Source organism: Erinaceus europaeus, chromosome 20 (assembly GCF_950295315.1).
Source record: "Erinaceus europaeus chromosome 20, mEriEur2.1, whole genome shotgun sequence".
NCBI classification, from domain to species: domain Eukaryota; kingdom Metazoa; phylum Chordata; class Mammalia; order Eulipotyphla; family Erinaceidae; genus Erinaceus; species Erinaceus europaeus.
Window position 1 is genome coordinate 58,246,923 of NC_080181.1, and position 133,547 is coordinate 58,380,469.

The 133,547-nt window shown below is 64.6% G+C and overlaps 6 protein-coding genes across 26 annotated transcripts; 5 read left to right on the forward strand and 1 right to left on the reverse strand.

The window, feature by feature from the left end:
- Positions 1-471: 471 nt before the first annotated feature.
- Positions 472-19,592, forward strand: ZFAND6 (zinc finger AN1-type containing 6). Of its 3 annotated transcripts, none has more exons than XM_060179570.1 (8): positions 472-630; positions 12,049-12,137; positions 14,386-14,472; positions 15,624-15,787; positions 16,939-17,038; positions 17,252-17,399; positions 18,041-18,154; positions 18,915-19,592. In XM_060179570.1, exons 4-8 carry the CDS (start codon positions 15,637-15,639, stop codon positions 19,032-19,034), a joined length of 633 nt encoding a protein of 210 aa, XP_060035553.1. In that variant the 5' UTR covers positions 472-630; positions 12,049-12,137; positions 14,386-14,472; positions 15,624-15,636; the 3' UTR covers positions 19,035-19,592. The 3 variants fall into 3 exon arrangements, with proteins under 3 accessions (XP_060035553.1, XP_060035555.1, XP_060035554.1); XM_060179572.1 differs by having other exon boundaries at positions 17,299-17,399; XM_060179571.1 differs by lacking the exons at positions 472-630; positions 12,049-12,137; positions 14,386-14,472 and adding an exon at positions 14,502-14,987.
- A 1,233-nt stretch (positions 19,593-20,825) lies between these two features.
- Positions 20,826-31,017, forward strand: FAH (fumarylacetoacetate hydrolase). Of its 4 annotated transcripts, XM_007521955.3 has the most exons (14): positions 20,832-21,098; positions 22,560-22,670; positions 22,899-23,026; positions 23,490-23,539; positions 25,024-25,114; positions 25,964-26,061; positions 26,227-26,279; positions 26,612-26,711; positions 27,001-27,131; positions 27,798-27,873; positions 27,981-28,027; positions 29,049-29,150; positions 29,464-29,581; positions 30,883-30,996. In XM_007521955.3, the coding sequence occupies exons 1-14, from the start codon at positions 21,018-21,020 to the stop codon at positions 30,954-30,956; spliced, it is 1,260 nt and encodes a 419-aa protein (XP_007522017.1). In that variant the 5' UTR covers positions 20,832-21,017; the 3' UTR covers positions 30,957-30,996. The 4 variants fall into 4 exon arrangements, 2 of the variants coding, with proteins under 2 accessions (XP_060035556.1, XP_007522017.1); XM_060179573.1 differs by lacking the exon at positions 29,464-29,581 and having other exon boundaries at positions 20,828-21,098; positions 30,883-31,017; XR_009546655.1 differs by lacking the exons at positions 27,798-27,873; positions 29,464-29,581 and having other exon boundaries at positions 20,826-21,098; positions 27,874-28,027.
- A 481-nt stretch (positions 31,018-31,498) lies between these two features.
- CTXND1 (cortexin domain containing 1) lies at positions 31,499-40,414 on the reverse strand. Of its 2 annotated transcripts, none has more exons than XM_060179576.1 (3): positions 40,367-40,414; positions 32,632-32,698; positions 31,499-32,060 (listed from the first exon to the last, which is right to left on the reverse strand). In XM_060179576.1, the coding sequence occupies exon 3, from the start codon at positions 32,009-32,011 to the stop codon at positions 31,832-31,834; it is 180 nt and encodes a 59-aa protein (XP_060035559.1). In that variant the 5' UTR covers positions 32,012-32,060; positions 32,632-32,698; positions 40,367-40,414; the 3' UTR covers positions 31,499-31,831. The 2 variants fall into 2 exon arrangements, with proteins under 2 accessions (XP_060035559.1, XP_060035558.1); XM_060179575.1 differs by lacking the exon at positions 40,367-40,414 and adding an exon at positions 33,899-34,269.
- A 776-nt stretch (positions 40,415-41,190) lies between these two features.
- ARNT2 (aryl hydrocarbon receptor nuclear translocator 2) lies at positions 41,191-79,785 on the forward strand. Of its 5 annotated transcripts, XM_060179578.1 has the most exons (20): positions 49,611-49,628; positions 49,698-50,103; positions 58,567-58,681; positions 59,147-59,194; positions 62,132-62,345; positions 62,671-62,884; positions 65,984-66,086; positions 69,131-69,196; positions 69,719-69,804; positions 73,210-73,286; positions 74,390-74,524; positions 75,410-75,484; positions 76,894-77,045; positions 77,207-77,276; positions 77,414-77,534; positions 77,775-77,868; positions 77,950-78,088; positions 78,292-78,454; positions 79,067-79,203; positions 79,543-79,785. In XM_060179578.1, the coding sequence occupies exons 2-20, from the start codon at positions 50,073-50,075 to the stop codon at positions 79,639-79,641; spliced, it is 2,139 nt and encodes a 712-aa protein (XP_060035561.1). In that variant the 5' UTR covers positions 49,611-49,628; positions 49,698-50,072; the 3' UTR covers positions 79,642-79,785. The 5 variants fall into 5 exon arrangements, with proteins under 5 accessions (XP_060035564.1, XP_060035562.1, XP_060035563.1 ...); XM_060179581.1 differs by lacking the exons at positions 49,611-49,628; positions 49,698-50,103 and adding an exon at positions 41,191-41,357; XM_060179579.1 differs by having other exon boundaries at positions 49,283-50,103; positions 78,295-78,454.
- Positions 79,786-88,901: 9,116 nt separating this feature from the next.
- CEMIP (cell migration inducing hyaluronidase 1) lies at positions 88,902-120,797 on the forward strand. 11 transcript variants are annotated; one of them, XM_060179584.1, is made up of 29 exons: positions 88,902-88,975; positions 99,561-99,681; positions 99,962-100,108; positions 100,481-100,616; positions 101,208-101,441; positions 102,171-102,350; positions 102,778-102,848; positions 103,445-103,540; positions 104,080-104,201; positions 104,414-104,546; positions 105,762-105,953; positions 108,168-108,343; positions 108,746-108,955; positions 109,306-109,511; positions 109,795-109,864; positions 110,220-110,348; positions 111,136-111,221; positions 111,602-111,733; positions 111,833-111,868; positions 111,942-112,097; positions 113,152-113,332; positions 113,733-113,948; positions 114,435-114,646; positions 115,190-115,375; positions 115,544-115,748; positions 116,729-116,815; positions 117,102-117,259; positions 119,623-119,723; positions 119,967-120,797. In XM_060179584.1, the coding sequence occupies exons 2-29, from the start codon at positions 99,585-99,587 to the stop codon at positions 120,296-120,298; spliced, it is 4,287 nt and encodes a 1,428-aa protein (XP_060035567.1). In that variant the 5' UTR covers positions 88,902-88,975; positions 99,561-99,584; the 3' UTR covers positions 120,299-120,797. The 11 variants fall into 11 exon arrangements, with proteins under 11 accessions (XP_060035567.1, XP_060035570.1, XP_060035565.1 ...); XM_060179587.1 differs by having other exon boundaries at positions 99,965-100,108; XM_060179582.1 differs by having other exon boundaries at positions 88,916-88,982.
- Positions 120,798-127,994: 7,197 nt separating this feature from the next.
- Positions 127,995-132,986, forward strand: MESD (mesoderm development LRP chaperone). Its single transcript, XM_007519351.3, has 3 exons — positions 127,995-128,228; positions 129,338-129,570; positions 132,288-132,986. Exons 1-3 carry the CDS (start codon positions 128,037-128,039, stop codon positions 132,544-132,546), a joined length of 684 nt encoding a protein of 227 aa, XP_007519413.1. The 5' UTR covers positions 127,995-128,036; the 3' UTR covers positions 132,547-132,986.
- Positions 132,987-133,547: the final 561 nt, after the last annotated feature.

Sequence of the window (133,547 nt, forward strand, 5' to 3'; positions counted from 1 at the left end):
ATGAGGACCCCAGGGCCAGCAGGCCAGGACCTCGCCCCGCCCTCTCACCGGGACCCGGCCAATAGCTGTGAGTTCCGGGTTCTGGCCCCGCCCACAGACCAGCCTCAATCCCTATTTCAGCCAATCGCAGAGCGTGCCTGACGTTTGTCCTGGCCAATGGTCGCTGCGAGCCGCGGGTCCCTTTCGGCTCGGTCCTCGCCTGCCTAGGGTCCGGCCACCTGGCCAATCTCGCTAGTAGCCCCGCCCCAGCCCAGCTTCGGTCCCGTCTCCTCCTCAGTTCTGACAAATGGAAGCGCGTTCCGCCCTGCGGCCCCGCCCTTGTCCCCGCCTCATCGCGGGTTCTGGCAAATGAACATGCCCCAGGAGTAAGACTCCGTTCAGTCCCCGCCCCCTCGCTCGCCCCCGCCCACGGGCGCGCTCCCCGACGCCCCGCCCCCACGGTAACAATTGGCTGCGGCGTGGCGTACGTCACGCAGCTCCAGCCAATGAGCGCTCGATCCCGGCGCGTCGGGCGGAGCACCGACGCAAAGTTTGATAAACAGGGGACGCGGCGGCGGCCCAGGCTTCGCGGCCTTTGCGTCCCCCCCTCGGCGACCACCGGCGGCGGCGGCAGGCGGGCAGGGCCGCCCGGTGAGTGCGGGGCGGCGGGGGGAGGGGGGCCAGGGGGGAGGGGAGGAAAGGGGGCCTTGGGGGAGGGGGCATGAGGGAGGGTAAGGGGGCCCACGGGGGAGGGAGAAAGGGGGACCATGGGAGAAGGGATGGGGCCATGGGGGAGGGGTTCAGGGGCCACGGGGGAGGGGTCAGGGGCTACGGGGGAGAGGTCAGGGGCCACGGAGGAGAGGTCAGGGGACACGGGGGAGGGGCCAGGGGACACGGGGGAGGGGCCAGGGGCCATGGGGGAAAGGTCAGGGACCATGGGGGAGAGGTCAGGGGACACGGGGGAGGGGTCAGGGGCCATGGGGGAGAGGTCAGGGGCCATGGGGGAGGGTCAGGGGACTACAGGGGTCAGGAGGAGGGGGGGGAGCGGGGAGGGCGGGTCCTGCGTGGCGGGGCCTGGGGTCGGTTCGGGGTCAGGGAGCAGCTGGAGGCAGGCAGGGCGGCGGAGCAGGTGTGGGGGCCTGGGCGCTGACAGGTGGCGCAGGCTGGGCCGCACCTGCCACCCCGGCGTCTCTCCCGCCCGCACCCCGCACCCTGCACCCCGCACCCGGCGACTTGGGCGACTTGTCTGAAGGGCGCCTGCCAGCCCGCCCGGGGTTGAGGGTGGGGTGGAGAGAACCCCTTACAGACTCGGGGAGTTTCCGTGTCGGATGCTCTCCAGAGACTGTGACCCGGCCCTGGCTCTGTGATTCTGAGAGAAAAAACTTTATTGTATTTATTTTATGTTTTTAATATTTATTTATTCCCTTTTGTTGCCCTGTTGTAGTTATTATTGCTATTATTGATATCGTTGGATAGGACAGAGAGACATGGAGAGAGGAGGGGAAGACAGAGAAGGGGAGAGAAAGACAGACACCTGCAGACCTGCTTCACCACCTGTGAAGCGACTCCCCTGCAGGTGGGGAGCCGGGGGCTCGAACCGGGATCCTTATGCCGGTCCCTGCGCTTTGCGCCACGTGCGCCTAGCCCGCTGCACTGCCGCCTGGTGCCCAGAAGCTTTGTTTTTTTATAGCTATATAGAAACTGACCTCACCAAGAGGGGAAACTGCATAATGGTTATGTAAAGAGACTCTCAGGCCTGAGGCCCCAAAGCCCTAGGTTCAATCCCCCGCAACACCATAAACCAGAGCTGAGTGGTGCTCTAGTTTAAAAAAAAAAAAAAGAAATTAGAAACTAACCTTTCTGGGAAATTGGCCGAGGTGTGTGTGTGTGTTTATATGTATGTCGTACATATGTGACTATTCTGTTTGTCAGCACCGGCCCTGCCCTGCGCTGTGGTGCTGCTGGGCTTGGATTTGGGGCCTCTGAGCCTCCGGCCTGAAAGTCTGCTAGCTGCATGAACTGCTACTTCTGCAGCCGGCATTTCTCCCTCCCTCCCTCCCTGTCTCTCTGACTCGGGCTTGTTGAGAGTGGGAGCTCGCAGCCCTGCGTATCTGTCTGCCTGGAACACGGGGGAGCCTGGCCTTGAACCTCCCAGCTTCAGCTCTGGCTGTCTCCTCCTCTAGCACAGCCCCTGCCCCTTTCTCACCGTGGGTAGCGGACAGAGACCCCCCTCACCCCACCCCTCCCTCTGCCCTCCGTGCTCTCCTCACCCCGTCTCCTGCAGCCCAAGGGCAGCCCTCACCCCTCTGTCCTCCCCCGGGTGGTCTTCAGACTGTCCTTAGTGGTTCCTGTTTGGCTCCTGCAAGGGGTGGGCCTTCCCTTCAGCTGCTTTATGAGCCTGCGGGAATGCCCAGGAGCAAGCCACAGGGCTTCCTGGTGGAGGAGGCAGAGTTTAATCTGTCCTCAGTCCTTTACCATTCAAAGGAAGTCACACTCTGGTCTCTACAAAACAAAAAAAGTATCCCTTTTTGTTGTCGCTTCTACATTTTTCAGATAGAAAGAGGCAGAGACGAGATAGAGGGAAGGGCAGCAGGGCATCGCTCATAGTCAGGGACGTCAGAGAGGCTGCCTCTCCCCAGGCCCGTCTGACCTGTCTCACTGTCACATGGCACGTGCGCCCGTGACTGGCATACTCGTGAGTGTCGTACCCGGGGTGGGGGTGGCTTCCTCAGGGGAGGCTGCCGGTCTGTTTAGTCCATCCAAACCCCAGTGCAGCTGGCGGCCTCCTCCAGGCAGTGCTCCTGGCTTCCCTGGGCCGCTGCCCTCCGTTCCCTCCCCCGGTGCTCAGAAGCAGCGCACTGGCCTGCTGTTCTCTGCCAAGTCTACCTTGAGAGAAATGGCTGGGAGACTGGGCTGTGAAAGCTATGGCCTGAAACTCTTGTCTTGGGTGTGTTGGCCGTGTGCTATAAGAAGCCACTTCTGTTCCTGGGGTGAAGTCACCCTGAGTGATCAGTCATCAAGTCTGGGAGCTCAGGGGCGGCCACCACAGCGGGCAGGGACAGGGACAGGGGGCTCCTGGTTGGAGAGGAGCCTCTCGTCCCCTCACGGCCCCTAGGACATACCCAGTGGCCACCAGATGGACACAGCACCCTCCCCAGAAAGCAGCGGCCCTTAGCGACCCAGGAGGGCTCCGTGGCACATAAGACCCCAGGCCCCTGGTGCCACCCCTGGCTTGCTCGCACACGCGCTCTCTCCTCTCTGTGTCTGTGTCTCTCCAGTAAGCGCATGTGTGCAGGGAGGAAGTGCATTTAGGGCCACCTGTGCTGAGGAGGTGGGGTGGGTGGAGCCCTGGCACAGCTGCTGTCCCCAGGCCTGTGGCTTCTTCCGTCTGGTAGGAGACACCCAGGTTGTCTGTGGCCACTGAGCTGTGTCCTCCACCTGTACCCAGACCCCAGGTCAGAGAAGTTGAAGCCCCAGCTCCAGGCTGGGTCAGAGCAGCCCCAGGCTGAGTTAGAGCACCCCCAGGCTGGGTCAGAGCACCCCCAGGCTGGGTCAGAGCACCCCCAGGCTGAGTCAGAGCACCCCCAGGCTGAGTTAGAGCACGCCCAGGCTGGGTCAGAGCACCCCCAGGCTGAGTCAGAGCACCCCCAGGCTGAGTTAGAGCACCCCCAGGCTGGGTCAGAGCACCCCCAGGCTGGGTCAGAGCACCCCCAGGTTGGGTCAGAGCACCCCCAGGCTGGTCTGAGCACCCCCAGGCTGAGTTAGAGCACCCCCAGGCTGGGTCAGAGCACCCCCAGGCTGGGTCAGAGCACCCCCAGGTTGGGTCAGAGCACCCCCAGGCTGGTCTGAGCACCCCCAGGCTGAGTTAGAGCACCCCCAGGCTGAGTTAGAGCACGCCCAGGCTGGGTCAGAGCACCCCCAGGCTGAGTCAGAGCACCCCCAGGCTGGGTCAGAGCACCCCCAGGCTGGGTCAGAGCACCCCCAGGTTGGGTCAGAGCACCCCCAGGCTGGTCTGAGCACCCCCAGGCTGAGTTAGAGCACCCCCAGGCTGGGTCAGAGCACCCCCAGGCTGGGTCAGAGCACCCCCAGGTTGAGTTAGAGCACCCCCAAGGTGGGTCAGAGCACCCCCAAGCTGGGTCAGAGCACCCCCAAGTTGGGTCAGAGCACCCCCAGGCTGGGTCAGAGCACCCCCAGGCTGAGTCAGAGCACCCCCAGGCTGGTCTGAGCACCCCCAGGCTGAGTTAGAGCACCCCCAGGCTGGGTCAGAGCACCCCCAGGTTGAGTTAGAGCACCCCCAGGCTGGGTCAGAGCACCCCCAGGCTGAGTTAGAGCACCCCCAGGCTGAGTTAGAGCACCCCCAGGCTGGGTCAGAGCACCCCCAGGCTGGGTCAGGGCACCACCAGGCTGAGATAGAGCACCCCCAGGCTGAGTCAGAGCACCCCCAGGCTGGGTCAGAGCACCCCCAGGCTGGGTCAGGGCACCCCCAGGCTGGGTCAGGGCACCCCCCAGGCTTGGTCAGAGCACCCCCAGGCTGAGTTATAGCACCCCCAGGCTGTGTCAGGGCACCCCCCAGGCTGGGTCAGAGCACCCCCAGGCTGGGTCAGAGCACCCCCAGGCTGGGTCAGGGCACCCCCCAGGCTGGGTCAGGGCACCCCCAGGCTGGGTCAGGGCACCCCCCAGGCTGGGTCAGGGCACCCCCCCAGGCTGGGTCAGGGCACCCCCAGGCTGGGTCAGGGCACCCCCCAGGCTGGGTCAGGGCACCCCCCAGGCTGGGTCAGGGCACCCCCCCAGGCTGGGTCAGGGCACCCCCAGGCTGGGTCAGGGCACCCCCCAGGCTGGGTCAGGGCACCCCCCAGGCTGGGTCAGGGCACCCCCCAGGCTGGGTCAGGGCACCCCCAGGCTGGGTCAGGGCACCCCCCAGGCTGGGTTAGGGCACCCCCCAGGCTGGGTCAGGGCACCCCCCCAGGCTGGGTCAGGGCACCCCCAGGCTGGGTCAGAGCACCCCCAGGTTGAGTTAGAGCACCCCCAAGGTGGGTCAGAGCACCCCCAAGCTGGGTCAGAGCACCCCCAAGTTGGGTCAGAGCACCCCCAGGCTGGGTCAGAGCACCCCCAGGCTGAGTCAGAGCACCCCCAGGCTGGTCTGAGCACCCCCAGGCTGAGTTAGAGCACCCCCAGGCTGGGTCAGAGCACCCCCAGGTTGAGTTAGAGCACCCCCAGGCTGGGTCAGAGCACCCCCAGGCTGAGTTAGAGCACCCCCAGGCTGAGTTAGAGCACCCCCAGGCTGGGTCAGAGCACCCCCAGGCTGGGTCAGGGCACCACCAGGCTGAGATAGAGCACCCCCAGGCTGAGTCAGAGCACCCCCAGGCTGGGTCAGAGCACCCCCAGGCTGGGTCAGGGCACCCCCAGGCTGGGTCAGGGCACCCCCCAGGCTTGGTCAGAGCACCCCCAGGCTGAGTTATAGCACCCCCAGGCTGTGTCAGGGCACCCCCCAGGCTGGGTCAGAGCACCCCCAGGCTGGGTCAGAGCACCCCCAGGCTGGGTCAGGGCACCCCCCAGGCTGGGTCAGGGCACCCCCAGGCTGGGTCAGGGCACCCCCCAGGCTGGGTCAGGGCACCCCCCCAGGCTGGGTCAGGGCACCCCCCAGGCTGGGTCAGGGCACCCCCCCAGGCTGGGTCAGGGCACCCCCAGGCTGGGTCAGGGCACCCCCCAGGCTGGGTCAGGGCACCCCCCAGGCTGGGTCAGGGCACCCCCCCAGGCTGGGTCAGGGCACCCCCAGGCTGGGTTAGGGCACCCCCCAGGCTGGGTCAGGGCACCCCCCCAGGCTGGGTCAGGGCACCCCCAGGCTGGGTCAGAGCATCCCCAGGCCGGGCTCTCCCCAGCTGGGCTGGACGCCCTCCTCTGCCCCACTCCCGCCCGTCCTGTCTCTTTAAGAAGCTGCTGCAGCCTAACGTGCTGGGAGGAAAAGTTCTGAGAGGTGATGGGCAGCAGGAGCGGCCAATGGAGGCTCGGTGTGCGCCCTCAGGGGCGGGGCTGAGTCCGGCCAGCCAGTGGTCGCGTGGGGGCGGGGCCTGGGCCCAAGCTCGGCTGGCCGGCGCGCGGCTCCGGGGAAGTTGGTCCGAGGTGAAGCTGCGGGGGAAGCGGGGTTTGGGGGGGCGGCCCGCTCCGGACCCCGCGCCAGCCCGGCGCCCCCGGGACCCCGTGAGCAGTGGCCCGGGGCGCCCGGGACCCGCACGACAGCGTCGCCTAGGGGGGCGCAGAACAAAAGGACTGTTTGCTGGGGGGGCGGGGGAGTAGGGGGCAGGGGTGTAGGGAGTAGGGGTGTAGGGAGTAGGGGTATAGGGGAGTAGGGATGTAGGGGAGTAGGGGTATAGGGGGAGTAGGGGTGTAGGGGAGTAGGTGTATAGGGGGAGTAGGGGTATAGGGGAGTAGGGGTCTAGGGGAGTAGGGGGCAGGGGAGTAGGGGTATAGGGGCCGGGGAGTAGGGGTGTAGGGGAGTAGGGGTATAGGGGGCAAGGGAGTAGGAGTATAGGGGGCAGGGGTATAGGGGGCAAGGGAGTAGGGGTATAGGGGGCAGGGGTATAGGGGAGTAGGGGTATAGGGGGCGGGGGAGTAGGGGTATAGGGGCAGGGGAGTAGGGGTATAGGGGAGTAGGGGTATAGGGGGCAGGTCTGTAGGGGTATAGGGGCTGGGGAGTAGGGGTATAGGTGCCAGGGGAGTAGGGATATAGGGGCGGGGGAGTAGGGGTATAGGTGCCAGGGGAGTAGGGATATAGGGGCGGGAGAGTAGGGGTATAGGGGCGGGGGAGTAGGGGTATAGGCGGCAGGGGAGTAGGGGTAGGGGACGGGATTAGGTGTACAGGGCCCAGTGGAGCAGGGGTATAGAGGAGTAGGGGAGTAGGGGTATAGGTGGCAGGGCAGCAGGGGTATAGGGGAGTAGGGGTATAGCGGAATAGGGGTATAGGGGAGTAGGGGTATAGGGAGTAGTGGTGTAGGCGAGTAGGGCTGTTGGGGAGTAGGGGTATAGGGGAGTAGGGGTGTATGGGAGTAGGGGTATAGGGGAGTAGGGGTATAGGGGAGTAGGGGTATAGGGGAGTAGGGTTGTAGGGGAGTAGGGGTATAGGGAGTAGGGGTGTTGGCGAGTAGGGGTATAGGGGAGTAGGGGTGTATGGGAGTAGGGATGTAGGGGAGTAGGGGTATAGGGGAGTAGGGGTATAGGGGAGTAGGGGTATAGGGGAGTAGGGTTGTAGGGGAGTAGGGGTATAGGGAGTAGGGGTGTTGGCGAGTAGGGGTATAGGGGAATAGGGGTGTAGGGGAGTACGGATGTAGGGAGTAGGGGAATAGGGGGGTAGGGGGCAGGGGAGTAGGGGGCAGGGGAGTAGGCGGCAGGGAAGTAGGGGTATAGGGGAGTAGGGGTATAGGGGGGTACGGGGCAGGGGAGTATGGGGCAGGGGGTTACGGGGCAGGGGAGTAGGGGGCAGGGGAGTAGGATTATAGGGTAGGGGAGTAGGGATATAGGTGCAGGGGAGTAGGGGTATAGGGTGCAGGGGAGTAGGGGTATAGGGTGCAGGGGAATAGGTGTATGGGTCGGGGGAGTAGGGGTATAGGGGAGTAGGGGTATAGGGGGGTAGGGGTATAGGGGAGTAGTGATATAGGGGATTAGGGGGCAGGGGTGTAGTGAGTAGGGGTATAGGGGGTAGGGGTATAGGGGAGTAGTGATATAGGGGTATAGGGGATTAGGGGTATAGGGGAGTAGAGGTATAGGGTATTAGTGGTATAGGGGAGTAGGGGTATAGGGGAGTAGGGGGCAGGGGTGTAGTGAGTAGGGGTATAGGGGAGTAGGGGTATAGGGGCGTAGTGATATAGGGGAGAAGGGGTATAGGGGATTAGGGGTATAGGGGAGTAGGGGGCAGGGGTGTAGTGAGTAGGGGTGTAGGGAGTAGGGGTATAGGGGAGTAGTGATATTGGGGAGTAGGGGGCAGGGGTGTAGTGAGTAGGGGTGTAGGGAGTAGGGGTATAGGGGAGTAGGAGTATAGGGGAGTAGGGGGCAGGGGTGTAGTGAGTACGGTTGTAGGGAGTAGGGGTATAGGGGAGTAGGGGTTTAGGGGAGTAGGGATGTAGGGGAGTAGGGATGTAGGGGAGTAGGGATGTAGGGGAGTAGGGGTATAGGGGAGTAGTGGTATAGGGGAGTAGGGGGCAGGGGTGTAGTGAGTAGGGGTATAGGGGAGTAGGGGTATAGGGGAGTAGTGATATAGGGGAGTAGGGGTATAGGGGATTAGGGGTATAGGGGAGTAGGGGGCAGGGGTGTAGGGAGTAGGGGTATAGGGGAGTAGTGATATTGGGGAGTAGGGGGCAGGGGTGTAGTGAGTAGGGGTGTAGGGAGTAGGGGTATAGGGGAGTAGGGATGTAGGGGAGTAGGGGTATAGGGGAGTCGGGGTATAGGGCGAGTAGGGGTATAGGGGAGTAGGGGTATAGTGGAGTAGGGGGCAGGGGTGTAGTGAGTAGGGGTGTAGGGAGTAGGGGTATAGGGGTGTAGGGGAGTAGGGATGTAGGGGTATAGGGGAGTCGGGGTATAGGGTAGTAGGGGGCAGGGGTGTAGTGAGTAGGGGTGTAGGGAGTAGGGGTATAGGGGAGTCGGTGTATAGGGGAGTAGGGGTATAGGGGAGTAGGGGGCAGGGGTGTAGTGAGTAGGGGTGTAGGGAGTAGTGGTATAGGGGAGTAGGGGTATAGGGGAGTAGGGGGCAGGGGTGTAGTGAGTAGGGTTGTAGGGAGTAGGGGTATAGGGGAGTAGGGGTTTAGGGGAGTAGGGATGTAGGGGAGTAGGGATGTAGGGGAGTAGGGGTATAGGGGAGTAGGGGTATAGGGGAGTAGGGGTATAGGGGGTATAGTGGAGTAGTGGTATAGGGGAGTAGGGATGTAGGGGAGTAGGGGTATAGGGGAGTAGGGGTATAGGGGAGTCGGGGTATAGGGGAGTGGGGGTATAGGGCCAGGGGAGTAGTGGTATAGGGGGCACGGGAGTAGGGGTATGGGGGACGGGACAGAAAATAGGGGTATGGGGGACGGGACAGGGATAGTGGTATGGGGGACAGGACAGGGATAAGGGTATGGGGGACGGGACAGGGAATAGGGGTATGGGGGACGGGACAGGGATAGTGGTATGGGGGACGGGACAGGGAATAGGGGTATGGGGGACGGGACAGGGTGTAGAGGTAAAGGGGACGGGACAGGGATTAGGGGTATGGGGGATGGGACAGGGAATAGGGGTATGGGCGACGGGATAAAGATATTGGGGTATGGGTGAATGGGACAGGAATAGTGGACGGGACTGGGATGGGTATGGGGGACAGGCATCCGAGGAATGTTGGGACGTGGGACAAGATTGGGGTACGGGACAGGTGGGGGATGTGATGAGGGACAGGGGTGATGGGATAGGATCGGAATAGAGAACGGGGATGTGGCCACAGAGCCATGGTGGGGTGACTAAGGGGTGAGAGCTGAGGGGGACCCTGGGCACTGCGTTGGCACTGGGATGGGTACTGGGGTAGGCGGACTAGGAGTCAGTGGGATGTTGGGTGGAGGGGGTGGGGGGGTGAGGAGGGACTGGGGTAGGGGGACCCGGGGACTGGGGATAGTCAGGATTAGGGGCTGGGAAGGGGATCAGGGGCTTTGGGATGAGGGGCTTGGACGTGTGAGGGTGTGGGCAGGGGCTGTGCCCATCTGGCTGTGAGGACAGCTGGCTGTCTGCTAACTCAGGCTGTGGTGGGTCCGAGGCAGGAGGCGTCTGGCCTGGGGCAGTGGACACTGGTGGGGGGCCCAGGCCTCGGAGAGGGCAGCCTCCTTCTCCCTCCGGAGGAGGACCAGGCCTTGGCTCGACGGGGTTGGACGCTCTTGCTGTGGGAAGTCACCCATCCGTCATGCCGGGACCCAGGATCTCTGTCCCTGTGTTCGGGGTCTTTGGGGGGGGGTGCTGCAGACTCCTATGGCTGCCCGGTGTGGATGGCTCTGTGCTCCTTGCCTCTGTGTGGCTCTCAAAATGCCTCCCTCTCCTCGTGTCATTTTGTGGAGACCCCTAGCGGGGCCCACGAGACCACAGCAGGCACCTCTGTCCACTGCACTTATGGGGTGGCAGTGGGCGGCCCCCACAGCACCCGACCCTGGGCCCCACGGGCTTCCCCAGGCTGCCTAGCTGGCCAGCACTCCCCCAGCCCACCAACTCCTACTGTCACCCAGGGGAGACATGGTGCGGGGCGCTGTTCCTGGGGGTGTGGCGATGGGTGCTAGCTGGCACCTTCCGCATTCTTTTTCAGCTCGAGGGTGAAGGACGGGGAGAGGGCTAGAGAGAGAGGCCCTGCGGGGTCCAGGCAGTATGGTGCCCCCATGCAGAGCTAGGTCCCCGCTGGGCCTAGTGCAGGGGCAGGCGGGCGGCAGGGCGGGAGCAGCTGGTCTCCAGGTAGGACCTGGTATCCCGCGGAGGAGCTACGAGTGGCCTGCCCGGCTTGCGGCCAGGGAGAGCTGACCGCCGTGCGCTGTCGTCTGCTCCGAGTCCCCAGCCAGGGCGTTGCTCACGTGGGGGTGGGGGGGACAGGTGGCAGAGGGCGCAGGCAGAGCCCCCTGTGACTCCTGCCAGCCCTGGTGGCAGTGGGAGCTTTTTGGGGGGCAGGGCCGCCGTGGTGGCTCCCATCAGGAAGCGCCCGCTGGCCTGAGGTGCCCCTGAACCTTGCAGACTTGCTGGAGCACTGACCGCCTTCTGGCCTTTCTCCTCCTCGCACCCTTGCCCTTTGCAACTGCCCTCAGCCGTGGGGCACAGCTGGCCGCTGTCTGCAGGCAGCTGGGTCCCTGGGGACCTCGCTCCTGTGTCTCCGCCCAGCCCCAGACCTGGCGCGAGGCAGAATGGCCTCTGTGCCCCCACTCCCAAGCTTGGTAGTACGAGAGGTCAGAGGGACAAGGCGTCTGCCAAGGTGGCTGAGCGGGGCCGTGAAGGGGCTGCGTGCCCGCCGCCTGTCCTCCACGCTGGAGCCCACACCGCCCTTGGGAGGCTCGGCTGCATGCACAGGCCTCTCCTTGTTTACATAGCCTTGCTATTTACTTGTTTTTTTTCCCCAGAGCCTTTGCTCAGCTCTGCTGTTGGCGGTTTGGGGATTGAACCTGGGACTTTGGAGCCTCAAACTTGAAATTCTCATTTCATCACCACTGTGCAGACTTCTCCTCTGTCTTTCAAAGGACCTGTTTACCTTCTGGGGTGGGGTGCTGCCGCGGGGATGGGGACTGGACCTGGGGCCCGGGGCCTGTGTGAGGTCAGCACGTTCACTCTCCAGCTTGAGCCGCTGCTTTTCAGTCCTCACAGATGCAAACCAGCAGCTCCTCTAAGGGGCTTTGACTCTGTACTGATGGTTGGCTTGGCAGCGGAGTCTGGCCTGCATGCTTGTCTGTTTTGTTTTGATTGTTTTATATTTTCCCTTTTGTTGCCCTTATCTTTTATTGTAGTCGTTATTGATGTCGTCATTGTTAGATAGGACTGAGAGAAATGGAGAGGAGGGGTCCTTGCGCTTTGCGCCACATGCGCTTAACCTGCTGCGCTACCGCCCAGCTCCCATGCTTGTATTTCTAGCTCGTCCTTTCAAAATACTTGCTTATTACTTACTGGACAGAGATACAGGAAAATCGAGAGGGAAGGGAGAGGTCAAGAGGGAGACGCCTGCAGCCCTGCTCCGCCATGTGAGGCTTCCTCTGCAAGTGGGGAGTGGGGCTGCCCGTTTGGTTTTCTGTTGCCAACACAGTGGTGTAGAGAGTGCTCTCTGTGGTCACTGCTGGCTTCAGGTCCACGTTTCAGCTTTGCAGGTGCCTGATGCTGTGCGACCGGGCGAGACGGAGGGAGGGTGGCGGTGCGGCTGTGGGCAGGGAGGCCTCGGCACCCAGCCCCGACGGCTGCCTGGTGGTCATGCGGCGGGCGCCCCGGCTGTGGTGGTGGTCTTTGGACGTGGGGAGTTGGCGTTCTGCACGGGAGGGAGGGCCGAGGGACCCGCGGGTGTGGGCAGTCGGCCAGAGCTTCTCTTCACTCTGCTCTCTCCCCCAGCTGCCCGCTCCCACGCTTCCTGCTGGTCTGGACGACCCCTCCCTGTACCCGCCTGCGACACGTCATCCGGAGCCGTGGCCCCCAGAGAGGTCAGTGTGGGCATGGCCGCCTGAGCGGTGGGGAGCGGACCAGGCCTCCAGCCCACCTCCCTGTCCCTGCAGCCCCACGTCAGTGTCAGATTCGTCATCTGTCCGAAAGCCGGCCCTCGGGCCTGAGCAGGGACTTCCGTGGGGGCTCGAAGGTGCTGGTCCTCGGCTCCACCTCGCACACCACTCCCCAAGGAGCCAGCGGGCGCGTGATGCCAGGGCCCGAGCGGGGACCTCACGCCCGGGAGTCCAGAACTGTCCACGGGGCCGCCGCCGAGCCTCCAGGGAAGCCCCTGTGCGGTGAGACATTTGCTGTCTCCTGATGGGCTGTGCAGGGCCGAGAGAACTGGCAGCACGCAGCCGGTCACAGAAAGTACTGTAGACACTCACGACGGTCACTGGGGCCGGGCGGCGGCATGCCCGGCAGAGCGCGCACACATGTTTACAGCGCACTGGACCCAGGTTCAAGCCCGTTTCTCACCTGCCGGGGAAAGCTTCATGGAACGGGCTGCAGGTTTCTCTCCGTGTCTCTCCTGTTCTGTCTTGCCCTGCCCTCTCAACTTCTGTCTTTATCAATAAGTAAATAAAATATTAACATAAAACAGCCACTGGGGATTGGAAGGTAGCGCAGCGGGTTAAGCGCAGGTGGCGCAAAGCGCAAGGACGGGCATAAGGATCCCGGTTTGAGCCCCGGCTCCCCACCTGCAGGGGAGTCGCTTCACAGGCGGTGAAGCAGGTCTGCAGGTTGTCTGTCTTCCCCTCCTCTCTCCATTTCTCTCTGTCCTAGCCAGCCAACAACAACAGGAATAACTACAGCAAGGGCAACAAAACCGGGGAAAATGGCCTCAAGGAACAGTGGATTCCCGGTGCCGACACTGAGCCCCAGCAATGACCCTGGGGGCAAAAACAAAGCCACTAAGAGGAGGGGTGGGCTGTGCAGAGGGACCCTGCTGCCTACCCGCCCGGGTGGAGCACAGTGGTTGTGTGGAGGCTCCGTGCCAGAGAGGCTGCCTGCCTTGGGAGGGCAGGTTTTATGCTAGTTGTTCTGTCCTTTCTAGACAAGGGCCTTTTTATTTTTTTTTATTTTAATTTTTCTTAAATTCTTTTTTTTTTTTAAGCATTTATTCCCTTTTGTTGCCCTTATTGTACTTAGGACAGAGAGAAATGGAGAGAGTAGGGGAAGATAAAGAGGGGAGAGAAAGACAGACACCTGCAGACCTGCTTCACCACCTGTGAAGCGACTCCCCTGCAGGTGGGGAGCTGAGGGCTCAAACAGGGATCCTCACGTCGGTCCTTGTGCTTTGCGCCACATGCGCTTAACCCGCTGCGCTACAGCCCGACTCTCTTCTTAAATTCTCTCTTGTCTTTATTAGATAGAGACAGCCAGAAGTCGAAAGGGGCGGGGGAGATAAAGAGGGAGAGGGGGGGTGCTGGGGGGCTGGATGGTGGCACACCTGGTTGAGTGCACTAGTTAGAACACACAAGGACCTGGGTTTGAACCCCCAGGCCCCATCTGCAGGCAGAAAACTTTGAGAGTGGTGAAGCAGTGCTGCAGGTGTCTCCCTCTCCCTCCCCGCTTCCCTCTCCTTGTGATTTCTGGCTATCTCTATCCAGTAAATAAAGATAATTTTTTTAATTATATTTATTTATTCCCTTTTGTTGCCATTGTTGTAGTTATTACTGCTGTTATTGATGTTGTTGGATAGGACAGAGAGAAATGGAGAGGAGGAGAAGACAGGGGGTGAGAAAGATAGACACCTGCAGACCTGCTTCACCACTTGTGAAGTGACTCCCCTGCAGGTGGGGAGCCGGGGGCTCGAACCGGGATCCTTATGCCGGTCCTTGAGCTTTGCGCCACCTGCACTTGACCCGCTGCGCTACTGCCCGACTCCCTAAAGATAATTTTAAAGGGGAGTTAGAGACAGACACCTGCAGCCCTCTTCACCACTTGTGAAGCTTTCCCCCTACAGGTGGGGACTGGGGGCTCAAAACTGGGACCTTGCATATTTTTTTTTTTTAAACCAGAGCCGGGGCTTCTATCTGGGACTTTGGAGCCTCAGGCATGAATGTCTGTTTGCATAACCATTATGCTATCTGCCCTCCCTGTGTTTGGTAATATCTGCACTCAACCAGGTGTGCCACTACCAGGCCCCAGGGCCTTTTTATTTTAATGAAAGTTTTAAACTGAGAAGTTAAATGCTTGAGGGGCAGGAGCTGCTTCCGTGAGAGCAACATCCTCTCTGTTTCGCAGACACTCAGGAGCCCTCCGGGAGTAATGATGGCCGCCCCTCTTTTCTGAAGAGTCACGAAACACTCGGAAGCCGTCTCGGTCAGAGGAGTAAGTGCACTGCCCGTGTCCCCTGTGTGTGGTGGGGGTGGGATTTCTCTAGCTGGCACCATGAAGCTCAGGCCCGGCCACTCATCCGCTCCCTTTGCTCAGCCCTGGGCATGGCCTGAGCATCAGCGCACCCTGCCACAGGCTCTGGTGGCAGCCGACCGCACGCGACTTGTCCCAGAAGGGGCTGGGCCACCCGCCCTGGCAGCGGCTCCGAGGTGGCACTCGTGGCCACGGCAGGAGGGTTGAGCGGGCCTGCCCCGACCTGCTGCTCACAGTGGCTCGGGACGGCCAGTGCTGAGATGCACTCCCATCGTGACCCCGGGCCACCCCCTTGCCGCTCCTGCCTGGCTGCCTCAGTGCACAGAGCTCCCTGGGGTTGTGGCCCTCTCGAGTTCACCCGGGTCTGCTCCCGCGGGGGGGGGGGGGGGGGGACACCTTGTGCGGGCCCCTCTGGTGCCCTCTGTGCCCCCGATGGCCGGACTGGCTGAGGGGCCCACTTCAGAGGCCAGTGGTGAGTGTGGACAGGAACTCCGGCGGGGCGCATGGGGCAGCAGAGGGGCATGGGGTGAGCCAGGGAGCAGCAGGGCTGCAGATGTCTGTCTCTCTCACCAGATCACTGTTCGGCTCTGACTTGCCGAGAGCTGGGGATTGAGCCTGGGACTTAGAAGCCTCAGGCAGAAGAGTCTCTTTGCATAGCCACTATGCTATCTACCTCCTGCCCCTCCTTTCTGTCTCCCTCCCACTGTCTCTTTAGCAAAATAAGGAAAGGAGGGAGAATGGGTGGAAGGACAAGAGGCTCTGGGAGGGGAGGGGTGGGCTGTGGCAGCTGGGACCCCGCGTCCTTGTGTTGGAGCTAGCAACGGCCTGCGTGTGCCGGTGGGGGTGTGGGGGCTTCCATGGTGCTACCACTCATTCCTGCTCCTGGTTTGGGGGAGGGGGCTGCCGGACACAGGCCCCTGGGAGTTCAGGGCTCTACAGCCGTGGAGCCCAAGCCCCGTGCAGCCCCACAGCGCGAGGCCACGGCCAGGAGTCTGGATGGAAGTCTGCAAGCAGAGCGGGTGGCTGAGTACCAGCCTGCCCGGGCGTGTTCATCTGCTCAGAGCGCGTGCTCCGTGTGGGGTGCAGACGGCCGCCCTGCTGACTCCCTGCAGGTGAGCCGAGGACATGGCGCAGGAGACCAACCACAGCCAGGCGCCCATGCTGTGCTCCATGGGCTGCGGCTTCTACGGGAACCCTCGCACCCACGGGCTGTGCTCCGTGTGCTACAAGGAGCACCTGCAGCAGCAGAACAGCAGCGGCCGGGGAGGCCCACCGGGTGAGTGCCCCCTGTCCTGCCCTGCCCGCCGCCCCTCTGTGCCCAGCCCCGGGGAGGACCACCGGGTGAGTGTCCCCTGTCCCGCCCTGCCCGCCGCCCCTCTGTGTCCAGCCCTGGGGAGGCCCACCGGGTGAGTGCCCCCTGTCCCGCCCTGCCCACCGCCCTTCTGTGCCCAGCGCCAGCCTCCCACCTGGGGCTCGACTCCTAGGCTTGCTGGGGGCTCAGGACCTCCGCCCTTTCCCAGGTAAATTTGAGCCCAGGGCACTTGCAGCAGGGATGAAGTGTAGACACGGCCTCAGTGGCTCCAGAGTCCTGCCTGGGGGCCGTGCACAGCTGGGGAGACAGCATGGTGTCCATGAGACGCACCCCCTGGGGTCAGAGCCTGTACCCTGGACAGCACTGAGCAAACTCAGGAGGCTGTGTGGGGCCCCTTCCTCCCATTCTTAAGCTTCTTGGACTGAGAGACGCCGCGGTTCTGTGGGAACAGGGTGAGCTGGGATGGACCTGCCGGCCTGCAGCCCAGTGGCCTCCCCCGGGTGCTGGGCCTTCCAGGGGGCAGCTTGGCGTCAGTGTCCTTGGCTCCTGGCACCTTCCCCCCCCTCTTTTTTTTTTTTTGGCTTCCAGGATTATTGCTGGGCTTGGGGCCTGCACCACAAATCCACTGCTTCTGGAGGCTATTTTTCCCCCTTTTGTTGCCCTTGTTTTATTGTAATTATTATTATTGTTATTGCTGTTGTTGTTGGATAGAACAGAGAGAAATGGAGAGAGGAGGGGAAGACAGAGGGGGAGAGAAAGACAGACACCTGCAGACCTGCTTCACCACCTGTGAAGCGACTCCCCTGCAGGTGGGGGGCTGGGGGCTCGAACCGGGATCTTTATACCGGTCCTTGTGCTTTGCACCACCTGCGCTTAACCCGCTGCGCTACCGCCCGACCCCCCCCCCTTTGTTGTTTTTGATAGAGGGTGAGGGAGAGAGGCCATGGAGACACAGAGAAGGGGTTACCTGCAGCCCTGCTGCACCCTGTGGTGCTTCCCCTGAGGCGGGGACCGGGCTTGAACCCAGTCCTCCAACGGCTGCACTGCCTGCCCACCCCAGAGCCGGTCCTCGGGGCGGGGGGACTGGCCGTCACTAGCACAGCGTCCCGTTGCAGCCCCCGTCGGCAATCTGTCTGATGCCCTGCCTGTGCCCTGCTCGGACAGCGGCATGGCTGCCGCTCAGCCGGACCCCACGTCTCCATCCGCGCAGCCGAGGTGAGTGCCCGGGCTTGCAGGGGTCCACCCCATCCTGCCTCACCGAGGCTCCTGTCCAAGCTCGGCTGTGCTCACGGGCAGCCCGGCCAGGCCTGGCACCCCAGCTCCACCTGGGGCTTGCTGAGCAGGGCTCCGTGGCTTTGGGGCGGGGCAAGTCTGTCTGTCCCTCTGTTCGTCCACTGGACACTGAGCGGCTGTCTGTCGCCAGCCCAGACTCGCGGCTGCCGGGCCACCTTGTCACCTGGTGTCTGTGTCTGCAGCCCCGTGTCAGCCCCGTCGCTGCTGTCAGAGTCCTCGGTGTCTTCGCCTGGAGAGAGCACCTCTGTGGACAAGGCCGCCCCTGAGCCCCAGCACCTGGCAGGTGAGTGCAGCCCTGAGTCTCCCTGTCTGTGTGTCTGTGTGTCCTGTGCTCAGCCCTGAGTCTCCCTGTTTGTGTGTCCTGTGCTCAGCCCTGAGTCTCCCTGCTGTCTGTCAGTGTGTCTGTGTGTTGTTGTTGGATAGAACAGAGCTTAGCCGTGAGTCTCCCTGCTGTCTGTCTGTGTGTCCTGTGCTCAGCCCTGAGTCTCCCTGCTGTCTGTCAGTGTGTCTGTGTGTCTGTATGTCTTGTGCTCAGCCCTGAGTCTCCCTGCTGTCTGTCAGTGTGTCTGTGTGTCTGTGTGTCTTGTGCTCAGCCCTGAGTCTCCCTCTCTGTCTGTGTGTCCTGTGGTCAGCCCTGAGTCTCTCTGCCTGTGTTTCCTGTGGTCAGCCCAGAGTCTGGGTGCTTGGCACGTGCAGGTATCCATGTGGCCATCCCCCTGGTCCCTGCACACAGAGGAAGGGCAGGAAGGCTGGTGCCTTCTTGAAACTGCCTGCTTGTGCCCGGCTCCTGCTGACCCCAGCTAGTCTCTTGGGCACTGCTTCCTGGCAGTGTGACCGGCCGTCCTCTGCTGGTCATCGAGGCCCCCATGCGGCCCGGCCCCCAGCCCCTCGCCCTGTGGCACAGGCCGTCCTCCTGTCTTGCAGCGTCTGTGTCCGAGTTGGCACAGCAACCAGCGGAAGAGCAAAGCAGGTCTCTGGGAAAACCCAAACAGAAGAAGAACCGCTGCTTCATGTGCAGGAAGAAAGTGGGGCTCACAGGTAAGGTGGCACTGGGCCCTGGGGTGCGGGTGCCTAGCCCCTTCCCCTCCTGGACAGCCGGACCCCTGGATCCTGCGGCCACCTCTGAAGGCTTCAGCCGGGGTCAGTGAGCGAGCCGGTGTGGACTGGTCGCTGTGAGTCAGGTGCTCACGCCTTTGTGCACCTCCTGGGCACAGGGAGGGAGAGGCAGGCAGCACCTGGAAGCTTGGGGGAAGCGGGGCTCAGGAGATGCTGCAAGACTGTGAGCAGAGAGCAGCCCGGGGGCAGGCACAGCGCGCAGACTCCTCTGCCAAGAGTGTTGTCTGCTGCGGACACCCTGCTGCCAGGTGGTGGGGCCTCTGCAGAGGGGCAGAGCCTGGCCCACCCCTTCGCCCACCCCTTCGCCCCCCTCGTGCTCACACTCCCCCCAACAGGGCCGGTGCCCCTCCTGGCCTCCCTGTCACCGCTGAGGTCACGGCGCTTCTAGAGTCCTAGAGGCAGAGCTCCTGGCTGGCGCATCAGATACCCATCTTCATCGCCCCACCGGGCAGACTCGCCGAGCAGGCTCCCGGGCAGCCGTGGCCCTTCCCACCCTAGCGGGTGCTCCCAACTCAGCCCCCGTCCACCCGCAGACGTCCCGTGGCGTTTGCATCTCCATGTGGACCCCTGCTCTGTGCTGGGCTGAGGGCGCTGGCCCACATGCAGGTGGCCTTGCTCTAGGGCCGACTCGGGCAGTCAGGTCCAGCCCCACCTCTCACCCATGCCCCCCATGTCCCTCCAGGGTTTCAGTGCCGGTGTGGGAACGTCTACTGCGGCGTGCACCGCTACTCAGACGCGCACGACTGTTCTTACAACTACAAAGCCGACGCCGCGGAGAAGATCAGAAAAGAAAACCCAGTAGTCGTGGGCGAGAAGATCCAGAAGATCTGAGCCCCGCCAGAGCGCAGACCCCTGACCACCTGCAGTCTGCACACGGACTCAGGCTTCTCCCTGGCCGTGGGCTTAGAGCTGTGGAGCCTGCATAGACCTCTAATCATGCATGTCACCAGAAGAATAGATTTTTGCTTTTGTTTTGAAGATGACTCTGAACATTTATTTCCACTGCAGTTTCTGTGGCCGAGTGACTTGAGTGTCTCCCTCTTACGCTCCTTTCCCGATAGCTGAGCGGCCGAGGTGGAGGCTCTCCAGCAGCTGGCTCACCCGAGGGGCCCTGCCTTCTGCGGCCCTGCAGTGGCCCTGATGCCCGGCCCGGCCCGGCTGCCCCATCTGGTCTGAGCGGCGGCTTGTCCTCCGGCCGCCTCCGCCTCTCACCGCCCGCTGCCCGCGAGCCACGCCCGCTCCCTCTATTTATGTCTGCCGGCCTGTTGTGGGCCATGTGTGCGGAGGGCTGGCCTGCGGTCACTGCTGTGTTCGTGTTCACTCACCGCCTTTGATTAAATAAAGGAAAACGGCAACCGCCCCTCTCTGCTTCTTCCTTTTGCTCCCCACACTTTCCTGCAGAGGACCCGGGCTTGCCCGGCCGCCCACCCGGGGGTGCTGGTGGGGTCCCTCCCGCCTCGCTGAGCACAGGATGTTCCATGACGGGAAAAGCCCTGTGCTCACCTGTGCAGCTGGACAGGGCGAGACAACCCAGCCGCCCCTGAGCTCCCACGGTGGTGAGCGGGGCAGGACCCCGACCCCCCCCCCCACAGCACCTGTGAGGGGAGCCCCCTGCCCGCCACCCACCCCCCAAGAGAGCAGTCCGCCTGAGTGGAGGGGCTGTGGCTCCACCCACGGGGGAGAGAGGCGCAGTGCCCAGGCTCTGATGGGTGTGTGCCGAGAGTGGGTGGCCAGACATGGACAGGAGGGTGGGCATGGGGGCACAGGACACAGCTGAGCACCCGGCGGCAGCCTGGCTGTAGGCTCAGAAGGTGAGTTCCCCACTCACCTGCACCCATACCCCGGGACCTAGCACAGGATGTGCTCGGGGAGGTGTGTGGCCAGGCCAGACAGCCCTGTGTCCACAGTGTCCACTGAGAGGACGGGACTCAGCCAGGGCACAGAGTGTCCACTGAGAGGACGGGACACAGCCAGGGCACAGAGTGTCCACTGAGAGGACGGAACACAGCCAGGGCACAGAGTGTCCACTGAGAGGACGGGACACAGCCAGGGCACAGAGTGTCCACTGAGAGGACGGGACTCAGCCAGGCCACAGAGTGTCCACTGAGAGGATGGGACACAGCCAGGGCACAGAGTATCCACTGAGACAACGGGACTCAGCCAGGGCACAGAGTGTCCACTGAGAGGATGGGACACAGCCAGGGCAGAGTGTCCACTGAGAGGACGGGACACAGCCAGGGCACAGAGTGTCCACTGAGAGGACGGGACACAGCCAGGGCACAGTGTCCACTGAGAGGACGGGACACAGCCAGGGCACAGAGTGTCCACTGAGGACAGGACACAGCCAGGGCACAGAGTGTCCACTGAGGACAGGACTCCCCCCTCTGGCTCTGCCTGGGCAGCCTTGGCCTGGGCTGCGGGGGTGGGGACGGGCAGGGGCGGGCCCTGGGGCAGGTAGAGCAAGGGGTCAGAGCCTGGGGGAGTGGGAGGGGTGGGTCTGGAGCTAGGGGGCGGGCTCCGGGGAGGGGGTAAGGGGTGTCCTGGGGGCAGGGGAGGGCCCTGGGGAAAAGGGTAGGTCCTGGGGGTGGAGGGGAGGCGCGTCCTGGGGGTAGGGGCAGGCGTTGCGGGGAGGCGGCAGGGGGCAGGTCCTGCGGGGGCGGGGCGGGGCGGGGCGGGGGCAGCGCCGGCCCCTGGGCAGCGAGGGGCAGAGTCCGCCAGCAGCCCCGTCCATTCCCGACCATCCGCCTGTCCTGTGTCCGTCGGTCCCCGCGTGCGTCTCGCCAGCATGTCCTTCGTCCCGGTCCCCGCGGACAGCGACTTCCCGATCCAGAACCTGCCCTATGGCGTCTTCTCCACCGCTGCCGACGTGAGCCGGAGCTGCTGAGCGCTGGGTGCTGGGGGCGGGCCGGCTGCGGACCCCCACCCCACGGCTCTGGGCTGCACATCTGTGGTGCTGCAGGGCGTGCCCACTTGCCTGCCCCCCCAGCGTCCTCGGCCTGGTGGGGAAGGGGGACCTCAGCCGCCCTGGGCTGACCACGGGGCCAGCGGTCACCCCAGGTCTCAGGACGCCGTGACGGGCCCTGCTGCCCTCCGCTGGGGCGGGGTGGGGTGGGGCAGGGGGCGGAGAGGCGGAGAGTCCACCCTGCCCGGCCTGGGGTCTGGAAGGTCCACTGTGACCCTTTATTTGCCCTGGGCAGCTGCCCACCTGGGGCTGGCCAGGGGCTCTGGGGTCGGAGTTCAGGGCCAGCCCGTCTGGCCGGAGGCCACCCACTGGCTGCCACTGCTTCCCCTTCTGGAACTTTCTGCGAGCATGGGTCCCCATGACCGTTCCCTCACCCCCAGCCCAGAGAGACATCTCGCTTGCAGACACCCCTTTTCCAGAGTCATCCCCAAGAGACATCCCCCCGAGACCCCTATTCCAGAGACCCTATAGACCTCAGAGACAGCCCCCACAGACATCCCCTTAGAGACCCTCCAAGAGACCCCTGAGACATTCTCCTCAAAGACACCCCCAGAGATCCCCCACACCCTCCCCAGCAGCCTGTGCCCCCAGGCTCTACAACCTGTGGACCGCAGGTGGCAGCGTGGCCCCTGCTGGGGGGCAGACCCTGTGCAAGTCTGACGTGGGCTGCCACACTCCCCCCCTGCATGCACTCCTGTGGGCTCCCACCTGCATCTTCCCCGTGCCCCCCGCCTGCATGCACTCCTGTGGGCTCCCACCTGCATCTTCCCCCAGGCCCCCGCCTGCATGCACTTCCTGTGGGCTCCCACCTGCATCTTCCCCGTGCCCCCCGCCTGCATGCACTTCCTGTGGGCTCCCACCTGCATCTTCCCCGTGCCCCCCGCCTGCATGCACTCCTGTGGGCTCCCACCTGCATCTTCCCCCAGGCCCCCGCCTGCATGCACTTCCTGTGGTCTCCCACCTGCATCTTCCCCGTGCCCCCCGCCTGCCTGCACTCCTGTGGTCTCCCACCTGCATCTTCCCCCAGGCCCCCGCCTGCATGCACTTCCTGTGGGCTCCCACCTGCATCTTCCCCGTGCCCCCCACCTGCCTGCACTCCTGTGGGCTCCCACCTGCACCTGCACCTGCCCCCGCCCCCCCACACCTGCATGCACTCCTGTGGGCTCCCACCTGCATCTTCCCCGTGCCCCCCACCTGCCTGCACTCCTGTGGGCTCCCACCTGCACCTGCACCTGCCCCCGCCCCCCCACCTGCATGCACTCCTGTGGGCTCCCACCTGCATCTTCCCCGTGCCCCCCACCTGCATGCACTCCTGTGGGCTCCCACCTGCCCGCCCCTACTGTGATGACACCGTCGTCCCTCCAGCCCAGACCCAGGATCGGCGTGGCCATCGGGGAGCAAATCCTGGACCTCAGCGTCATCAGACACCTGTTCACGGGCCCCGCGCTCGCCCCGCACCAGGACGTCTTCAACCAGGTGGGCCCCGCTGCGCCCCTGCCCAGAGGCCTGGGGTCCCCGGGCCCTGCCAGCCGCCTCCTGGAGGGGTGCCTGAGGTGCCCGGTGGGGAGGCTGGGGGGCAGCTGGAGCGCCATGCGGGTGACCTGAGGCCAGCAGAGGGGGTCTGCTGGTGGGGGCGCCCTGCCCTCGGCTGACCCCAGCACCCGAGGGCGAGGCTAGGACTGTGCTGCCCCCACCCTCCCGCAGCCCACACTCAATAGCTTCATGGGGCTGGGCCTGGCGGCCTGGCGGGAGGCGCGCGCTTTCCTGCAGGACCTGCTGGCCGAGCGCTCGGCTTACGGGCAGCTCCGGGACGACGCGGGGCTCCGCAGCCGGTGAGGGCGGGGCTGGGTTTAGGGGCGGGGCTGGGATAGAGGGGCGGGACTCCGCAGCCGGTGAGGGCGGGGCTGGGATAGAGGGGCGGGGCTAGAGTAAAGGGGCGGGGCTCCGCAGCCGGTGAGGGTGGGGCTGGGTTTAGGGGCGGGGCTGGGATAGAGGGGCGGGGCTCCGCAGCCGGTGAGGGCGGGGCTGGAATAAAGGGGCGGGGCTTCGCAGCCGGTGAGGAACAGGGATGGGGTTGTGCCCAGGGGCAGGGCCTTGTCAGCAAGGTGACTTGTGCCCAGGGGCAGGGCCTGGTGCAGCATGGGGTGGACAGGCCCAGCAGTTGGGGTCACAGTGAAGCATGGGTTGCGGGCCCAGCCCAGTGCCCATAGGGAACAGCCCAGGCCCTGGGTCATGGCTGGGGGGTGGCCAGGAAGCCCAGCGTTCCTCTGAGCGGGCACATGGTTCTGCCTTCAGGGCCTTCACAGCCCAGACGGCCGCCACCATGCACTTGCCGGCCACCATTGGTGAGTGGGCTCAGAACACTGACTTCCCACCGGTGCTGACCTGCTTCTGCTCGTGGAGAGCCCGAAGCCATCCTCCTGAGAGAGGGCTCCAGTGGACAGGATGTCCTGGGTCGGGGGATCCGTGTCTGTCCCCCAGTGTCCCTGCCCTCCAGTGTCCTGTCCCCCAGTGTCCCTGCCCTCCAGTGTCCCTGATCCCCAGTGTCCCTGTCCCCCAGTGTCCCTGATCCCCAGTGTCCTTGTCCCCCAGTGTCCCTGCCCCCAGTGTCCCTGTCCCCCAGTGTCCCGGCCCCAAGTGTCCCTGTCCCCCAGTGTCCCTGACCCCAGTGTCCCCGCTCCCAGTGTCCCTGCCCCCCAGTGTCCCTGCCCCCAGTGTCCCTGTCCCTCAGTGTCCCTGTCCCCAGTGTCCCTGTCCCCAGTGTCCCTGCCCCCCAGTGTCCCTGTCCTCCAGTGTCCCTGCCTCCCAGTGTCCCTGTTCCCAGTGTCTCTGTCCTCCAGTGTCCCTGCCCCCAGTGTCCCTGCCCCCAGTGTCCCTGCCCCCCAGTGTCCCTGTCCCCAGTGTCTCTGTCCCCCAGTGTCCCTGTCCTCCAGTGTCCCTGCCTCCCAGTGTCCCTGTTCCCAGTGTCCCTGTCCTCCAGTGTCCCTGCCCCCAATGTCCCTACCCCCAGTGTCCCTGTCCCCCAGTGTCCCTGTCCCCCAGTGTCCCTGCCCCTCAGTGTCCCTGTCCTTCAGTGTCCCTGTCCCCCAGTGTCCCTGTCCCCCAGTGTCCCTGTCCCCCAGTGTCCCTGTCCCCCAGTGTCCCTGCCCCTCAGTGTCCCTGGCCCTCAGTGTCCCTGTCCTCCAATGTCCCTGCCCCCTGTGTCCCTGTCCCCCAATGTCCCTGCACACAGTGTCCCTGTCCCCAGTGTCCCTGCCCCCAGTGTCCCTGCCCCCCAGTGTCCCTGACCCCAGTGTCCCTGTCCCTCAGTGTCCCTGTCCTCCAGTGTCCCTGTCCCCAGTGTCCCTGTCCCCAGTGTCCCTGCCCCCAGTGTCCCTGCCCCCCAGTGTCCCTGCCCCCCATGTCCCTGTTCCCAGTGTCCATGCCCCCAGTGTCCCTGCCCCCTAGTGCCCCTGTCCCCCCATGTCCCTGCCCTTTGTGTCCCTGCCCCCAGTGTTCCTGCCCCCCAGTGTCCCTGTCCCCCCCATGTCCCTGCCCTTTGTGTGGTCTCCTCTGTGCTGGTTGCCCCCCCATTCTGACCCCTCTGCAGCTTTCTGGGGGGCCTGTGTGCTAGAGGCTGACTGTGGACCTGCCCCCGGAGACTGGGTCTGTCACCCCTGGCCCTGCCCCACTGCCTGCACCCCACTTCTGCGTGTGTGCTGACGGCCTCAGGCTGACACTTGTGCACACTGGCACTCGGGTGGGAGGGTGCCCCTGGCTCTCCCCTGGCGGCTCTCTGCCCCTCCCCCTGGCTGGACTCCCGATGGCTTGGTGGGGCCCCACCCCACAGGTGACTACACGGACTTCTACTCATCACGCCAGCACGCCACCAACCTGGGCATCATGTTCCGGGGCAAGGACAACGCACTGATGCCCAACTGGTACGTCCCAGGCAGCGCGGGCCTCCAGGACCAGAGGCTGTCTGTCCTGGCCTGAGTGTGGCTCTGTCTGTCCATCTGTCTGTCCCAGCCTCGCATGGCTCTGTGTATCTGTTCTGGCCTGCCCTGTCCTGACTGAGCATGGCTCTGTCTGTCCCTATCAGAGTGTGGCTCTGTCTGTCTGTCCTGGCCTGAATGTAGCTCTTTCTGTCTGTCTGCCTTGCCTGAGTGTGGTTTTGTCTGTCTGTCCTGACCTGGACATAGCTCTGTCTGTCCTGGCTTGACTGTGACTTTGTCTTTCCTGGCCCAGGCGTGACCTTGTCTGTCTGTCCCTACCTGAGTGTGGCTCTGTCTGTCCTGGCCCAGGCATGACCCTGTCTGTCCTGGCCTGAGTGTGGCTCTGTCCTGACCGGAGTGTGGCTCTGTCTGTCCTGGCCCAGGCATGACCCTGTCTGTCCTGGCCTGAGTGTGGCTCTGTCTGTCCTGACTTGAGCATGTCTATCTGCCTGCCCAGGTGAGTTTTGTCTCCCTGCTCCTGCTCCTTTGTGGTGTCTGACGTGAACTGAGGTCAGGGATGAATTTCAGGGGTGCTGTGCACAGTCAAAAGGGTGGCCCTGGAGCCCTCTCTTCTGCCCTCACGCCCCCCAGCCCTGCACACACCTGCCCGCGTCCGTCAGGCTCTGCTCCCCGGGCCTCCTGACGCTGTCACTCCCGTGTGTCCTCCTGTCCCTTGGGCCGACCGTGTCCTCCAGGCTCGGGTTGAGTGTTAGCACCGGATCCTGTCCCCAGCTGAGTCCCTCACGGGTGGGCAGGCCTGGTGTCCCACAGTCCTCACCGAAGCCGCATCCACAGGCTGCACCTCCCAGTGGGCTACCATGGCCGTGCCTCCTCCATCGTGGTGTCAGGGACCCCCATCCGCAGGCCCCTGGGGCAGATGAAGCCTGACGACTGTGAGTGCCGGCTGGGTGCTGCCCCAGGGTCCCCACCCCTAAGCCCCTAAGCAGGGTTTGTGTCTGGTCAGCTCCCATCCCCAAGAGTCCACCCTGACCCACGTGCCTGGTCAGCTCCCGTCCCCAGAGTCCACCCTGACCCACGTGCCCTCCCGTGTGTTGCAGCCCAGCCCCCTGTGTTTGGGCCCTGCAGGCTGCTGGACATGGAGCTGGAGATGGTGAGCTGTCCCCGTCCCACCTGCCTGTGGTGGGCTCTGCCCCCATGACTCCCTCCTGCCAGCTGTCGCCCACAATGCTCAGGGCTCCGGTGTGTGGGGCCTGTGTCCCGCCTCTTGGCCTGTGTCCCCGTCAGTCTGGCCTGTGTCCCTGGCCCCCTGGCCTGTGTCCCCATCAGTCTGGCCTGTGTCCCTGGCCCCCTGGCCTGTGTCCCTGCTTGCCTACACCTGCCCTTGCTGCACCCCCCCCCCCCCCCGTGGTGCTGGCTCTCCCAATTGCTCCTGGGGACAAGTACAGGGGCAGGGCCTGAGCCGCCATGTGCCCCCTACCCCAGGCCTTCTTCGTGGGCCCTGGGAACCCACAGGGAGAGCCCATCCCCATCTCCAGGGCCCAGGAGCACATCTTCGGGATGGTTCTCATGAACGACTGGAGCGGTGGGTGGGCACTGATGGAGGAGAGGGGAGGGGAGGGGTGAGGAGGGGAAGGGAGGGGAAGAGTGAGAAGGGGAGGGGAAGAATGAGAAGGGGAGGGGAGGGGAGGGGAAGAATGAGAAGGGGAGGGGAGGGGAGGGGAGGGGAAGAATGAGAATGGGAGGGGAGGGGAAGAGTGAGAAGGGGAGGGGAGGAGAACGGAGAGGAGGGGGGGAGGGGGAGGGGAGAAGCGAGAAGCGGGGTGGGGAGGGGCAGGCGGGGCTCCTGCTGAGGTGTGCCCCCCTCACCCTAGCCCGTGACATCCAAAAGTGGGAGTACGTGCCATTGGGGCCTTTCCTGGGCAAGAGCTTTGCGACCACCATCTCCCCCTGGGTGGTGACAATGGACGCCCTCCTGCCCTTCACTCTACCCAACCCGGTGCAGGTAAGATACGCTCCGCCCTGCCCATCGGGGAGCCCCGCCCACCTGGAGCCACCGCCCCGCCCATGAGGAAGTCCTGCCCCATCCAGGGGGAGCCCCGCCTACCGGGAGCCACAGCCCCGCCCATGAGGAAGTCCTGCCCGATTCAGAGGGAGCCCCGCCCACCGAGGCCCCGCCCCCGGGAGCCACAGCCCCGCCCATGCGGAAGCCCTGCCCCATGGGGGAGCCCCGCCCACAGGGGAGCCATCCCCGCGCCCTCAGGGTGCCCTGCCCTGCCCTGCCCTGCCCTGCCCTGCCCCTGCCCCCTGCCCCCTGCCCCCTGCCCCCTGCCCCCTGCCCCCTGCCCCCTGCCCCCTGCCCCCTGCCCTGCCCTGCCCTGCCCTGCCCTGCCCTGCCCTGCCCCCGACCCAGCCCTTCCCACAGCGAGGTGAGCCCCCATCCCTACCCACTGTCCCTGGCAGGCCCCAGGCCTCAGGCCCCTCTGAAGGATGGTCCTGAGATGGGGTCAGGCCAGGGGGTCCCCGTCGTGCTGACCCCACCCGGCCTTCACGTCCTGGGGACACAGCTTTGGGACTCCGAAGCTATTGTCCCCGGGCCCAGCCGGCTCCTTCCCTGCCTGCCTGCCGGGGGCCTCCTGGGCCCGTGCTGAGGACCCCTCTCTGCCCCCAGGACCCCCAGCCACTGCCCTACCTGCGCCACCAGCAGCCTTTCACCTTTGACATCAGCCTCTGTGTGTCCCTGAAAGGTGCGTCGGGCAGTCCCCCCAGGCAAGACGGGCCAGCGGGGCAGACTGCGGGGGCCGGGCCTTCCGAGGGACCGGCAGCTGGGCTGTCACTGGCCTTGTCCCCACAGGAGAGGGCATGAAGCAGCCCGTCACCATCTGCAGGTCCAACTTCAAGGTGAGAGGCTGCGGGAGGGGGCCGCTGGCCCTGCCTCTGGGCTGTGGGGCCTCTGCCTGTCCACTTGCGCCGGCCGCTCAGCATGGGCCCTCGGTCTCGGTGCGAGGCACAGGGTGCTGGCAGGTGCCCCTGATGGGGGGGAGGTGGTGCCCTTACCCGTGTCCCCAGCATGCCAGGTCCCCGTCTCAGCTGCCCCGTCCCCATTTCTGTCCCCGTCTCAGCCGCCCCTGCCCCTGTCCCCGTCTCAGCCGCCCCTGCCCCTGTCCCCATCTCAGCTGCCCCTGTCCCCATCTCAGCTGCCCCTGTCCCCGTCTCAGCTGCCCCTGTCTCCGTCTCAGCTGCCCCTGTCCCCATCTCAGCCACCCCTGCCCCTGTCCCCGTCTCAGCTGCCCCTGTCCCTGTCCCCGTCTCAGCTGCCCGTCCCTGTCTCAGCTGCCCCTGCCCCTGTCCCCGTCTCAGCTGCCCCTGTCTCTGTCTCAGCTGCCCCTGCCCCTGTCCCTGTCTCAGCTGCCCCTGTCCCCGCCCCGCCCCTGTCCCCATCTCAGCCGCCCCTGCCCCTGTCCCTGTCTCAGCCGCCCCTGTCCCCGTCTCAGCTGCCCCTGCCCCTGTCTCCGTCTCTGCCGCCCCTGCCCCTGTCCCCGTCTCAGCTGCCCCTGTCCCCGTCTCAGCCACCTCTGCCCCTGTCCCCGTCTCAGCTGCCCCTGTCCCTGTCCCCGTCTCAGCTGCCCCTGTCCCCGTCTCAGCCGCCCCTGCCCCTGTCCCCGTCTCAGCTGCCCCTGTCCCTGTCCCCGTCTCAGCTGCCCCTGTCCCTGTCTCAGCTGCCCCTGCCCCTGTCTCCATCTCAGCTGCCCCTGCCCCTGTCCCCGTCTCAGCTGCCCCTGCCCCTGTCCCCGTCTCAGCCGCCCCTGTCCCTGTCCCCATCTCAGCTGCCCCTGTCCCTGTCTCAGCTGCCCCTGCCCGTCCCCATCTCAGCCACCCCTGTCCCTGTCCCCGTCTCAGCCGCCCCTGCCCCTGTCCCCAGCACATGTACTGGACACTGCTGCAGCAGCTCACTCACCACTCTGTTAACGGCTGTAACTTGCGGCCTGGGGACCTGCTGGCTTCTGGAACCATCAGCGGTCCGGTGAGTCTCCCAGGGGCAGAGCGGGTCCAGCCCCTCAGCCCTGGGTGGGTGACCCCACCTTCTCTGACCCTTCAGGCAGAGCTCCACCCAGAGCTGCCATCAGGGGGCTGGGGGTGTCCCCTGGGGGGGACAGGACACCTCTGGAATGGGTGACTGTGTCTGGTCTCTGCCTCCAGCCAGGTGGGGTGGGGGGCAGTGCTGGGCAGTCTGGGGGCTGGGAATTGAGCCAAGGGCGTGCCACAGGGCACCTGGCGACAGTGGGCACCCCCAGGGTAGCACTGGGGTGCGGGAGCCCTCACCAGCCGCCCTGCAGGAGCCCGAGAGCTTCGGCTCCATGCTGGAGCTGTCCTGGAGGGGGACGAAGGCCATCGAGCTGGGGGACGGGCACAGCAGGAAGTTCCTGCAGGACGGGGACGAGGTGGTCATCACAGGTCAGCCCGCAGCAACCCCACTGCAGACCCCGGGGCCCACATCTGGCCAGGCCACCGCCCTGCCTGGGTGGTAGAGCCGGGGGAAAGCCTGCACCCTTCCATGCCCACGGGCTGGCCCAAGCACGAGCCACCTTTGACCACAGCCCCCACTGACCACGGCCACCCCAACCACGGCCCCCTGACCACAGCCCCCACTGACCACGGCCACCCCAACCACGGCCCCCTGACCACAGCCCACACTGACCACGGCCACCCCGACCACGGCCCCCTGACCACAGCCCCCACTGACCACAGCCACCCCAACCACGGCCCCCTGACCACAGCCCCCACTGACCACGGCCACCCCGACCACAGCCCTCTGACCACAGCCCCCACTGACCACGGCCACCCCAACCATGGTCCCCTGACCACAGCCCCCACTGACCACAGCCACCCCGACCACAGCCCCCTGACCACAGCCCCCACTGACCACGGCCACCCCGACCACAGCCCCCTGACCACAGCCCCCACTGACCATGGCCACCCCGACCACGGGTCTCCCTGACCACAGCCCCCACTGACCACGGCCACCCCGACCACAGCCCCCTGACCACAGCCCCCACTGACCATAGCCACCCTGACCACGGCCCCCTGACCACAGCCCCCACTGACCACGGCCACCCCAACCAAGGTCCCCTGACCACAGTCCCCACTGACCATGGCCACCCCGACCACGGGTCTCCCTGACCACAGCCCCCACTGACCACGGCCACCCCAACCACAGCCCCCTGACCACAGCCCCCACTGACCATGGCCACCCCGACCATGGCCCCCTGACCACAGCCCCCACTGACCACGGCCACCCCAACCAAGGTCCCCTGACCACAGTCCCCACTGACCACGGCCACCCCGACCACAGCCCCCTGACCACAGTCCCCACTGACCACGGCCACCACAACCACGGGTCTCCCTGACACAGCCCCCACTGACCACGGCCACCCCGACCACAGCCCCCTGACCACAGTCCCCACTGACCACGGCCACCACAACCACGGGTCTCCCTGACACAGCCCCCACTGACCACGGCCACCCCGACCACGGGTCTCCCTGACCACAGCCCACACTTCGACTATGGGGCCTGCACCCTGGGCCTGTTGGGGGACGGCTGCAATGCCTGTGAGGAGATGGGGTGCCCCTTAGTTTGGGGGTTGCTGCTCGGGGCACAGTGCATGGTCGGCCATCTGGGTGGGTGTCCTGAGCTGGCCTCGGCGTGGCCTGGTGTGGGCCGCCTCCCCAGCACCCATCCCCTCCTCTCTCCACAGGGCACTGCCAGGGCGCTGGCTACCGTGTGGGCTTCGGCCAGTGTGCGGGCAAGGTGCTGCCTGCCCTCCCGTAGCCTAAGGCCTCTGGGAAATAAAGTTGTGGACATACTCCAAGTCCCACTCTGTCCTCCCTAAGCTGCAGCGGCCTCACTGGGGGGGACACGGCCTCACTGGGGGGACACGGCCTCACTGGGGGGACACGGCCTCACTGTGGGGGGACACGGCCTCACTGTGGGGGGACACAGCCTCACTGGGGGGACACGGCCTCACTGTGGGGGGACACGGCCTCACTGGGGGGGACACGGCCTCACTGGGGGGACACGGCCTCACTGGGGGGGACACGGCCTCATTGGGGGAGGACATGGCCTCACTGGGGGGGACACGGCCTCATTGGGGGAGGACACGGCCTCACTGGGGAGGACACGGCCTCACTGGGGGGGACACGACCTCACTTGGGGGGGACAGGTCCTGCTCCCAGGACACCAGGTCCTGTCCCCTCCTGACCCTGCAGGTGGTGGTGGGGCTGCTCTGCCCTGTGTCCCCTCCCAGAGTCCCCCGCAACCTCTCTGGAGACGCAGTGGCGCAGATGGGGGACACTGATTGGAGGCCACACAGCTTTAGGGAGACAGAAGCTGGGCTCTGTTCTCATCACCCTGGCTGAACACGTCCGGGTCCCCCGAGAGCATCAGAGAGATGAAGACAAGGCGGGACAGCGGTGAGGGTCACTGCCCACATCTGCCAGGCTGGGGGCCCGCATGTCCCTCACTTCTGGGCAGCCAAAGAAAGTGGGGGAGGGGACAGGCTCCCCACGTGTCTCTGGGGAGCAGGCCGTGGGTCTCCTGGGTGGACGGGCCTCTCCCAGGCAGGGGCCGGAGGCTACGGGCAGGCAGTGTCCACTCCCAGCCAGCGTGTCCTCCGTGGCTCTGGGCCGTGGGGCCTGCCTCGTGGCTCAGTCGTCCAGGTGCTGCTCCTCCCAGGTGGAGGTGGGGATGGCGCTGTAGGGGTCCATGATGACCTTGGCACAGCGGACAATCATGACCACCAGGAAGAGGCACAGGAACACGAAGCAGGCCAGTGCCAGCCCCTTGTCCACGTCCACGTTCGCCGGCTCGGGGCTGGGCTCCTCCATGGCGTGTCGCCCGGCTGCGGCCCGGGAATCCCTGCCACCATCTTCCACCCTGTGGGGAGCACAAGGGCACAGGGCCGGGGTGACGGGGGCTCCTGCTCAGCCCCAGGGGACCCAGTGGGGGCCGGGTGACACCCTTCTGAAGGCAGAGGGGCACCCGTGGAGGGTAGTTGGGGACCTGCACCCCTTGGGCTTACAGGTGCCCTCAGGGCTCCCTCATCGTCGACTTGGAACACCTCCCCGTGCCCCTCCTGGGTGCCCTCCCCCCCATGGCCCTCAGGGACAGCCCCTCCCCCATGGCCCTCCTGGGACACACCCTATGATCCTCAAGGACATCCCCTCCCCCATGACCCTCCTGGGATGCCCCTTAACCCCCAGCCCCCGTGACCTTGGAGGGCCAAGTGGCTTGTCTGGACCTGGACCCTCCTGGAGTCTGAGCCCCAGGACAGGACACAGAGCACAGGTGCAGCAGCCCGGCAGGTGCCCTGCCTCCTGGCCAGTGAGGGGGTTGCTGGGATGGGAGCCCTCTGTGGGAAGCCCTGTGCCCGCTCAGTCCTGCCAGGAGCTGACCAGACACCCGTGGGCCTCACCCCACAGCCGCTGCACTCTTGCCGGTCACTGACCTGCTGGCTGGAGTGAGTGCCTCGCCGTCAGGGCCCGTGGGCTGGTGCTGGGGGCTCTGGGGCCTCGCTGGAACAAGAAGACGAGGGCTTTGAGTCCCCACTCTGGACGCCCTCCTCCCGCCCACTGTCACGCTGTGGTCACGGTGCACTGGGAGGTGACCTTGGCGCTGGAGGCCAGAGCTCTTCTGTCCTTCCGCTCTGGGCCTGGCCCTCTGGGGACCTCCTGTGTCAGCCTCCTCGTGGTGCCTCTGCCTGCAGCCTCCAGGGTTATGGCTGGGCTCGGTGCCTGCGCTATGAATCCACTGCTCTTGGGGGCCATTTTTTCCATTTTGTTGCCCTTGTTGTTTATCGTTGTTGTTGATGTCGTCGTTGTTGGATAGGACAGAGAGAAATGGAGAGAGGAGGGGAAGACAGAGGGGGAGAGAAAGATAGACACCTGCAGACCCGCTTCACCACCTGTGAAACGACTCCCCTGCAGGTGGGGAGCCGGGGGCTCGAACCGACATCCTTGCTTGGGTTCTTGCACTTGGCGCCACGTGCGCTTAACCTACTGCGCCACCGCCTGGCCCCCAAACTGTCTTTTGAGGCAGAGCTGACTGAGCAAGGGTGCACGTGCTCACCCACATGTGTCGCCTCCTTTGGGGAGCCCATGTGTCCCTCCCCAGAACTTTTCCTGTGGAAAGAAGGGCTGAATGGCCGCCTCTCCAAGCACACTACCCCAGGGCCCCGGTGGCACCTCTCTGGCCCTGCAGGGCTCTCCCATAGAGCAGCATGTCCTGCTCCCCAGTGCGGCCTCTGCCAGCTAGACGCACGGCCTGGCCTGGCGGGGTGAGCGGACCAGACACCAAGCTCCACACATGGGGAGGGCTTCCTCCTTCCTGGGAGAGGCCTGTAGGCCCCAGCTTGAATGGGGAAGTCACTGTCCCCTGCGATGCCCAGGGGCCCTGACCTGAGCTGAGCTGCCGACTAACCCATGCGGAGGTTCTGGGGGTCCAGCTGAAGCTCGGCCACCTAGACACCCGTTACAGAGCCCAAGGCTGTGGCCCTGGCTGGGCCCTCCTCCACTGTGGCGCAAGAGACCCAGGAGCTGGCAGGCGGGCTCCGGGGACCCCTGGCTATGGTTTCTCCAGTCATCCCCTCCCCGCTGCCCCAGAGGGAGGCCTCATGCTGACCAAGACCTTGAGAAGGCCTGGCGGGGACCCTTCCTGGGACAGCTGGGAGCTGGGGTAGTGGCCGCCGGGGTCCCTTGGCTTGGGCAGACACTCACCAGCTGGGGGCTGGCGAGCTTCCAGGGGGCTGTCCACCACTTGCTCAGAGAGGCTCCTCACATGATGACGGTTTCTTCGCTGAGGTCAGTGCATCCCTGCCTCACAGTGTCAGCATGGACACACTTCTGCCTTTCAGAACGTTATCTGCTGGGGGCCGGGTGTGGGGCACCCAGGTAAGTGCCTGAGTTCAAGCCCCTTGCTCCCAGCCTGCAGGGGGAAAGCTTCACGAGTGGTGAAGCTGGTCTGCAGGTGTCTCTCTGACTCTCCCTCTGTCTACCTTCCCCACCCTCTCAATTGCTCTCTGTCCTATCAAAACAGAATAGAAGGAAAAATAAAAAGGAAAAAAGTAGGGTGGGGAGTAAGCATAATGGTTATACAAAGAGACTCTCCTGCCTGAGGCTCCAAAGTCCCAGGTTCAATCCCTCACACCACCATAAGCCAGAGCTGAGCAGGGCTCTGGTAAAAAGACAAAAGGAGAAAAGGAGAGGCGAAAAACTTATCTACTTATATTTATTATTATTATTTAAATAGTCACCAGGGTCATCACTCAGGCTTGGGGCCAGAACTATGAATCCACTGCTCCCAGTGGCCACTCTCCCCCTCCCAATGTACATACACTTTTTTTCTTTTATTTCTAATTTTTTAATATTTATTTATTTGCCCTTTTGTTGCCCTTTTTTATTATTGTTGTTATTGCTGTCGTTGTTATTGGATAGGACAGAGAGAAATGGAGAGAGGAGGGGAAGACAGAGGGGGAGAGAAAGACAGACACCTACAGACCTGCTTCACCGCCTGTGAAGCAACGCTCCTGCAGGTGGGGAGCCGGGGGCTCGAACCGGGATCCTTAGTTGGTCCTTGCGCTTAGCGCCACCTATGCTTAACCCACTGCACTACTGCCTGACTCCCTTCTTTTTCTTTCCATTTTATTTAACAGGACAGAGGGATTGAAAAAGAGGGGGAGACGGGGGGGGGGGGTAGAGTGACAGAGAGACACCTGCAGACCTGTTCCACCAGCCATGAATTGTCCTCCCTTCAGGTGGGGAGTGAGTGCCCTCCACTCAGCCCTCTGCATTTATTTACTTTCTTGCCACCAAGCTTATCGTTGGGGCTTGGTGCCTGTACTACAATTCCACCTCTCCTGATAACCATCCCCCCTTATTTCTTTTTCTTTATTTTTTATTTGAGGGGACTCAGTGATAGGCAGAGCAAAGAAAGAGAGAGAGAGGGGGAGGCTGAGACTCCTGCAGCCCTGCTCCACCACTCGTGAAGCTTCCCTCTGTAGGTGGGGACCAGAGGCTTGAACCTGGGTCCTTGGTAACGTGTGAGCTCAACCAGGTGCGCCACCTCCCTGCCCGTTTGCCTACTTAAAATGACAACCCCCCCTTCCCCTTGGAAATAAGATTTGGGTCCAAGATGCCATCTCCCCCCTCCGCCCCGCCCACGCAGTGGGGAGACAGAGGCAGGGCCCCCACCAGCCCAGATGCCTCCTCACCCAGCCGGTGTGGGTGGGGTCACGGGTGCCAGCAGATTGGCCCTGGTCTGAGCCGAGAAGCTGGGGTGGGGGCTCCCCAGGGAGCTGGTGTCCCCAGGAGTGGCGGGTGTAGGAGGGGTGACCTGGTGGCCTGGGCCCTCCCTGCAGGAGAACAGCCCCCACACTGTGCCCGTTCCCTTGACCTAGTTGCCTGCCTGTGGGCGCCACAGGGGAAACCGAGGCCCACTTTCTGCTGCCAGCTGACCTCGTTCCTGCAGGCCTTGGGCAGTGGGGTGTCCCAAGGGGCCGGCTGCTCCCCACCCAGGGAGCCAGGGCACATGTGGGTGGGGTGGGGCTGGGGTGCCCTGGCCAGACACCCTGACCACGCCCCGTGGCTGGTGCCTCAGAATCTGCCTCCCCCTCCCTTCCCCTGCTGCCCCATGGGTGGTGCCATGGGCTCTCAGCCTTGGCTGGGGCTCCCCCAAATCGGGCATCAGCCTGCAGACCTCACCCCCCCAGAAGAGGGGCTCCAGTGCAGGGAGGGGCAAGGCTGGAGGTGGGGAAGATGGCCGACAGAGGCCTTCCTGTCCCCCGCCACCCGAGAAGTCCCCAAGGTTGTGGATGCGTAGGTGCAGTCACTGGGATACTGGCCCCAGACCAGGAAGCTATCTCCCTGAGCCCCTCCTGGCCCTGTGCTCCGGGGGAGGGATGCTGCCGGGCCACCAGCACTGTCCTGCCTGGGGACAAGCACCACCACCCGCAGGTGTGGGGCCATGGGGGCCATCCTGAACGACTGCTGATGGGGACGTATGCCAGAGTGTCCGTCTGCCCTGAGAAGACCCGCAGACATCAGCCACGGAGGGACAGACGCTGCAGGAGGGCCCCCCCGCATGCCCACGGGGCCCAGCACTCTCCCCAGGGACAGACGCTGCAGGAGGCCCCCCCCCCCCCCCCGCATGTCCACGGGGCCCAGCACTCTCCCCAGGGACAGACGCTGCAGGAGGCCCCCCCGCATGTCCACGGGGCCCAGCACTCTCCCCAGGGACAGACGCTGCAGGAGCCCCCCCCCCCCCCCCCGCATGTCCACGGGGCCCAGCACTCTCCCCAGGTCGTCTAGGGCCCTGGTGCCACATCTGTCCACGTCTGTCTGAACACTGCCTGCTCACACTTTCTGGACCCAGCTATCGCCCCTAGTCTGTGGCAATGCCTTTGGAAAAGGGGTGTCCTTGTGAGGCCAGGAGGTGACCAGAGGATAGAGGGCGGATGGCTCCACGGGCCAGCCCAGGGCCACTCAGGGTCCCCCACCAGCCCCCAGGCCTGGGGACACAGGCCTGGGCCCGTGGCTGTGGCTACGGCAAAGCCAGCAGACACACAGGTGTGCAGGTAGCAGGTGGGGACGGGGGCTGGAGGGGGGCCCAGGTGTGGCCCCTGGAGCTCTGGCAGGCCCGCCCAGGTGTGGACACTGCCTGTGATGTCACGGCACCCTGCCTCAGGCCGCCCAGGATTGGGCAGCCCTGTGAACTCCTCCCCAATCGGAATGGCTTCATTTGCATAGATGTCCTGCCCGCCCTTCTGCCTATATAAGTTCTTTCCAGCCGCTGTGCTTCTGAGATATGACACTGATGCCACCAAGTGCCAGCGGCCAGACTTGGTTGTGGTCAGCCCACTGCAGCCCAGGTGGGTGAGGGAACTGTCCCGAGCTCCTGCAGGTCTGCCCAGTTGGGAGGAGGGCCTGGGGAGGAGAGCCTTTCCCTCAGACATGGTGTCCTGCCCCAATAGGCAGGGGACTGCAGGGCTGACAAGAGAGCCAGAGTCGTGACTGATGGGCAGTCTGTGGGAGGCAGAGCGCCATCTGCCCAGAGGAGGAGGGAGGGACAGTCAAGGACGGTGGCCAGCAGATGCCACCGGCCTGCCTCCCCGGCTCCTCTCACGGTGCCCACACCTGGCACCCTGTCCTGCGGCTGCAGGCAGCTCTGGGACACGAGGCCCCTTCCCCACAGCCCCCTGGGGACAGGCTGAAGCACTCGGCCTTGAGGGGAGTTCATGGCCCCACCTGGGCAGGCAGAACACTGGGTGTGTGGCCTGGACAGAGGCTCTGCCCCAGGCTGGGCTGCCTCCTCCCATCAGGCCACGTGTGCATGGGCCAGTGTGGACAGCAAGACCGGGGTGCAGGGCTCAGCCGCCGGAGTGCACACTTCACTGTGCCAAGAACCCAGGTCTGAACCCAGCTGCCACATGGAGCACTGGAGGGTCAGCAGTGCCCCTCTGCTATCTGTCTCTCACTGTCTATGTGAGGGGACAGGAGGTGTCCACTGGGGGCAGGGACTCACTGGGTCCCCACTGGCCACAATAAAACAAGACTCAAAAACATTCGCACAAACTGTTCTCCCCATGTGAGCAAGGCCAAGTGGGTACTGACCAGTCCTCAGCACACCTGGCTGTCTGTGGTCAGTCCTGAGCCCCAGGGCAGGAGAGCCATGAGTCCTTTCTGCTTCTAGACACCAAAAGGGGCAGTGGCAGCCCTGGGTCAATAGGGAAGGTGCTGGGTGCCCTGTGCAGGGCCCTGGGACTCAGGGTCTGCTCTCCAGGTGTGTGATGACACCGTTTCTCTGTGTCCCTGTCACAGATCCCCAGGGGGCTTCAGCAGAGGCCTTGGCTGGGGACACAGAGGGCCACCAGAGGACACACAGGGCTCGGCGTCCTGCGGCCCACGGTGAGGCTGGGGGCTCGGGGATGCATCTGGAGAGGCAGCCATGACCCAGAGGCCCTGGGGCTTGTCCACTGGGATCCCGGCTGCCCAGCCAAGAAGGCTGAGTCCAGCAGTCAGAAGCTTCAAGGGATTCAACATGGACAACCCCCTCAGAGCCCAGCTCCTCCCTGCACCAGCCCTGGGCAGCTCAGGTGTGTCTCCAGTCAGGAAAGAGGGCGGCTGTGCCTTGGGGACCTGGAGAGGCAGGCCTGGCACGGGAAGCTCAGAGGCGGGCCCCAGGGCAGCCCGGCCCTCTGCCTCCTGCCATGTCCTGGTCCCACAGGGTGGTCCCTCCCTCTGCCCAGGAGACGCAGCCAGCCTGGCTGCTATATTGGGGCTGCACTTCAGGAACCTCTCCTCTGGAAGCGGCAGGCTCCGTGTCTAACGGGAACTTGGCCACCTCACTGGCAAAGCCTCGGCCAGAAGCCAGGGCCAGGCGTGTCCTGGAACAGCTCAACTTGCGGAGACAGTGGGGATGGGGACGGGGACGGGAGGACACTTTCCTCGACACCGCTTATTTTGGTATTACGCAGGGCTGGCACCGAGTGGTGCCTCACACAGGACCCCTGGGAGCTGTGCGGGTGCCTGTGGGGAGGGGAGCAGCTGGCCATGGCACCCCCCTCCTCAGGACACAGCCCAGGACACGGGCCTGGCATGAGCGGCCACTGGGGGTCTGGAGAACTGCATTTGGTGCTCTTAAAACAATTTGGGGGGGGGGAGGGGTGGATAACATAATGGTTATTCAAAGAGACTCTCGTGACTGAGGCTCCAAAGTCCCAGGTTCAATCCCTTGCACCACCATAAGCCAGAGCTGAACAGTGCTCTGGTGAAAATAAAATAAAATAAAATAAACAAATAAATAAAACCCTGAGGGGGGAGGGGGTACAGGCAGAGTGCACGTAAAGACCCCACCTGCAGAGGAGAAGCTTCAGGAGCAGTGAAGCAGGTCTGGGAAGACAGCAGAGGATTCTGCAAAAAGACTCCCACCTGAGGCTCTGAGGTCCCAGGTTCAATCCCCAGCACCACCATCAGCCAGAGCTGAACATGGGTCTAGGGAAAATAATAATAATAATAATAATAAAATAATAATAATAAAATTAAAAAAAATAATAATAATGGTTCTGCAAGACACTCTGCTGCCTCAATCTCTTGAGGCCCCAGGTTCCATCCCCCAGCACCACCATCATCAGCCAGAGCTAAGCAGGGATCTGGGGAAAAAAACAAAACAGACTGCAGTCATCTCTCTCTCCTTATCCATCTCCCTCTCCTCTGTTTCTCTCTCCCTAATACAAGGAGTGAGGGGGGATGGCCACTGGGAGTGGTGGATTCGTGGTGCAGGCATGGACCCCCGTGATAACACTGGTGCCAACAAAAACTGTCTTTGTCCTGCCAAGGCCCTGTTCATTCTAAAGTGCGTACCCAGGAGCTAGGGGTCAGCAGCCAGGCGTGAGTGGCCTCACTGCCGGCTCCGGTCAGAGGTCAGGCTGTGAGCAGGAGCAGGAGCAGGTGGTGGGCACCAGGTGGGGGGCAGGCCCGCAGCTCCTCTCTGGGAGACACTTGGGGTAATGTCCCTGCGTTCCCAGAGGCTCGGCTCAGCTGGCAGAGCCCTCCACCCAGCCTGGAAGCCATGCCAGGGCTCCCCGTCTGCTCTCTCCTGCCCTGACACCCCTCCAGGTGGCTTGCAGGGGGCACAGAGCAGGGTCCCGGACAGAGGTGGGCAGGAGGGGTGTGGGAGCCTCGCACCCCAGGTCAGTGCCCCCACCCACATTCCCCACGGGTGCTGCAGAGCAGGGAGCGGAGGCCCAGCCGCGGTGACCAACACGGCAGGCACCCACGGGGCAACCCTCCCGCTCGCTGCCTCCTTCCAGAACTTTCCCGCTGCCCGAAGCTGTTGTGAGGTGTGGGTCCAGGGCACCCCGCCATTCCGCAGCCACGTGTGTGTGTGTGGGGGGAGGCTCCCCCTGCCATCAGGGCAGCACCCAAGGGGCGCCTGGCGTGGAGCTGCCCCCCATCGGCGCGAGTCCCCTTGGTGACCTTGAGCGCGGGAGCGCCAGCTCCCCAGAAGGCCAGGAGGGGCTTCCATCCAGCTGGGCTCTGCCCCCCGCCGCCCGCCGCCCGCCCCCCACAGGCCCCGCATCACAGAGAGGCTGCAGCAGCGCCGCCCTGCTCCCTCCCGCCTGCGACCCCCCAAGACGCCCCTTGCGGAGGTCGGGACTCTGCGTCTCCGCGGGCGCCCGCAGTCCTTACCCGGGGCGGCGGGGTGCGCCGGGGTGCGGGGGGCGGGCGCGGGGTCCGGCCGGGGCGCGGGGTCCGCCTGGTACGTGGGGTCCGGCCTGGCCAGCCTGGGGGTCCAGCCCGGACGCGGGGGTGCAAGCGGGGTCCAGCCTGGCCCGGGACGCGGGGTCCAGTTGGGGGCGGGGGCGGGGGCGGGCCGCCGGGGGTCCGGCCTGGCGCGGGGCGCGGGTCGCGGGGCGCGGGGCGCGAGGCCGGCGGCTGAGTCACCCGCAGGCTGAGCGGCGGCGCGGCCCTGGACGTGGTTCAAGCGGAAGCGCCGGGACGCGGGGTGCGGGACGCGGGGTGCGGGACGCGGGGTGCGGGACGGCGAGGGCGGGGGGAGGGGGGAGGTTCTGCTGCCCCTCCGCCCCTCCCCTCGCCGGGAGCACCCAGCCTTGGAGTTGCGCGCTGGCTGTGGGTCCTGCAGGGAGAGGAGCCCCCGCCCCGTAAACCCCCCACCCCCACCTCCCACCTCCCAGGGGGGCCTCGCTCCTCCTGTGAGCCCCGCCCCCTCCCCGTGAACACCGCCCCTCTCCTGCAAGTCCCTCCCCTCGACGCGATCTCCGCCCTCTCTCCTGCAAGCCACGCCCATCCTCTATAAACCCTCCCCCCTCCTACGAGCCCCGCCCCTCCTCTGTGAGCCCCGCCCCTCTCCCTGCCAACCCGACCTCTATCCTCTGCAAGCCCCGCCCCCATGAAAGCCACGCCCTCTCCGGGAGCCCCGCCCATACCTCGCGGGCCCCGCCCCTCTCTTGCGCGCCCCGCCCCTCCCCTGCGAACCAGCCCTCTTCCCGTGAGCCTTGGGGCAGGTGGAGGGACACCCCCCACCCCCACCTTTCACCGCGGCGGGTGCAGGTGGGCACCCAGGAAGGCCCGTCTGCTTTACCACAAAGTGCCGCTGGCCGTGGACGGGGACACCCCGGGGAGTCTTGCCCTCGGACACCCGGGAAGGCCCTGGGCAGAGGTGAGTGCAGAGAGGGGACTGGGGGACACGGGGGCACGGGGGCGCAGGGGGGCACAGGGGGCGCAGCGGGTCATAGGGGGCGCAGAGGGGGCACAGGGGGCGCAGAGGGGACATAGGGGGCGCAGGGGGCACAGAGGGTGCACAGGGGGACAGAGGGCGCACAGGGGGACATAGGGGACGCAGGGGGCGCAGAGGGGACATAGGGGGCGCAGGGGGCACAGAGGGCGCACAGGGGGACATAGGGGCGCAGGGGGCGCAGAGGGGACATAGGGGGCGCAGAGGGGACATAGGGGGCACAGGGGGGACATAGGGGGCGTAGGGGGGCACAGGGGGTGCAGAGGGGACATAGGGGGCACAGGGGATGCAGAGGGGACATAGGGGGATGCACGGGGCGCAGAGGGGACATAGGGGCGCAGAGGGGACACAGGGAGCGCAGAGGGGACATAGGGGCGCAGAGGGGACACAGGGAGCACAGAGGGGACATAGGGGGCGCAGAGGGGGCACAGAGGGGGCACAGGGGTGCATAGGGGCATGGGGGATGAAGGGGGCACAGGGGACACAGGGGCACAAGGGGCGCATAGGGTTACAGGGGATGCAGGAGCACGGGGGACCTAGAGGGGGCACGGGGGACTCGGGCACAGGGAGTGCGGAGGGGTCACAGAGGGTCCATAGGGTCACGGGATGCAGCGGGGGCACGGGGGATGCAGAGGAGGGACGGGGCAAAGAGGGGCATGGGGGTGCATGGGGTCGCAGGGGATGCAGGGGCATGGGGCGCAGAAGGGGCATGGGGGATGTGGAGGAGGCATGGGGCACGGGATGAAGAGGGATATGGCACAGTGGCCACATCTCCCTGGCATATGGTCTGGGCACAGCTCCTTCTGAGAAGCTGACGCCATGGAGAGCTGCTTCAGGTACCAGAGCAGAAGCCCCCCCTCCCTGCCACCCCTGGGGGGCTGCCTGGGCACCCTAGATCCCAGAGGCAGTGGGGGTGGTGTGGGTAACGCAGCTGAGACACGCCCAACCCCCGGGGGCTGGCTGAGTGCCCCAGATCCCAGGCCAGGGATGGTGTAGCTGAAGAGCCCCCACCCCTGGTGCAGGCTGGGCACCCCATATCCCAAGGGGTGGGGCGGGAAGCAGCAGCAGAAGCCTTCTGATCTGGGGCAGGTAGGGCCTGGGGCAGTGTGATGCCTTCCCAGCTCCCTGCTCCTCCCAGAGGGTCACCCCCCCCCCCCCCCCCCCCCGCCAGCACACCTCCCACCGGGTGTCCTGGACCTCAGTCCCCTGCAGAGGTCAGCCCCCTGCTGCTTGAGACAGCGTGCAGCATAGTTCAACATTTTTATCTTTTTAAATTTTTATTAATATAGTGATCTTTTTTTAATTCCCTTTTGTTGCCCTTGTTGTTTTTTTATTGTTGTAGTTATTGATGTCGTCATTGTTGGATAGGACAGAGAGAAATGGAAAGGGGAGGGGAAGACAGAAAGGGGGAGAGAAAGACAGACACCTGCAGACCTGCTTCACCGCCTGTGAAGGGACTCCCCTGCAGGTGGGGAGCTGGGGCTCGAACCGGGATCCTTACGCCAGTCCTTGCGCTTGGCACCATGTGCGTCTAACCTGCTGTGCTATAGTCCGACTCCCAGTTCAACCTTCTTAGTAAAGAGGAGCCACACCAGGGCCAGGCAGCTCAGTGACAGAGAGTAGGGCTTGCACTCCTGCACCCCCAGCTTCCAGCCCCAGCCCCATCTCATGCCATGACCCACAGGGCTCTCCTCGGTCTTAGTTCAGCAGGCAGAGCACACTCCTTCCACGGGGTCCTGGGTTCGGTCCCTGGGGACTCCAGCTGCCGGGCCTCGGGGGGCTTTGTGTCCTGCCTGTGGATGGGATGGGAGCTGCTGCCTTTTGGATGGGACGGGAGCTGCTGCCTTTTGGAAGCATCTGGGAACTCTGCCGGCTGCTAGCATGTGCCCTGCGTGGGCACCAGCCCAGGCTGAGTCACTCCAGGACAATTCCTGAAGAGCCCATGGGCCTGGGACCTCGGGGTGCCAGTGCTGGCGCTGGGCTGCTGGCTGTGCTCTGCTGGGACCTGCAGGCACCAGAGCACGTCCCCTGAGGGGCAGCAGGGGCAGGACCCCCCGGCCCACAGCTGGAAGGGGGCTGGGCCCGGTGTCCCTCGCGGACAGCACAGAGAAGCCCACAGCCCGCCTGGACAGTGGCTTCAGAGCCCGCGCAGAAAAACAGCAGGAGTACGGTGGCTTACGGTGGTGTGGGGGACTGAACCTGGGACTTTGCAGCCTCAGGCACAAGAGTCTCTGCGTAACTATTATGCTATCGACCCCCACCCCTAGGTGTGTCTTTCTCCCTATCTTCCCCTCCTCTATTTCTCTCTTACCCAACAAATAAAAGATAAAGTAGCTAAAGGAGCAGTGGGTTCATAGTACTGGCACCAAGCCCCAGTGAGAACCCTGGAGGCAGAGAGACAGAGAGAGAGAGAGACAGAGAGAGAGAGACAGAGAAAGAGAGAGACAGAGAGAGAGAGAGAGAGATGTTGGGGCCTTGGGGGCAGAGTACTGGGTGCAGGGGCTGCGGGGAGAACTGAGGGCTCTGGGGCAGGGCAGTGGTGCAGCAGATTAAATGCACATAGTATGAAGCGCAAGGACTCGTACAAGGATCCTGGTTCGAGCCCCCGGCTCCCCACCTGCAGGGGAGTCGCTTCACAGGCGGTGAAGCAGGTCTGCAGGTGTCTGTCTTTCCCTCCTCTCTCCATTTCTCTCTGTCCTATCCAAAATAAATAAATAAATAAATGGCCACAGGAGCAGTGGGTTCATAGTGTGGGCACCAAGCTGCAATGATGACCCTGGAGGTGGAGGTGGGGGGGGGGTTTGGGGCCTTTGAGGCACTGTACTGGGTGCCGGGGCTGTGGGGAGCTGGGCCCCTGATGCAGGGACACTGGTGTACTGGGTGCCGGGGCTGTGGGGAGCTGGGCCCCTGATGCAGGGACACTGGTGGACTGGGTGCAGGGGTACACTGGTGGACTGGGTGCAGGGGCTGTGGGGAGCTGGGGCCCTGATGCAGGGACACACTGGTATACTGGGTGCAGGGGCTGTGGGGAGCTAGGGCCCGATGCAGGGGCACACTGGTGTACTGGGTACAGGGCACACTGGTGTACTGGGAGTAGGGGCTGTGGGGAGCTGGGGCCCTGATGCAGGGACACACTGATGTACTGGGTGCAGGGGCTGTGGGGACCTGGGGCCCTGATGCAGGGACACACTGGTGTACCGGGAGCAGGGGCCCTGATGCAGGGGTACACTGGTGTTCTGGGTGCAGGGGCTGTGGGGACCTGGGGCCCTGATGCAAGGACACACTGGTGTACTGGGAGCAGGGGCTGTGGGGAGCTGGGGCCCTGATGCAGGGACACACTGGTGTACTGGGAGCAGGGGCTGTGGGGAGCTGGGGCCCTGATGCAGGGGTACACTGGTGTACTGGGAGCAGGGGCTGTGGGGAGCTGGGGCCCTGATGCAGGGGTACACTGGTGTAATGGGAGCAGGGGTACACTGGTGTACTGGGTGCAGGGGCTGTGGGGAGCTGGGGCCCTGATGCAGGGGTACACTGATGTACTGGGAGCAGGGGCTGTGGGGAGCTGGGGCCCTGATGCAGGGGTACACTGGTGTAATGGGAGCAGGGGTACACTGGTGTACTGGGTGCAGGGGCTGTGGGGAGCTGGGGCCCTTCTTCTTCTAGCGTTTGCCCTTCTTCCGTAGCCAGTCAACAGCATCAGGTTGAGCCTGATGTAAAGTTTCGAGACCTCCTTTGAATCTGGAGAGGTGGCAGTCGTTGACTATGTGGGTCATAGTCTGTAGGGCACACTGGTGTACTGGGTGCAGGTGCTGTGGGTTGCTGGGGCCCTGATGCAGGGACACACTGGTGTACTGGGTGCAGGGGTACACTGGTGTACTGGGAGCAGGGGCTGTGGGGAGCTGGGGCCCTGATGCAGGGACACACTGGTGTACTGGGTGCAGGGGCTGTGGGGAGCTGGGGCCCTGATGCAGGGGTACACTGGTGTACTGGGTGCAGGGGTACACTGGTGTACTGGGTGCAGGGCACACTGGTGTACTGGGTGCAGGGACACACTGGTGTACTGGGTGCAGGGGCACACTGGTGTACTGGGTGCAGGGCACACTGGTGTACTGGGTGCAGGGACACACTGGTGTACTGGGTGCAGGGGCTGTGTGGATCTGGGGCTCTGATGCAGGGGTACACTGGTGTACTGGGTGCAGGGGCTGTGGGGAGCTGGGGCCCTGATGCAGGGACACACTGGTGTACTGGTTGCAGGGGTACACTGCTGTACTGGATGCAGGGGCTGTGGGTAGCTGGTGCCCTGATGCAGGGGTACACTGGTGTACTGGGTGCAGGGACACACTGGTGTACTGGGTGCAGGGGCTGTGGGGAGCTGGGGCCCTGATGCAGGGACACACTGGTGTACTGGGAGCAGGGCACACTGGTGTACTGGGTGCAGGGGCTGTGGGGAGCTGGGGCCCTGATGCAGGGGTACACTGGTGTACTGGGTGCAGGGGCTGTGGGGAGCTGGGGCCCTGATGCAGGGATACACTGGTGTACTGGTTGCAGGTGTACACTGCTGTACTGGATGCAGGGGCACACTGGTGTACTGGGTGCAGGGCACACTGGTATACTGGGTTCAGGGGCTGTAGGGAGCTGGGGCCCTGATGCAGGGGTACACTGGTGTATTGGGGAGCAGGGTCTGTGGGGAGGAAGGGGCAGGGCCATGGTCCTGTGCTGCCCAGCTTGAGGGCCGGCCCTGCCCAGTGCCCAGGAGGAATCATGGCAGCCTGGGGGAATGGTGTGGCCACTGGAGCAGGGGCTGGGTGAGAGGCTGGGTGAGGGGGGCAGTGGGGCAGTGCTGACTGAAAGCTCTGAGCTGTGAAGGCCCCTGCAGGGGATGGGCAGAGATAGCCTCCCACACAGTTGCCCCTCCGCACATGCACCCCACACCCCGAGGGTGTAACTCTGCCCCCCAAAACTGGATCCTGAGCCCCCTGGCCGCCCCACCCTGCGCTGCTGGTGTGAGAGCAGCTGTCTCCCTTGTGCTGATGGCTGGAGAACAGACAGCCCCAGGCCAGTGTCTTCGCAGCAGAGCTGGGCCTTGAACTCTGCCCTCTGCTGTGCCTACAGAGACAGCCAAATGCGTCCCTTTGAGCCCCGCTGTGTCCTCAGACTGCACTGCCTGCACTGCATGGGACTCCAGGGCCCAAACATCCTCCCTGGGTGACCAAGTGGCCTGGCCAGTTCTGTGAGTTGACACAAGAGGCGTTAATCAGTAACTACCCAGGGCCCTGCTGGTTAAGAGCGGGCCTCGTGACAGACAGACAGACAGAGCCTCTGCAGGGTCAGTGCATGGCCCACCACTGACTGGCCCGGAGGAGGGGCCCTGGCCCCTGTGAGGGGCTCCCCCTGTGGGAGGGTCCCCCTGCAGAAGTATCACAGGCAGCCTTTCTCCAGAGACAGGGTGGCCAGGGCCTCTGGGGTGGAGGACTGGGGACAGGAGCTCAGTAGGAAGACCCCCACAGCCTGCTCCTGACCCTCCCAGCCTCCTCCCTGTTAACCTGGCAGACCTGCCCCCCCATTCTTGTTCCAATTTCCTTTCCAACTCCCTGTTTTTCCTTTTCCTCTTTTTTTATTTTTACTTTTTAAAGAATTTATTTATTTATTTATTTATTCATGAGAAAGATAGAGAGAAAGAACCAGATATCACTCAGGTACATGTGCTGCCAGGGATTGAACTCAGGACCTCATGCTTGAGAGTCCAGTGCTTTATCCACTGCGCCCCCTCCGGACCCCTCCTTTGCCTCTTTTCTGCAGTGCAGAGGTCTTCACTGCAATTCCTGCTGAGACATTTTCATTCTTAGTTCTTTAATTTCACGAGTGTGTATGTGTGTATGTGTGCTTGTGTGTCTGTCACAAAAGTCACGATGTATGTTTGCATAGAAAAGCATAGAAAAGGGAGTCGGGCTGTAGTACAGCGGGCTAAGCGCAGGTGGCGCAAAACACAAAGACCGGCATAAGGATCCCGGTTCGAACCCCGGCTCCCCACCTGCAGGGGAGTCGCTTCACAGGCGGTGAAGCAGGTCTGCAGGTGTCTATCTTTCTCTCCTCCTCTCTGTCTTCCCCTCCTCTCTCCATTTCTCTCTGTCCTATCCAACAACAACAACAATAATAACTACAACAATAAAACAACAAGGGCAACAAAAGGGAAAAAATAAATAAATATTAAAAAAAAAGAAAAGCATAGAAAAATAGGTGGGGTAGCTAGCATAATGGTTATGCAAACAGAGTCTCATGCCTAAATCCCCAGAGGCCTAGGTTCAATCCCCTGCAACACTATAAGCCAGAGCTGAGGGTTGAGGACTGATCAGTGCTCTGGTAAGGTGAAAAAAAAAAAAAAGAGAGAGAGAGAGTACAAGAGAAAGAAAGAGAAATACAGAAGGGGCTGGGCGGTTAAGCGCACATAGTACTAAATTACTAAGTGCAAGGACCCGCGCAAGGATCCAGGTTCGAGCTCCCCACTCCCCACCTGCAGCATGTACACTTCACAGGTGGTAAAGCGGGGCTGTAGGTGTCTCTCTTTCTGTCTTTTCCCTCTCTGTCTCCCCCTCCTCTCTCAAGTACTGTCTGTCTCTATCCAATAAATAAATAAAAATAATTTAAGGGAGTCGGGCGGTAGCACAACAGGTTAAGTGCATGTAGCGCAAAGCGCAAGGACCGGCATAAGGATCCCGGTTCGAGTCCCTGCTCCCCACCTGCAGGGGAGTCGCTTCACAGGTGGTGAAGCAGGTCTGCAGGTGTCTGTCTTTCTCTCCTCCTCTCTGTCTTCCCCTCCTCTCTCCATTTCTTTCTGTCCTATCCAACAATGACAGCATCAACAATAATAACTACGACAACAATAAAAACAAGGGCAACAAAAAGGAAATAAATAAATATATGTTTTTTTACTTTTTAAAAAAATTATGTATTTATTCCATTTTTTGTCCTTGTTTTATTGTTGTTGTTACTGATGTCGTTGTTGTTGAATAGGACAGAGAGAAATGGAGAGAGGAGGGGAAGACAGAGGGGGAGAGAAAGACACCTGCAGACCTGCTTCACCGCCTGTGAAGCGACTCCCCTGCAGGTGGGGAGCCAGGGGCTTGAACAGGATCCTTCAGCTGGTCCTTGCGCTTTGCGCCACCTGCAGTTAACCCACTGCACTACAGCCTGATTCCCATAAATAAATATTTAAAAAAAAAAAAAATAATAAAGACATTGTGAGTTCTCTGACCACCAGCTGTACAGACAGGGTGAGAGAGATGGAGACACTCCCAGTGCTGGCTGATGGGTTTTTGGTGCTGCCAGCCCCGGCCTCCCTGTGCTGAGGTGCACACACTACCCACTGAACTGCCTTCCAGGTCTGCTGTCCCCTCAGCGCAGGTCTTTGTGACAGCTGCCTGTCAGCAGAGGCTGCAGGTGCAGGAAGGCACCAGGGCCCGGCTGGCACGCAGGGGCTGTCCTCAAGTCCTTGCTGCCGGCCTGGCCCGGACTCCCCTTCTCTGCAGGGGCCACTACGGAGGGAGTCCGCTTAGTAGGGCCGTGGGGGCCGGGGGGCCAGGAGTGGGGGTGGCTGTGGGGCCAGACTCCAGGTGAGAGCAGAGTGTGGGGTAAGCAGGGTGGGAGCCTGCAGGGCCCCCAGGCGGATGTGGGGGTGAGGGAGTGCACCGGCCGGGCCCTGCCTGCCCCTGAGTTGAAGGCCCTGCCTGCCCGCCACCACCGCGTCCTGCCCCTCAGCTCTCGGACCAGGGTGACCGGAGTCCCAGGGCAGCTGGAACTCGGGGAGCAGACACCCCCTTGTCTCTTTGTGCTCCCCCCACCCCAGGGGGCCCCCATGAGGGCTGAAGCTTCTGCAGGCACCCATGGCTTCCGTGAGCCTGTGGCTGGCAGCAGGGACTGTCACTGCACGTGACAGCTGGGGGACACCACCTCCGTGGGGAGGCCTCCCTGCCCCCAGGGCGAAGGCCCTTTCACAGTGGCGCTGTGCTACCCCGGGAGCCCCCGTGGATGGGTGGCCATAATGGGACAGCCGGGTGGCCCCTGTGGGTGGGTGGGTGGTCGCGACAAGGGACAGCCGGGTGGCCCCTGTGGGTGGGTGGGTGGTCGCGACAAGGGACAGCCGGGTGGCCCCTGTGGGTGGGTGGGTGGTCGCGACAAGGGACAGCCGGGTGGCCCCTGTGGGTGGGTGGGTGGTCGCGACAAGGGACAGCCGGGTGGCCCCTGTGGGTGGGTGGTCACGACAAGGGACAGCCCGGGTGCCCGCTGACCGCAGGAGGCGATTGCCAGTGAGCGGGGACCTGCCGGGCGACGCTGACCACTGGGGGGGACGGCCGCGCGGCCCCGCCCCTCCGCGCATGCGCAGATTCCGTCGGCCGGCACTCGGGGTGCGGGGCCCCCTCCGCCCCCGCCGGCGACAAAGGCCGAGCGCGAGGGGCGGCGGGACCTGGCTGAGCCGCCTTTGTGCGCGCCCCCGCGCCGCGCCGCCCCGCCCCGGGAACGCGCCCCAGGACCCGGCTCCCGGAGGGTCCCCGCGCCCCCAGACCCCCGCCGACCTCCGCTCCCAGCAACCTCTCCAGCGCCCCTCCCCGCACCGGCGCCCCCGCCCCTCCCGCGCCCCTCTGCAAGATGGCCACCCCCGCAGCCGCCAACCCCCCGGGTGAGTAGCCGCGGGCCCGCCGGCTGGGGCGAGAGGGGCCCGGGTCTCACCGGCGGCCGCGCGGGGAGGAATGGAGATGGGGCGGCTGGGCCCCACGGGTGGCGCCCGCACCTGTGTCACGCGGGCGGGACACCCCCGCATCAGGGTCCCCGGAGGGCCCGGGCCGGGGCTCGCCCTGAGACGGGAGTCCTGGTGCGGGTGACCCAGCACGCAGGGGTGCGCGGGACGGAGGAGGGTGGACGCGGCGGGTGGAGGCTGCCTTGTTAGCATGTGGGGCCATGGGGGGGGGCTCACGTCCTGGCCGGTGGGGGACAGCTCAGGGCAGTGCGGGGCGCTGCCTGCAGGGGACATGCCGGTGGGGGTTGGGCACACAGGTGGGGTCCTGGGCGCTCAGGTGGGGATCCTGGGCACACAGGTGGGGATCCTGGGCACGCAGGTGGGGTCCTGGGCGCTCAGGTGGGGATCCTGGGCACACAGGTGGGGATCCTGGGCACACAGGTGGGGATCCTGGGCACACAGGTGGGGATCCTGGGCACGCAGGTGGGGGCCTGGGCACACAGGTGGGGATCCTGGGCGCTCAGGTGGGGTTCCTGGGCACACAGGTGGGGAATCCTGGGCACGCAGGTGGGGGCCTGGGCACACAGGTGGGGATCTTGGGCACGCAGATGGGGTCCTGGGCACGCAGGTAGGATCCTGGGCACACAGGTGGGGTTCCTGGGCACACAGGTGGGGATCCTGGGCACGCAGATGGGATCCTGGGCACACAGGTGGGGATCCTGGGCACACAGGTGGGGATCCTGGGCACGCAGGTTGGGGCCTGGGCACACAGGTGGGGATCCTGGGCACGCAGATGGGGTCCTGGGCACGCAGGTGGGATCCTGGGCACACAGGTGGGGTTCCTGGGCACACAGGTGGGGATCCTGGGCACACAGGTGGGGATCCTGGGCACGCAGGTGGGGTCCTGGGCACACAGGTGGGGTCCTCGGCACACAGGTGGGGATCCTGGGCACACAGGTGGGGATCCTGGGCACACAGATGGGATCCTGGGCACGCAGGTGGGGATCCTGGGCGCTCAGGTGGGGATCCTGGGCACACAGATGGGATCCTGGGCGCTCAGGTGGGGTCCTGGGCGCTCAGATGGGGGCCCTGGGCACACAGGTGGGGATCCTGGGCACACAGGTGGGGTCCCTGAGTGCTCAGGTGGGATCCCTGGGTGCTCAGGTGGGCTCCCCTGGGCATACAGGTGGGGGATCTTGGGCACACAGGAGGGGTCCCTGGGCACACAGGTGGGGTCCCTGGGCATGCAGGTGGGGGCCCCTGGGCACTCAGGTGGGGGCCCCTGGGCATGCAGATAGGGATCCCTAGACATGCAGGTAGGCCTCAGGCTGGTTGGGGACCAGAGGGCCGCAATAACTCACAGCCACTCCCCAACGGGCACAGAAAAGCGACAGGTACCCACAGGACCTCAGGGCGAGACAGGGTGTGAGGGCACTGTGGACTCTTAGGGACCTTGGGCATAGGAACTGGCCCACCTGCCTCCATCCTCAGGTACACCCACAGGAGCCAGCTTCCTGTTTCCCTGCTGGGTACCTTGTCTCTGAGTTGGGTGTTTGATCCCTTTGCTGGGTGCCCTGATCTCCCTGTTGAGTGCCCTGTCCTACTGGGTGGGTGCCCTGATCCCTCTGCTGGGAGCCTTGTTCCTGAGTTGGGTGTCCTGGGCTCTGGGGTGTGGGGTGGGTCCCAGGGGCTGGCAGTGCCCTGTGGGTGGGGCAGCTCCCTGTGTCTGGATGTGTCTGGACGTCTGCACGGGGAGGGAGGGAGTCAGGGTTCTTGTGGCCGGCATGTCACCCAGGGGCTCCCACCAGAAACCCGCCTTTTCACACTGTGCACCTGGTGCTGGGACGCCTGCCCTCGCTGGGACTCTGGTGGCCCTAGGTGGGCTGGTGACAGTGGCAGGCAGTGAGGGCGCTGTCCCCTTGACAGGAGGGTGGGCATGGCGCTGGGAGCCTGTGGGGTCAGGCTGTGGGGGGCCCCTGGGCAGGTGGTGATGGGCTTGCCCTGGCCACCCCATGCCCCCAGAGTGGGAGCTGGAACTGGGCCCCTCCCGGAGGCTGTGCCTGTGTGCCGGGGGGGGGGGGGGGGATCTTGCATCTCCCTGTTGCCAGCCTTCCAGAGACCTCCCAGAGAAGACGTTGCTATGGTTTAGAGATCCCCTTGCAGAGATCTCTATCCCTGCAGTCTTCCACCCCTGAAGAGAGCCTCCCGGCCCTGCAGAGATCACCCCTGCAGAGATGCCTACCCCAGAGACCCCCTGTTGCAGATGCCCCACTTGCAGAGATCTCTGTCCCTGTAGAGTTACCCAACCTTGCAGAGACATCCACCCCCAGAGACACCCTGGTGCAGAACACCCCATCCCTGCAGAGACTTCTCTCCCTGAAAAGACCTCCACCTCTGCAGAGATCTCCACCACTTCAGAGACATCTCTTTCCTGAGATCCCAACCCATACAGAGATCTCTATCCCTGCAGAGATCTGTGTTCCCACAGAGACCCTGCTCTATGGGGGTCTGGGCTGCCCAGGCTTCTGGGTCTCAGAGGTAGAGCACAGCCCTTCAGGTGACTCAGCAGAGGGAACCCAGGGAGCAGGGAGGGGTGTGCAAGGGTTGGCCAGGTGGGGACCTGTGGGGTGCAGGGTCAGTGTGGGGGCTGGGGTGTGGAATCAGCATGTGGGGGCTGGGGGTCAGTGTGGGGGCTGGGGTATGGAATCAGTGTGGGGGGGCTCGGGGGCCAATGTGGGTGCTGGGGGTCAGTGTGGGGGCTGGGGTGTGGAATCAGCATGTGGGTGCTGGGGGTCAGTGTGGGGGCTGGAGTGTGGAATCAGTGTGGGGGGCTTGGGGTCAGTGTGGGGGCTGGAGTGTGGAATCAGTGTGGGGGGCTTGGGGTCAGTGTGGGGGCTGGAGTGTGGAATCAGCATGTGGGGGCTGGGGGTCAGTGTGGGGGCTGGGGTGTGGAATCAGCATGTGGGAGCTGGGGGTCAGTGTGGCGTCTGGGGTGTGGAATCAGCATGTGGGGGCTGGGGGTCAGTGTGGGGGCTGGAGTGTGGAATCAGTGTGGGGGCGCTGGGGGTCAGTGTGGGGGCTGGGGTGTGGAATCAGCATGTGGGGGCTGGGGGTCAGTGTGGGGGCTGGGGTGTGGAATCAGCATGTGGGGGCTGGGGGTCAGTGTGGGGGCTGGGGTGTGGAATCAGCATGTGGGGGCTGGGGGTCAGTGTGGGGGCTGGAGTGTGGAATCAGTGTGGGGGTGCTGGGGGTCAGTGTGGGGGCTGGGGTGTGGAATCAGCATGTGGGGGCTGGGGGTCAGTGTGGGGGCTGGGGTGTGGAATCAGCATGTGGGGGTGCTGGGGGTCAGTGTGGGGGCTGGGGTGTGGAATCAGCATGTGGGGCTGGGGGTCAGTGTGGGGGCTGGAGTGTGGAATCAGCATGGGGGGCTGGGGCTCAGTGTGGGGGCGCTGGGGGTCAGTGTGGGGGCTGGGGTGTGGAGTCAGCTGGGGAATGTGAGGTTACGGGGGCTGTGGGGAGCGCCATCAGTATTCGGGGCCCGTCACCGTCTCCCACAGCCATCACGCGCTGGTGAAGTCAGCGGGCGTTGAGCAGAATGCCAATGAGCCGGTCTGCTGGAGGGATGAGGGGTGGCAACTGCTGACCATCAGGAATCCCTGCTGGCCCCCAGAAAGGCCCGCTCTCTGCCGGTAGCAGTGCTGACCCCCAAGAAAGCCAGCTGACCCCCAGGAAGGCCTGCTCTCTCCCGGTAGGAGTGCTGACCCCGCCCCAGGAAGGCCTGTTTTCTCCCGGAAGGAGGGGTAATGCCCAGGAAGGCCTGCTGACCCCCAGGAAGGCTCACTGACCCCCAGGAAGGCTCACTCACCCCAGGAAGGCTCACTGGTCCCCAGGAAGGCTCACTCACCCCAGGAAGGCTCACTGGTCCCCAGGAAGGCTCACTGACCCCCAGGAAGGCTCACTGACCCCCAGGAAGGCTCACTGACCCCCAGGAAGGCTCACTGACCCCAGGAAGACTCACTGACCCCCAGGAAGGCTCACTGACCCCCGGGAAGGCTCACTGACCCCCGGGAAGGCTCACTGACCGCAGGAAGACTCACTGACCCCCAGGAAGGCTCACTGACCCCAGGAAGGCTCACTGACCCTCAGGAAGGCTCACTGACCCCAGGAAGGCTCACTGACCCCCAGGAAGGCTCACTGGCCCCAGGAAGGCTCACTGACTGCAGGAAGACTCACTGACCCCCAGGAAGGCTCACTGACCCCCAGGAAGGCTCACTGACCCTCAGGAAGGCTCACTGACCCCAGGAAGTCTCACTAGCCCCAGGAAGGCTCACTGACCTCCAGGAAGGCTCACTGACCCCCAGGAAGGCTCACTCACCCCAGGAAGGCCTGCTCACCCCCAGGAAGGCCTGCTGACTCCCAGGAAGGCTCACTGACCCCCCAGGAAGGCTCACTGACCTCCAGGAAGGCTCACTGACCCTCAGGAAGGCTCACTGACCCCAGGAAGGCTCACTGACCCCCAGGAAGGCCTGCTGACCCCTAGGAAGGCTCACTGGCCCCAGGAAGGCTCACTGACCCCAGGAAGGCTCACTGTTCCCCAGGAAGGCTCACTGACCCCCAGGAAGGCTCACTGACCCCCAGGAAGGCTCACTGACCTCCAGGAAGGCCTGCTCACCCCCAGGAAGGCCTACTGTCTCCCAGGAAGGCTCACTGACCCCCAGGAAGGCTCACTGACCCCCAGGAAGGCTCACTGACTTCCAGGAAGGCCTGCCGACCCCCAGGAAGGCCTGCTCACCCCCAGGAAGGCTCACTGACCCTCAGGAAGGTTCACTGACCCCCAGGGAGGCTCACTGACCCTCAGGAAGGCTCACTGACCCCCAGGAAGGCTCACTGACCCCAGGAAGGCTCACTGACCCCCAGGAAGGCCTGCTGACCCCTAGGAAGGCTCAATGACCCCCAGGAAGGCTCACTGACCCCAGGAAGGCTCACTGACCTCCAGGAAGGCCTGCCGACCCCCAGGAAGGCCTGCTGTCTCCCAGGAAGGCTCACTGACCCCCAGGAAGGCTCACTGACCCCAGGAAGGCTCACTGACCCCCAGGAAGGCCTGCTGACCCCCAGGAAGGCCTGCTGACCCCCAGGAAGGCTCACTGACCCCGGGAAGGCTCACTGACCCCCAGGAAGGCTCACTGACCCCCAGGAAGGCTAACTGACCCTCAGGAAGGCTAACTGACCGCAGTAAGGCTCACTGACCCCCAGGAAGGCTCACTGACCCCCAGGAAGGTTCACTGGCCCCAGGAAGGCTCACTGACCCCCAGGAAGGCTCACTGACCCTCAGGAAGGCTAACTGACCGCAGTAAGGCTCACTGACCACCAGGAAGGCTCACTGACCTCCAGGAAGGCCCGCTCACCCCCAGGAAGGCCTACTGTCTCCCAGGAAGGCTCACTGACCCCCAGGAAGGCTCACTGACCCCCAGGAAGGCTCACTGACCTCCAGGAAGGCCTGCCGACCCCCAGGAAGGCCTGCTCACCCCCAGGAAGGCTCACTGACCCTCAGGAAGGCTCACTGACCCCCAGGGAGGCTCACTGACCCTCAGGAAGGCTCACTGACCCCCAGGAAGGCTCACTGACCCCAGGAAGGCTCACTGACCCCAGGAAGGCTCACTGACCCCCAGGAAGGCCTACTGACCCCTAGGAAGGCTCAATGACCCCCAGGAAGGCTCACTGACCCCAGGAAGGCTCACTGACCTCCAGGAAGGCCTGCCGACCCCCAGGAAGGCCTGCTGTCTCCCAGGAAGGCTCACTGACCCCCAGGAAGGCTCACTGACCCCAGGAAGGCTCACTGACCCCCAGGAAGGCTCACTGACCCCCAGGGAAGGCTCACTGACCTCCAGGAAGGCCTGCCGACCCCCAGGAAGGCCTGCTCACCCCCAGGAAGGCTCACTGACCCCAGGAAGGCTCACTGACCCCCAGGAAGGCTCACTGACCCCCAGGAAGGCTCACTGACCCCCAGGAAGGCCTGCTGACCCCCAGGAAGGCTCACTGACCCCGGGAAGGCTCACTGACCCCCAGGAAGGCTCACTGACCCCCAGGAAGGCTCACTGACCCCCAGGAAGGCTCACTGACCCTCAGGAAGGCTAACTGACCGCAGTAAGGCTCACTGACCCCCAGGAAGGCTCACTGACCCCCAGGAAGGTTCACTGGCCCCAGGAAGGCTCACTGACCCCCAGGAAGGCTCACTGACCCTCAGGAAGGCTAACTGACCGCAGTAAGGCTCACTGACCACCAGGAAGGCTCACTGACCCCAAGGAAGGCTCACTGGCCCCAGGAAGGCTCACTGACCCCCAGGATGGCTCACTGACCCTCAGGAAGGCTAACTGACTGCAGTAAGGCTCACTGACCACCAGGAAGGCTCACTGACCTCCAGGAAGGCCCGCTCACCCCCAGGAAGGCCTACTGTCTCCCAGGAAGGCTCACTGACCCCCAGGAAGGCTCACTGACCCCCAGGAAGGCTCACTGACCTCCAGGAAGGCCTGCCGACCCCCAGGAAGGCCTGCTGACCCCCAGGAAGGCTCACTGACCCCAGGAAGGCTCACTGACCCCCAAGAAGGCTCACTGACCCCCAGGAAGGCTCACTGACCCCCAAGAAGGCCTGCTGACCCCCAGGAAGGCTCACTGACCCCCAGGAAGGCTCACTGACCCCAGGAAGGTTCACTGACTCCCAGGAAGGCTCATTGACCCCAGGAAGGCTCACTGACCCCAGTAAGGCTCACTGACCCCCAGGAAGGCTCACTGACCCCGGGAAGGCTCACTGACCCCCAGGAAGGCTCATTGACCCCTGGAAGGCTCACTGACCCCCAGGAAGGCTCATTGACCCCCAGGAAGACTCACCCCAGGAAGGCTCACTGACCCCCAGGAAGGCTCACTGACCCCCAGGAAGGCTCACTGACCTCCAGGAAGGCTCACTGACCCTGGGAAGGCTCACTGACCCCCAGGAAGGTCACTGACCCCAGGAAGGCCTGCTGACCCCCCAGGAAGGTCACTGACCCCAGGAAGGCTCACTGACCCCCAGGAAGGCTCACTGACCCCAGGAAGGCTCACTGACCCCCAGGAAGGCCTGCTGGCACCCAGCAAGGCTCACTGACCCCAGGAAGGCTCACTGACCCCCAAGGCACCCCCAGCTTCCCCTCCTGAGCTCCCGCTTCCTGCCGAGTGTCCTGGCGTTCTGACCTGAGTGAGAGGTGGGTGAGCTGGAGGCTCAGCACTCTGGGGCCAGGGTGTGCGGGTGCTGCAGTTGGCAGGCTCTGGGTGAGGCTGGTGTCCTGGGAGCGTGGCAGGGATGCTGTGACCACCAGGAGAGATCCCCGCTTCCTGCAGCCAGCTCCTGCACCTGCTGGAGCCTCCCTTGAAGACTGGGCCACACGAGGCACCTTTAGGTGCTAGGCTCTTTCTAGAGCTCGTCCCAGCCCACGGCTGGGCAGTGGGGTCTGCCTCCTACCGGAAGCCTGCGTGGAATGATGCTAGTTTTAGCCTGGACAGAGCTGTGGAAAGACCTGGAGGGGATAGAGTCACGGGGGGGCTGTGGGCGCCACGCTCTCAGGACGGGTGGCCAGGAGGGCCTGGGATGGGGCACACTGAGCACCTGTGGGTGCCTTGGCGAGATGCAGGTGCTGTAGGGACCCTCTGCTCGGTGTTGCCTGGTGTGGGGGGTGATCCCGCCACTGGTCTCTCTGGCCCTTGCGGGGGATGGGCTGTGATGACGTCCTGTCCCAGACCCCCCTCACCCCTTCTACCCCCTCCCCACCCATGTGGAGCAGGAAGACACCAACTGGGATGAGGGTGGAGGTCAGGGATGGGGGCACCAGCTGGTGGGCCGGTCTGGGCAGCCGCCTGGGCGAGGGGGCCAAGGGCTGTGCCCCCATGGGTGGTGATGCTGCCTGGGGTGGGAGCAGTCTCCTCGGCCTCCCACCCCAGACCCGGCTGGATCCACAGGTGGGGGCCTCACTGTCCTTTCCAGACAGCTCTCGGCCCGGCCTTGGGGTCTGGGGCACTGGGGGACGGTCCTCAGACCCGGTCATTGAGGCAGGTGGGCACGGGGCATCCCCACTCCTGGGCCCAGCCCGGTCCTGCAGGGCCGGTCACCTCACCTGCCCGGGGTCGTGCACAGCCGTGAGATCCACCTGCGTACCAGCCTGGGCGTCAAGTGGGAGTGCTGGACGTTAAGGGAGACGGGGCATCTAGTGGGGGGCACTGGGCATTAAGGGGGTATGGGGTGTTGGGGGGGCTACAGGAATGCTGGGGGCTCTTTCTGGGGGCAGAGCCTGGCATCTGATGGGCACAGGCTCTGGGGGCCCCTGGGGAGCCCCTGTCCTGCTGGCCTGTCAGGAGCTGACTGCCTCTTGTGATTTCCAGAAATGTCTGCAGACATCTCTGGGGCCGTGGCCTTACCCGTGGCTCCCATGGCCACCGGTGGGCAGGTGAGGATGGCGGGGGCCGTGCCTGCACGTGGTGGAAAAAGGCGCTCTGGGTAAGCCCCACCCTGCCCCGGGTAAGAGCCCCCCTGGGTAATACCCCCTGGGGGAAGAGCCCCCCCATAAGGGCCCCCCAGGAGTAAGAGCCCCTGCCCATAAGCAAACCCCTTGGGATAAGAGACCACCTGGGTAAGACCCCTCCCCTAGTAAGCACCCCCCACTTTGTGAGCACCCTTCCCAGAAGCACCCCCTCAGGATATGGGGTTCCTGTGGGTGAGTGGTGTTCTGGGGAGCTGGTCACCCAGCGGGGAGACCAGGCACCAGTGTCCCCAGCCTGCCCCCACCCCCCACCCCCAGCCACAGGAGCAGGGTACACCCTGCCTGCCACTAGCACCCACAGAACCAGTACCCTTGGGAGCGGAGTTGGCCTGCTCTGCCTGCCAAGTGGGAGTGCGGGTGCAGTGTCTGGGTCTCTGGGGGTAGACCCGAGGGTGGCGCTCATGACCGGCCTGGCTCTGCAGCATGGACTTCGACGAGGAGGACGGCGAGGGCCCCAGCAAGTTCTCCAGGTGAGCCGGCCCCACACCCCATCACAAGGGTGGCAGCCTTCTGTGAACTGTCCCTGTCTCACAAGACCAGTACCAGCTGACTGGAGCCCTGTGATGGCTGGTGATGGCTGACTGGGGCCCTGTGATGGCTGATGATGGCTGACTGGGGCCCTGTGATGGCTGATGATAGCTGACTGGGGCCCTGTGATGGCTGACTGGAGCCCTGTGATGGCTGGTGATGGCTGACTGGGGCCCTGTGATGGCTGGTGATGGCTGACTGGGGCCCTGTGATGGCTGATGATGGCTGACTGGGGCCCTGTGATGGCTGATGATAGCTGACTGGGGCCCTGTGATGGCTGACTGACCCTCTGTGATGGCTGACTGGGGCCCTGTGATGGCTGATGGCTGACTGGGGCCCTGTGATGGCTGACTGGAGCCCTGTGATGGCTGACTGGGGCCCTGTGATGGCTGACTGGAGCCCTGTGATGGCTGGTGATGGCTGACTGGGGCCCAGTGATGGCTGGTGATGGCTGACTGGGGCCCTGTGATGGCTGATGGCTGACTGGGGCCCTGTGATGGCTGATGGCTGACTGGGGCCCTGTGATGGCTGACTGGAGCCCTGTGATGGCTGATGATGGCTGACTGGGGCCCTGTGATGGCTGACTGACCCTCTGTGATGGCTGACTGACCCTCTGTGATGGCTGACTGGCCCTGTGATGGCTGTTGATGGCTGACTGGGGCCCTGTGATGGCTGACTGGAGCCCTGTGATGGCTGATGATGGCTGACTGGGGCCCTGTGATGGCTGACTGACCCTCTGTGATGGCTGACTGACCCTCTGTGATGGCTGACTGACCCTCTGTGATGGCTGACTGGCCCTGTGATGGCTGTTGATGGCTGACTGGGGCCCTGTGATGGCTGACTGGGCCCTGTGATGGCTGACTGGGGCCCTGTGATGGCTGATGATGGCTGACTGGGGCCCTGTGATGGCTGATGGCTGACTGGGGTCCTGTGATGGCTGACTGGGGTCCTGTGATGGCTGACTGGGCTCTGTAATGGCTGACTGGGGCCCTGTGATGTCTGATGGCTGACTGGGGCCCTGTGATGGCTGACTGGAGCCCTGTGATGGCTGATGATGGCTGACTGACCCTCTGTGATGGCTGACTGACCCTCTGTGACGGCTGACTGGCCCTGTGATGGCTGTTGATGTCTGACTGGGGCCCTGTGATGTCTGACTGGGCCCTCTGATGGCTGACTGGGCCCTGTGATGGCTGATGATGGCTGACTGGGGCCCTGTGATGGCTGACTGGAGCCCTGTGATGGCTGATGATGGCTGACTGGGGCCCTGTGATGGCTGACTGACCCTCTGTGATGGCTGACTGGGGCCCTGTGATGGCTGACTGACCCTCTGTGATGGCTGACTGGGGCCCTGTGATGGCTGACTGACCCTCTGTGATGACTGACGGGGGCCCTGTGATGGCAGACTGACCCTCTGTGATGGCTGACTGGGGCCCTGTGATGGCTGACTGGGGCCCTATGATGGCTGACTGACCCTCTGTGATGGCTGACTGACCCTCTGTGATGGCTGACTGGGGCCCTGTGATGGCTGACTGGGGCCCTGTGATGGCTGACTGACCCTCTGTGATGGCTGACTGGGGCCCTGTGATGGCTGACTGGGGCCCTGTGATGGCTGACTGGGGCCCTATGATGGCTGACTGACCCTCTGTGATGGCTGACTGACCCTCTGTGATGGCTGACTGACCCTCTGTGATGGCTGACTGGGGCCCTGTGATGGCTGACTGGGGCCCTGTGATGGCTGACTGGGGCCCTATGATGGCTGACTGACCCTCTGTGATGGCTGACTGGGGTCCTGTGATGGCTGACTGACCCTCTGTGATGGTTGACTGGGGCCCTGTGATGGCTGACTGGGGCCCTGTGATGGCTGACTGACCCTCTGTGATGGCTGACTGGGGCCCTGTGATGGCTGACTGACCCTCTGTGATGGCTGACTGGGGCCCTGTGACAGCTGACTGACCCTCTGTGACAGCTGACTGGGGTCCTATGCTGGCTGATGATGGCTGACTGGGGCCCTGTGATGTCTGACTGGTGGCATGCCCTGTGCTCCCACTCTGGGCTGGTTTACTGCTCTGTGTTGGTGACTGTGGCCATCCAGGCCAGCAGGTGTCCTGTGTGCTTGCTGTGGGGCCCCTCTGCTGTCCCTCTTGCCCTGTGGCCATGCCCCGTGTGGCCCAAGCCCGGGGCTGGGTGATGACTGTGTCCTTCAGTCCCTCCATATGGCTGTGCCAGGCAGCCAGGGTCAGGCTGTCCCACACCAGAGCCCCAGGTCACCGGGGGTATGGTGTCCCCTACAACAGGGCCACCGGGGACACTGCCCCCAGGTCACACAGACTGTGGCCTTGGCTCTGTCCCTGTAGCCTCCCTGAGCCATGTCCCCCTGGGTGTGGCACTGACTCTGTCTGCCTGGAGCGTGTCTTCTGTGGCCTGAGAGACGCAGCCTCAGGGTGGGGAGGCGACCACCGAGTCTGACCCCTGTCTCCGCCTGCCCCTGTCCCCCCACACCCGACTCTCTTTCCCTGCCTGTCCCACACCCCTCCGCCCCTGTCCCCCCACCCCATCCCTGCCTGCCCATCCCTGTCCTCGCCTGCCCCTGTCCCCTACCTCTGTCCCGTCCACCCGCCCGTGTCCCCACCTGCCCCTGTCTCCCCATCCCCGCCTGCCTCTGTCCCCTGCTCCCCCACCCCTGTCCTGTCCCTGTCCCCACCTGCCCCATCCCTGTCCCCCATCCCCGCCTACCTCTGCCCGTCCCTGTCCCCCCACCCCTGCTCATCCCCTCCTGCCCCATCCCCTGTCCCCCCACCCCGTCCCTGTCCCCCACCCTGTCCCCTGTCCCTGCCTGTCCCCCTGCCCCTGCCCCCCGCCCCCACCCCGCCCCCGGGCAGAGAGAACCACAGTGAGATTGAGCGGCGGCGCCGGAACAAGATGACGCAGTACATCACCGAGCTGTCGGACATGGTGCCCACTTGTAGTGCGCTGGCCCGCAAGCCTGACAAGCTGACCATCCTGCGCATGGCCGTGTCCCACATGAAGTCCATGCGCGGCACCGGCAACAAGTCCACTGATGGCGCCTACAAACCCTCCTTCCTAACCGAGCAGGTAGGACTGACGGACGGGGCCCTGCCACGGAGGGACGTGGTGGTCGGACACCGTGCCCACGCTGGGCCCGCCTCGCCCCTGTCCCTCCCTGGGCACCCTCTCTGCCCCCTCCACCAGGACCCCTCTCTCTGGCCACCCTTCCCCCTCCCCACAGCCCCTCCCACGGTCCCTCCCCCATGGCCCTTCTCATGTCCCCTGTGCCCTGGCCGCCTGTCCCCCCAGCTGGCCATGTGAGACGCCTGTCAGGGTGCAGCCCTACCTGTGCCCCCCCCCCCCATGGCTGGTGCGCTGCATGTGGTGGGAGCTGACACTCTGCATCCCCCAGGAGCTGAAGCACCTCATCTTGGAGGCGGCCGACGGCTTCCTGTTTGTGGTGGCGGCTGAGACGGGCCGTGTCATCTACGTGTCGGACTCTGTGACACCCGTGCTCAACCAGCCGCAGTCAGAGTGGTTTGGGAGCACATTGTACGAGCAGGTGCACCCGGACGACGTGGAGAAGCTGCGGGAGCAGCTCTGCACCTCTGAGAACTCCATGACGGGTGAGCACCGGGGAGGCCACGGGGGAGAGAGATCAAGGGGAAGGCCACGGGGGAGGCCACGGGGGAGAGAGATCAAGGGGAAGGTCACGGGGGAGACAGATCAAGGGGGAGGCCACGGGGGAGACAGATCAAGGGTGAGACCACAGGGGAGGCCACAGGGGAGACAAATCAAGGGGGAGGCCATGGGGGAGGCCACAGGAGAGAGAGATCAAGAGGAAGACCATGGGGGAGAGAGATCAAGAGGAAGACCACAGGGGAGACAGATCAAGGGGGAGGCCACAGGGGAGGCCACAGGAGAGAGAGATCAAGAGGAAGACCACGGGGGAGGCCACGGGGGAGAGAGATCAAGGGGAAGGCTACAGTGGGGAAGTCACGGGGGAGAGGCCATGGGGAGAGCCACAGAAAGCCCACTGCTTACAGAGATCCTGTAGGAGACTCCTCAGTACAGAGACCCCTAGGCAGAGATCCTCAACAGAGACAAGGTGGCTCCCAGCCGAGGGGTGTGGAAAGGGCTGCCCGTGGCCGAGCCTTTGCCTCCTATGCCCTCCTGTGACCCCAGCACTGCCAGCCTGGCTCCGGGCCAAGGTGCGGACGCCCAGGTTTCAGTGGTACCTCAGGGAGGCCCTGAGGCCCTGAGTGATTGTGCTGCCCCTGCCCCCTCACTGTGTCACCCTGAGTGAAAATGGGACCCAGACCGCTGGGGTCATGCCTGGGTGGGGACCCGGCTCCCCCAAACCAGGCCGAGATGGCCTGTTTTAGCTGGTCGTCTGTCTTCGGCCTGCAGCTTGACGGCATGGCCACTGGGCGGTGCTGTGGGTCCACTGCATCAGAGAGCTTGGTCCTGAGCCAGCTTCAAGTGCCTGGGCTGGGACCCCATGGGCTGGGACCCCTTGGCCTGGGACCTGGGTTGTGACCCAAGGCTGTGACCTTGGGCTGTGATCCCCATGGGCTGTGACCTTGGGCTGTGGTCCCAGGCTGTGATTTCCCGGGACTGTGACCCCAAGCTGGGCAACAGGGCCCCAGCCTGAGGCCACCTTGGGGAGACATATAGTGACTGTGACACTCTGTGCTTGAGCACCCTGGACATGCAGAGCACTCCACACACACCCGAGGTGACCAGAGAGTGGGCTTCCAGCATCTGGCCCATGTCCTGAGTGAGAGCCAGCTGTGCCTGGTTCCTGGGGACATGCAAGGGAGCAGGGAGAGCAGCTGGGCCTGGACCCCCTACCCAGGAGAGGGACACTGGGTGGGCCTGGACCCCCCCCACACACACACAGGAGCAGGGACAGTGGGTGGGCCTGGACCCCCCACACACACACACAGGAGCAGGGACAGTGGGTGGGCCTAGAACCCCCCAGGAGCAGGGACAGCGGGTGGGCCTGGACCCCCTACCCAGGAGAGGGACACTGGGTGGGCCTGGACCCCCCCCACACACACACACACAGGAGCAGGGACAGCGGGTGGGCCTGGAACCCCCTAGGAGCAGGGATAGCAGGTGGGCTTGGACCCCCCCCCCCACACACACACAGGAACAGGGACAGCAGGTGGGCTTGGACCTCCCCCCAGGAGCAGGGACAGCAGGTGGGCCTGGACGACCACCCCCCCACCCCCCAGGAGCAGGGACGACTGTGGCCCCTGGGATGAGGCAAGACCTGCCCCCGCACGCAGGGGTAGCCACCCCGCCTACCTCTTCCAGCGCCCAAGCACTGGGCCGTGGGCCACCCTGGTGGCAGCCTCCTCCAGCCTTCCTGGCTGTGCCGGTGCAGGGGCCAGCTCCTGGGACCCTTTTGGTTCTGTGGTCAGAGCATCCCATGGGTGGCGTCTGCTTGTTTGCTCTGTGCCCCGGGGAACCGAGGGTGGGCGTAGGGGGCAGCTCAGACCGTGGCTGCCCCAGCCCCCTGACTTGCCCTTTGGAGCTGTTGTTCCAGATGTTTTCGTGGTGCCAGTCTGGCCCTTCTGCTGACACTCTCCCAGCCCGCTGCTCAGACATCGGGGGTGGGGGGCCGGGCCATGCGGCACTGCCAGAGGGCCTGGGCTCTGAGGGTCCATCCAGCGTCCGTCCATGAGTCTGTCTGTCCCTGTACTCACCATCCATCATCCCTCACCAGGCTCTCCTTCCACCCTGCTCATTCCGCAGAAACTCCCAGCCCTGTGCTGTGGGGGGCAGGTGGGGCTCTCCAGGGACCTGCTGGGCCCCCCCAGACCCCGGGCCGAGTTGGGGAGAGGAGTCCTGTCCCAGCAGGCACGCGTGTCTGGGAGAGGGTGAGAGTCTTCAAGCCCGCCCCCTGGAAAGCTGAGGCCAGAGCTTTGCTGTGGGTCCCCTCCTCCCGTGCCCCCCACCCAGCCCTGCACCTCCCCGGGGGCCCATGGGTGTCCCAGCACTCTGTGGTCTGGCTGGGGGCTCTGATTCCAGGCCTCCCCGTGTGGGGGGAGCCTGGCGTCTGCATTCTTAAGGGGTGAGTGTGACCTTTGGAGCTCTTCAGTGTCCCTGTGGGAGCATCCTGGGGGAGCCCTGCTCCTGCTCAGCACAGCCCTGGTGTTTCAGTTTCCGCTCTGCGGGAGGGAGGTGTGTGGGAGTGAGAGCCTGCATAGCCCCGGAGGGAGGGACATTGAGGGGTGGCTCCCCGCTTCCTGTGGGATGACATGGCCCACACTCTCTTACGCTCTGGGTAAAAAAATCAGCACTTTGGGTTAAAGTCGCCTGACTGTGAAACTACAGCTGGAGTGCAGAGTGCTCCCCACCCCCGTCACCCAGGACCCTGACTCAGCAAGGAGTCCCCCCCCCCCCCGTGCCGGCCTTTCCTGAAGCGGGGAGTGGTCAGTGGACTGCTGTGCTCACTGTGTCTCCGCAGGTGGGCTGGGGGGTCGGTGGTCCCTGCCCACTGTACATGTCGGTCAGCTCTCACCCGGGAAGTGGCTGCGGCTGCCCCTCCCCCTCCCTGGGCTCTGGGGACCTCTGGCTGGTCCCCCATCTGTGTCCACTCCGCTTGCACCTGAGCTGCGAAGGCTCTGGCCTCCTTGGGCCCCATGTCGCCACGGGCTGGGTACCCCCACAGCAGGGTGACCGAGTCCTGACCGTGTGGCATCCCTGTCCCCCAGGCCGCATCCTGGACCTGAAGACGGGGACCGTGAAGAAGGAGGGCCAGCAGTCCTCCATGCGCATGTGCATGGGGTCCCGGAGATCTTTCATCTGCAGAATGAGGTCAGACCCCCCCTTGCCCTGTACTCCTGTGTCCAGGCCCTGCCCCTGCCCTGCATCCCCGGTGTCCTAGCCCTACGCTGCCCTCCAGCCCGTGTCCCAACCCTGCCCTGCACCCCTATGTCCCAGCCCTGCCCTGCACCCCTGTGTCTCAGCCCTGCCCTGCACCCATGTCCCAGCCCTGCCCTCCAGTCCCTGTGCCCCAGCCCTGCCCTGCACCCTGTGTCCCAGCCCTGCCCTGCACCCCTATGTTCCAGCCCTGCCCTAAAGCCCCTGTATCCCAGCCCTGCCCTGCACCCGTGTCCCAGCCCTGCCCTCCAGTCCCTGTGTCCCAGTCCTGCCCTGCACCCCTGTGTCCCAGCCCTGCCCTGCACCCCAGTGTCTCAGCCATGCCCTGCACCCCTGTGTCCCAGCCCTGCCCTGCACCCCAGTGTCTCAGCCATGCCCTGCACCCCTGTGTCCCAGCCCTGCCCTGCACCCCAGTGTCTCAGCCATGCCCTGCACCCCTGTGTCCCAGCCCTGCACTGCACCCCTGTATACCAGCCTTGCCCTGCACCTGTGTCCCAGCCATGCCTTGACCCCTGTGTCCCAGCCCTGCCCTGCACCCCTGTGTCCCAGCCCTGCCCTGCACCCCTGTGTCCCAGCCCTGCCCTCCAGTCCCTGTGTCCCAGCCCTGCCCTCAAGTCCCTGTATCCCAGAACTGCCATACAACCGTGTCCCAGCCCTGCCCTGCACCTCTGTGTCCCAGCCTGCCCTCCAGTCCCTGTGTCTCAGCCCTGCCCTGCACCCCTGTGTCCCAGCCCTGCCCTGCACCCCTGTGTCCCAGCCCTGCCCTGTACCCCTGTGTCCCAGCCTGCCCTCCAGTCCCTGTGTCCCAGCCCTGCCCTGCACCCCTGTATCCCAGCCCTGCCCTGCACCCCTGTGTCCCAGCCCTGCTCTCCAGCCCCTGTGCCCCAGCCATGCCCTGCACCCGTGTCCCAGCCCTGCCCTGCACCCCTGTGTCTCAGCCCTGCCCTGCACCCCTGTGTCCCAGCCCTGCCCTGCACCCCTGTGTCTCAGCCCTGCCCTGCACCCCTGTGTCCAAGCCCTGCCCTGCACCCCTGTGTCCCAGCCCTGCCCTGCACCCCTGTGTCCCAGCCTGCCCTCCAGTCCCTGTGTCCCAGCCCTGCCCTGCACCCCTGTATCCCAGCCCTGCCCTGCACCCCTGTGTCCCAGCCCTGCTCTCCAGCCCCTGTGCCGCAGCCCTGCCCTGCACCCGTGTCCCAGCCCTGCCCTGCACCCCTGTGTCTCAGCCCTGCCCTGCACCCCTGTGTCCAAGCCCTGCCCTGCACCCCTGTGTTCCAGCCCTGCTCTCCAGCCCCTGTGTCCCAGCCCTGCCCTGCACCCCTGTGTCTCAGCCCTGCCCTGCACCCCTGTGTCCCAGCCCTGCCCTGCACCCCTGTGTCCCAGCCTGCCCTCCAGTCCCTGTGTCCCAGCCCTGCCCTGTACCCCTGTGTCCCAGCCCTGCCCTCCAGCCCCTGTATCCCAGCCCTGCCCTGCACGTGTTCCAGCCCTGCTCTCCAGCCCCTGTGTCCCAGTCCTGCCCTGCACCCCTGTGTCCCAGCCCCTGCCCTGCACCCCTGTGTCCCAGCCCCTGCCCTGCACCCCTGTGTCTCAGCCCTGCACTGCACCCCTGTGTCCCAGCCCTGCCCAGAACCCCTGTGTCTCAGCCCTGCACTGCACCCCTGTGTCCCAGCCCTGCCCAGAACCCCTGTGTCTCAGCCCTGCACTGCACCCCTGTGTCCCAGCCCTGCCCTCCAGCCTGTGTCCCAGCCCTGCCCCTGCCCTCCATCCCCCTGTATTCCAGCCCCTGGCCCTGCTCTCCATCCCCCTGTATCCCAGCCCCTGGCCCTGCTCTCCTTCCCCCTGTATCCCAGCCCCTGGCCCCCTGTCCTCCAGCCACCTGTATCCCAGCCCCTGGCCCCCTGTCCTCCAGCCCCCTGTATTCCATTCCCAGGCCCCTGCCCTCCATCCCCCATCCACAATATCCCATCCCCCAGCCCCCAGCCCCCCTGTCCTCCATCTATCTCCCATATCCTGTCCTCAGGACTCCCTGTCCTCCACCCCCCTGTATCCCATTCCCTGTATCCTGTCCCCCCAGTCCTTGGCCTCCGGCCCCCACCCCCTGACCACTAGTCCCCCAGCCGCCCAATCTGCCTCCTGTCCCCCATGCCCCCATCCTCCTATCTCCTGCTCCCCAGCCCCCCAATCTGCCCCCTGTCCCCATACCCCCATCCTCCTGTCTCCTGCTCCCCAGCCCCCCAATCTGCCCCCTGTCCCCATACCCCCATCCTCCTGTCTCCTGCACCCCCAGCCCTCTGGCCCTGGCCCCCACCTGTCCCCTGTCTCTATCCCCCGTCCCTCTCCCCTCAAGCCCAGTCCCCTGCTCCTTGTCTCCCCATCCCGTCTCCTGCTCCCCTCATCCCCTCCCCCACCCTCATCTTCAGCAGTGCTCGCATCCCTGAGCTGGGGTTTCTGTATTGCTAGCAGCTCCACGAGTGGGGTCCTGGCCCCCTGTGGCTGTGAGGGGCAGTGGTGGCCTGGGCCGAGTGTCCAGTGTGCTCTGTCCTCCACTCTGGCCCTCTGTACCCTGTCCCTGGGACTGGGCCCCGGCTGACTGCCCCTCAGACACAGCTACTGCCCACCAGGCCCCCCCGGGTGTTTGAAGACCCGATCCCTGGGGGTCCCGGGTCAGCTCGTGGGAAGGCCACAGGGGAGCACCGGTATGCTGGTATGAGGGTGTCAGCCCCTGGCAGCGGGCGGGCCTGCCCCCCATCTGAGTGTGTGTGACTAGAGTATGACTGTTGGGGTATGTGGCTGTGTCCTTGTGTGTGCGTTTGTGTGATTGTACATGAATGCGTGTGTATGTGTGTGTGACTGGGTGTGTGCGGGGGAGTGTGCACATACGTGTGTGAGAGAGTGTGTGTGGCTGTGTGTCCCTGTGTGTCCACTTGTATGTGTGCGAGGGTGCCCCATGGGGCAGCTCCCTGGCGTGTCCTGGCTCACAGGTGTGGCAATGCCCCCTTGGAGCACCTACCCCTGAACAGGATCACCACCATGAGGAAGCGGTTCCGGTGAGTGGCCGTTCCGATGGGGTGGGGGTTGTGGGGGCATGCTGTAGCTGGGGGATACCCCTGGGGACAGCAGGGGGACAGCTGGGGACAGCCGAGGGACATCTGGGGGACAGCTGGGGGACAGCTGGAGGATACCCCTGGGGACAGCTGGGGGATATCCCTGGGGACAGCCGGGGGATAGCCGGGGGACAGCTGGGGGACAGCCGGGGGACAGCTGGGGGATATCCCTGGGGACAGCTGGGGGACAGCCGGGGGAAAGCCAGGGGACAGCTGGGGGACAGCCGGGGACAGCTGGGGGACAGCCGGGAGACAGCTGGGGGATACTCCTGGGGACAGCTGGGGACAGCTGGGGGACAGCTGGGGGATACCCCTGGGGACAGCTGGGGACAGCAGGGGGACAGCTGGGGGGACTGCCCTGCCGACAGACAGTGTGGAGGGAGGCTGAGGGAGGAGTTGCTCCAGCCCGCAGGCTTCCCGGGCCTGGTCCCACCCAGCAGGTGCCCGCTGCCCCTCTACCTGCAGGAATGGCCTGGGGCCGGTGAAGGAGGGGGAGGCGCAGTACGCGGTGGTGCACTGCACAGGCTACATCAAGGCCTGGCCACCCGCAGGTGAGCACAACAGGGCCCCAGCCAGCAGAGGGCACGGCCTGGGCTCCCAGTGGTCAGAGAGGGCACGGCCTGGGCTCTCAGTGGTCAGAGAGGGCACTGCCTGGGCTCTCAGTGGTCAGAGAGGGCACTGCCTGGGCTCTCAGTGGTCAGGGCACGGCCTGGGCTCCCAGTGGTCAGAGAGGGCACGGCCTGGGCTCTCAGTGGTCAGAGAAGGCACGGCCTGGGCTCCCAGTGGTCAGAGAGGGCACTGCCTGGGCTCTCAGTGGTCAGAGAGGGCACTGCCTGGGCTCTCAGTGGTCAGAGAGGGCACTGCCTGGGCTCTCAGTGGTCAGAGAGGGCACTGCCTGGGCTCTCAGTGGTCAGGGCACGGCCTGGGCTCCCAGTGGTCAGAGAGGGCACGGCCTGGGCTCCCAGTGGTCAGAGAGGGCACCGCCTGGGCTCCCAGTGGTCAGAGAGGGCACTGTCTGGGCTCTCAGTGGTCAGAGAGGGCACGGCCTGGGCTCTCAGTGGTCAGAGAGGGCACTGCCTGGGCTCTCAGTGGTCAGGGCATGGCCTGGGCTCTCAGTGGTCAGAGAGGGCACTGCCTGGGCTCCCAGTGGTCAGAGAGGGCACTGCCTGGGCTCCCAGTGGTCAGAGAGGGCACGGCCTGGGCTCTCAGTGGTCAGAGAGGGCACGGCCTGGGCTCCCAGTGGTCAGAGAGGGCACGGCCTGGGCTCTCAGTGGTCAGAGAGGGCACGGCCTGGGCTCCCAGTGGTCAGAGAGGGCACGGCCTGGGCTCCCAGTGGTCAGAGAGGGCACTGCCTGGGCTCCCAGTGGTCAGAGAGGGCACGGCCTGGGCTCCCAGTGGTCAGAGAGGGCACGGCCTGGGCTCCCAGTGGTCAGAGAGGGCACGGCCTGGGCTCCCAGTGGTCAGAGAGGGCACTGCCTGGGCTCTCAGTGGTCAGAGAGGGCACTGCCTGGGCTCTCAGTGGTCAGAGAGGGCACCGCCTGGGCTCCCAGTGGTCAGAGAGGGCACCGCCTGGGCTCCCAGTGGTCAGAGAGGGCACTGCCTGGGCTCCCAGTGGTCAGAGAGGGCACGGCCTGGGCTCCCAGTGGTCAGAGAGGGCACTGCCTGGGCTCCCAGTGGTCAGAGAGGGCACGGCCTGGGCTCTCAGTGGTCAGAGAGGGCACTGCCTGGGTTCCCAGTGGTCAGAGAGGGCATGGCCTGGGCTCCCAGTGGTCAGAGAGGGCACTGCCTGGGCTCTCAGTGGTCAGAGAGGGCACGGCCTGGGCTCCCAGTGGTCAGAGAGGGCACTGCCTGGGCTCCCAGTGGTCAGAGAGGGCACTGCCTGGGCTCCCAGTGGTCAGAGAGGGCATGGCCTGGGCTCCCAGTGGTCAGAGAGGGCACGGCCTGGGCTCCCAGTGGTCAGAGAGGGCACGGCCTGGGCTCCCAGTGGTCAGAGAGGGCACTGCCTGGGCTCTCAGTGGTCAGAGAGGGCACTGCCTGGGCTCTCAGTGGTCAGAGAGGGCACTGCCTGGGCTCCCAGTGGTCAGAGAGGGCACTGCCTGGGCTCCCAGTGGTCAGAGAGGGCACGGCCTGGGCTCCCAGTGGTCAGAGAGGGCATGGCCTGGGCTCCCAGTGGTCAGAGAGGGCACTGCCTGGGCTCCCAGTGGTCAGAGAGGGCACGGCCTGGGCTCTCAGTGGTCAGAGAGGGCACAGCCTGGGCTCTCAGTGGTCAGAGAGGGCACTGCCTGGGCTCTCAGTGGTCAGAGAGGGCACTGTCTGGGCTCCCAGTGGTCAGAGAGGGCACTGCCTGGGCTCTCAGTGGTCAGAGAGGGCACGGCCTGGGCTCCCAGTGGTCAGAGAGGGCACGGCCTGGGCTCTCAGTGGTCAGAGAGGGCACGGCCTGGGTTCTCAGTGGTCAGAGAAGGCACGGCCTGGGCTCCCAGTGGTCAGAGAGGGCACTGCCTGGGCTCTCAGTGGTCAGAGAGGGCACGGCCTGGGTTCTCAGTGGTCAGAGAGGGCACGGCCTGGGCTCTCAGCGGTCAGAGAGGGCACGGCCTGAGCTCTCAGTGGTCAGAGAGGGCACTGCCTGGGCTCCCAGTAGTCAGAGAGGGCACCGCCTGTGCTCCCAGTGGTCAGAGAGGGCACCGCCTGGGCTCCCAGTGGTCAGAGAGGGCACCGCCTGGGCTCTCAGTGGTCAGAGAGGGCACCGCCTGGGCTCTCAGTGGTCAGAGAGGGCACTGCCTGGGCTTTCAGGGCTCCTGGCATGAGCCCTGCTGGGGTGGGGAGTAGCTCCCAGTGGTCACTGGGGCAGTGGATGCTGCCCCCTGGGACAGGACAGAAGCACCGTTTGCTACTGGGCATGAGGTGAATGCCCTTGGGCAAGAGTGGCTGGCATGGCTGGATGGACAGGGCTGGTGCCTCCCGTGACCCTTGAGGTGAAGGCGGGCCTCATGGAGGTTGGCCCTTCAAGTCCCCAGCCCCCCATGGATGGAAAGCTCCCTGATCTCCCATGAACAGGAAGCCCCCCAGGGAGAGGGGAGCCTCATGAATCCCCAGCCTCCCATAGAGGGGTGCTCCCTGTGGTGGAGCCTCCGAGTCCCCAGCCCTGGGGTGTGGCCGCTGCCTGTGGCCGCTTATCTCTCTACATGGCCTCTCATATCCCCTGGTGGCTGGCAGGTGTGGGCTTGAGTCCCAGGCGGCCCCTGTCCTGGCCAGCGTCAGGGGCCTGTTAACTGGCTGGGCCTGCACTCCCAGCCCCCTCCCCATGCCCTGTCCAGCGTGATCCAGAAGCCTAGGCCACACCTTCAGTGGGCATAGGTGACTGGCAGGCCCCGGGGACTGGCCCCAGCGTGGGTGTGAGGGGGAGCCGCTAGGGGAGCTGTTTGTCTTGGAAAGAACCTGGTGACCTTAGCTGGTGGGTGTGAGGGGGCGTCACGGCAAGAGGCCAGGGGTACTGCAGGCTGGTCAGAGCACAGGCCTGAGCACGGGGACTGTGGCCATGGTGGAGTCGTGGGGGTGGGAACTCCAGGCCCTGGAGACACACAGCCTGCTGAGGGGCTCTGGGCTTGGGGGACACTCAACCTGCTGATGAGGGTGGGGGGAGAGGGGACCACGGGCCCTGGGGACACTCTGCCTACTAACTTCAGGGGGGTATCTGGGGACACTCGGCATGTGGGTGGGGCATGGAGTCTGCAGGAGCTGAGCTGCTGCCTCGAGTGAGGCCACTGCTGCCCTGTCCAACCTGGCCAGCAGGTAGGGCTCAGGGTGGTCCAGGCCCAGGGGGTGCAGGGAATTTGGCCACAGCCCACGCTTGTCACCAGCCTGGATGGGCGCCAGAGGGCTGGCCAGTCACAGAGCCCTGGGGGACCCGGTGGGTGGGCTCCTCGCGAGCTGGTGATAGCACCTGCATGTTGTTCCAGGAATGACCATCCCGGAGGAGGATGCCGACGTGGGCCAGGGTAGCAAGTACTGCCTGGTAGCCATCGGACGGCTGCAGGTGAGAGGGCTCAGGGGCCTGGGCCATCAGGCGGGCGGCTGCAGGGGAGGGGTCCCAGCAGGGCACCTGGGCAGGGGGTGGCCATTGGGGCCTTGTCTGCCTTCCTTCCCAGGCCCTGAGTGCCTCCTTAGGCCATGAGCAGCCCCCCAAGCCCTGAGCCCCCTGCTTTGGCCCTGAGCACCGTCAGATCATGAGCACCCACAAGCCCTGGGAACCCCCAAGCCCTGAGCACCCCCAAGCCCTGGGAAACCCCAAGCCCTGAGCACCTGCCAGGCCCTGAAACCCCTGAAGTCCTGAGCACCCCCAAGCCCTGAGCACCCGCCAGGTCCTGAGCACCCCAAGCCCTGAGCACTCTGCTGTGGTCCTGAGCACCCTTAAAGCCCTGAGCACCCCCAAGCCATGAGCACCCCAAAGCCCTGAGCACCCTGCTATGGTCCTGAGCACCCGAAGCCCTGAGCACTCTGCTGTGGTCCTGAGCACCCTTAAAGCCCTGAGCACCACCAAGCCCTGAGCACCCCCAGGCCCTGAGCACCCACAAGCCCTGAGCACCCACAAGCCCAGAGCACCCTGCTTTGGCCCTGAGCACCACTAAAGCCCTGAGCACCCACAAGCCCTGAGCAGCCCCCAAGCCCTGAGAAACCCAAGCCCTGAGCACCCCCAAGCCAGGAGCACCCCCAAGACCTGAGCACCCACAAGCCCTGGGAACCCCCAAGCCCTGAGCACCCACAAGCCCTGGGAACCCCCAAGCCCTGAGCACCTGCCAGGCCCTGAGCACCTGCCAGGCCCTGAACACCCCTGAAGCCCTGAGCACCCACAAGCCCTGAGCACCCACAAGCCCTGAGCACCCCCAAGGCCTGAGCACCCACAAGCCCTGAGAAACCCAAGGCCTGAGCACCCACAAGCCCTGGAAACCCCCAAGCCCTGAGCACCCACAAGCCCTGAGCACCCCCAGACCCTGAGCACCCCTGAAGCCCTGAACACCCCTGAAGCCCTGAGCAACTCCTCCAGGCCCTAGTCCGCCCCCTCTTTGAGAGTGGCTGCACCTGCTGTCCGGCCCACCCGTGGCCAGTGGCCTGACCCCTGTGTTCCCTCTGCCCACCCAGGTGACCAGCTCCCCCGTCTGCATGGACATGAGCACCATGGCTGTCCCCACCGAGTTTCTGTCGCGTCACAACTCTGATGGTGTCATCACCTTCGTGGACCCTCGCTGCATCAGTGTCATAGGCTACCAGCCCCAGGTGGGGATGTGGGAGTGGGTGGGGGGAAACAGGGCGGGGGACCGGGATGGGAGGGACAGGGGGACAGGGAGAATGGGGGCGGGGGGACAGAGTGGGAGATGGGGGATGGGGAAGGGGGACAGGAGACAGGGGGATGAGATGGGGATGGGGATGAGGCAGGGGAGATGGGGGCAGGAGATGGGACGGGTGGGGGATGGGGCAGGGGAAATGGGGGCAGGAGATGGGGATGAGATGGGGCAGGGGAGATGGGGGATGGGGATGGGGCAGGGGAGATGGGGGCAGGAGACGGGGACGGGTGGGGGATGGGGCAGGGGAGATGGGGGCAGGAGATGGGGATGAGATGGGGGATGGGGATGGGGCAGGGGAGATGGGCAGGAGGCAGGGGGACGGGGTGGGGGATGGGGGAACAGGGCAGGAGGACAGAGGTGACCAGCACAGGTGAGAGACGGAGTAGGGGAAGCTGTGTGTGTGTGGGTATGTGTGTGTGTATGAGAGAGACGGTGGGGGTGAAGGGGGAGGGGGAGGGGCAGGTGGTGTCTCTCTCCTCTTCATGTGATTGAAGAGAAGGAGGCAGCCGGCAAGGAGGGGGTGTGCAGAGGGCGCAGGCTGCAGCCCTGGGGTGTCTTGGGGATGAGGGTCCTAGAAGTGAAGCCTACGAGTGTCACCAAGTCCACTCTCCATTAGCATGGGTGCAGTGTGGCACCCAGGGCCAGTGCTGGGGCTCAAGACAGGAGGGTGCTCCTCCAGGACCCAAGGTGGCTGAGGGGATCTCCTGCCTAAGGGTCCCCTGGCTGAGGGACCCCAGGTGGCTGAGGGAGCCCTCCCTGAGGGTCCTCTGGTTGAGGGACCCCGTGGCTGAGGGACCCTGCTGGGCGTCTACCACAGGACCTGCTGGGGAAGGACGTCCTGGAGTTCTGCCACTCTGAGGATCAGAGCCACCTGCGGGAGAGCTTTCAGCAGGTCAGCCAGAGACACGGGTGGACAGGTCACAGAGACAGACACCCCCAGACGGGAGTAGCGGTGACTCAGAGGTCATGAACGGCGAGAGTCACGGGGTGGACACAATAGCCCCCCATGCCCAGTCCCCTCACTCTTCATCCAGCCCTGTGCCCCTGCCCAGCCCTACACCCTGTCCAGGCCCCCCCCAGCCAAGTGATCCCCTGTGCCCCCTGCCCGCCCCCTGCACCCCTACCCAGCCCCCTGCCTTGTAGGCAAGTGTGCTGCCCCTGGGCTGGTTCTCCCCCCGGCCCTCTGCCTTGTATCCAGCCCCCTGGCCAACCCCCAGCCCCCTCCGCCCCCTGCTTTATGTCCAGCCCCCTGTGCCCACGTCCTGCCCCCTGCCATGAGTCCAGCTCTCTGTGTTTATGCCCAGCCCCTGCCCAGCCCCTGGCCCCTGCCATGAGTCCAGCTCTCTGTGTTTATGCCCAGCCCCTGCCCCCTGCCATGAGTCCAGCTCTCTGTGTTTATGCCCAGCCCCTGCCCAGCCCCTGCGCAGCCCCTGCCCCCTGCCATGAGTCCAGCTCCCTGTGTTTATGTCCAGCCCCCTGCCCAGCCCCTGCCCCCTGCCATGAGTCCAGCTTTCTGTGTTTATGTCCAGCCCCTGCCCAGCCCCTGCCCCCTGCCATGAGTCCAGCTCTCTGTGTTTATGCCCAGCCCCTGCCCAGCCCCTGCCATGAGTCCAGCTCTCTGTGTTTATGCACAGCCCCTGCCCAGCCCCTGCCCCCTGCCATGAGTCCAGCTCCCTGTGTTTATGTCCAGCCCCCTGCCCAGCCCCTGCCCCCTGCCATGAGTCCAGCTTTCTGTGTTTATGTCCAGCCCCTGCGCAGCCCCTGCCCCCTGCCATGAGTCCAGCTCCCTGTGTTTTTGTCCAGCCCCCTGCCCAGCCCCTGCCCCCTGCCATGAGTCCAGCTCTCTGTGTTTATGCCCAGCCCCTGCCCAGCCCCTGCCCCCTGCCATGAGTCCAGCTCTCTGTGTTTATGCACAGCCCCTGCCCAGCCCCTGCCCCCTGCCATGAGTCCAGCTCCCTGTGTTTATGTCCAGCCCCCTGCCCAGCCCCTGCCCCCTGCCATGAGTCCAGCTTTCTGTGTTTATGTCCAGCCCCTGCCCAGCCCCTGCCCCCTGCCATGAGTCCAGCTCTCTGTGTTTATGCCCAGCCCCTGCGCAGCCCCTGCCCCCTGCCATGAGTCCAGCTCCCTGTGTTTATGTCCAGCCCCCTGCCCAGCCCCTGCCCCCTGCCATGAGTCCAGCTTTCTGTGTTTATGTCCAGCCCCTGCCCAGCCCCTGCCCCCTGCCATGAGTCCAGCTCTCTGTGTTTATGCCCAGCCCCTGCCCAGCCCCTGCCCAGCCCCTGCCCGCCCGCCTGCCCGCAGGTGGTGAAGCTCAAGGGCCAGGTGCTCTCCGTCATGTACCGCTTCCGCACCAAGAGCCGCGAGTGGCTGCTGCTACGTTCCAGCAGCTTCACTTTCCAGAACCCATACTCGGACGAGATCGAGTACGTCATCTGCACCAACACCAACATCAAGTACGCGCCTGCTGGACCCCGTGGCCCCGGGTGGCCCGTCGCGGGCGGCCTACCCCCCTTTCCCCCAGGTGGCCTGTCCCCACTGCCCCCTGCTGCCCCGAGTCCCCAGTGTCCTCCCTGTCCCCAGTGTCCTCCCTGTCCCCAGCCTCCCTGTCTCCCAGGCAACTGCAGCAGCAGCAGGCAGAGCTGGAGGTGCACCAGCGGGATGGGCTGTCCTACGACCTCTCTCAGGTGAGCTGCCCCGCCTGTCCCAGGTGAGCTATCCTACGGCCCGTCTCCCTGGCCCTCGGGCCGCCTGAGCGGTGGGGTGGACGGTCCTCAGTCCTGCCTGGCCCCGGGACCCCGAGTGCCACCCGAATTCTCTGCAGGTGCCCGTGCCCACGCTGGCGGCCGTGCATGAGGCTGGGAAGGCGGTGGACAAGGCCGATGGCCTCTTCTCCCAGGAGCGGGACCCACGCTTCACAGAGATGTTTGCGGGCATCAGTGCCTGTGAGTGTCCTGGGGCCGTGGCTGAGAGGGCGCCTGGTCTGGGGTGCTGCCCAGTGTGCTGTCTGCCCCCACTGGCCGTGGACCCCCTGGCCCTCCCGTGCCCCGCTCCTCTGTCCTCCTGCCCCCACCCCTGTTCCTTGTCCCCCTGTTCCTCTGCCCCCTTGCCTCTCCGTCCCCCGACTCTTCATCCCGCTGACTCCCTGTCCCCGTGACCCATCCCCTGACCCTCCATCCTTGCAGCTGAGAAGAAGATGCTGAGCTCAGCGCCGGGCGCCCAGCCCATCTATCCACAGGGCAGCCCCTTCCCGGCTGGCCACTCGGGGAAGGCCTTCAGGTGCGTGTGGCCCCTGTAGGCTGCGGGGTGGCCGGGGTCTCTGCCACGCCAGGGCGGCGCTCACAGCCCCTGCACCCGCAGCTCCTCCGTGGTGCACGTGTCCAGTGTGAGTGACCTCCCGGCCTCGTCCTCCAGCAGCCAGACCATGCCCCAGATCTCACGGCAGCTGAGCCAGGGCCAGGTGGCCTGGACGGGCAGCAGGCCGCCCTTCCCGGGGCAGGTAGGCGTCCCCGGGCCTCAGGGCCACCAGCTCCGCATCCCGGCCCTGCCTTCCCAGCCACCATCTGCTCTGCTGCCTGGGGCAGATGTCCAGGCCCAGCCCCTGCCCTGCGTGGACTCCCAGGCCCTGCCCAAGTGACCCTGCGTGGCTGCCGGACAGGGCCGTGGTCCACACTCAGCCCCGTTCCGCCCGTCCACCCGCAGCAGCTGCCCTCTCAGACCAGCAAGACACAGGCAGCTGCCTTCGGTCTGGGGACGAGCCACAGCTACCCTGCGGACCCTGCCTACAGCCCCCTGTCCAGCCCAGCCACCTCCTCGCCTAGCGGCAGCGCCTACTCCAGCCTGGCCAGCAGGACCCCTGGCTTCCGTAGGTGGACGAGCAGCCGCTGCTGGGCCTCTAGGAGTGGGGCCTGTGGGAGATGGATGGAGCCTCAGGGAAGCCTTGGGGGCGAGTGGGCGGGGCCAAAAGCATAGGTGGGTGGTGGGCGTGGTGAGAGAGAAGTGGGTGGACCTGAGGAGAGTTGGACTGGGACAGGAGTGGGTGGGGTCTACGGGAGTGGGTGTGGCCATGCACAATGGGCGGGGCTAAGACCATAGGTGGGTGGGGCGGGATAGAAGTGGGTGGACCTGAGGGGAGGTGGATGGGGCCCGTGAGAGGTGGGTGGGGCTAGTAGGGGAGGTGGGTATGGCGGGGATGAAAGTGGGTGGACCTGAGGGGGGTGGGTGAGGCTGGGATGGGAGTGGGCGGAGCCCATGAGAGGTGGGCGGAGCTAAGAGCATAAGCAGGTGGGGCTGGGGGAATGGAGCGGGGCTGGGGAAAGTGGGCGGGCTGCATGGGGGTGGGCGGGGCTGTGAACTGAAGTGGGCGGGGCATGTGGAGGGCAGGTGGGCCCTGCAATTTAGGGCCCATGATCGTGTACCCAGGCAGTGGATGGTCTTGGGGTCTAGGGTAGCTCAAGGACGGTCTGTTTCCTTGCAGCTGAGGGCGGCCAGAGCAGCGGGCAGTTCTCAGGACGGCCGTCGGAGGTGTGGTCCCAGTGGCAGAGCCAGCACCACGGGCAGCAGAGTGGGGAGCAGCACACACACACTCAGCCTGGCCAGACCGAGGTGTTCCAGGTAGGGCCCTGCCCAGCCCCAGCCCCAGCCCCAGCCCCAGCCCCAGCCCCAGCCCCAGCCCCATCCCTAGCACCTATGGAGCTCAGGACCTGGCCCTGCCACTGCTCTGCCCCCCACCCCCAGCCTGCGCCTGGTCTGTGTCCTTGCCCTGTGGCCACCTGTCCAGGGGGCGAGGCTGTGCTCAGAGCCGTGTCAGCACCTGTGAGGCCAGGCTGGGCAGCCGTACCCCGGGACCACCCTGGTGGAGGTCCCAGGCTGGGTGCTGGCACTAAGAGGCCCCACACCTCCTGTCTCTTCCTGTTCCCTCTCCTGCCTCCTGTCCTGTCTCCTCTCCCGTAGGACATGCTGCCTATGGCTGGGGACCCCACACAGGGCACCGGCAACTACAACATCGAGGACTTTGCTGACCTGGGCATGTTCCCACCCTTCTCGGAGTAGCTGCCAGCCAGCCTAGGCTGCTCTGTGTCTGTCTGTTCCCTGAGCCGTGAATGGAGCCACCAGGCTCCTCATCTCTGTCCTCTGAGCTGTGACCTAAGCCACTAGGCTCCCCTGTGTCTGTTCCCTGAGCTGTGACTTGGGCCACCAGGCTCCCTGCCCTGTATCCAGGAGCCCTCACCTGTGTCCAGGGTCCCCACCTGTGTGCAGGGGTCACTCTCTTGTTAGAGTCCCGCCTCTGTCCAGGGTCCCCCACCTGTGTTCAGGGCCTCTCTACCTGTGTCTAGGGTCCCCTGTCTGTGCCCAGGGACCACTCTCTTGTTAGAGCCCCACCTGTGCCCAGGGTCCCCATCTGTGTCCAGGGGTCACTCTCTTGTTAGAGTCTCACCTGTGTCCAGGGGTCACTCTCTTGTTAGAGTCTCACCTGTGTCCAGGGGTCACTCTCTTGTTAGAGTCCCACCTGTGTCCAGAGTCCCCACCTGTGTCCAGGGTCCCAACCTGTATCCAGGGTGCCCCTGCCTGTGTCCAGGGTCCCAACCTGTGTCCAGCATCTCCCACCTGTATCCAGGGCCCCCTGCCTGTGTCCAGGGTCCCCACCTGTGTCCAGAGTCCCCACCTGTGTCCAGCACCCCCCGCCTGTGTCCAGGGTCCCCACCTGTGTCCAGGGTCCCCCACCTGTGTCCAGGGTCCCCATCTGTATCCAGCATCCCCCACCTGTATCCAGGGTCCCCACCTGTGTCCAGGGTCCCCACCTGTATCCAGCATCCCCTGCCTGTGTCCAGGGTCCCAGCCTGTGTCCAGCATCCCCCGCCTGTGTCCAGGGTCCCCACCTGTATCCAGCATCCCCTGCCTGTGTCCAGGGTCTCCACCTGTGTCCAGGGTCCCCCACCTGTGTCCAGGGTCCCCATCTGTATCCAGCATCCCCCACCTGTATCTAGGGTCCCCGCCTGTGTCCAGGGTCCCCACATGTATCCAGCATCCCCTGCCTGTGTCCAGGGTCCCCACCTGTGTCCAGGGTCCCAGCCTGGGTCCAGCATCCCCCGCCTGCGTCCAGGGTCCCAGCCTGTGTCCAGCATCCCCCGCCTGTGTCCAGGGTCCCAGCCTGGGTCCAGCATCCCCCGCCTGTGTCCAGGGTCCCCCACCTGTATCCAGGGTCCCCACCTGTGTCCAGCCTCCCCCACCTGTGTCCAGGGTCCCCACCTGTGTCCAGGGTCCCCACCTGTGTCCAGAGTCCCAGCCTGTGTCCAGCACCCCCCACCTGTGTCCAGGGTGCCCCGCCTGTGTCCAGGGTGCCCCCGTCAGCGCAGCCCCATAACCTTGCCCCCACCCCCACCCCGCAGCATTTGAACATGGCCTCTTGTGGGAGCAGGTTTTTGGGAGTCAGAGTTGGAGTGTCTTCTGTCTCTGGGGGCACACTGAGCTGCCCCATCTGTGCCAGCTGGGGGGCCGGAGGGGCCTGGCTCCTATGACATCTCCTGCATTGTCACCTAGCTTGAGTGACACCCTGGGGATAGGGTGATCCAGCCAGGCCAGGACCCCATGCTGGCCCTCTCCCCTTCCCTCCTTGCTCTTCACCTGGGCCCAGGGAGCACCAGGCCCAGCCCCTGGGAGCACCAGGCCCAGCCCCAGGGAGCACCAGGCCCACACCTAGGAGCACCAGACCCAGCCCCTGGGAGCACCAGGCCCAGCCCCAGGGAGCATCAACCCAGCCCCACGGAGCACCAGGCCCAGCCCCAGCCCCAGCCCCAGGGAGCACCAGGCCCAGCCCCAGGGAGCACCAGGCCCAGCCCCAGGGAGCACCAGGCCCAGCCCCTAGGAGCACCAGGCCCAGCCCCTGGGAGCACCAGGCCCAGCCCCAGGGAGCATCAGGCCCAGCCCCTAGGAGCACCAGGCCCAGCCTCAGGGAGCACCAACCCAGCCCCAGGGAGCACCAGGCCCAGCCCCTGGGAGCACCAGGCCCAGCCCCAGGGAGCATCAGCTAGGAGCACCAGGCCCAGCCCCAGGGAGCACCAGGCCCAACCCCAGGGAGCATCAGGCCCAGCCCCTGGGAGCACCAGGCCCAGCCCCTGGGAGCACCAGGCCCAGCCCCTGGGAGCATCAGGCCCAGCCCCTGGGAGCACCAGACCCAGCCCCAGGGAGCACCAACCCAGCCCCACGGAGCACCAGGCCCAGCCCCTGGGAGCACCGACTCCACCCCCAGTGAGCACCGGGCCCAGCCCCTGGGAGCACCAGGCCCACACCTAGGAGCAGGGTGGGCTCTTCCTCCTCCTGACCTCTGTCCCCACAGGTGAACTGTGCTGTGAGTTAGCATTGTATGTTTCTGGAATGTTCTCTGTGACTAACAGTTACTGAGTTGGCTGTGTCCATGTCCATGTGCAACAAATGAGATCGCCTGTCAACGTCCATGAAATAAAGTCCTCTGCCCTGAGCAGCCAACAGGGGTGACTGGGGGGCTGCAGGGAGCTGGGCATCCAGGGCCCAGCAGGCTCCAGCCCCTGAGGGGGAGGCTCGGGACACCTGGGGGGGGCTGCAGGGATTCAGGGCATCCAGCCCCCGGGAGGGAGACGGCCCCGGCCGCTGCCCTCTTCACTGCCCCTTCACTGCTGCTTTGAGATCCTATTTATTTTCTCCAGACAGTGACTAGCGGCACAGCTCGGTGCTGGCAGGAGGTGGTGGTGCATTGTCCCCGGGCCCTGGGCCCAGTGGCTGTGGCAGCGGAGCCGTCTCCCCATCGCAGACCAGGCACCTCTTTGGTCTTTGCTGCCGCTGGGCCCCCTGTGCAGCCATGTTCGTGGTCTGGGACCCAGAGGCGGGTGCTGGGCCTCAGCTGGGGCTGGAGCTCCAAGGTGCTGGTCCATCTGCCTGAAGCTGCCTTCAGATGCTCCCCGGCTACAGGCAGCATGTCAGACCCCTGCGTGTGTCTGCAAAGCAAAACCTGACACCAAGGCCACTGGGCCTCATCCGCCCCGCACCAGGGGCGGCCATCTCTGCAGCTGCCCTGCTCTCTCCCGCCGGGGACGGGCCGCAGCTGCCTGAAGTCTGGGGAGGAGAGGCCCCACGACGGGCGTGGGCTTAGATGCCTCAGCAGATGCCGCACAGAGGGTCAGGGGTTAACTGGGGTTGGAGGGCACACGCACCTTGGCTCTTTCTTGTTTGTTGGCTTCCAGGGTTATCTCTGGGGCTTGGTGCCAGGACCATGAATCCACTGCTCCTGGCGGCCACTTTGCCATTTTTTTAAGACTCTTTTTTTATATTTATTCATTTTCCCTTTTTGTTGCCCTTTTTTTAATTGTTGTAATTATTCTTGTTATTGATGTCTTCGTTGTTGGGTAGGACAGAGAGAAATGGAGAGGAGGGAGAGGAAGACAGACACCTGCAGACCTGCTTCACCGCCTGTGAAGCGACTCTCCTGCAGGTGGGGAGCCAGGGGCTTGAACCGGGATCCTTACGCCAGTCCTTGCGCTTTGTGCCACCTGCGCTTAACCTGCTGCGCTACCACCTGACTCCCCACTTTGCTGTTTTATTGGACAAGACAGAGAGAAATTGAGAGAGGAGGGGAGGACAGAGGGAGAGAGAAAGACAGACACCTGCAGACCTGCTTCACCTCTTCTGAAGTGTCCTCCCTGCAGGTGGGGAGCAGGGCCTCAAGCCTGGGTCCTTGTGCTTAACCAGGTGCGCCACTGCCTGGCCCCCAACACACCTTTGTTGCTCCAGAGACTGTGTGTTGGGGGGCTAGGCCTCCACCAGGAGGCCCCCCAGCTGCTGTGAGGCTGAGGCCTAGAGTGGGTGTTGTCAGCAAGGAGACCGGGCACCCCAGGGTCTTGGTGGGGTGGGGACTTTGTCTGAGGTGACAGCCGACTCATGGGTGTGGAGTGTTTATAAACACAGCACAGCAGCCCATGGAGGCCCTGCCCAGCCTGCAGGTGACCTGGGACTCTTCCCATGGCTGTGCTCAGGGAGAGGTGAACACCTGAGTTCAAGCCCCAGCACCATAGGGGAGCACGCTGGGAGCACACACACTCACTGGTTCACACAGCCTAGCCCCCAGGCTCACCAGCAGCGGCCATGGGATGGGTGCAGGAGCCCTGCCCTCCATCTGTCCGGCTGTCAGGCCTTTGCTCCGGCAGATGACCTTTGCTGAGGTTGAATCATTTCCTCTGGAAATCAAGGCACCTCCTGGCCTTGGGCAAGCGCTCCCCTTCCGTGAAAATATTTTGTGAAACATTTCCCCTCACTGGAGCCCAGATTGCTGCTGGCTGCCGACAGACAAAGAGTGGCCAGGAGGGGCCCCGGGTCCGGGGGGTAGGGAAGCTGAGGGGGGAGCCCCAGGGCAGCTGCCGGGTGGGAGTGGGTGTTGCCTGGTCCTCCCACTGTGTTGCTGTGAGCAGGGCCTGTGTCAGCTGGCTCTGCACCCAAGGCTGAGCATCCACTGCCTCTGCGCCCTCAGCCCTGTACTGGGGTGCAGCTCCTCAGGGCTCAAACCCTCTCCTGTCCCAGTTCAGGTCCAGAGGGGAAGCACCCCAGCCCAGGTCCAGGAGAGAGGACCCCAGCCCAGGCCAAGGGTGGAGGTAACCCCGGCCCCTGCAGTTTTCCCAGACCTGCCCCATACCCGAGTCCCCATGTTCCTCACCCCTGCCCAGGTCCTGCCTGCCTTGCTGCTGCTGCCTTACCCAGCCTTTGCCTACCCCCTGCTCGAGCCTGGCCTGGACCCAGGATGGGCAACTTCTCTCTGACTGAGCTGTGCTGGCCTTTCTCCAGTTACCTCCTTGGCCACACCAACGCCAAGCTGCCCCTCCTGCTGACCAGGCTACCTACTCCGTGCTGCCCAGACTCTGCTGCCCTGTTAGCTAGAAGCCCTCCCCAACACACCTGCCCCAGGTGAGCTGGGAGCCCCCTACACACACACCTGACCCAGGTGAGCTGGGAGCCCCCCTACACACACACCTGCCCCGGGTGAGCTGGGAGCCCCCCTACACACACACCTGCCCCGGGTGAGCTGGGAGCCCCCTACACACACACCAGCCCCAGGTGAGCTGGGAGCCCCCTACACACACACCTGCCCCGGGTGAGCTGGGAGCCCCCCTACGCACACACCTGCCCCGGGTGAGCTGGGAGCCCCCCTACGCACACACCTGCCCCGGGTGAGCTGGGAGCCCCCCTACGCACACACCTGCCCCGGGTGAGCTGGGAGCCCCCCTACGCACACACCTGCCCCGGGTGAGCTGGGAGCCCCCCTACGCACACACCTGCCCCGGGTGAGCTGGGAGCCCCCTACGCACACACCTGCCCCGGGTGAGCTGGGAGCCCCCCTACACACACACCTGCTCCAGGTGAGCTAGGAGCCCCCTACACACATACATACACACCTGCCCCAGGTGAGCTGGGAGCCCCCTACACACACACCTGCCCCGGGTGAGCTGGGAGCCCCCCTACACACACACCTGCTCCAGGTGAGCTAGGAGCCCCCTACACACACACCTGCCCCGGGTGAGCTGGGAGCCCCCCTACACACACACCTGCCCCGGGTGAGCTGGGAGCCCCCTACACACACACCTGCTCCGGATGAGCTGGGAGCCCCCCTACACACACACCTGCTCCAGGTGAGCTGGGAGCCCCCCTACACACATACCTGCTCCAGGTGAGCTGGGAGCCCCCTACACACACACCTGCTCCACGTGAGCTGGGAGCCCCCCTACACACATACATACACATCTGCCCCAGGTGAGCTGAGAGCGCCCTCACCTACCCAGGGCAGCTGGGACCCCCCCATACACACACACACTTGCCCAGGGGAGCTGGGAGCCCCTCCACACACACCTGCCCAGGCCTGCTCTCCGGAGCTGGGTGAGGCTGCCCTCAGGCCGTGTGGCTATGGCCCTGGGCCTACCTCATGGACAGTCCCCCACCCCGCTTGCCCCACCCACCCAGAGCTCTGGGGGACGCTGCCTGCCCCCACTTTGGGGCCTTTATTCTGGGATGCAGGGACCAAGTGGAAGTCCCAGGTGCTTCTCTGGGTCAGGGACACCCCAGGACAGGAGTTGACCGACTCAGCAGCCCGCTTCCCTCTGTGGCCTCAGCTAAGAGTCTGGGTGCCCGCTCGCTCGTGCCCAGGTGGGGCCAGGTGCCGGGTGGGCAGGAGCTACAGGGTGGGACACATCCTCCTGCCTCCCGGCTCCCCAGCTCTGGGGTCAGGCTACTTCTAGAACGGGGGTAGGGCAGTGCTGTAGAAGCGGGGCTGGGTCTACCGGGCATCCTGGTGGCCTGCAGTCAGTCCGGCCCAGCCCCTCCTGGCCAGCCCACCGTCCACCAGCCCCGATGCTTGGGGGGAGCATCCCATAGCCCCCGGAGGGAGCAGGCTGTGCTGCATTATCGGGCACCATGGATGCCCATGTGGAACTGGGGGACACTGTAAGGTGGCCCCAGGACAGCAGAGGCCAGGATCCGGGCTCCCTGGGAAGATGCATGTGTGTTGGGGGACACCAGAGCAGGCCTTCCACCAGCTGCACCCCCCCTCCCCCGAACACACACACGTGCCCTGGAGGGCCCCTGTGGTGCCTGAGCCCCAGACCCCCAGCCCCAGCGGCAGCATCTGGCCAGGCGGGTGGCTGCAGGGCAGAGGGTGGGGCTCAGCCTGCCACCCCATGCCTGCCCCTGCCCCTGCCTCTGCCCCTGCCTCTGCCGGGAGAGGGCACTGCTGCCTCCTGGTGGCTGGACCCTAGGCCCATGTCAGGGCCCTGCAGCTCTGCTGGGGACACCTGCTGGGGCCTGGCGGGTGACCTCAGCCTGGGACCACCATGCGGGTGGCTCTGTGTTCTTTAACAATCTGCGAGAAACAGACCTCTCCCCCCTGCAACCCCCAGCTTCACTGCAAAGCTGAGGATTGAACCAGGAACCTCAGTCATCCATGTGCAGTGCTGCAGGGAGCCCCCAGCTGCTCCCTGGGACTCAGGCCTCTGGAGCTGGCTTCTGGGAAGGGCTGACTCCTGTGATTCCCTAGTCCTGAGGAAGGGGGTGCCCAGGGGCTCCCCAGCCTGGGGGCAGCCTCCCTCAGTAGATTCTTGGGCCTCTTTAAAAAATTTTTTTGTATTTTTATTTAATTATTTATTTTTCTTTAATATTTATTCCCTTTTGTTGTTTTATTGTAGTTATTGATGTCGTTGTTTGTTGGACAGGATAGAGATAAATGGAGAGAGGAGGGAAAGACAGAGGGGGAGAGAAAGACAGACACCTGCAGACCTGCTTCACCACCTGTGAAGCAAGTCCCCTGCAGGTGGGGAGCTGGGTGCTCGAACCGGGATCCTTACAATAGTCCTTGTGCTTTGCGCCATGTGCACTTAACCCGCTGCACTACTGCCCAACTCCCTGTTTTATTTTTTTTAATATTTATTTATTCCCTTGTGTTGCCCTTGTTTTATTGCTATAGTTATTGTTGTTGTTATTGATGTCGTCATTGTTGAATAGGACAGAGAGAAATGGAGAGAGGAGGGGAAGACAGAGAGGGGGAGAGAAAGACAGACACCTGCAGACCTGCTTCACCGCCTGGGAAGCGACTCCCCTGCAGGTGGGGAGCCGGGGGCTTGAACCGGGATCCTTGTGCTCTCTAATGTGAGCACTTAGCCAGGTGTGCCACTGCCTGCCCCCCCAATCGCTTGAGGGGGTGCAGGCTCCTGTGTCCTGGTGGGGGGAGGGAAGGTGGCCCCTGTGCCCTGGCGGGGCAGGGGATAGCCCTGTGCATCTGGAGGGCCTGAGCCTCACTATGTAGGCAGATGTGTGGGGGCCATGGGGGGCAGGGCCCCAGGCCCTGGGAGCTCTCTCTGAGTCACAGCTTTTTATGTGTTTCTGTCTTCTTTTGAGTGTCTTCTGGAAGACACAGAACCTCATGGTTACCAGGGGGCTGTTTGCTCAGTGGAGCCGACCAGAGTCCTCCTGGGCCTCAGCAGTGGCTGGTCCTGGGCCCTGGGCAAGCGCAGGGCGGGCGGGGAGGTGGCCACCAGCTCCGCCCCATGAGAAGCTCAGGAGTTTGGGAAGTGAGTCCCACCTACAGGCCCCAGGGGTGCAGGGGGAGTGCTGGCAGAAGAGGATGAGGCTGGTCCTGACCAGCAGTGAGTGGGCGGCCAGCCACCTGGGAGTCCCCCCACAGGATCTGAGTGGCAGGAAGCCTGGCCTGGCTGGGAATTCCCCTTCTCATCCCGCTGGCTCATGGACCCGCCTTCCTGAACCATCTGGGCAGGGTCCAGGGTGATGGCGCCCTCCTCCCCCCACTCCCCCACTCTCTTGGGAATCCCAGGTCTGCAGACTTGGGGTAACAGAGGCCAGCTTGCCGATGTCACCTGGGCAGGTCACTAGGGGCAGGTGGCTTCACTGGGCAGCCTGGAGATTGGGAGGGAGGGCTGTGATGGGGGTACCCTGGGGGGACAGCTGGGGCCTGGGTGGCCTTGGGGCAGCCTAGGCAGGGGGTGCTTGGCGGGGGGCAGCCAGAGGGAAGGTGGAGGCTGGGGGCTGACCCCCTGTCCTAGGAAGGGGTGGGGGAGTGCGGGGTATGGGTGAAGCCAGGGTTTCTGCATGTCACACCATGAGAGGCAGCTGTCCTCTGAGGGGAGTGGGGGGTATGGGTGAAGCCAGGGTTTCCGCATGTCACACCATGAGAGGCAGCTGTCCTCTGAGGGACCCTGGTGGTGGACGGGTGGTGCAGTGGCTACAGGTGAATGCAGACCTGGGCAGGTAGCACTCAGGCGGCTCAGGGCTTGGCTCCAGACCTGCCATCTGCACAGCTGCCACCTAGGCGTCTGGAGGACCTGCCCAGGTGTGCCATCCAGGTGCTCCGTGCCCAGGTGGATCCTGTTTAGATGCTCCGTGCCCAGGCGTGCCATCCAGGTGCTCCGTGCCCAGGTGGGCTGTGTCCACATACTCCGTGCCCAGGTGCCCTGTGTCCAGGTGCGCCACGCCCAGATGCTCTTGCCCAGGGCAGCCGAGGTCTTGCTCGGGCCAGAGGGCTGCTGGTCTCCCTCTTTGTCCAGTGCCCCTCTTCCCTGGAGGCGGCCCGGCTGAGCCTGCTGTGGGTAGTGGCAGGTGGGTGGACGCAGGCCTGAGCGGGCACCCTGACCCGTGCTGCACGCACCCCAGCCTGTCCCCAGCCATGGGTGCGGGTTGCCGGGGCGCTGAGCTGAGCCCGCAGCAGGCTGAGAGCCCAGAGCCCGGAGGGTGGGCGGGAGATAAACGCGGGGTGGGGGCGGGAGCGGGGCGGGGAGAAGCCGGGCTCCTCCCAGCCCCAGAAAAGGCCCGGCGGCGGGGCAGCGCTTAGTGACTTGGCTCCCGCGGCCACGCCAGGCCCACGCCGGTGAGGGGTGAGGGGTGAGGGGTGGGGGGTGGGGGCGCGGGCCGTGGGTGGGGGGCGCGCGGAGTGTGGCTGCACACTGGGTGTGGGCGGGCCGACCGTCGGTCAGTCTGTCCGCGTGTACCTGAGAGGCTCGCACCCGTCCCTGGTTCCGTTGGCAGGTGTCCCCGCGGGCGCCCCCCAGGGTCCACATACCCCCGTCCCCAAGACGTCCCAATGCCGGGGCTGCGGGGGTCGCGGTGGGGGCTGCCTGGGGGTCGCCTTGGGGGGCGGCGGGGGTGGGATGGGGATGGTGGCTGCTGGTCGCCCCCAGGCGCTGTGGGCGCCTCCAGCAGGTGTGGGGCTCTATGGGCTGCCGGGCACTGGAGAGTCGCAGGGACTTGGTGTCCGCCTGGGGCGGGGAAGGGCGCAAGAGCCGCGGGGGCATAGGGGCCCAAAGGTGCAGGGGGCTGGGGTGCTAGGTGTGTCTAGGGCCTAGGGTCTAGATGTGGGAGTAGACAGGGTCTTCAAGGCAGAACTCAGGGAAGGGGCACAGGGACTGGGTGCCCTGCTGGGAGGGGGCCAGGGGCACTGTGACGGATCGCAGAGAAGGGGCAGGGGGTGCCAGCTACGACTGGCTCCCCGCAGAGGAGTACACCCCTGAGGCCTCCCCTGGACACCCCCCTGCCAGAGGTGCCAGGTATAAAGGGAGAGGCTAGCTGCAGGTGACATCCTGCACCCCAGCCTACCCTTATTCCCCCCCACACACACACAGCAGACAGCTCCTCTTCCTCTGCAGGAGGGCCGGGTGCCTAAGCTGCCGCACATTCAGCCAGGGGACCCTGGTGGGGGCAGCTTAGGCACCCGGTCGCACACTGCTCCCACCTACCCTCCGGGCCCCGGCCCATCTGCACAGTGTGGTCACAGCGCCTGGCCTGTCGTTGGGCTGAGGGTTACAGTCTGGACTATGGGGTTCACAGCTACTGGGAGACCCACCTTGTGTGGGTGGCAGCCCCGGCCTTGGCTGGCTGGCTGGGGGTGCAGGTTGAGTCCTAGTCTGGGGGCCTGTGTAGGGACAAGCCACACTTGATGTCAGAGACTGACACCTGAGCAGTGGCCATTGGTAATTGGGGTGGGGGCACTTGGAGGCTGCGGGCTGTGAGGCCTGTGTCCTGCCTGCCTGTGTGTGTGGCCTCCCGGGACCCCCCTCCATGGGGAGAGAACGGGAGGCTATGGAGTCCACCTAGCATGCAGGCCTCCTGGCTCCAATGCCCAGCCCAGCACCTGAGGCTCAGGGTGGCACAGGGCACTCTCCTGTGCCCAGATCCACTACCACCTGAAGCTTGGCCTGGGGGAGAGGTCACCACGGGCAGGGCCTGGCCTCCCGGGGTGCCCCCTGTCCTGTGCCTGTCTCCAGAGCTGGAGCAGCCCCTGGGCAGATGGACACGCCCTGCACACGCCCCCTATTCCAGCCCCTGCTTGGGGCTGGGCCTGGCCCCAGGACACAGGATGCAGGGACAGCAGGTGGAGAGGAGGCAGGAGGGACACTGTGCTCCCTGGAGGTGGCACCCCCTGTCCCCCAGCCCACCCTCTCTCCTCGCATGATGTCTGCAGTGCACCCAGGGTCCTGCAGCTCCATGGATGGTGGAGGGTGTTGTGGTCTCTCCGCCCTCTGTCTGTCTGTCTGTCTGAGATGCAGCATGGAGAATCCCCCGCATGCCCCAGGCCGTGGGTTGGCTCCCTGGACACTGGAGTGGGGGTTGCACAGATGTTGACGGGCGTCTCTCGGCAGCAGCGTGGTGTCTGGAGCTGAGTCTTGGGCTGGTGACTCACTGGGCGCCAGGCCGGGCAGGGGGCAGGGCCAGCACTCCCCCTGCCTAGAAAACCCTGCTTGTTTTCAGAGGAATCTGACCTGCATGGTTCATATCCATTTCCACAACCTCAGCAGAAGCTTGTTTTTCATGAGGCCCCAGGTTCCCAGCCCCAGGCATCAGGTCCCTGGCATTCCCAGCATCCCCAGGCCCCAGGCCTCCACCCCAGGCCCTAGGCCCCCAGCGTCCCTAGAATCCCCAGTGTCCCCAGGCCCCCATCCCAGGTCCCAGGCCCATGGCTGGCTCAGCTGGGGGGCTGGGAGAGGCCCAGCACCTCACTGTCAGCCCCCAGAGACTGAGTGCACTCTTAACTGTGCCAGGGCCAGTCCTTCCTTTTGACCCACCACCCCTCCTCTGGCCCCTCTGCCTCAGCGCCTCCCATCTAGTCCCCTCTGCTTGGGCCCTCTCCCCCTTCTACTCCCCCCCCTCCTGACCCCTCCCCTTCTGACCTCTTCTTCTGACCCCTCCTCTTCTGACCTCTTCCCCTTCTGACCCCTCCCCTTCTGACCTCTTCTTCTGACCCCTCCTCTTCTGACCTCTTCCCCTTCTGACCCCTTCTGACCTCTTCCCCTTCTGACCCCTCCCCTTCTGACCTCTTCTTCTGACCCCTCCTCTTCTGACCTCTTCTCCTTCTGACCCCTCCCCTTCTGACCTCTTTCCCTTCTGACCCCTCCCCTTTTGACCTCTTCTCCTTCTGACCCCTCCCCTTCTGACCTCTCTCCCTTCTGACCCCTCCCCTTCTGACCTCTTCTCCTTCTGACCCCTCCCCTTCTGACCTCTTTCCCTTCTGACCCCTCCCCTTCTGACCTCTTCTCCTTCTGACCCCTCCTCTTCTGACCTCTTCTCCTTCTGACCCCTCCCCTTCTGACCTCTTCTCCTTCTGACCCCTCCCCTTCTGACCTCTTCTCCTTCTGACCCTTCCCCCTCTGACCTCTCCCCTTCTACCTCTTCCTCTTCTGACCGCTCCCTAACCCCTTCTTCTGGTGTCCCCCCCAGCTCTCCCTCTCCCCCGCCTCTCCCCTCCCTCTATTCTCCTCCCTTGCCCTCCTCCTCCTCTCCTGGTCCTTCTTTTGCCCCCCCCCCCCCCCCCCCGTTCTTGACCCCAGAATGCAGGCCGCTTGGCTGAGGCTCGGGCCTGCAGCTCTCAGACCTGGTGCGTTGAACCCGAGCCCCTCTGCCCTGCCCACCCTGTCCCCCGTGGGTAGCTAGCTGTGTCTACATAGCAGAAAGCTGTAACTCCCCAGACGTGAGCCTGTCCGTCCATCTCTCAGTCCAGCTCCCGTGAGAGAGGAAGTGCTGGTGGGGCCGTCAGATGGGCTGTGTCCACCAGCTGCCCTGTCTAGGGCCCAGGAGGAGCCAGACTGTGTGACCCCTGACCCTGCGGTGTCCTCGAAGTCCCCCAGCTGAGCCCGGATGCAGTCATGAAGCCTTGGGGCTCTTTCCCTGTGCAGAGGAAACGGAAACAGTGCTGGGCTCAGTACTCCTCCAAGGGCTGGACGCGTCTGCTGCCCCGTCCGTCCACAGCCGTGGGCAGGGTGTGAGGCTGGGCTGACCTGCAGGCCGAGAGTTGTACTTGGGGTGGGGGCAGGCCAGAGCTGTGGCTGTGGGGGAGGCCCCTGCAGCTCAGAGCAGGGAGGGGCACAGCCCAGGGCCGAGACACAGAGGAGGGGTCCCTGGCCCACAGAGGAGAGGGCTGACCCCTGCCCTGGGCCTCGGTGGCCTGCTTCCCAGTGTCCAGCATGGGGGCGGCCGTGGTGCTGACCGCGGCAGGTGTTTATCAAGAGACCAGCTCCCCTTCTTCTGTTCCAGGTCCAGAGAGTACTAACTTCCCTGACACCCCCGGGCCTCATGGCCACCGGACCCCTCATCTGTCCCCTCCCGCCCCAGGACCCTGGTGTCACCGGGCTGCCGTCCCAGCCTCAGCGGGCAGGTGACTGCAGAGGCTGTGAGGTGGAGAGCTGCCCCTCAGCCAGCCCCTTCCTTTGTCTGTCTTTCTGTCCTCTCCTGCGCCCTCCCCTCTGCTTCTCCACCAGGAGCTAGAGCATCTGCTGCTGATGGGTCCGAGTTTGGCCGCGGAGAGGCAGGCCTTGCACGTGGGCGCTGTTTGGACACTGGACGCCTAGCGGTCCAGCATGGCCTCAGGAGCGGCAGGACCCCCACCCCCCCATGAGGTGGTGCCCTGGGCCGGGCAGAGGCGAGGCTGTCAGGGTGCCGTCCACTCCCTTCGCTGTTGCCACACTCACACTCACTTCCTCGAACAACGTGCTGCTTCCGGAAGCCTCCGTGGCCAGCGTGTGTGCAGCCATGTGAGTGTGCGTGTGAGAGTGTGTGTGTGTGTGTGTGTGTGAGAGAGAGACCGGGTGAGCATCATGTGAGGGTGAGCATGTGAGAGTGTGTGTGACTATGAGCATGTGAGCATGTGAGAGTGTGTGTGTGAGAGACTGGGTGAGCATCATGTGAGGGTGAGCATTTGAGTGTGAGTGTGTGACTATGAGCATGTGAGTGAGTGTGTGTGTGACTGTGAGCATGTGAGTGTGTGACTATGAGCGTGTGAGTGTGTGTGAGTGTGAGTGTGTGACTATGAGCATGTGAGTGAGTGTGAGTATGAGTGTGTGACTGTGAGCATGTGAGTGAGTGTGTGTGTGTGACTATGAGAGTGAGTGTGTGACTATGAGCATGTCAGTGTGTGTGAGTGTGAGTGTGTGGCTATGAGCGAGTGAGTGTGAGTGTGTGACTATGAGCATGTGAGTGTGAGTGAGTGTGAGTGTGTGACTATGAGCGTGTGAGTGTGTGACTGTGAGCATGTGAGTGTGAGTGTGTGACTATGAGCATGTGTGTGTGACTATGAGCATGTGAGTGTGTCTGAGTGTGAGTGTGTGACTGAGCATGTGAGTGTGTGACTGTGAGCATGTGTGTGTGTATGAGTGTGAGTGTGTGTGTGTGACTATGAGCTTGTGAGTGTGTATGAGTGTGAGTGTGTGACTATGAGCGTGTGAGTGTGAGTGAGTGTTGGATGTGTGTGACTATGTGTGAGCATGTATGAGTGGAGTGTGAGTGTGTGAGCGTGTGTGTGTGCACAAGTGTAACTGTGAGCATGTGTGAGGGAGTGTGACTATGTGAGCGTGTGAGGGAGTGTGAGTGTGTGAGTGTGTGTGCACAAGTTTAACTGTGAGCATGTGTGAGGGAGTGTGACTGTGTGAGCGTGTGAGGGAGTGTGAGTGTGTGAGCATGTGAGTGTGAGTGTGTGTGCACAAGTGTAACTGTGAGCATGTGTGAGGGAGTGTGACTGAGCGTGTGAGGGTGTGTGAGCGTGTGAGTGTGTGTGCACAAGTGTAACTGTAAGCATGTGTGAGGGAGTGTGAGTGTGTGAGCATGTGAGTGTGAGTGTGTGTGCACAAGTGTAACTGTGAGCATGTGTGAGGGAGTGTGACTGTGTGAGCATGTGAGGGAGTGTGAGTGTGTGAGCATGTGAGTGTGTGTGTGCACAAGTGTAACTGTGAGCATGTGTGAGGGAGTGTGACTGTGTGAGCGTGTGAGGGAGTGTGAGTGTGTGAGCATGTGAGTGTGAGTGTGTGCTCACCTTGAGGCCTTCCCACTGTCTGAGCTGGAGCTGTCCTAGGGGTCCCAGCCAGCCAGGCACGTGTAGCCTCATCACCTGTGTCCTGGCTGCCAAGACCCGATGGGGCCACGTCCCTTCATGCTCCCTGCCAGCCCTGCCTGGAGCCCAGGTCCCACTCAGGGGTGGGTGGGGTGTGCCCTGGAATCCCAGCTGCATCCCTGACTGGGTGGCTCAGGCAGGGCCAGGACCCCTAGCCCCAGCGGCAGGTCCCCAGCAGGACCCTCGGCCTGTGGTCTGGGGTTTGAGCCTGCCCCCATGCTCTGACCTGCTCTGCCCCGGCCCAGGTGCTGCAGGGTGAGGAGGTGATGGGGAAGAGGACAGGAAGCTGGTGTGTGTGTGTGCATAGACGTATCACAGGCACATGTCTGTGTGCATGTGTGTGTCTGGCGTGTTCCCTGTGCTGCATGTGCAGAGTGGGCCTGGTACACGTGTGTTGTGCCTGTGTGCAACGGTGCTTCTGGAAGCGGCAGTGTCCTACTCTTATTCCTGGAAGCCGTGTAAGAGTTTCCAGGGCCAGAAGTGGCTGTCTGCCTGGCCATTGGAGCTGGCGTCCTGGGCCCCCCCCCAGGCCCCCGCAGATGGCTGGCTCTAAGCACCTGGCAGGAGCTCTGTCCTCACAGGACACCCCCGGCCAGGTGCCAGGGGGGTCCCCACCCTGCTGCCTCAGAGGCCCCCCTGTCCTGGGCTAAAGCCTTCTGTCCCCTGTCCTCCCTGTCCCCCCTGCCCCTCTGTCCTTCATCCCCTTGACCCCCCCAGTCCTGGGATGCAGCCCCTGCCCCCTGCCACTCTGACCCCGTTCCTCTGGGCCCCTGTCCCGTGCCCCACTGCCCCCTGCCTCCCTGTCCACCTGTCCCCCTGGGCCTCTTGTCCCCCCTGTCCTGGGATGAGGCCCCCTGTCCTGGGATGAGCCCCCTGTGACCCCCTGTTCCCCTGTCCCCATGTCCTGGGATGAGCCCCCTGCCCCCCACAGAGGCCAGGCTCAGCACAGAAGGACCCATTGCCTTCCCAGTGGACAGCAGGGCTCCAGCGCGGCCTCACCTGCTCCCCCAGGGACAGGAATGTTCCGGAAGGTTCCAGAAGTCTGGTATGCACCCAGCAGCTCCCTTCCAACTCAGCTGCTTTTGATTTACAAAACCTGGTTCTGAATACTGAGTATCGTCCCCTTAGCTGCCCAAGCCTCCTGTGCTGGAGACCTGGGGGCCAGGGAGTGCCTGGAGGGTCTGGGTGTGTGCGTGTTCACTTCCCAGGGTGAGTGTGAGTGTGTCTGTGTGCGCTGCCTGGTGTGAGTGTGTTCTGGGACACACAGAAGCTGTGTCTCAGCTGGGACCGCAGAACTTTTTCCAAAAGTCATTGTAAAATCAAGGCAAAAATGGAAACATGTCCTTTTAAAATGTCAAAGCAAAACGGGTGGAGGTGGAAGGCCAGCAAGTCTGTTCTTGGTGTTCTTTCCGGATGTCCAGGCCTCAGGTCTGCCTGAGGGAAGTGGCTGCCCGCACTCACCCGCCCTTCTCGGGTGTACCTGGCGCTGACCCCAGGGCCCCCATCTGCCCCGCACCCACTGTGTGCAGCCTCGCTGGGCTGGGGTGGGAGGGAGTCCCGGCCCCCCGCTGTCCCTGTTGCCAGGCCTTGAATCCCAGGAGACTGGGATGAGGGCATGAACTGTACCTGGCAAGCTTCCCCGGCCCAACTCCATGGTGCGCACAGACGGTGCCTCTGTCCTCACCCTCTACTCTCTGCTCCTGTCCTCTGCCCCTGCCCTTGCCCTCTGCCCTCACCCTCTGTCCTCTTCCTCTGCCCTCTGCCCTGCATCCCCTGGCCCCGCTGGGGCACACCTTTCAAAGGCTAGAGGCACCTGGGCTGCTCAACTCCAACTTCTGGGGCTGTGCACCAGGCGTGCAAGCATGGGGCCGGGCTCAGCCTGCACCCCCCTCCGGCAGCAGGTGGTAGGGCACTGTCCTCAGCCGCCGACCCCCGGCCTCATATGTTTGCTTGACCTGGCAGCCCCTATGGGGATGGAGGTTGCCTGGTCCTGCCCCCCTCTCCACCCTACCCCTGCCTCCCAGGAAGTAAACAGGCTGAGGACACACTCCTCAGTTGTCAGGGCCCGATGGGCCTGGATCTGCCCAGGTGCTCCAGGGCCCTGGCCTGGGGTGCAGGAGCGGGGCTGGAGGCCAAGGCTTCTCAGAGGCCTTCCTGGGGTCTGAGGGCCTGAGGGTCAGTTCCTGCTGTGGGCCCGGCTCCCCATGCCTGCTCTGTCCCCACGGTACTGCGCCCCGGCTCAGCCTCTTGGAATTGGCTGCTGGCCCGTGGCCCTCCATTGACACCTGGGTGGTGGAGGGGTCTCAGGGACCCAGAAGGGTGGGTTCTCAGGTGGGCGTCAGGTGTCCTGGGGGGTGGAGCTCTTAGGTGCCCTGGGGCTGGGCTCAGGTGACAGCTTCTGGCGGCTGCCCCTGTCTGAGGTGGACGTTGTGGGGGTGACACTCTGGTGCTGCTGTGGCCCCAGGACTCTTGTGCTCAGGCTGGGGGACTTTGCAGTGTCGGGTCTGCGGTGGGGCTTCCCTGCCTTTGTGCTGAAACGCAGCACTGCCTTTATCCACTTCAGAAGGCCCCTCCCTGCCTCCCCCTGGCCCCGGGGAGCCCCGCCCTCCTCCCCGACAGCCAGAGTGTCCCCTCTGCCCCCAGATGGGACTGTCTGGGGGCGTCTCCTTTTCCCCAGGAGGCAGTCTCGTCTGGGGGTGTCCTCTCTGCCCTCTCACCCGACCTGAGCACTGGGCGGGGGCTCGCTGATTTAGACACAGACCCCACCCAAGGGTGGGTCCAGGGGCAGCCCCCAACCCCCAGCCCCTGCAGGGCTCTGTCCACACGGCTGCAGTGTGGACTTCTTCACGGCTGGGAGAAGGCTGGCGTGCCTCTTAGAGCCCCAGGTTTGAGGCTATCGAGGGCACAGAGCCAAGCTGAGGTGTCTTCCCTCTCCCATCATACCCGCCCAGGCCCCGAGAGCTCATGTTCTCTGCTCCCCCTGGGCTGGCGGAGCCCTGGGTCTGTCACTCTGTGTCTGTCTCCCAGGGGGACCGTCTCCCTCACTCCTGACCCAGGCCAGCCGGGAACCGGGACTGCTGACCCTACGTGAGGGAGTCTAGCCGCCTGGCGCTTCCTGTGGGCGTGGGAGCAGCAGGAAACCACGGGCTTCTGCAAATAAATAAGCGGGTGGCGATCAAAGCCGGGCGGCTGGACGCGGGGTGTGCGCCTAGGGCGAGGGGCCCTGCTGCCTTCCGGGGGGGGGAGGGGGCCATGGCCAGTGGCCTCCCCATAGCCGCCAGGCGGGTGCTGTGGCCTCACTGTGTGCAGGTCTGCGGGCTCTGGACAGGAAGCAGGGGAGAGGGTGGGGGCCCTGGGCTCATCCTCCCCATCATGGGTGGGCACTTGCTGCCTGGTGTGGGGGGCCGCAGTGGGGTGGATTGTGCATGTTTGAGGGGCCAGTGTTGGGGGCCCTGCTGTTGGGCTGTGCGTGTTTAGGGGGTCTGGTGTTGGGGGTCCTGCGAGCTTGGGGGCTGTCTGTGTGGGGTGCCCTTGTGTTGAGGGGCTGTGCACACCCCATGACCCTGCTTGTTGGGGCCCTGACCACCTTGGGAGTCACCATGGTCTGTGGGAGGCTGGGATGTGCAATTCTCCACCCCGACTGCTCCTCCATCAGCCAGAGGCTTAGCACCGGGATGCCCCTGGCACCTTGGCAGTTCCCAGGTGGTGCTAGGGGTCCAGCCTGGGTGTAGCCAAGCACACACCTCTGGAAGCCCCTAGAAATGGGGGGCTGTCATCTGGGGGGCCTGCCTTAAGGGTTCCTGCTCTAGGGCACCTTGAGCCCTAGAACCACAGGGGAGGCAGAGAGGCAAGGGTCTTGGGCCCAGTCACCCCACCCACCATCCCTGCCCTCATGCCCATAAGGGGCAACACAGGGCTGGGCAGAGTGGCTACCCCCCTCAGCTCCCCTGGACCTCCAGTATCCCCAGACCCCCAGTATCCCCAGGCCCACAACCCCCTAGGCCCCCAGGCCCCTAGGTCCCCAGTGTCCCCAGGCCCACAACATCCCCAGGCCCCTAGGTCCCCAGTGTCCCCAGGCTCCCAACCCCCTCAGGCCCCCAACATCCCTAGGCCCCTAGGTCCCCAGGCCCCCAACCCCCTCAGGCCCCCAACATCCCCAGGCCCCTAGGTCCCCAGATCCCCCAACATCCGTCCCCAGGCCCCCAGGCCCCTAGCACCCTGCCCTATCCCTGGTGGAGGCAGCCCTGGCTTCTGGAAGTCTTATGTTGAGGACGAGGACACCAGAGCAGACTGTGACACCCTCTTCTGGTGGCCACATCCTCCAGGTGACCACATCCTCCCGTTGTTCATGTCCTCCCAGTGCCCACATCCTCCTCGTGACCAGATGAGGGCCCCCCAAGGTCACTTTCCCATGTGTCCATCTGGTTCCTTCCCCAGCAGTCAAGCCTGTGAAGCAGGTGGACTCTGAGCGGCTCAGGCCTGATCCCTGGTGCCTGAGCCAGGAGCCCCCACATCAGGCCGGGCTGGGCCTGGGCTCTCTGTTTGTGGCTGCCCCCAACTCTATGGCCACCTGCCCCTGGTGCCACCTGTGTGTTTCCTGCTATCCCCCAGCTGGGCTGACAGATGCAGGGTCCTGCTCTGGCCCCTATCCCTGCCTTCCTTGGCCGGGGAGACTTGGCCTGTTGTTCCGGCTCCCAGAGGGGTATCAAGATGCCCCCAGAGTCCGGGGTGGCTGGATGCCCACCCCCACCTGTGCCTCACCCAGCTTGCAGGGCCTCCAGGCCATGGATAGCGGTCAGATCTGCCCAAGCTGGAGTGGGGGGACCTTACCCAGCCAGCTCTGCACCCTTGCCAGAGTACAGGGGTCAGCCTGTGCTGGGCACCAGCGCAGCCAGGCCACTCGAGAGCACAGGGTCACGCTGCCCACCCAGGACAGGCCCTGGGGCTGTGTCTCTGAGCCGGTCTCCCTCTCTCTGTGGCTATGTCCCTCTCTCTCTCTCTCCCTACCTCTCCCTACTTCCTCTGCCTCTGTGGCCTATGACCTGTACTGGCTCCAAGCTGACCCCTGCCTCCTTAGCAGATCCCGTGGGCAGGCAGTGCTGGGATGGGTGCCGTGGTCTGGCTGGCCACCGCCTGTAGGCTGCTCCTGCTGCTGGTCACCTGGCTGCTCCTGGCATGTGTCCCCAAGGCCACGCTCACAGGTCAGCCCCTGATAGGGACCCTGCCTTGTGTGATGGGACTGGGGGGAGGGTAGCCTTGGGGGACTGTTCACTGACCCATCACAGCAATGCCACGACCAGGCCAGGCTCCTCCTGGTCCCCTCATCCTCTCTGAACCTCTGGTCTCCTTGTCCTCCTGGAACCCCTGGCCTCCTGGCCCTGTGCTCCCTGGACCCCTGGCCTCCTCCTAGTCCTGCGCTCCCTGGAGGGGAGGTGGGGCTGGGGGAGACATGGTGGGGCATCCACAGTGACCCCCATCCAGCAGTGGTGGCCGAGTGTCCAGACCAGAGCCCAGAGCTGCAGCCCTGGAGCCCCGGCCACGACCCACAGCTCCGTGTGCATATCCGCGGCTCCGCTCTGCTGCTCACATCCTCGGCCACTGTCCACTCCATACACATCTCAGCTGGAGGTGAGCCCAGGACAGGGCCCATGGGACCAACTGGGGTGAGGGAGGGCATAGGATTGGTGCCACGGGACTGGGGCACAGTCAGCCAGGGCCCATGCATGGGGCCAGGGGCCATGGGACTGAGGTGCAGTCAGACACAGGACTGGATGCCACAGACTGGAGAAGCACTCAGCCAGGGCCTGCTGAACCAGCATCCCACAAGACTAGGGTCCCAGCTGACCACAGGGTCCCACAGGACTGGGGGGCAGCCATAGCAGTGATGTGTGTCCAGTGGCTAAGGCCAGGCCAGAGGCAGAAGCCCCATGTCAGAGTCCCAGGGCTACGGACTTCTGGGGCCTCCTGGGGGCCCCACGCCCCTCACCCCCCACCCTGCAGGGAAGCTGGTGGTGAGAGACGGTGGAGACGTGGTGCTACGTGCCCGGCATGTGCTGCTGGAGGACAGGGGTCAGCTGCATGTGGGCAGCACCCTCTGTCCCTTCCAGGGCAACTTCAGCATCGTGCTGTATGGAAGGTGGGTGCCCCAGATGAGTGGGGATGTGGGTGGGGGCTCTGTGCTGCCCAGCAGCTGACCCATGAGTGTGGGGGCTCTGTGCTCATCCAGCTGACCCCTGGGAGGGCCCGGGCCTGGACCTGAGTGTGGGGGCCAGCTGACCCCTGGGAGGGCCTGGGCCTGGACCTGAGTGTGGGGGCCAGCTGACCCCTGGGAGAGCCCAGGCCTGGACCTGAGTGTGGGGGCCAGCTGACCCCTGGGAGGCCCTGGACCCTGGTCCTGAGGGTGGGGACCAGCTGACCCCTGGGAGGCCCTGGACCCTGGTCCTGAGGGTGGGGACCAGCTGACCCCTGGGAGGCCCTGGACCCTGGTCCTGAGGGTGGGGACCAGCTGACCCCTGGGAGGCCCTGGACCCTGGTCCTGAGGGTGGGGACCAGCTGAGCCCTAGGAGGGCCCAGTCAAGGCCCTGCTGACCCCTGGGAGGCCCTAGGCTCTGGTCCTGACAATGGAGGTCAGCGCTGGCCCTGACCTTGACCTCCTGGGTCTGGCTGCAGTGTCCCCAGTAGCCCATGCAACCCCAGTGGCCGTGACCTGAGTGAGGCCTCTGTGCAGGGCAGACGAGGGTGAGCCGCACCCTTACTTCGGCCTCAAGTTCCTGGGCGTGGGGCAGGGCGGCACTCTGGAGCTGCATGGCCAGCGGAAACTGGCCTGGACGTTCCTGGCCAGGACGCTGAGGCCCGGCGGCCTGCAGGAGGGAGGCTACTTCTTTGAGAGGAGCTGGGGCCACCGCGGGGTGATCGTCCACGTCATCGACCCCAGGGTGGGGACAGTCACACACTCGGAGCGGTGAGGCCACCTGCTCGCATGGACCCGGGGACGGGGCCACAGTACTGAGGGGGTGGGGGCCTGGGTTGTGGGGGCCCTGGTGACAGTTGGGGCCAGGTAATGGAGTCACACGTGAGGGAGTCCCAGTCTGCTCTCAGTATGGCCACCATGCCTGGCCTGGCCTGGCTTTCTCTCAAATGGTTTCTTCCAGAGGTCGTGTAGGTAGGGGAACTGGAAGACAGCTCAGACGGTGGGTGCCTGCCTGCAGTGTGTGAGGCCCAGCTTGGATCCTGGTCTAGGTGGAGGGTGATGGGCTCTCTGTGGTGGGCTCTCTGTGGTGGGCTCCCCATGGTGGGCTCTGTGGTGGGTTCTCTGTGGTGGGCTCTGTGGTGGGCTCTCTGTGGTGGGCTCCCCATGGTGGGCTCTCTGTGGTGGGCTCCCCATGGTGGGTTCTCTGTGGTGGGCTCCCCATGGTGGGCTCTCTGTGGTGGGCTCTCTCTGGGGTCAGTTCTCTGGTGTGCTCTCTGTGGTAGGTTGTTTCTGGGGTCAGCTCTCTAGGAATTTCTCTGTGGTGTGCTCTCTAGGGGGTTCTCTGTGGTGGGCTCTCTGTGGCTGGCTCTTCCTGGGTGAGCTCTCTCTGTGGCAGGGTGTGGTCCTATGACACAGTCCTGGGTGGGAGACGGCCAGGCGGGTGTGTGGGTGGCATCCAGCTCACTTGTCTGGACCAACTGACCTGTCACGATGGCTCAGGTTTGATACCTATAGCTCCCAGAGGGAGAGTGGGAGGCTGGTACAGTTCCTGGACACTGTGCCCGACGGCCGCATCCTGGCACTGGCTGTGAATGACGAAGGCTCACGCAGCCTGGACGCAGAGGCCCGTGCGGCCGTCACCCGGCTGGGCAGCAAGCACTTCCTACATCTGGGCTTCCGGTAGGCGTGGGGGTGGGGTCAGGTGAGGGGTGTCCCAGGGGGCCGGGGGGAGGGAGCCCTAGGGGGGGGCCGCCAGGTGACTGGTGGATAGCTACCCTGAGGACAGTGAGGATGGGTGGGCAGGGGGGGTCCACACAGAGTCAGAGGTCTTAGGCAGCACCCCCTGGCCAGGTGGGGCTGAGGAGATGGGGGTGGGGAGGCCTTAGGAAGGAGACTCGGGAAGGGGGCTGGGGGCTTCAGAATGAGATTCAGGAAGGGGGATGGGGGGCTTGGAAAGGGGACACGGGAAGGGGGTCTCAGGAATGGGGCTCAGGAAGGGGGCTTAGGAAGGGATGGGGGGCTTTGAAAGGGGCTGTGGGAACTTGCAAAGAGTTTGGGGGGCTCAGAAGGGACTCCAGCCTCCCTGCACCTGACCTCCTGCTTTTAGTCACCCCTGGAGCTTCCTGACAGTGAAGGGCCACCCCTTGGCATCTGTGGAGGACCATGTGGAGCACCACGGTGAGTCCCCCCACCCCAGCTGCTCAGGGAGACCCATCTGAGGTCAGACTAGGCCTCGACCCAAATCAGGAGTCGTGGGGGGTGGGGTGGGGGGGATGGTCCCAGAAGGCCTCATAGGCCAGGTGGCTCTGGGAGAGCTCCCGTGGGACCTAGGGCTGGGGTGGCGGTGCCTTGGCCTCAGACCTGCTGCCACACCAGCACTTGGACAACCTTCTAGAAAGATCCACCTTACTGCCCACACGTGGGAGGGCTCCCCAGACACCAGAGCCCAGGGCATGTCCAGGGGTGCAGCTGGGGTCTCAGGGTCCAAAGGCAGCGTCCAGCACTGAGCTGCTTCCCGGCCTCCAGGAGGGTGGTGGTGGGAGGGGGCTCCATGCCGGGGTGAGAACACAAGCTGGGGGCCTGGCATCCCCAACGCCACACACCCAGAGCTTCTGCCTGCTCAGAACAGTGGCAGAGACAGAGACAGGAGAAAGCAGAGGCAGAGACAAGAGAGACAGAGACAGGAGAAAGGCAGAGACAGAGACAGTAGAGCCTGCCACCTCCAGACAGTGCCCCCCGGGCTGGGTGGCCGCCATCCTGATGCCCATCCCCAGGCCCCCTCAGCCCGGCCTCTGCCTGCGTGTCCAAGCTCTTCCTCTCAGAGCACAGAGAGCATTTCAACGTGTCCTCCTGCAGCACCTGGGTGCAAGGTGAGCGCCCCAGGGCCCTGGGCAGCCCCGGCCCTCCTCTGCCCCCTCCCCTGCCTGGACCCCAGCTCCCTGGCCCCTCCCCCCAGCCTGGGTCCCCCAGCCCCTTCACCCAGGTGAACCCCAAGATCAGGTGGGGGAGCCCAGGTGGGGGCACCTGGGGGACTGGATGTTCTCTCTCTTCTTGTGACACTGTGTTTGTTGCCTTTCACCTGTGAGATCACGAGAGGGGCTCAGCCCCAGTGGGTCAGTGAGGGGTGAGGAGCTCAGCCCCAGCGGGTCAGTGAGGGGTGAGGGGTGAGGGGCTCAGCCCCAGCGGGTCAGTGAGGGGTGAGGGGTGAGGGGCTCAGCCCCAAAGGTCAGTGAGGGGTGAGGGGTGAGGGGCTCAGCCCCAGCAGGTCAGTGAGGGGTGAGGGGCTCAGCCCCAGCAGGTCAGTGAGGGGTGAGGGGTGAGGGGCTCAGCCTTAGCGGGTCAGTGAGGGGTGAGGGGTTCTTCCCCAGCCTGGTCTGGGCAGTGACCCCTGACCCCATCCTGTTACAAGACCTGCGTTGGACGGAGTGGTTCCAGCGGGATGGCCAGTCCGCGGCCCCAGGCGGGGAGAAGCTCCTGGACCTGCAGGCTGCCTACCCAGGGAGGATCTGCAGGCACCCCACCCATGTGCAGGTGGGGACCCACCATGGCCAGCTGCACCCCAACTCTGACAGCAGTGTAGACCCTCAGCCCTGAGCCCCCTGTGTAGACTTTGTTGCTGGCACGATAGCCAGTACTGCACTGGGTGCTGAGCTATGTTCTCCTGGCCACGGGCCCCAGAGCAGGCCGGGGGCGTGGGACCCATGGGGCATGGTGGCCATGACCCCACACGTGGTGATTCCCAGGCCAAGGCACTGGACGGGGAGAGCCTGGCCGTGGAGGCCATCCACACCGGGGCCCTGGACTTCCGCTTCCTGTGTCACCGGCGGGGCCAGGCCTGTGGCCCCCACCGTGTGCGTTTCCTGTGTAGGATGCCAGGTGAGTGGGCCGGAGAGCCCTGAGGGTGAGTGAGCTGGGGGCAGGAGGCAGAGGGGGGCTGGAGGGCAGAAGGGACCCTGAGGCTGAGTGGGCTTGGGGGCAGGGATTGGGGTGCAAGGAATCAGACATGGGTCCCTGAGGGAAAGAGGGGCTGGGAGACTGGGGAGCAGGGGGACCTGAGACTCTGAGAGTAAGCGGGTTTGAAGGGGGGACAGCAGGGCCCCCTAAGCCCTGTCAAGAATACTCACAGGGTCTACCACTATGTCTGTGTCCTGTGACCCTACTCCCCTGGGGTGTCCTGTGGCCCTGCTCCTCTGGGGTGTCCTGTGGCCCTGCTCCTCTGGGGTGTCCTGTGGCCCTGCTCCCCTGGGGTGTCCTGTGACCCTGCTCCTCTGGGGTGTCCTGTGGCCCTGCTCCCCTGGGGTGTCCTGTGGCCCTGCTCCTCTGGGGTGTCCTGTGGCCCTGCTCCTCTGGGGTGTGCTGTGGCCCTGCTCCTCTGGGGTGTGCTGTGGCCCTGCTCCTCTGGGGTGTCCTGTGGCCCTGCTCCTCTGGGGTGTCCTGTGGCCCTGCTCCACTGGGGTGTCCTGTGGGCCTGCTCCCCTGGGATGTCCTGTGGCCCTGCTCCCCTGGGGTGTCCTGTGGCCCCGCTCCCCTGGGGTGTCCTGTGACCCTGCTCCTCTGGGGTGTCCTGTGGCCCCGCTCCTCTGGGGTGTCCTGTGGCCCTTCTCCCCTGGGGTGTCCTGTGGCCCCGCTCCTCTGGGGTGTCCTGTGTCCCCGCTCCCCTGGGGTGTCCTGTGTCCCCGCTCCCCTGGGGTGTCCTGTGGCCCCTGCTCCCCTGGGGTGTCCTGTGACCCTGCTCCCCTGGGGTGTCCCGTGGGCCCGCTCCCCTGGGGTGTCCTGTGGCCCCGCTCCCCTGGGGTGTCCAGTGGCCCCGCTCCCCTGGGGTGTCCCGTGGGCCCGCTCCCCTGGGGTGTCCTGTGGCCCCGCTCCTCTGGGGTGTCCTGTGACCCTGCTCCCCTGGGGTGTCCCGTGGGCCCGCTCCCCTGGGGTGTCCCGTGGGCCCGCTCCCCTGGGGTGTCCTGTGGCCCTGCTCCCCTGGGATGTCCTGTGGCCCTTCTCCCCTGGGGTGTCCCGTGGCCCCGCTCCCCTGGGGTGTCCTGTGGCCCTGCTCCTCTGGGGTGTCCTGTGGCCCCCGCTCAGCGCCTTGCCTTGCAGTGCGCCCCAGGCTCACGCTGACCATCGACACGAACATCAACAGTAGCCTGCTGACCCTGGCAGATGACGTGCGGTCCTGGCGGCCGGGGGACCGGCTGGTGGTGGCCAGTACCGACTACTCCATGCTGCAGGCTGAGGAGTTCCGGGTGCTTCCGTGCCGAGCCTGCACCCCCAACCAGGTCCGGGTGGCAGGTAGGAGGCCCCTGGCCCTGGGCGGCTGTCCTGTGGGTATCCAGGCTTGTCTGCTGTCCTAGCCAGGCCAATTTGGGGGCCCACCCAGGCTGCCCCTCCCTAACCCCTAGTTCCTGCCCCCCCCAGACTGTCCCTTCCCGGCCCCCAGTTCCTGCCCCCCCAGACTGTCCCTCCCTGGTCCCCAGTTCCTGCCCCCCAGACTGTCCTTTCCCGGCCCCCAGTTCCTGCCCCCCCCAGACTGTCCCTTCCCACTTCCTGCCCCCCCAGACTGTCCCTTCCCAGTTCCTGCCCCCCAGACTGTCCCTTCCCAGTTCCTGCCCCCCCCAGACTGTCCCTTCCCAGTTCCTGCCCCCCAGACTGTCCCTTCCCAGTTCCTGCCCCCCCAGACTGTCCCTTCCCAGTTCCTGCCCCCCCAGACTGTCCCTTCCCAGTTCCTGCCCCTCCAACTGTCCCTTCCCAGTTCCTGCCCCCCCCAGACTGTCCCTTCCCAGTTCCTGCCCCCCAAGTCTGTCCCTTCCCAGTTCCTGCCCCCCACAGACTGTCACTTCCTAGTTCCTGCCCCCCAGACTGTCCCTTCCCAGTTCCTGCCCCCCCAGACTGTCTCTTCCCAGTTCCTGCCCCCCAGACTGTCTCTTCCCAGTTCCTGCCCCCCCAGACTGTCCCTTCCCAGTTCCTGCCCCCTCAGACTGTCCCTTCCTGGCCCCCAGTTCCTGCCCCCCCAGACTGTCCCTTCCCAGTTCCTGCCCCCCCCAGACTGTCCCTTCCCAGTTCCTGCCCCCTCAGACTGTCCCTTCCCAGCCCCCAATTCCTGCCCCCCCAGACTGTCCCTTCCCAGCCCCCAATTCCTGCCCCCCAGACTGTCCGTTCCCAGTTCCTGCCCCCCCAGGCCATCCCTTCCTGGCCCCCAGTACCTGCCCCCCCAGACTGTCCCTTTGCGGCCCCCAGTTCCTGTAAACCCGCCTCCCGGCATTTTCATGGTTTATTACGGGAAGCACATGTGCTGACAAAATCATGAAAACGTGTGAATCATCTGAAAAAAATACTTGAGTTTCACCACAGTGAGGGGCCCAGCACCTCTGGGTGGTTACAGGCCCGGTGCTCAGAGCAGTGTCCCCCCAGCATACTGGCTGCAGCCCTGCCCTGACCCCCTGCACTATCTCCCTCTGTCCGTCTGCCGTGGCTCCTGCCTTGTTGTGCCCACGTCTCCCTGCCCTGTTACCCCTGCTCTGCCCCCCATCCCCCTGCTGTGGCCCCTACCCCCTCTGCCCTGTCCCCCTGCCTCCTCTATCCTGTCCCCACAGCTTCCATGCTTTGTCCCCTCATCCCCCCTGCCCTGTCCCCACAACTTCCCTGCCCTTTCCCCACACCTCCTCTTCCCTGTCCCCCCAACACCCTTGCCCTGACCCCTCATCCCCCTGCCCTGTACCCCATTCCCCTGCCCTGTCCTCCACCCTCTTCCCTGTCCCCCCAACACCCTTCCCCTGTCCCCCACCCCTATGCCCTGTCCTCCCACTCTCTGCCCTGTCCCCCCACCCTCTGCCCTGTCCCCCCACCCTCTGCCCTGTCCCCCACCCCTATGCCCTGTCCTCCCACTCGCTGCCCTGTCCCCCCACCCTCTGCCCTGTCCCCCCACCCTCTGTCCTGTCCCCCCACCCTCTGCCCTGTCCCCCCAACACCCTTCCCCTGTCCCCCACCCCTATGCCCTGTCCCCCACCCTCTGCCATGTTCCCCCACCCTCTGCCCTGTCCCCCCACCCTCTGCCCTGTCCCCCACCCTATGCCCTGTCCCCCCACCCCATGCCGTGTCCCCTCATCCCCCTGCCCTGTCCCCAATCCCCTGCCCTGTCCCCCACCCCCTGCCCTGTCCCCCATCCCCTGCCCTCTCCCCCCATCCCCTCTGCCCTGTCCCCCACAGCTCAGGGCCAGTGGTCACTGCAGCTCTGTGTCTGACAAAGGCACCTTTTGTCCTGAGAAACTGGCAGATCAGCCCTGGCCACCAGCCCCTGGGGACAGCTGGGGGGACAAGTGGCTGTAATCACAGGTGGACTGCTGTGTAATTACACCCTGTGTAATCACTGGGTGGGGGCTGGTGGCCGGTGGCTGGGGCTGCAGCCTCTCCCTTGCTTGTTGGGGCTGCAGATGTGGAGGGGGGAGAGAGGCTGCCCCTGGCCCATGGGGAGGGGAGGGCCCAGTGGCTTGACCTGCGCTCCCCCAGGGAGGCCCCGCTACCTGCACATGGGGGAGCAGGTGGACGGCGTGGACATGCGGGCAGAGGTGGGGCTGCTGAGCCGCAATGTGGTGGTCCGTGGGGAGATGGAGGCTGCCTGCTACCCCTACGCCAACCACCTCTGCAGCTTCTTCTCCTTCGATACCTTCGGGGGCCACATCAAGGTTTACTCGGGGCTGGGAATGGGGAGGGCACCCCAGGAGGGGAGACTGGGAGCCCCGGGACCTGGAGGGGAAGCAGGGAACCTCTGGGCCCTGGAAGGAGAAATGGGAGACCCAGGGGCATTGGAGGCAGGATGAGGAGTCTCAGAGTCCAGAGAGTAGACTGAGACGGGTGCACCAGGGGCACTGGAGGAGGGTGGGGAACCCCAGGGTCTTTCCCCTAGGAGGGATGCTCTGGGGGGAGTGAACATGAGGCCAGGCCCGCTCCCCCTCTCCCCAGCCAGCATCCCAACTCCACGCAGGTGGTGGTGGGGGGCTGTTAGCCCCTGTGTCCGGGATACAAGTGTCTTTGCAAGGCGTCTGTCTTCCTCGAAGAGGGGCCTCGGTGACCCTGGCCTCCTGCAGGTGGCGCTGGGGTTCGAGGCCGTGCACCTGGAAGGCGTGGAGCTGATGCACATGGGCCAGCAGCTCGTGGGCCAGTACCCGCTGCACTTCCACCTGGCGGGTGACCTGGATGAGCGCGGGGGCTACGACCCCCCCACCTACGTGCGCGAGCTTTCCATCCACCACACCTTCTCGCGCTGCGTCACCGTGCACGGCTCCAACGGCCTGCTGGTGAGCCGCCAGGCCTGCGACAGACAGACAGACAGACAGACAGACAGACGGCGCACCTGCTGGCCCCGCCCTGCCCTGTGAGGCCACACCCAGCCGGGTCCCGCCCTGCCAGGCCACGCCCTGCCCGGCCACGCCCCACCCTGCCAGGCCACGCCCGTCAGGCCCCGCCCCGTCAGGTGGCCCCATCCCTGACCAGCCCGGCCACGCCCACCCTCTGCACCGAAAGCCCCGCCCCGGGAGACCACGCCCACTATATGGTTTAGGCCCCAGCTCCAGGCCGTCCTGGGGGTGGGGGGCTCCACCGGGCTCCAGGTGGGTCCAGGGCTGCAGTGGACCTAACTGCCCTGCAGGTCAAGGACGTGGTGGGCTACGACTCCCTGGGCCACTGCTTCTTCACGGAGGACGGGCCTGAGGAACGCAACACCTTCGACCACTGCCTGGGCCTCTTGGTGAAGTCGGGGACCCTGCTCCCCTCTGACCGGGACAGCCACATGTGCCGGACCATCACGGAGGACTCGTACCCTGGCTACGTCCCCAAGCCCCGGCAGGACTGCAAGTGAGCCCCCCTGTCCCCCCTGTGTCTCTGTGCCCCTCCACCTGTCCCCCGATGTGTCCTTCCATGTCCCCTGTGCCCCCCTGGAAGCCCACTGGGACTCCCATTCGCCCAGCAGCATGAGCCCACTGGCCAGAGCAGAGAAAGGGGGTCTCTCAGCAAGGCCGCCCACTGGGACCCCCATGGGCTTCACCTCAGACCCCTGCCCTGGGGGCTGCACCCCTCCCTGTGTACTCCCCACACGTGCCCCCCGCCAGCCGTCCCCAGCTTGCCGTCCCCTCCCCAGCGCTGTGTCCACCTTCTGGATGGCCAACCCCAACAACAACCTTATCAACTGTGCAGCCGCAGGCTCTGAGGTGAGGGCCTGACTCCCAGCACCCATGGGTGGCCTGACTCCCAGCACCCACATCCAAGGAGAGAGAGCAGGGAGCCCAGTACCTGTGGGTGGGGTGATGCCACAGCATTCACATCCAGGGGCCCAGCACCTGTGAATGTTGTGACTCCCAGCACCCACATCCAGAGAGAGGACCAGCTAGGGGCCCAGCACCCATGGGTGGGTGCTCCTAATACTGAGGGCTGTGCAGTGTCTACCTGGCCCCTCAGCCCCATCAGCCAGCCACAGTGGGGTGACGCTGTGCTCTCCTGGGGGTGAGTGGTGCTGTGGCCCCCAGGCCCCCAGCTGCTGAGCTCAGTACCCCCCTTTCCACGCAGGAAACGGGATTCTGGTTCATCTTCCACCATGTGCCCACGGGACCGTCGGCGGGGGCCTACTCCCCAGGCTACTCTGAGCACAGTCCACTGGGAAAGTTTCAGAACAACCGTGCTCACTCCAACTACCGGGTGAGACCCCATGGTCCCGGCCACCCTGCTGGCTCTGGCACCAGTGACCAAGGCCACCAGGGCCATGGCGGGCACCAGAGGGGGCGAGGCCGGTGGTCCCGAGCCCTGGGCCTGTAGGGACATGTGACCCTAAGCCCTCAGGCCTGTGGGGATGGTCCCTGAGGCCTGTGGGGACACTGTGGCCCTGACCTTCCCACCCCCAGGTCCGCGGGGACACCGTGGCCCTGACCTTCCCACCCCCAGGTCTGCGGGGACACCGTGGCCCTGACCTTCCCCATCCACGTCCTCCCCCCAGGCCTGCGGGGATGCCGTGGCCCTGACCTTCCCACCCCCAAGTCCGCGGGGACACCGTGGCCCTGACCTTCCCACCCCCAGGTCCGCGGGGACACCGTGGCCCTGACCTTCCCACCCCCAGGTCCGCGGGGACACCGTGGCCCTGACCTTCCCACCCCCAGGTCCGCGGGGACACCGTGGCCCTGACCTTCCCACCCCCAGGTCCGCGGGGACACCGTGGCCCTGACCTTCCCCATCCACGTCCTCCCCCCAGGCCTGCGGGGACACCGTGGCCCTGACCTTCCCCATCCACGTCCTCCCCCCAGGCCTGCGGGGATACCATGGCCCTGACCTTCCCACCCCCAGGCCTGTGGGGACACTGTGGCCCTGACCTTCCCACCCCCAGGCCTGTGGGGACACCGTGGCCCTGACCTTCCCACCCCCAGGCCTGCGGGGACTTTGTGGCCTTGAATCCCCTGAGCCTGTGGCCCTGACCCTCCCTCCTCCCTCCCAGGCTGGCATGATCATAGACAACGGGGTGAAGACAACGGAGGCTTCTGCCAGGGACAAGCGGCCCTTCCTATCCATCATCTCGGCCAGGTGCATGCCGCCCGCCCTGTCTCCCCCCCTCCCCCTACCCCCCTTCCCTCACTCCTCCATCTGCCAGTTGCCCCACGGCCTGTCTTCTCCCTCATGTGGTCATTCAGCTCAGTCATATCCACGGTTGGGGGGGATGAGGTGGCAGGGACGGGGGGCAGTGCTGGAAGCCATGGAGGGAAACTGTCCCCGTGGTGGGGAGTGACCCTGGGGTCCCAGCTGCCTGTCCCTTGTGCTTCGTCCAAGGGGCAGCCCCAGGGTAGGTGGACGTCGGGGCTGCTGTCAGGCTGGCCCTCCGGCTTTTGAGTGGCAGGCAGGCATCTCTTGCCCAGCCGTCCCCGAGCCTGGCCCGGTGTGTCCCCAGTGCCGTGTCCACCTTCCAGGTACAGCCCGCACCAGGACGCCGATCCCCTGAAGCCACGGGAGCCCGCCATCATCCGGGGCTTCACGGCCTACAAGAACCAGGAGCACGGGGCCTGGCTGCGTGGGGGGGACGTGTGGCTGGACAGCTGCTGGTGAGGAGCCCTGGGGCTGGGGTGGGGCGGGGCTATCCCCTGGGGGTGCCCTATGGACCAGCCGGCCCGGCTGACCGTCTGCCCCGTCCCTGTCCCCAGCTTCGCAGACAACGGCATCGGCCTCACGCTGGCCAGGTGAGCAGGCATCCCCGCGCCCTCCCCGGGTAGCTGGTTGCCTGTCACGACGTGTGTCTCCTATTCCCCGCAGCGGAGGCACCTTCCCCTATGACGACGGCTCCAAGCAGGAGGTCAGGAACAGCCTGTTTGTGGGCGAGAGCGGCAACGTGGGCAACGAGATGACCGACAACAGGGCCTGGGGCCCGGGTGGCTGGGACCACAGCGGCAGGACGCTCCCCATAGGCCAGTAGGTCTGCGGCCGCCCGGCCCGGGCTGCCCTCTGCTGGGGACACCGTGGGTCAGGTGCCCCCTGTGCCGTGGGTGAGGGGCTGGCGGGGCAGGGCAGGTGTGCCGAGGCCATGCCAGGGTGACTGTGGTGTGTGCCAAGTGACTGCACATAGCACGAGAACAGCAGCGTGGCCAGCGGATCCCCTCCCCCTGGCCAGAGCGAGCTGCACATTCACGCTCCACCAGTCCTCCCAGTATCCTCCTGTTTACCCATCCACCCACCTACCCAGCATTCCATCCATCCATCCATCCATCCACCCATCCACCCATTTTTTTTTCTTTTTTCTTTTTTTCTTTTTTTTTTTGCCTCCAGGGTTATCGCTGGGCTCAGTGCCTGCACTATGAGTCCACTGCTCCTGGAGGCCGTTTTTCCCTGTGTGTTGCCCTTGTTGTTTATCGTTGTTGTTACTGCTGTCATTGTTGTTGGATAGGTCAGAGAGAAATAGAGAGAGGGGGGGAAGACAGAGGGGGAGAGAAAGACAGACACCTGGAGACCTTCTTCTCCGCCTGTGAAGTGACCCCCCCCCCGCAGGTGGAGAGCCAGGGGCTTGAACCGGGATCCTTACGCAGGTCCTTGTCCTTTGCACCATGTGCGTTTAACCTGCTGTGCTACTGCCCGCCCCCCATCCATCCATTTTCCTTCATCCTGTCCATCCACCCATTTATCCATCCATCCATCCATCATTTTTCACGCCCACCAAACCACTCAGTATTCTGTTCACCCATCCACCCACCTGTCTATCCATCTACTCACCCATGCACTCTGTTCAGCTCCTTTGCCCACCCCTTCTTCCACCTACCCACTTCTCTTCACTCCGTCCATCCCTCCACCTTCCCACCCAGCCTCCTGCTCTTCACTACCCCCGGCTCCCTTCCCACCTGCTCCCAGTCACTGAGGGAGGCCGTGGGCCAGTGCCAGGCCGTCTGTCCTCACTGCCTTGTGGAGGGTGGCGTGTGGCGTGTGCTGTGTGGCATGCCGTGCTGCACCGCGGCAGCCGAGCGCCTGTCTGCAGGGACTTCCCCATCCGTGGGGTGCAGCTCTACGACGGCCCCGTGAGCATCCGGAACTGCACGTTCCGCAAGTTCGTGGCCCTGGAGGGCCGGCACACAAGCGCCCTGGCCTTTCGCCTCAACAACGCCTGGCAGAGCTGCCCCCACAACAGCGTTACCAACATCACCTTCCAGGACGTCCCGGTGAGAGGGCTTTGCCTGGCGGCAGACACGGCCACCACCACCATGCACAGGGACACGGCCCCCATCACCGCAGGGACACGGGAACGTGGCCCCTGCCACTGTGAGAAAGGTCCCTTTTGGAGGGCTTCCCTCACAGCCCCCCAGCTGCTCAGTCCAGGCTGAGAAGCCATGACTGAGGACGCCCCACAGGCCACGTGGTCTGGTGCCCGCCAGCCTGGTCCAGACCTGACAGCCGGCTCGAGGCTGCTTTGCCCACTATGGTGGGACACCCTCCTCTGCTGTGACCACCAGCAGCTCTGTCAGGAAGGCTCTGCCAAGGCTGTGGCCTCCCCCGGGGGGGACACATGGCAGGGGGCTGGACACCATGCTGCCCCCGCCCTCACAGCCTGCGCCTGCTCAGATCACTTCCAGAGTCTTCTTCGGGGAGCCGGGGCCCTGGTTCAACCAGCTGGACATGGACGGAGACAAGACCTCAGTGTTCCACGACGTGGATGGTTCTGTGTCCGAGTACCCCGGCTCCTACCTGACCAAGGACGACAACTGGCTGGTGCGGCACCCCGGCTGCCTGGACGTGCCCGACTGGAGGGGCGCCATCTGCAGCGGCCACTACGCCCAGGTGAGGATGCAGGCCAGCCCGGGGAGGCCGCAGTGGGGACCACACACTCAGTGTCCAGAGCATCAGGGCTCCAGGGTCTGTCTCATAACCAGTGGGCCAGGCCACAGCCCCAGTGTCCAGAGCATCAGGGCTCCAGGGTCTCATAAGCAGTGGGCCAGGCCACGTCCCAGCAGCCAGCATGCCCCTGAAATGGGTCCACTCAGCAAGCTCAGCCTGCAGGGTCACAGATGCCACGGGATGCGTCCACCCACAGCACCCAGCTTGGTATTTGCCTGAAGGGTGGAGCACTCCCGTGGCCCCCAGTGCTGGACACCCGCCCACAAGGCCAGTGTCGCCCCCACCCCCCCTGCAATGGGCCTCTTCTTGAAAGCTGACTTCAGAGCTAGGGCTCAGGCCTTGCGGACGGTGGCAGGGCTGAGCAGGGCCCCGCTCCAGTGGCCAGTGGCCCGCTATCGGTCAGTGTCCCTCGCCCCTCCTCCTACCCAGATGTATATCCAGGCTGACCGCAGCAGCGGCCAGCGCATGAAGATGGTCAAGGACGAGCTGCCCCAGCACCCGCTGGTCCTGGAGGGCGCCCTGGCCCGCAGCACCCACTACCAGCAGTACCAGCCCGTGGTGGCCCTGCGCAAGGGCTACACCATCCACTGGGACCAGCCTGCTCCTGCAGAGCTAGCCATCTGGCTCATCAACTTCAACAGGTAGGGCCTGTCCCTCGGTGACAATGACGCCTGCCCCGGGGGCAACTGGGTGCCTGTGGAGCGACTGGTTGCCTGTGGGGCCTGTCCCTCTGTGACACTGATGCCTGCCCCAGGGTGACTGGGTGCCTGTGAGGCCTGTCCCTCTGTGACACTGACGCCTGCCCCAAGGGTGACTAGGTGCACGTGGGGCCTGTCCCTCTGTGACACTGACGCCTGCCCCAAGGGTGACTAGGTGCACGTGGGGCCTGTCCCTCTGTGACACTGACACCTGCCCCAGGGGTGACTGGGTGCACGTGGGGCCTGTCCCTCTGTGACACTGACACCTGCCCCAGGGGTGACTGGGTGCCTGTGGGGCCTGTCCCTCTGTGACACTGATGCCTGCCCTGGGGGCGACTGGGTGCCTGTGAGGCCTGTCCCTCTGTGACACTGACACCTGCCCCAGGGGTAACTGGGTGCCTGTGGGGCCTGTCCCTCTGTGACACTGACGCCTGCCCCGGGGGTGACTGGGTGCCTGTCCCTCTGTGACACTGACATCTGCCCCAGGGGTGACTGGGTGCGCGTGGGGCTCTGCTACCCACGGGGCACCAGCTTCTCCATCTTGGCGGATGTGCACGACCGGCGGCGGAAGCGGACATCCAAGACGGGCACCTTCGAGAGGACTCGGCATCTGGAGCAGCTGGGCCAGGGTCCCCCTGGCCGTGGCCTCTACTTCTGGGACGAGGACTCGGGGTGAGGGCTGGTAGGGCTGGGCTTTTTGGGGTTGCCCGGCCCACAGTGGGTGGGAGAGGCAGTGCCCTGTCCCTCTGAGTGGGGCCCTGCACTCCCTGTGGGGCCCTGCACTCCCTGGGGAAGCTCCGGGAGGTGGGGTTCTGGGCATGGCAGCATGCCTTCCTGCAGGCTGCTCTTCCTGAGGCTGGAGGCCCAGCACTCGAGGGAGCCTTTCGCCTTCTGCTCCGTGGAGGGCTGTGAACGCATCCGGGTACGGGCCCTGCTGCCCCCGGGGGCACCCCCCAGCGACTGCACCGCCCGTGCCTACCCCCGATATACCCAGACCCCCGTGGAGGATGTGCCCATGCCCAGCAAGCTGGCTGGCACCCAGCTGGTGAGAGGGTGGGGTTGAGGGGCATGAGGATGGGGGGTATGGGGAGCTGGGTGTCAGGACTGTGGAGGTTGGGGTCAGGGCCAGGTGTGTCCAGAGCTGGGGGCCAGCTGGGGTCAGGTGTGTCCAGGCTGGGTCCTGGATGTGGTCAGGGTCAGTACCAGGTCAGGGCTGGGCCAGGGCTGAGGGTGCTGTCCTGCAGAAGGGCCCCGGGTGTGGTCAGGGCTGTGGGGCCAGAGCTGGGAAGCCAGGTGAGGGTTAGGACTGTGGGGACTGGGTGGGGTCAGAGTCAGATGTGACCAGAGCTGGGGGCCTGGTGGGGTCAGGTGTGGGTCCTTAGGGTTGGGGGAATCAGGGCTGGGCCCCAGGCGTGGTCAGGGCTGTGGGGTTGGGGCTGGGAGGCCGGGTGAGGGTTAGGGCTGTGGCGATTGGGTGGGGTCAGAGTCAGATGTGGCCAGAGCTGGGGGCCTGGTGGGGTCAGGTGTGGGTCCTTAGGGTTGGGGGAATCAGGGCTGGGCCCCAGGCGTGGTCAGGGCTGTGGGGTTGGGGCTGGGAGGCCCGGTGAGGGTTAGGGCTGTGGGGACTGGGTGGGGTCAGAGTCAGATGTGGCCAGAGCTGGGGGCCTGGTGGGGTCAGGTGTGGGTCCTTAGGGTTGGGGGAATCAGGACTGGGCCCCAGGCGTGGTCAGGGCTGTGGGGTTGGGTTGGGAGGCCGGGTGAGGGTTAGGACTGTGGCGATCAGGTGGGGTCAGGGTCAGATGTGGCCAGAGCTGGGAGCCAGGTGAGGGTTAGCAGTGTGTGGACTGGGCCAGGTGTGTTCAGAGCTGAGGGCCAGGTGGAGTCAGGTCTGGGTCCTGGGTGTATTAGATTTGGGAGGATCAGGGCTGTTCCCCAGGTGTGGTTGGGGTTGAGGGGCTCATGGACTGGGCTGTGTGGGGCAGGTGAGATCAGGGCTGGGACAGGTCTGAAGGTGCCGTCCTGCAGAAGGGCCCAGGTCGCTTCCTGGAGGTGAAGATGGAGAGCTCTGTCCAGCGCTTCTCACACCTGTCTAGTGCAGCCGCCTACATCCAGGTGGGGCCCCCACCCAACCCTCTGCTCTCCCAGGACCACTGCTCAGCCTGGCTGTCACCTCTCAGAGGCTGGGGTCTTGGCATATCCAGCTGGGTGTTAGCGGAAAGGCTCCCTCTGCCTCTGTGGATGCTCCCTGCCATCTCCCTGGACATGGGGCTCCCTGGGTGCTCAGAGACCCCTCAGCCAGTGTCCCCTGGGTGCTCAGAGACCCCTCAGCATGCCACATTTCTGTGGTCAGGAGGCTTTTGGGGCTCTCCCCCGCTACCCCTCAAGTATCTGCCTACAGGTGGATGGCCGGCGGTTCCCGGGTGTGGAGGACGGTGTCCAGCTGGTGGTGGTGGACGGGGCTCGTGGCCACGTGCTCGGCCGCGCCAGCTTCCGCAACGTGGTTCTGCAGGGAGCCCCCTGGCAGCTTGCAAACTATGTGGGCGCCCTCCCCGATGGGTGAGCACCGCACTTCAGCCAGCCAGGCCTCAGGGTGCCTCGCTGCCCCACACTTCAGTGTCCTCCCTATATGGTTGCTACTGCAGCCACTGTGCTGCTTGTGAGACCCTGGGGACCCTCAGGATACAGACCCTCCCGACTCCTCAGGATAGAGACTCCTAGTGTCCCTTCAGAGTAGATCCACAGGGTCCCCTCAGAGACCCCAGGGTCCCCCAGGATAGACACTCCCCCAGAGTCCCCCCAGGATAGACTCCCCCAGGATCCCCCCGAGATAGACTCCCCCAGGGTCCCACCAGGATAGAGACTCCCGCAGGGTCCCCCCAGGATAGAGACTCCCCCCAGGGTCCCCCCAGGATAGAGACTCCCCAGAGTCCCCCCAGTATAGACTCCCCCCAGGGTCCCCCCAGGATAGAGATTCCCCCCAGGATAGAGACTCCCCCCAGGGTCCCCCAGGATAGAGACTCCCCCCAGGGTCCCCCCAGGATAGAGACTCCCCCACTGTCCCCCCAGGATAGAAGCTCCCCCGAGTCCCCCCAGGATAGACTCCCCCAGGGTCCCCCCAGGATAGAGACTCCCCCAGGGTCCCCCCAGGATAGAGACTCCTCCAGGGTCCCCCCAGGATAGAGACTCCCCCCAGAATCCCCCCAGGATAGTGACTCCCCCCAGGGTCCCCCCAGGATAGAGACTCCCCCAGGGTCCCCCCAGGATAGAGACTCCCCCAGGGTCCCCCCAGGATAGAGACTCCTCCAGGGTCCCCCCAGGATAGAGACTCCCCCCAGGATAGTGACTCCCCCCAGGGTCCCCCAGGATAGAGACTCCCCCCAGAATCCCCCCAGGATAGAGACTCCTCCAGGGTCCCCCAGGATAGTGACTCCCCCCAGGGTCCCCCCAGGATAGAGACTCCCCCAGGGTCCCCCAGGATAGAGACTCCCGCAGGGTCCCCCCAGGATAGAGACTCCCCCCAGGGTCCCCCAGGATAGAGACTCCCCCCAGGGTCCCCCAGGATAGAGACTCCCCCCAGGATAGTGACTCCCCCCAGGGTCCCCCCAGGATAGTGACTCCCCCCAGGGTCCCCCCAGGATAGAGACTCCCCCCAGGATAGTGACTCCCCCCAGGGTCCCCCCAGGATAGAGACTCCCCCAGGGTCCCCCCAGGATAGAGACTCCCCCAGGGTCCCCCCAGGATAGACTCCCCCAGGGTCCCCCCAGGATAGAGACTCCCCCAGGGTCCCCCCAGGATAGACTCCCCCAGGGTCCCCCCAGGATAGAGACTCCCCAGAGTCCCCCCAGTATAGACTCCCCCCAGGGTCCCCCCAGGATAGAGACTCCCCCAGGGTCCCCCAGGATAGAGACTCCCCCCAGGGTCCCCAAGGATAGAGACTCCTCCAGGGTCCCCCCAGGATAGAGACTCCCCCCAGAATCCCCCCAGGATAGAGACTCCCCAGAGTCCCCCCAGTATAGACTCCCCCCAGGGTCCCCCCAGGATAGAGACTCCCCCCAGGGTCCCCCAGGATAGAGACTCCCCCCCAGGGTCCCCCCAGGATAGAGACTCCTCCAGGGTCCCCCCAGGATAGAGACTCCCCCCAGAGTCCCCCCAGGATAGAGACTCCCCCCAGGATAGTGACTCCCCCCAGGGTCCCTCAGGATAGAAACTCCCCCCAGGGTCCCCGCAGGATAGAGACTCCCCCCAGGGTCCCCCAGGATAGAGACTCCCCCCAGAGTCCCCCCAGGATAGAGACTCCCCCAGGGTCCCCCCAGGATAGAGACTCCCCCAGGGTCCCCCCAGGATAGAGACTCCTCAAGGGTCCCCCAGGATAGAGACTCCTCCAGGGTCCCCCCAGGATAGAGACTCACCCCAGAGTCCCCCCAGGATAGAGACTCCCCCCAGGATAGTGACTCCCCCCAGGGTCCCCCAGGATAGAGACTCCCCCAGGGTCCCCCAGGATAGAGACTCCCCCAGGGTCCCCCCAGGATAGAGACTCCCCCCAGGATAGTGACTCCCCCCAGGGTCCCCCCAGGATAGAGACTCCCCCAGGGTCCCCCAGGATAGAGACTCCCCCCAGGATAGTGACTCCCCCCAGGGTCCCCCCAGGATAGAGACTCCCCCAGGGTCCCCCAGGATAGAGACTCCCCCAGGGTCCCTCTGCACTCAGGACCTCCTCCCCATGCCCTCACAGAGGAAGTGGGGTGCCCTAGGAAGAGGGTGGGCTGGGGCACCCGTGAGTCCCTGCTACCCTGCCACCCTGTTGCAGCTGGCTGAGGGTGGGGGGTTGATGAGGGCGCCTGCCTGGGGAGCACAGGGGCAGCCTGCAGCTCCACCCCTCGGGGACCCTCTGTCTCCCTCTCATCCCTCCTTCTCTTCAGCTCCATAGTTCTCGTGGCTTCCAGGGGCCGGTGCGTGTCCAGGGGCCCATGGGCCCGGGTGCTGGAGCAGCTGGGGGCTGACAGGGGCTTCAGGATGAAAGGTGAGGGTGTGGCCACGGGCTGTGGGCTGTGGACTGCCAGCTGCAGGGGCCTCTGGGCTGCGGCGGTGGGTCCTGGGGCATGGGTCCTGGGTGGTGGCTGTGGGTCCTGTGGGTGCTGGACCCTGAGTCCTGGGCTGTGTGGGTGCTGGGCCATGGCTCTGGGTCCTGGGCCCTAGGCAGCAGGAGTGCATTGGGTGCGAGGCGGTCATCCCATGGCTCAGTGGCCTTCCCCCTGCAGAGCAGCTGGCCTTCGTGGGCTTCAAGGGTGGCTTCCGGCCAGCCTGGGTGTCGCTGCGCACGGCGGAGCTGGCGGCCAAGATCTTCCAGGTGGTGCCGGTGCCCGTGCTGAGGAAATGGCCACTGTGAGCAGCCGGACAGTCTGCACTGCCCCAGCTGCGGCCCTGGGACCACGGCAGCAGGCAGGGACCCCACGGGGGACCAGTGCCTCCAGAGACTGGGGGGCAGAGCTGCATGGGGAGTGGCGCTCCCAAAGTCAGACCCCCAGGCTGCAGGGTAGACCTGTCTCAGAGGCCCTGAGGGGGCTTGAGATGGACACAGTGCTCAGGAGGCCATGAGGAGACCAGATGTCGGGGTCTGTCCCCCACACAGCCAGACACTACCCCCCACACACAGTGCCCCTCCCTCACACGGCTGCTGTCCAGGGCCCTTGTCCTCCTCCTATTCCTTCTCTTCCTCTCCCTCCTCTTTCCCCTGCCCTGGGCCCCTCCTGAGGTGTGGTGAGGGCAGCTCCCTGACAGTGGCCCTGTAACACAGGAGGAGCAGGGCTGGGCCCCAGGTGGTCAGGAGGTCACTGTCCCCCTCAGCTGCCCTGGGGCCCACGGGACCCTGCAACTGGCTGACTTGGGGCGGGGCCTCAGAGCCCCCTCAGCAGGTGCGGGCACCTGTGAGATGAGGGGGACAAAGACGGGGTGTGAGATGGGCGTTTCAGAATGTCTACTAGACCCTGCCTGTGGGGTGCAGGCAGCCAGATAGAATCTGCCCCCACTGTGTGGAAGAGTCTGTGTGTCTCCAGGGCAGATTATCTATTTATTTATTACACATGAACTTGAGGAAGCTGTTGTCAGAACACAGAAACCTTGTGTCATTTCTGGGGCTCGGGTCATTCAGGAGGACGGGGGTCAGAAGAATAGTGACCACCAGGAGCCAGGATTGTGACCCCAGGATGGAGCCTGAGACGGGGGGTCTGGATGTGTGACCCCAGGACGGAGCCTGAGACGGGGGGTCTGAGTGTGTGACCCCAGGACGGAGCCTGAGACGGGTGGTCTGAGTGTGTGACCCCAGGACGGAGCCTGAGACGGGGGGTCTGAGTGTGTGACCCCAGGACGGAGCCTGAGACGGGGGGTCTGAGTGTGTGACCCCAGGACGGAGCCTGAGACGGGGGGTCTGCGTGTGTGACCCCAGGATGGAGCCTGAGAGAGGGGGTCTGAGTGTGTGACCCCAGGATGGAGCCTGAGACGGGGGTCTGAGTGTGTGACCCCAGGATGGAGCCTGAGACGGGTGGTCTGAGTGTGACCACAGGACGGAGTCTGAGACGGGGGGTCTGAGTGTGTGACCCCAGGATGGAGCCTGAGACGGGGGGTCTGAGTGTGTGACCCCAGGACGGAGCCTGAGACGGGGGGTCTGAGTGTGTGACCCCAGGACGGAGCCTGAGACGGGGGGTCTGAGTGTGTGACCCCAGGACGGAGCCTGAGACGGGGGGTCTGAGTGTGTGACCCCAGGACGGAGCCTGAGACGGGTGGTCTGAGTGTGTGACCCCAGGACGGAGCCTGAGACGGGGGGTCTGAGTGTGTGACCCCAGGACGGAGCCTGAGACGGGGGGTCTGAGTGTGTGACCCCAGGACGGAGCCTGAGACGGGGGGTCTGAGTGTGTGACCCCAGGACGGAGCCTGAGACGGGGGGTCTGAGTGTGTGACCCCAGGACGGAGCCTGAGACGGGGGGTCTGAGTGTGTGACCCCAGGACGGAGCCTGAGACGGGGGTCTGAGTGTGTGACCCCAGGACGGAGCCTGAGACGGGGGGTCTGAGTGTGTGACCCCAGGACGGAGCCTGAGACGGGGGGTCTGAGTGTGTGACCCCAGGATGGAGCCTGAGACGGGTGGTCTGAGTGTGTGACCCTAGGACGGAGCCTGAGATGGGTGGTCTGAGTGTATGACCCTAGGACGGAGCCTGAGATGGGTGGTCTGAGTGTGTGACCCCAGGACGGAGCCTGAGATGGGTGGTCTGAGTGTGTGACCCCAGGATGGTGCCTGAGAGAGGGGGTCTAAGTGTGTGACCCCAGGATGGAGCCTGAAACAGGGGTTCTGAGTGTGTGACCCCAGGATGGAGCCTGAGAGAGGGGGTCTGAGTGTGTGACCCCAGGACGGAGCCTGAGACGGGGGGTCTGAGTGTGTGACCCCAGGACGGAGCCTGAGACGGGGGGTCTGAGTGTGTGACCCCAGGACGGAGCCTGAGACGGGGGGTCTGAGTGTGTGACCCCAGGATGGAGCCTGAGACGGGGGGTCTGAGTGTGTGACCCCAGGGTGGAGCCTGAGACGGGGGGTCTGAGTGTGTGACCCCAGGATGGAGCCTGAGATGGGGGGTCTGAGTGTGTGACCCCAGGATGGAGCCTGAGACGGTCGATCTGCGTGTGTGACCCCAGGATGGAGCCTGAGAGAGGGGGTCTAAGTGTGTGACCCCAGGATGGAGCCTGAGACGGGGGTCTGAGTGTGTGATCCCAGGATGGAGCCTGAGACGGGTGGTCTGAATGTGTGACCCCAGGACGGAGCCTGTGACGGGGGATCTGAGCGTGTGACCCCAGGATGGAGCCTGAAACAGGGGGTCTGAGCGTGTGACCCCAGGATGGAGCCTGAGACGGGGGTCTGAGTGTGTGACCCCAGGATGGAGCCTGAGACGGGGGGTCTGAGTGTGTGACCCCAGGACGGAGCCTGAGACGGGGGGTCTGAGTGTGTGACCCCAGGACGGAGCCTGAGACGGGTGGTCTGAGTGTGTGACCCCAGGACGGAGCCTGAGATGGGGGGTCTGAGTGTGTGACCCCAGGATGGTGCCTGAGATGGGGGGTCTGAGTGTGTGACCCCAGGACAGAGCCTGAGACAGGTGGTCTGCGTGTGTGACCCCAGGATGGAGCCTGAGAGAGGGGGTCTAAGTGTGTGACCCCAGCATGGAGCCTGAAACAGGGGGTCTGAGTGTGTGACCCCTGGACGGAGCCTGAGATGGGTGGTCTGAGTGTATGACCCCAGGACGGAGCCTGAGACGGGGGGTCTGAGTGTGTGACCCCAGGACGGAGCCTGAGACGGGGGGTCTGAGTGTGTGACCCCTGGACGGAGCCTGAGACGGGGGGTCTGAGTGTGTGACCCCAGGACGGAGCCTGAGACGGGGGGTCTGAGTGTGTGACCCCAGGACGGAGCCTGAGACGGGGGGTCTGAGTGTGTGACCCCAGGATGGAGCCTGAGACGGGGGGTCTGAGTGTGTACCCCAGGACGGAGCCTGAGATGGGGGGTCTGAGTGTGTGACCCCAGGACGGAGCCTGAGACGGGGGGTCTGAGTGTGTGACCCCAGGATGGAGCCTGAGAGAGGGGGTCTGAGTGTGTGACCCCAGGATGGAGCCAGAGAGGGGGTCTGAGTGTGTGACCCCAGGACGGAGCCTGAGCCGGGGGTCTGAGTGTGTGACCCCAGGACGGAGCCTGAGACGGGGGGTCTGAGTATGTGACCCCAGGACGGAGCCTGAGAGAGGGGGTCTGAGTGTGTGATCCCAGGATGGAGCCTGAGACGGGTGGTTTGAGTGTGTGACCCCAGGACGGAGCCTGAGACGGGGGGTCTGAGTGTGTGACCCCAGGATGGAGCCTGAGACGGGGGGTCTGAGTGTGTGACCCCAGGATGGAGCCTGAGATGGGGGGTCTGAGTGTGTGACCCCATGATGGAGCCTGAGATGGGGGGTCTGAGTGTGTGACCCCAGGATGGAGCCTGAGACGGTCGATCTGCGTGTGTGACCCCAGGATGGAGCCTGAGAGAGGGGGTCTAAGTGTGTGACCCCAGGATGGAGCCTGAGACGGGGGTCTGAGTGTGTGACCCCAGGACGGAGCCTGAGACGGGGGGTCTGAGTGTGTGACCCCAGGACGGAGCCTGAGATGGGTGGTCTGAGTGTGTGACCCCAGGACGAAGCCTGAGACGGGGGTCTGAGTGAGTGACCCCAGGACGGAGCCTGAGACGGGTGGTCTGAGTGTGTGACCCTAGGACGGAGCCTGAGACGGGTGGTCTGAGTGTGTGACCCCAGGACGGAGCCTGAGATGGGTGGTCTGAGTGTGTGACCCCAGGACGGTGCCTGAGATGGGGGGTCTGAGTGTGTGACCCCAGGACGGAGCCTGAGACAGGTGGTCTGCGTGTGTGACCCCAGGACGGAGCCTGAGACGGGTGGTCTGCGTGTGTGACCCCAGGATGGAGCCTGAGACGGGGGGTCTGAGTGTGTGACCCCAGGACGGAGCCTGAGACGGGGGGTCTGAGTGTGTGACCCCAGGACGGAGCCTGAGACGGGGGGTCTGAGTGTGTGACCCCAGGACGGAGCCTGAGACGGGGGGTCTGCGTGTGTGACCCCAGGATGGAGCCTGAGAGAGGGGGTCTGAGTGTGTGACCCCAGGATGGAGCCTGAGACGGGGGTCTGAGTGTGTGACCCCAGGATGGAGCCTGAGACGGGTGGTCTGAGTGTGACCCCAGGACGGAGTCTGAGACGGGGGGTCTGAGTGTGTGACCCCAGGACGGAGCCTGAGACGGGGTTCTGAGTGTGTGACCCCAGGACGGAGCCTGAGACGGGGGGTCTGAGTGTGTGACCCCAGGACGGAGCCTGAGACGGGGGGTCTGAGTGTGTGACCCCAGGACGGAGCCTGAGACGGGGGGTCTGAGTGTGTGACCCCAGGACGGAGCCTGAGACGGGTGGTCTGAGTGTGTGACCCCAGGACGGAGCCTGAGACGGGGGGTCTGAGTGTGTGACCCCAGGACGGAGCCTGAGACGGGGGGTCTGAGTGTGTGACCCCAGGACGGAGCCTGAGACGGGGGGTCTGAGTGTGTGACCCCAGGACGGAGCCTGAGACGGGGGGTCTGAGTGTGTGACCCCAGGACGGAGCCTGAGATGGGGGGTCTGAGTGTGTGACCCCAGGACGGAGCCTGAGACGGGGGGTCTGAGTGTGACCCCAGGACGGAGCCTGAGAGAGGGGGTCTGAGTGTGTGACCCCAGGACGGAGCCTGAGACGGGGGGTCTGAGTGTGTGACCCCAGGACGGAGCCTGAGACGGGGGGTCTGAGTGTGTGACCCCAGGACGGAGCCTGAGACGGGGGGTCTGAGTGTGTGACCCCAGGACGGAGCCTGAGACGGGGGTCTGAGTGTGTGACCCCAGGACGGAGCCTGAGACGGGGGGTCTGAGTGTGTGACCCCAGGACGGAGCCTGAGACGGGGGGTCTGAGTGTGTGACCCCAGGACGGAGCCTGAGACGGGGGGTCTGAGTGTGTGACCCCAGGACGGAGCCTGAGACGGGGGGTCTGAGTGTGTGACCCCAGGATGGAGCCTGAGACGGGGGGTCTGAGTGTGTGACCCCAGGGTGGAGCCTGAGACGGGGGGTCTGAGTGTGTGACCCCAGGATGGAGCCTGAGATGGGGGGTCTGAGTGTGTGACCCCAGGATGGAGCCTGAGACGGTCGATCTGCGTGTGTGACCCCAGGATGGTGCCTGAGAGAGGGGGTCTAAGTGTGTGACCCCAGGATGGAGCCTGAAACAGGGGTTCTGAGTGTGTGACCCCAGGATGGAGCCTGAGATGGGGGGTCTGAGTGTGTGACCCCAGGACGGAGCCTGAGACGGGGGGTCTGAGTGTGTGACCCCAGGACGGAGCCTGAGACGGGGGGTCTGAGTGTGTGACCCCAGGATGGAGCCTGAGACGGTCGATCTGCGTGTGTGACCCCAGGATGGAGCCTGAGAGAGGGGGTCTAAGTGTGTGACCCCAGGATGGAGCCTGAGACGGGGGTCTGAGTGTGTGATCCCAGGATGGAGCCTGAGACGGGTGGTCTGAATGTGTGACCCCAGGACGGAGCCTGAGACGGGGGGTCTGAGCGTGTGACCCCAGGATGGAGCCTGAAACGGGGGGTCTGAGCGTGTGACCCCAGGATGGAGCCTGAGACGGGGGTCTGAGTGTGTGACCCCAGGATGGAGCCTGAGACGGGGGGGTCTGAGTGTGTGACCCCAGGACGGAGCCTGAGACGGGGGGTCTGAGTGTGTGACCCCAGGACGGAGCCTGAGACGGGTGGTCTGAGTGTGTGACCCCAGGACGGAGCCTGAGATGGGTGGTCTGAGTGTGTGACCCCAGGATGGTGCCTGAGATGGGGGGTCTGAGTGTGTGACCCCAGGACAGAGCCTGAGACAGGTGGTCTGCGTGTGTGACCCCAGGATGGAGCCTGAGAGAGGGGGTCTAAGTGTGTGACCCCAGCATGGAGCCTGAAACAGGGGGTCTGAGTGTGTGACCCCTGGACGGAGCCTGAGATGGGTGGTCTGAGTGTATGACCCCAGGACGGAGCCTGAGACGGGGGGTCTGAGTGTGTGACCCCAGGACGGAGCCTGAGACGGGGGGTCTGAGTGTGTGACCCCAGGACGGAGCCTGAGACGGGGGGTCTGAGTGTGTGACCCCAGGACGGAGCCTGAGACGGGGGGTCTGAGTGTGTGACCCCAGGACGGAGCCTGAGACGGGGGGTCTGAGTGTGTGACCCCAGGACGGAGCCTGAGACGGGGGGTCTGAGTGTGTGATCCCAGGATGGAGCCTGAGACGGGTGGTCTGAGTGTGTGACCCCAGGACGGAGCCTGAGACGGGGGGTCTGAGTGTGTGACCCCAGGACGGAGCCTGAGACGGGGGGTCTGAGTGTGTGACCCCAGGACGGAGCCTGAGACGGGGGGTCTGAGTGTGTGACCCCAGGACGGAGCCTGAGACGGGGGGTCTGAGTGTGTGACCCCAGGACGGAGCCTGAGACGGGTGGTCTGAGTGTGTGACCCCAGGATGGAGCCTGAGACGGGGGTCTGAGTGTGTGACCCCAGGACGGAGCCTGAGATGGGGGGTCTGAGTGTGTGACCCCAGGACGGAGCCTGAGACGGGTGGTCTGAGTGTGTGACCCCAGGACGGAGCCTGAGACGGGGGGTCTGAGTGAGTGACCCCAGGACGGAGCCTGAGACGGGGGTCTGAGTGAGTGACCCCAGGACGGAGCCTGAGACGGGTGGTCTGAGTGTGTGACCCTAGGACGGAGCCTGAGACGGGTGGTCTGAATGTGTGACCCCAGGACGGAGCCTGAGATGGGTGGTCTGAGTGTGTGACCCCAGGACGGTGCCTGAGATGGGGGGTCTGAGTGTGTGACCCCAGGACGGAGCCTGAGACAGGTGGTCTGCGTGTGTGACCCCAGGACGGAGCCTGAGACAGGTGGTCTGCGTGTGTGACCCCAGGATGGAGCCTGAGACGGGGGGTCTGAGTGTGTGACCCCAGGATGGAGCCTGAGACAGTCATCAGGGAGAGTTAGAGATGGCTATCAAGGAGAGGTGATGGCCATGCCCAAACCTTGTCCTGTAGAGAATAGGAGATGGAGGCCGAGCAGCGCCTGAGCTCAGGGTCCCGTGTCTGGGTCCCCCTGGCTCTGATTTTTTATAAACGAGTTTCCAAAGGGGAGCCCAGCTTCAGGCCTCTTGTTTGTGGCAGAGGGCAGGTGCTGGGGTGGGGGGACAGCTCAGGCTTCCGTCCAAGGCTGCTGCAGGGCGGGGGGAGCTGCAAGGGCAAGGGTGAGGTGGGGAATGCTGCAGGGGCGAGGCGGCTGCAGTGCAGGCTGGGGGGGGAGCTGCAAAGGCGACGGGTTGCAGGGAGGGGGTGACTGCAGGGTGGACGGTCAGCAGCCCTAACCCCGGTCCCCATCGGCCTTCCCTTCCCCCCACCCCGCCCCTTCTCTCCCCTGCCCCCTCCCTCTTCCCGCCTCGGTTCGGGGACCGGGCTAGGGGCCTGTTCCGGCAGGTGACGTCAGGTTGGCAAGGACACATGCAAATCGGGCGTCGTGGGGCGTGGCCAGCGACGCAGGCAAATCAGTTCTGCCGGGGGCGTGGCCAGGGGAGGCGGGGCCGACGTCGCGCGCACGGGGGTCGCGCGCGGGTCACGGGGCGGGGCCGCGTCCTGGGGTCGCGCTCTCGGGGCGCGGCACGCACGGGCGCTTCCTCCGCGGGGACGGCACGCACGGGGGCACGTCGTCACGCACGGGGGCACGTCGGCGTGCGGGGGTCACAGCGCCGCGAAGATGGCGGCGTCCGGGTGGGTGCTGGCGCTCCTGCTGGTGCTCTGCGCGGCCGACCTGCTGCTCGGACCCCGGGCCTGCGCGGCGGAGGGTCCGGCCCGAGCGCCCGGTGAGGCGCCGCCGCCGCCGCGGAAGAAAAAGGACATCCGCGACTACAACGACGCGGACATGGCGCGGCTGCTGGAGCAGTGGGAGGTGCGCGCCCCGGGGCCGGGCGGCCGCCTCTCCGCGGCCTGGCGCGGGCCCCGTCCTCTGCCGGGACTCCAGCAAGCCCAGGCGTTTGCCGAGTGCAGACAGGCCCCTCGGCCCTGCGTCACCGCCAGTGAAGCGTCCACCCTGGGGGGGGGGGGCAGGGCCTGAACCCGACTCCCTGCGCACAGTCCGTGTGCGCCACCACCGGGGCCGGAGCACAGGCTTTTGTTGTGTTTTAACGTATTAAAAAAAATACCACGGGCGGGGGTTATGCAGAGATTCTCATGCTTGAGGCTTCCTAGTCCCAGGTTCAATCCCCCACACCACCAAAAGCCAGAGCTGAATAGGGCTCTAGTAAAAAAAAAACAAGTTAAAAAAATATATATATATATAATAGGTCGCCCCCAGAGTTACCACAGGGGCTGAGTGCCAGCACGGTGAATCCCTCGCTCCTAATGGGCTTCCCCCCCTTTTTTAATTATTATCTTTATTTATTTATTGGATAGAGACAGCCAGAAATTGAGAGGAAAGCGGGTGATAGAGAGGGAGAGAGACACCTGCAAACCTGCTTTACCGCTTGCAAAGCTTTCCTCCTGCAGGTGGGGACCGGGGCTGGAACCCGAGTCCTTGCGCACTGTGACATGTGCCCTCAACCAGGTGCGCCGCCACCCGGCCCCCCTCTCCCCCTTCCTTTTTAAAGACTCTTAGATACAGAAAATGGAGAGGCAGGAGGAGATACTTTGGCGACTGAGAGGACACAGCGCGGGGCTCCTCCCCAGCCGGGCTGTAAGTGTTTCCCAAGCCCCGGAAAGCTGGCGGCTCAGACCCGAAACAGGTCTTTGTAGCACTGCAGCTGCGGAACATGCGGAACATGCTCAGGAGCGGATGAGGTCCTGGAGAGTGAAACGCCAGAATTAGGGGTGACCTTGCAAAGGTTTAGACTGGGTGGGCAGGGGAGAACTAGGGACAGACAGCTTGCCGGGATCTCTCAGCGCACAGCTGGGGGTGGGGCACGGCGCACCTGCCGGGGCAGCTGAGGGGAGGGCAGGCTCACAGAACCCCAGCCAGGGAGCACGTTCTGACACGGCCTCGGTGCTGTTCTGCCCCCACAGAAAGACGACGACATCGAGGAGGGAGACCTCCCTGAGCACAAGAGGCCGGCGGCCCCCATCGACTTCACGCAGATAGACCCGAGCAAGCCCGAGAGCATCCTGAAGATGACCAAGAAGGGCAAGACGCTCATGATGTTCGCCACCGTGTCGGGGAACCCCTCCGAGAAGGAGACCGAGGAGATCACCAGCCTCTGGCAGGGCAGCCTCTTCAATGCCAACTATGACGTGCAGAGGTAAAGGGCGCTGGTGTGTGGCCTCCCCGGGGTCAGACTCACGGGGCGCCTGGCTGTGTCTCCCTGGGTCAGACTCACTGGGCGCCTGGTTATGTCTCCCTGGGTCAGACTCACTGGGCGCCTGGTTATGTCTCCCTGGATCAGACTCACGGGGCGCCTGGTTATGTCTCCCTGGATCAGACTCACTGGGCGCCTGGTTATGTCTCCCTGGATCAGACTCACTGGGCGCCTGGTTATGTCTCCCTGGGTCAGACTCACTGGGTGCCTGGCTACGTCTCCCTGGGTCAGGCTCACTGGGCGCCTGGCTATGTCTCCCTGGGTCAGACTCACGGGGTGCCTGGTTATGTCTCCCTGGGTCAGACTCACTGGGCGCCTGGTTATGTCTCCCTGGATCAGACTCACTGGGCGCCTGGTTATGTCTCCCTGGATCAGACTCACGGGGCGCCTGGTTATGTCTCCCTGGGTCAGACTCACTGGGTGCCTGGCTGTGTCTCCCTGGGTCAGGCTCACTGGGCGCCTGGCTGTGTCTCCCTGGGTCAGACTCACGGGGTGCCTGGTTATGTCTCCCTGGGTCAGACTCACTGGGCGCCTGGTTATGTCTCCCTGGATCAGACTCACTGGGCGCCTGGTTATGTCTCCCTGGTCAGACTCACTGGGCGCCTGGTTATGTCTCCCTGGATCAGACTCACTGGGCGCCTGGTTATGTCTCCCTGGATCAGACTCACGGGGTGCCTGGCTGTGTCTCCCTGGGTCAGACTCACGGGGTGCCTGGTTATGTCTCCCTGGGTCAGGCTCACTGGGCGCCTGGTTATGTCTCCCTGGATCAGACTCACGGGGCGCCTGGTTATGTCTCCCTGGATCAGACTCACTGGGCGCCTGGCTACGTCTCCCTGGGTCAGACTCACTGGGCGCCTGGTTATGTCTCCCTGGTCAGACTCACTGGGCGCCTGGCTGTGTCTCCCTGGATCAGACTCACTGGGTGCCTGGTTATGTCTTCCTGGATCAGACTCACTGGGCGCCTGGCTACGTCTCCCTGGGTCAGACTCACTGGGCGCCTGGCTGTGTCTCCCTGGGTCAGACTCACGGGGCGCCTGGTTATGTCTCCCTGGGTCAGGCTCACTGGGCGCCTGGCTACGTCTCCCTGGGTCAGACTCACTGGGCGCCTGGTTATGTCTCCCTGGGTCAGGCTCACGGGGTGCCTGGTTATGTCTCCCTGGATCAGACTCACTGGGCGCCTGGCTACGTCTCCCTGGGTCAGACTCACTGGGCGCCTGGCTGTGTCTCCCTGGGTCAGACTCACTGGGCGCCTGGTTATGTCTCCCTGGGTCAGGCTCACGGGGCGCCTGGTTATGTCTCCCTGGATCAGACTCACGGGGTGCCTGGCTGTGTCTCCCTGGGTCAGACTCACTGGGTGCCTGGCTGTGTCTCCCTGGGTCAGACTCACTGGGTGCCTGGCTGTGTCTCCCTGGGTCAGACTCACTGGGTGCCTGGCTGTGTCTCCCTGGGTCAGACTCACTGGGTGCCTGGCTGTGTCTCCCTGGGTCAGACTCACTGGGTGCCTGGCTGTGTCTCCCTGGGTCAGACTCACTGGGTGCCTGGCTGTGTCTCCCTGGGTCAGACTCACGGGGTGCCTGGTTCATGCCTTCACCTTGGCCAGTTTGTTTGAGCAGCTGGCTGCCTTGAGAAGTCTGCTGGGTGGGAGACCGACCGGGCTGGTTCAGGGTGAGCTTGGGCCGGACAGCTAACGGGCTGGTGTGACACGTGGGCACCTCCCTCAGACAGAGGCCCCACCACAGCAGCTCGGAAGCTTGAGGTCTTCAGATGCCGTGTGGTTGGGGGGAAGGGAGACAGGTGCTTAGACCCTTGGAGGAGCCAGAGAGCTTTGCTTCCTGCCCTTTGCATCGGGGTAGAGGGGAGGTGTGCAGCTCCAGAGACAGCTGTGCCGGTACCATGTCAGAGCACCACCCAGGCCCTCCTGTCCTCTGCCCTGGGGACCTGTTGGGTGTGGGCAGCCTTATATAGTTCCTTATTATATTTTTTAAATTTCTTTATTAGGGGATTAGTGGTTTATAGTGAATAGTAAAATACAATAGTTTGTACATAACATTTTCCAGTTTTCTCTCTTTTTTCTTTTTTTTTTACCAGAGCACTGCTCAGCTCTAGCTTATGATGGTGCGGGGTATTGAACCTGGGACTTTGGAGCCTGAGGCATGAAAGTTTCTTTTATATATATATATATATATATATATATATATATACATATATATATTTGAAATATTTGTTTATTCCATTTTGTTGCCCTTGTTTTTATTGTTGTTGTTGGATAGGCCAGAGAGAAATGGAGAGAGGAGGGGAAGACAGGGGGGGAGAGAAAGACAGACACCTGCAGACCTGCTTCACCGCCTGTGAAGAGACTCCCCTGCAGGTGGGGAGCCGGGATCCTTCAGCCGGTCCTTGCACTTTGCACCAGCTGCACTTGACCTGCTGTGCTACCACCGGACTCCTGAAGGTTTCTTTTCATAACCATCATGGTATCTACCCCGCCCTCCAGTTTTCCACATAATAATTCAACCCCCTCCCCTCGTCAATAAATGGATATTAGAAAGCAAACGCTATGGCTCCCAGGCCTGGGAGCTGCACTCCGGTGGTGTGTCTGTGCCTTAGACAGGAGCCATCAGCTGGTGAGGCCCTACCTGAGCCCCTCCTGACCTCCCCAGGTTCATCGTGGGCTCAGACCGCGCCATCTTCATGCTGCGGGATGGGAGCTACGCCTGGGAGATCAAGGACTTCCTGGTGGGGCAGGACCGCTGTGCCGAGGTGACGCTGGAGGGCCAGGTGTACCCTGGCAAGGGCGGCAGTGGGAGCGGCAGCAACAGAGACAAGAACAAAACCAAGCCGGGCAAGGGCCGCAAGGAGGGGCCAGCCCCGGCCTCCATGGGCAGCAACCGAGCTCGGAGCAGAAAGGAAGACTTATGAGGGCCTGGCAGCCCTGGACATGCAGCTGGGGGCCCACTTGGCCCTACTGATATTAACTGGACCCAGGGGTGCTCAGGTCAGACACACCTTTCTGAGAACCCGGACTTAACGGCCACAGACTCCAGGCCCCTGACTGAAGTGAACTTGTCGTGGGGGCCCAGCGTGCACAGAAATGCAAGACAGGACACTGCTGCCGTCACCTGCCTGAGACCTTCAGTCTGGGGGCATGGCCCCACGTCTGCACCTTGGGGTCTGGGCATCTCAGTTGGGGAGGAAGCATGCCAGTTTGGGGGCTCGTGGGGGGCAGCCCTCCCTGACCAAGTGCCTGCCTTCTGCGTCCCCTGTGACCACCGTGCACCCTACCCTGGCTCTCCCTGCAGGGTCTGTGAGAACGTCACTTGTGATGTCAGCAATTAAAGTGTACACATTTACACATGGCAGGGCCGGGGTCTGTGAGAGTGTCATTTGTGATGTCAGCAATTAAAGTGTACACATTTACACAGGGCAGGGCCGGGGTGTGTGAGAGTGTCATTTGTGATGTCAGCAATTAAAGTGTACACATTTACACAGGGCAGGGCTGGGGTCTGTGAGAACGTTATTTGTGATGTCAACAAAGTGTACATATTTACACATGGCAGGGCTGGGGTCTGTGAGAGCGTCATTTGTGATGTCAACAATTAAAGTGTATACATTTACACATGGCAGGGCTGGGGTCTGTGAGAACGTCATTTGTGATGTCAGCAATGAAAGTGTACACATTTACACATGGCAGGGCTGGGGTCTGTGTGAGAGCATCATTTGTGATGTTAACAAAGTGTATACATTTACACAGGGCAGGGCCGGGGTCTGTGAGAACGTCATTTGTGATGTTAACAAAGTGTATACATTTACACATGGCAGGGCTGGCAGATGTGGCTGAAGGGACCTAGGGGGCTTGGTCACCCTGAGGGCTGTCCGGTCCACACATGGCCCCTTCCCGCCAGGCAGTTTCTTAGGTCAGG

Bases quoted from the DNA above. Each gene is read 5' to 3' on its own strand.
- ZFAND6 (XM_060179570.1), top strand. From the start codon at position 15,637: ATGGCGCAGGAGACCAACCACAGCCAGGCGCCCATGCTGTGCTCCATG. The intron at 17,039-17,251 runs GTGAGTGCCCGG...TCGCCAGCCCAG, and splicing joins TCTCCATCCGCGCAGCCGAG to ACTCGCGGCTGCCGGGCCAC. The intron at 17,400-18,040 runs GTGAGTGCAGCC...CCTGTCTTGCAG, and splicing joins TGAGCCCCAGCACCTGGCAG to CGTCTGTGTCCGAGTTGGCA.
- FAH (XM_007521955.3), top strand. From the start codon at position 21,018: ATGTCCTTCGTCCCGGTCCCCGCGGACAGCGACTTCCCGATCCAGAAC. The intron at 26,280-26,611 runs GTGAGCTGTCCC...CCCCTACCCCAG, and splicing joins TGGACATGGAGCTGGAGATG to GCCTTCTTCGTGGGCCCTGG. The intron at 29,151-29,463 runs GTGAGTCTCCCA...GCCGCCCTGCAG, and splicing joins CTGGAACCATCAGCGGTCCG to GAGCCCGAGAGCTTCGGCTC.
- CEMIP (XM_060179584.1), top strand. From the start codon at position 99,585: ATGGGTGCCGTGGTCTGGCTGGCCACCGCCTGTAGGCTGCTCCTGCTG. The intron at 102,351-102,777 runs GTAGGCGTGGGG...TCCTGCTTTTAG, and splicing joins TTCCTACATCTGGGCTTCCG to TCACCCCTGGAGCTTCCTGA. The intron at 113,949-114,434 runs GTGAGGATGCAG...CCTCCTACCCAG, and splicing joins GCAGCGGCCACTACGCCCAG to ATGTATATCCAGGCTGACCG.
- CTXND1 (XM_060179576.1), bottom strand. From the start codon at position 32,011: ATGGAGGAGCCCAGCCCCGAGCCGGCGAACGTGGACGTGGACAAGGGG.
- ARNT2 (XM_060179577.1), top strand. From the start codon at position 50,073: ATGGCCACCCCCGCAGCCGCCAACCCCCCGG. The intron at 62,346-62,670 runs GTAGGACTGACG...TGCATCCCCCAG, and splicing joins CCTCCTTCCTAACCGAGCAG to GAGCTGAAGCACCTCATCTT. The intron at 77,277-77,413 runs GTGAGCTGCCCC...AATTCTCTGCAG, and splicing joins TGTCCTACGACCTCTCTCAG to GTGCCCGTGCCCACGCTGGC.
- MESD (XM_007519351.3), top strand. From the start codon at position 128,037: ATGGCGGCGTCCGGGTGGGTGCTGGCGCTCCTGCTGGTGCTCTGCGCG. The intron at 128,229-129,337 runs GTGCGCGCCCCG...CTGCCCCCACAG, and splicing joins GGCTGCTGGAGCAGTGGGAG to AAAGACGACGACATCGAGGA. The intron at 129,571-132,287 runs GTAAAGGGCGCT...TGACCTCCCCAG, and splicing joins GCCAACTATGACGTGCAGAG to GTTCATCGTGGGCTCAGACC.